General features: G+C 36.0%; 3 protein-coding genes across 9 annotated transcripts; all 3 read left to right on the forward strand.

The window, feature by feature from the left end:
* The first annotated feature begins 14894 nt into the window (after positions 1–14894).
* neto1l (neuropilin (NRP) and tolloid (TLL)-like 1, like) lies at positions 14895–112643 on the forward strand. 6 transcript variants are annotated; one of them, XM_046834104.1, is made up of 11 exons: positions 14895–15405; positions 15650–15825; positions 16203–16256; positions 17315–17445; positions 19528–19776; positions 81688–81729; positions 81835–81962; positions 89813–90041; positions 98353–98466; positions 104287–104752; positions 111972–112643. In XM_046834104.1, exons 2-11 carry the CDS (start codon positions 15755–15757, stop codon positions 112147–112149), a joined length of 1662 nt encoding a protein of 553 aa, XP_046690060.1. In that variant the 5' UTR covers positions 14895–15405; positions 15650–15754; the 3' UTR covers positions 112150–112643. The 6 variants fall into 6 exon arrangements, with proteins under 6 accessions (XP_046690060.1, XP_046690062.1, XP_046690063.1 ...); XM_046834106.1 differs by adding an exon at positions 105717–105791 and having other exon boundaries at positions 14896–15825; positions 111968–112081; XM_046834107.1 differs by adding an exon at positions 105717–105791 and having other exon boundaries at positions 14896–15825; positions 111972–112068.
* A 2294-nt stretch (positions 112644–114937) lies between these two features.
* timm21 (translocase of inner mitochondrial membrane 21) lies at positions 114938–120273 on the forward strand. The gene is made up of 6 exons (XM_046834185.1): positions 114938–115486; positions 115561–115623; positions 115716–115813; positions 117328–117401; positions 119456–119561; positions 119726–120273. The coding sequence occupies exons 1-6, from the start codon at positions 115189–115191 to the stop codon at positions 119816–119818; spliced, it is 732 nt and encodes a 243-aa protein (XP_046690141.1). The 5' UTR covers positions 114938–115188; the 3' UTR covers positions 119819–120273.
* A 3759-nt stretch (positions 120274–124032) lies between these two features.
* si:dkey-118j18.2 lies at positions 124033–133646 on the forward strand. 2 transcript variants are annotated; one of them, XM_046833969.1, is made up of 5 exons: positions 124033–124425; positions 127117–127181; positions 128280–128439; positions 129048–129177; positions 131068–133646. In XM_046833969.1, the coding sequence occupies exons 2-5, from the start codon at positions 127162–127164 to the stop codon at positions 131250–131252; spliced, it is 495 nt and encodes a 164-aa protein (XP_046689925.1). In that variant the 5' UTR covers positions 124033–124425; positions 127117–127161; the 3' UTR covers positions 131253–133646. The 2 variants fall into 2 exon arrangements, with proteins under 2 accessions (XP_046689925.1, XP_046689924.1); XM_046833968.1 differs by having other exon boundaries at positions 124034–124425; positions 131065–133646.
* Positions 133647–144179: the final 10533 nt, after the last annotated feature.

Here is a 144179-nt window from a genome sequence, read left to right on the forward strand (position 1 = left end):
ATGTTCTATAACTGGCACTTGACCCCCATGTAATTAAGAAATAGAGTTTCATTGCACACTTTTGCATGAGGTCCAAACACAACAGGCTTTTCATTACGTGCAATTACTAATCAAAGAGCAGAGCAGCGACATAAATGTCCTCTACAGTGGTAGCACATAAGACTTTATAAAAAAAATATTTAAAATGCCATTGTGAAAATAAGAAAATAATGAACACCTACCTGGCAAACAAACAAAAGTAAGACCGAGAATAAACTGTGTGTTTTCACTGGTTTTTTTTATATTTTGTGGGTTTTTTTTGTGACCATTAATTTTTTCATCTATAGGGCATAGCAGAATGTCTTTGGTTTATTCTTTTATACAACTAAATCTATTCTATATATATAGGTTTACTCTACATTAGTTTTTTAGCTTGAGATGTTTGTTGCACTCATTCTGGGAGGCTTCTGGTCTGCTCAACAGTCCTATCCACAAGGTGCATTTTCTTGACTTCAAAGAGGTGGTGCTTGGCTTAAAGAAAAAAAAAAACTGTGAAGTGTGAGGTGGTAGTGCTGACCATCAGAGACTGAATATGACACTCTGGTTCAGTCCCAACAACATTTCTATAAAGGTTTGACAATCTGTGTTTGGTTTATTGCTGTTTTTGTCTCTTTGTTTTCCTTCAAAAAATCATAACCCTTGGGTATAAGAAATCTGCTGTATAATTTAACATATTCTTTATTTCTTATTTTTCTTCCTCTTCTTTATTATTACTACTATTATTATTATTATTATCATTATTATTATTATTATTATTATTATTATTATTATTATTATTATTTATTACTGTAGTAGTTCTATTTAATTTGATTTGTTATTGTTGATTTTACATTACATCCATTGACACTTAGCTTCAAAGACAAGAGGATCATGTTTAAGTGAATTATTCACATACAGCAGTTGATTAAGAATATATGGGCCCATATGCCATTTTATTAATGGAACTGAAGCAAATTCAATTATGCAGGATGAGTGAAATAACATATCCTAGATAAATGAAAATAATATACAATGGGGTAAATAAATAATCAATCTCAAACAATCTTAATGTGACTAGCAAGTGTAGCAAATACAGGTAGAACACTGGCTCAGTCTCTCTGAAAATGTTCAGAAAGCTTCAGCTCCCTGTGGTTAGATGGGGCACATGGTCGTTTTCATCCCCCACTGAGGTGACAAGGCCTGGAGTGTGACCCATAGCGATAAATCATCATTCCCCCTCCAGCACGCTAATGAGGTCAAATGATAAATTACAGAGCCAATTAACCCTCTTGTAGTGTTCATGACTCAATGTGCTCTCCAATTGCACACAACACCTTATCTTTACATGTATATTAAAACTATAGCATTTCCAAAAACAACTATAAATAAAAGTAAAAGTACTTTATACTTATACAAAACAGCACAGTGAAATTCTTTTTTTCTCAGATCCCAGTGATGATAGTTAAAGTGCAGGGTCAGCCATGATGCAGCACCTCTGGAGCTCAGAGGGTTAAGGGTCTTGCTACCCCCATGCTTGAACCCTTGACATTCCGATCTGTAATCCAGAGCCTTAACCACTGAGCTAAACCCTGACAAATTGACAGAATATTTAATGTGTTTAGAAGAGGTTAGTGACCAGTCATGTATTCAATCTATATTAAATAAAATATACAGAAAAAGAAAATAACCTCTCTTTCTCTCTGTGCATATATATATATATATATATATATATATATATATATATATATATATATATATATATATATATATATACGTGTACACATTCAATTTATTTCAAATGCATCAGTTCTTCAATCGGAATCCTCAATTCATATTCAGTCACATTCCTAGTGCATATAATAATAGCTGGCTTTAAAAAGGTCAAAGTTATGTCCTTGTCTTTTACCATAATAGCATTTTTTATCGTACAGCCCCTAATCATTTTTTATATCATACATTTTAGCTATATTTGTCTTCTAATTTCATCTTCATTCACTGTCTTCCATTCTTAAGCTCTATTTAAATTTTATCAGTCTGACTCCATAAGGACACGTTCATACTTGCTGATAAGTGGCACTATGTACACAAGATAATTTGCAGTGCACTGGAAGCAGAGGATACGGGCTCGCTCATCCAGACAGTAATAAAAAAGAGAAGCCAGCCCTGCAGATGTGATAATTGACTCTAGCTGCTATGCTTAGATGATAGACAGCTCATGTGTATCATGTGTAGAATGAGACCAGGAAGCCAGGACCAATGATGTGTGTGTGTGTGTGTGTGTGTGTGTGTGTGTGTGTGTGTGTGTGTGTGTGTGTATATATATATATATATATATATATATATATATATATATATATATATATATATATATACAAAACGCAATCCTTTCCACATGTGGAACATTTAAAGTTCAAATGTGAGTTCCTTCAGGAACGTAATAAATGGCAGACCGCAACTTTGTTTAGTCTCCACCTCTGATTTAAGCTTATTTTGTTATTATTATTAGACTTTCAAATATACACAGCAATGCCAGGGGTATAAAATGTAAACTGTTAAATAATAAACTGTGTTTTAAAAAAAAACGACAAGCAATTTTATGTTGTGCATTTTTGCCCCTAACTGTACTGAAATTGAACCGTGACTTATAAAGCAAGTTACAAGCAAGGTACGTACTAAATCGTGAATTTTGTGTACACTAGCTAGTGATCTATATTTAGCTACTCCAACGTCCTATTTTGCTAGTCAGCTAACAAAGTGTGAATGTGTTAGCTTACATTCTCTAAATAAGCTTTTCAAGATAAGCCTTGCTAATTTATTCTAGATCACACTAATACAATTAAGTTAGCTATATAAACGAGATAGTGTGTATAAATATCTCAGGATCTTGGTAACTAGAGCGGGTAGAATAGAGCAAGCGATGGACAGACGGATCGGTTCAGCTTCAGCAGTCATGCGGACATTGTACCAGTCTGTCGTGGTGAAGAGAGAGTTGAGCCAAAAGGCAAAGCTATCAATTTGCTAGTCAATCTATGTCCCAACACTCACCTACGGTTGCAAGCTCTGGGTAGTGATCAAAAGAATGAGGTCATGAATACAAGTGGCAGAAATGAGCTTCCTTCACAGGAAGTGTTCTAAAAATTGCCAGTTGAGGAAGTTCAAGCATCTGGCCTTAGCATCTGTTGGATGTTTCTATATGGGGATGACATTGGGACAGACCAAGGACTAGATAGAGAGAATATATATGAGGTGGTATCATATATACGTTTCCAGACTACTTCTGTTTACAAGAACAGACTTTATTTATCTACATTTATACCTTATCACCTTCAAAATAATTTGAACCGTGTCAAGCAACTTCTGCGATATGTGCTGGGTTTTTGCAATGGTGTTAAAACAGCGACCTTGAAGAATGATCTTTATCTTCGGCAAGAAGACGAAGTGCGCAGGTGGGTGCAGAAGTGAGATCGTGCGTATTGTTCTCTGACGATCATCATGCGCAAGTTGCCGAATGGTTTCGATATTTTCGCGATTTAGGGGGAGTTCATTGTAGGTCTTCCTGATAACTTGTCATCCTCCAGTAATGAGCTACCACTTGTTAAGGTCAAGTGGCACTCAAAACACTTTGAACGACTCGTTGCAGCGTCAGCATATGTCACACTTATGTCATGTTAAATGTTTCTATAGCAGATTTGCCCAGTTTCACACAGAATATTATGTTTGCTCTTTGTTCTATCTTGCTGTACATGATTAAACCACAGACATGGTAAGGCACGTGTTCAGAAAAGCACCGGTTAGCACCAAGTCTCAAAACTTTTTGATACCACCTCGTATCTGTCATATTGCCTAGGAGTGCTTTAGCATTCCCATGGAAGAGCTGGAGGAGGTGATTAAAGAAAAAGGACTGGAAATCTACTTTTAGATTGATTCCTCTGAGATCCAGTCCGGAATAAATGGAAAAAAGCTGATAGATGAATGGATGGATGAACAGCTAATCGAGCACAAATATGTGCCCCTTTGTGTGAGGTTTTTTTTCTCTAAAATTCACATTGAACCATGTGGCTGTTTGTAACCAGTGGGATAAAATCTATGGTTTAGTGCATACAGGCACACTCCCATGTATACAAACAACAGCAAATATTTGCCAGTTCTTCTGAAGGTGTTATTTAATGAAGTATAACCTTGCTGAATGGCAAACAGTTGGAGCTGTTTTAGTGAACAAACTGAACAGCGAGGTTAATATGTGTCAGGCCAGGGGTGTGAGCTTTTGTGTTTATTCACTTTATAAATTTATATATTTATATTCGGAGATGTGAGCAGTCTTGCTGTGGCACTATTCTGTTGTATTATTCATTCAGCAGGCCTGTTATACCAGGTCTATTGAATTTAATTGGGCCATTTGAATTTATAATGATATCAGACTACTAGAGAAGTAGATCATACGGTAATTAGCAGGAGTAGTACAGCCATTGTGCAAAATAGGGTCCTTTGGCTTGGATATAGATAATCTTTTACTAATCTTTATGTAGAATCTGTGGTAAAGATACATCTCATAAGGCATAATAGCTATAGTGAAGATAACAGAATAATACTGTGTCTGTATAAACATATAAGAAAATTATACAGACCTCTTTTACTCTACAGTACTACAGAACTCAAGTACGATGTATATTAAATAAGGAAAAGTGCACAATGAGGTTTGTTGTTATAAAGAAATACATGTACTGACATGCTTTATTCTGAGATAAAATTCTGCAAAGTTTGTCATTCCGAAGACTTGTTCTGTCATGTTAGCAAGCAAAAGTGAAGATCATTTTATTTAGGAAAAAACACATACAAAACAACACAAAAAAATCGAAAATGAACAGATGAAAGACCAATCAAAAACTTTGTGGAAAAACAACATTAGAAGGTCAGGCAATCAACAAACATTACAAACTGGTCTGGACTAGAATCATAAACGCTGAAACAAAACAGATCAATTCCAAAATGAGCATGTGAGTTTAATTGAGTTTAATTGATAGATCCTTTCCAGATGTGCAAGCTGCCCATTCCATAAGCACTCATGCATTCCTATACCAACAGAGATGCAGGCTTTTAAATGGCATGCTGATCAACAAGCCAGATGGTTCCTCTTTTCTTTAGTCCAGAGGATGTGGCATCTATTGTTTCCAAAAAGAATATCACTTTTTTATTTGGCTGACCACAGAACAGTTTTCCACTTTGCTTCACTACATTTTAAATGAGCTTTGGCCCCAAGAAGATTCACATGTTCACATGCCTTTGCATGAAAGAGATTTAACCTGTTTTAGTACAGGGTTGGTGAAAAGTAACTAGGCAATTTTAATGGCTATAGAACTTTTTGCGGACCTAATGAATAGCTTCCAAGCTGACAAGATCTCACTCCATCTGATCTTTTCTTGTGGAGCTACGCAAAGGCGGAGGTGTACACGACAAAGCCTTGCAGACTGGTGTATTTGTAGGCACAGAATCAGGAGATTCTCAGCAATATTACAAGATTTCTCCAGATTCTCTGAATCATTTCATTTTATGATAAACATTATATTTAACACCACGTCTAAGTTGTTTCGAATTGGGGTTATATTTTTTATATAAACTGAATTTCCTGAAAGACTAGGCCATATTCCTGAAACATTTTTAATTACAAATCCTAAGAAGCACATGGTGTTTATCTCTGTTATGCTCCAAAAAATTTCCCCTAATTAAACTAGGAATCTTTTTTTTTTTTTTTGAGCCAAGGATGAATCTTTGTTTCTGAGATTTATTGGATCATTTCATGTTCATGCTGCTGCGGATCTGTATGTGTGCCTGTGTGTGTGTGTGTGTGTGTGTGTGTGTGTGTGTGTGTGTGTGGTTTGTGCAGATATATACAGTATGCTAGATAAGTCCTCTTTTGCATAATTGCCATGTTGCCACTATTCATCTCTTCACCAACCAATCAGTCTGCCGAATTCTGATTTATTTGGTCACATGACTCTCATAAATCAAGCCACTGAGAGATGGTGTAACAGCCAGAGATGTGAAGAAAGGCCACTAATAGGATTAGCGTATGTGCAGATGCATTTGAATTTCAATCCTTCTTACCCCATCCCACCATGTTAAAAGCCATTAAGACTGACAAACTTTATTCCAAATGCTGTGAAGAAAACAAAATTAGTGTTTATCTAAAACCATAACCTTTTCTGATCTTTGTTCTCAGAGTGTGAGCAGGGGAAATATTAAAATCAATTTAAATCAGTAATTTTAGCCTGCATTTATACATGAAGATCTTCCTGCATCGCAGTTTTTTTAATGCCCTTGACAGCTTATTGGTAGTCATTTCATTTTGCTTGAGTCCCACTGAGGTTTTAATGTGTTCTATTATTTTTTAGGAGTAAAGCAGACTTAAAGAAGAAAAATCCACCGTGAAAGACCTGCATATTAATCTTTATAATTAGCACATAATCTTTTGAAATTTGCCAACCAAAATTTATTTAATGAAATTCTGAGTTCCTATTACTCTAACCTTTTCCTATAGACATGACGGTGTTTCATTCACTTTGGTCATAAATTATAATTACTGACAGACGGCAAGAACGGTGCAGGTGCAGCTTTTCATTTTAAGTACTAGCAAATAGAAACAAAACACAAAATATCCTGAGAAGAAAACACAAAACAAAACCTGAAACATGAAAAATGACCACAACCAACCATGACTGACAAACCTGAGACACAAGGTGCAGGGTAAGACTTATATACATGCACTATTCAAGGGTGACAAGTTTGAGTGAGCACTGACATGTGGCCATTTCATGCGACATATATGGAGCTGATGGATAATGTACTCTAGCTAGTTGATGGTCAAGTCTACATGGCTTCTTATAGCATCAATACTATACAAAGCAGGACTTTAAATGAGCTATGCTATGTATTTGCATTTGATAAATCCATTAATACAAATATTTGCTTAACAGTAATTATACACTTCGTGGTATAATAACTTTCAAGTTTACCTTTTGTTAGTAACTCCCAGTTTTTGCCTTTAATGATGTGTGGCTGCTAACAAGCTCCAGCTTCGAACTTAAGCTAAGTATTAGGCCTTGATTTGTTTCTACTTATAAAAAGCACTGTAGCAACATTGATGTGCTTTATTCTCTCAGGTTTTCTAATCAGTACATTCTGCTCAAACAAATCCCCTTCCAATGCTTTATCTGCTTTGCTAATACCACCATCAATACCATCCTGCTTCTCAACTTATAGGTCCAAGCCAAGCAGAGTTCCTGCTATAACTCCATCGCACTACCTTCTGGATCTTCAAGTCCAATGTTTTTGCTGTCTCCACTATTTCTACACCTGACCACATTAATATGGCGAAAAAGGAAACTCTCATGTTGATATTTTAGAGTCTGGCAGGAAAACCATGGTTGTTAATAAAGTAGTGTTTTCCAAACAACTATATAACAAGAAGTGTAATATATTGCAGACTATAAAGTACAGTACACTTGCTTATAAGGCTGATGCAGAATACCAAACTGAAGGTTTTTGCTCAAGCACACAAACATGGTAGCTTGGCAGTAATCAGAGTTGAAGACACAATATTAAAGTGTCAATGGCGAATAATTTTAGTAGTTCATACCGCTGCGACCCGGGTTCGATTCCCGGTCAGGGAACCATCCCCAGCCACTCTCAGTGCCGGTCCCAAGCCCGGATAAATTGGGGAGGGTTGCGTTAGGAAGGGCATCCAGCGTAAAAACATGTGCCAAATCAAAACGTGCGGAGGATCCGCTGTGGCGACCCCTAACGGGAGAAGCCGAAAGAAAGTTTATTCATAAAAGTGGGTGAAGCAAGTGGTTAAGACTAGTGGTTAAGGCTTTAGGATCAGAAAATCCTGTCTTCGAATTCAAGCACTGACGAATCAGACTGTTAACATCGTACTTCATTGTATCCTGCATCAGACAACTGAGTAAATGTACTAAATGATGTCTTTTACAGTTATTTCCTACTGTGCGTGACAAATCAGAAACTGAATTCCAAATATTTTCAAATATGTTTAATTTGCTTCTTGTCCTTTGGTCTGCCAAAACATTTCATTTTGCTCAGTTTATTTCTTAGGCTCCTCCATCAGTACAGGACAGCAAACAGTGTTATTTTCCTAGAGAGTTAGTGAGAGATTTGTACTGAGCTCAAACAACACAAATTGTACAAATCGCTTCAGCAATTTTGCTCTTACTGCTGAGCCAGGGGTGTTATTGTTGAAAGATTTTCCCTTCTATGCAGACATTCTTCGCTTTGAGCAGTTTTACATGAAAAAGGTGATGTGTACTTCTATATCCTAAAGGTAGTTTAGCACTTAGTGAAAACAACAATGAAATGCAGGTCTTTAGATCAGCCCTGGATGGTCGGTACTGTTTTTTTTTGCTTTTTCTCTAATTTAGCTGATAAGGTTTTTTGCAGGCTCTTTGTATGTTAAATTCGGGTTTGTTAGAGCATTAAAGGCTAGTTACTGTTTTTATCTGGTTTTATATATATATATATATATATATATATATATATATATATATATATATATATATATATATATATATATATTGTTATTTGTCATGTGCTAATGTGATATATGCTACAAAAATGTTTTCAATTTTGTAGACTGTTGATAATAATTACAGTCCAAATCCATTCTCAAATTTCTTGAGGTGCTTATTAACTTTGTGAATCTTTGGTTTGCTAATGCAAAACCACCCCCCCCCAGCTGCACAGAGTGGTCTCCAATTAAAGAGAACTCAATCGAGATGCAGGGGCTTCAGGAATACACCATAGAAACTACAATAAAAACTTTATTTCGGCTTCTCCCATTAGGGGTTGCCACAGCGGATCATCTGTATTCATGATCCGCGCGTTCGAGTTGGAACATGTTTTTACGCTGGATGCCCTTCCTAACGCAACCCTCCCCATTTATCCGGGCTTGGGACCGGCACTAAGAGTGGCTGGGGTTGGTTCCCTGACCGGTGATCGAACCCGGGCCGCATCGGTGAGAGCGCAGCATCCCAACCACTAGACCACCAGGGAACCACCATAGAAACTACAATATTCACAAAATAAAGCAGAAGCAGATGCACATGCAAATAAAATGTAAATAATGTGCAAATTTAAGACAGAAACAAGGATCATAAAACACACACAAAAAAAACATAAAACAGAAAGAGAAACCTGAGCATGATCAAAACCAATCTAATCTAATCTAATCTAAATTTTCAATCTAATCATATCAAATCTAATTTACAGGATATACAAAAATACCTTAATTAAACGGAACTACACACATTTACTAACATTTATTCTGATAACATGGACTTATTTAAATGTCTAAAAAGTACCTAAGGCCATAATCAATTTTAGATCATAATGCTGTTTACTAGTTTTTTGTTGTTGTTGGCAGTTTTTTGGTCATTTTTAAGTGATGCATGGAAGAAATCTGACCAGAAAGATCTGTTGTACTAAAGTATTTAGGTAGAAATTAATTAAGGCTTCATTATCTTCAATAACACTAGGATTTCCTCGGTCATATGCCACAGTCAGAGAGAAGGAAAAAAGCAAAAAGAAATCAATAACTGGAATCCGTCAAAGAAAATGAGTTCTCAATGAGGTTTACTAGCTTTAATGAATTCTAATAACAGCCCAGATATCAAGCAGTACCATTTGGGATACAAGCTTTAACGGCTTTAAGGAAAAAAAGAGGATCTTGAATCAGCATCAGATTTATGAGCGCTAAATTCATTTAGTGTCTATGTGCTGGCTGCTGATCAAAAGCCCTTGTAGTTGAGCAGTGTCACATTTTATGCAGATCGATGCGAGCATACAAATGCATTTATTAGCATGCATGCAGCAGTCTGCGGTTCAACCGAGACACGCTGATCGGGAATACTGCAACATAGAAGGTGTCCTCTGCTTGCCAAGGCTTATTTAACTACGCAGACATCACCTCACACCTCTGAATCACTTTGATAAGCCATGTCATCGAGTCCAACTGTGACTAAACACTTCTAGAAACTTTGTTGGATGACGGGTGCAAACTTTTGTACCACACCACATTTGGCGAGGAATCAAACCTGTAGACATTTTTCATGTGAAAATATAACTTATTACATGCTTATATGACTTAACATATATTGATTTAATTCATATTCATGTAATGGTGAAGCACTGGAGCACAGATGCTAACTATGGAAACAAGCAATTGGACGTGACCACCAATTAGCAGCAAGAATGCTGCAAGACTGAAAATACCACACACTTGCCCACACACTGTCAATTCGTTAAGGGTTTTGAAATGCCTTCGAAACTCAACTTAAGGACATCACATTATGATAACAAATTGGTGGTCGTAACTTCCGCTAGTTGATTTTTGTAGTCTGGTGAACAATCACAATGCATAAATCTTGTTACTATACCTCACATTATACCACAGTACTGCTGATTTCTCATTTCTGATTGGTCATGTTCAGCAGCTCTGATGAACGAGTTCTATAAGTGTAATTCAAATTAGTTTACCATTTCCATAGTAGCAACTCATTCACAGTTTTATAGTTGTACCATATAAACAGAATTTGAGGAAATATTTACGCAAGTTAAGTAAAGTCAAGAAGCTTTTATTGTCATTTCAACCATATATAGCTGATGCACAGTTAATTAAGACAATGTTTCTCAGGAGCCCTGGTGTTACATAAAACAATATAGAGCTACATAACAGAACATAGAGCTACATAACAGAACACAGAGCTGAGGACTAAAGTAAGTTGTCCTTGCCACATAAAGTGCATCATGTGCAACAGAGTGCAAACAGTACAGACAAAACACAGTGCAAACAGACAGTGTGGGACAGATACACAAAACACAAAAAAGCACCGCCAGTAAACCCACTGTATAATGTGTTATACAGTAAAATGTGCAAAAGAGCACTGTATACAAGCGTGTCATTGCAAATTAAACAAAAACGCACAAAATGTAAACACAAAAGGTTGTGCAAAACCGCAATAGCAGAAGTCAAATGCAAAAAAGCATCTAAACAGTTATATAGTTATAAAATAAAATGGGTTGGTGCTGAAGACATGGATGATTGTGAATCGAAATGAGTATGAGTGTGTGTTTGTGTTTAGATTTGTAGCAGCTCAGTAACACACAGATGAGTTAGTGTGTGCTTGTGAGTTTCAGTTCCAGTTTAGTTCTGTGTGTTAAGGAGCCTGATAGCTTGAGGGAAAAAACTGTTGCAAAGTCTGGATGTGAGGCCAAATACTTTGGAACATTTTTCCTGATGGTAGAAGGGTGAAGAGTGTGTGTGGGGGGTGTGGGGTCGTCCACAATGCAATTAGCTTTGCGGATGCAATGTGTGGTGTAAATATCTGTGATAGAGGGGAGGGAGAACCAATTATCCTTTCGGTTGTCCTTATTATTCTCTGTAGGGTCTTGCGATCCAAGACGGTGCGGTTCCCGAACCAGGCAGTGATGCAACTGCTCAAGATCCTCTCAGTGGTCTCTCTGTAGAACATGGTCAGGATGGTGGAAAGGAGATTGGCTTTCCATAGCCCTCTCAGAAAGTAGAGACAATGCAGGCCTTTCTTGGTGATGGAGCTGGCGTTAAGTGACCAGGTGAAGTTCTCCGCCAGATGAACACCAAAGAATTTGGTGCTCTTGACGATCTCCACGGAGGATCCATCAATAATAAGTGAAAAATGGCCGCTTTGTGCTCTCCTAAAGTCAACAACCATTTATTTAATTTTTTCACTGTTCAGAGACATGTTGTTGGCTCTACACCAGGCTGTTAACTGTTGCATCTCCTCTCTGTATGCTGACTTGTCATTTTTTACTAATGAGATCTACCACAGTCGTGTCATCAGCAAACATGATGATGTGGTTCAGGCTGTGCATTGCTACACAGTCAGGAGTCAGCAAAGTAAACAGCAGTGGGCTGAAAACACAGCCCTGAGGGGCCCAGTGCTCAGTGTGGTGGTGCTGGGGATGCTGTTCCCGACCTGGACTGACTGAACATAAATGGAAGGAGTCTCCAGTGTCAGCTCTAGTGAGAGGTTACTATAGGATAACACAAATATAGTGTTAAATAAATAACAATACAGTGGTAATAATGATAAGATGTAAAGTAAGATGTGCCCTTACACCAAGCCCTAATGTACATGTGCTCATAAAAAGGTCATAGTTTCTTGGAATTTCTTTTCTGTTTATGTAATTTTATTTAGTTTTTCCCACAAATGCGGATCACACTGGTAAATGGCATATAGAAATTCCTTTTAATCACAGGTCTATCATTAGAGGGTCTTCAAATCAATAAATTTTTAACAAAGTCTTTTTAACAGTGGCTTTACAGAACTAAACAGATAAAGAATATTAATTTTAAATTAATTTGTTTATCCTTATATGTTTATCCATAATGAGCCAGCCACGGGCAACAATGAGAAAGAAAAACTCCTCACATGACATAAGGAAGAAACCTTGAATAATACAGACTCAAAAGGGAACCTATTCTTTTCTGGGTAACACTTTGTGTCATATGTCATATACAGTGTACTGTATGGTCAGTTAGCATAGTTGTGTAACCAGAAAATTCAATATAGATTCAAAGTTCAACTATTCACTTATAAAACCTTGAGTGCAAAAACTGTTTGTAATAAAGCTGTTCATATCAATAGCAGTATAAGCTCTCTCGATTCTGTGTGGTACATCCATAGTTATCTCATGTAGACTATATGGACAAAGTATTGGGACACCTGATTTTTCTCCCTTTACGTGGTTTCTCAAACTATTACCACAAAGAGCCACACATTTGTATAGGATGCCATTGGACATGGTACCTTTACATTTTGCCTTTATTTAAACTGTTCCAACATGACAAACCCCTTGTACTTAAAGCGAGCTTCATTTATATATGGTTTGCAAAGGTTGAAGAGGAAGATCTTGAGTGGCCTGCTATAAAGACCTAACTTCAAACTTATTGAACACCTCTTAAAGTTAAAATTAAACTGGAATATGAAATGCTGTCTTCCTCACCCTACATCCGTATCTGACTTTACCACCGCCCTTATCTCTGAATGAGCACAAATCTTCATAATCACACTCTAAAATCTAGTAGAACATCTTTCCAGAAGAGTGCCAGTTACAACAGCAAATGCGGACTAAATGTGAACTGATGTTCAAAAAGCATATACACTATGAAACTTATGGTCAGATGTCCACAAACAGCTGTCCATATAGTATACAAAGGTCAGACATAATTGTATAGCCATTGATCAGGCATAACATTATGACCACATGACTAATATTGTGTCCGTCCCTCCTTTGCTGCCAAAACAATCCTGACCTGTCAAGCATCAACTGCATTAACTTCTTTAGCAATGTGAGCTACAGTAGCTCGTAGCCGGTTGACCACTGTTCCATCCTTGGACTACTTTTGATAAATACTGACCACTGCATACCAGGAACACCCCACAAGAGCTACAGCATTGGAAATGCTCCGACCCAGTCATCTAGCATCACAATTTGGCCGTATCAAACTCGCTCAAATTCTTATGCTTGCCCATTTTTCCTGCTTTTAATACATTAACTTTGAGGAAAAAATTTTCACCTGCTGCCCAATATCACCCCTCTTCTCTCTCTCTCTCTCTCTCTCTCTCTCTCTCTCTCTCTCTCTCTCTCATGTTCGAGTTAAACACACTCCAGAGGTTCCAGTGACCACTGTTCCTGCCCCTCCCACCTTAGTGGATCATCCCACTTCGTCCAGGCCTGCCTCTGGATTGTGTTTTCTTCGTTTGGAGGCCACTCTGTGCAGCTGGATACGGTTTCTCATTAACGCCTTGGGTGGTTCCATGAAATTCCCGAGTAAGAACGGGCGCTTTGAGGATGGATTTGGACTGTAGCTAATGTCAACAGTCTGCTACATTGACTCAGGACTTCTTTTTGCTTCTGATCATCATCACTGTACCCCGCAACATCGTATATCTGCTATAAAAGGACATTCTGTGCAACCCAGATGAGGATGGGTTCCCTCTTGAGTCTGGTTCCTCTCAAGATTTCTTCCTTATGCCATCTTGGGGAGTTTTTCCTTGCCACAGTCGCCACCGGCTCGCTCATCAGGGAGAAACTTACATATAAAGAACATATTCACTTTTACTTACCACATTTTTGTGTAAAGCTGCTTTGAGACAATGTTTATTGTTACATTGCAATACAAATAAAAAATTAATTGAATTGAATTAAATAATCAGTGTTATTCACTCACCAGTTAATATGTTATAATATCATAATGTTATTCCTGATCGGTGTATCTACTGTACATGATTGTCCATCATCAGGGTCTTCATCGTATAATCTAATTTAAAGAGCATCCCATTTAGAACATTTCACCTTCATCATTTTACACAATATAACCACTAATCATTTTAAAAGACTGCTGAAATAGTACCACTGAGACAAAATAGAAAATCAGTCCCACTACAAGAACCTTGTCTTCATCTATGCACACGACATCGTATTAGGAGTTGAACGTCCAACGAATCTCAAATGGCCATAGAATTATTTTACATGAGATTTTTTTTTTACCTATGAAAGCAAGATTAGGGCTTTTTAAAAAGCGCACAGCGTAAACCTAACATAACACATTACCTGGCACAGAAATAATAATTCAGTGTGGAAAGTCAATTCCCCAGCACTGGGAACTCCTAAGGGAGCTGTCTGACTTTATTTGCACTTGAATGAATGGTCTGCCTCTTATGCTGCAGATGCTCCTGGCCAGATGATGCTGATTCGGATGCGTCTCCTCCTCCTCCTCCTCCTCCTCCCCCTCTTCCCCCTCATCCATCCAACTCATTCTGTCCATCCTACCACCACTTCCTTCCAGTGAGAGAGAGAGAAAGAATGGATTTCTCCTTGCTTCTTCATTCATGTGTGTATGTGTGTCTACGCTACTGCTAAATGGATCCTGCAGTATAACCGACTTTTTTTTTAATTTCTTTCTCCCCTACAGATTTGGATTACAAATGCATACTAGGGGTGACAGAGGATGTACGTGCGTTTTTTTTCTCGTTTTTATTGCTATTGCAGAATAAATCCGCGCTATGGAAGAAGTCAGAAAACTAAAGCACTGCACTGGGTTGAACTCTGCAGTGCTTAATGATCGGGAAGGATGAAGATAAATGAAAACATCAGTCTTTACTTTTAAAAAAATCGAAATTAAAAACAGAAAATCTGCACGTGGATGAAGTTGCATGCTGAAGAAGAGGAAGACGAAGTGCTGAACTGGAGGATCGGAGGATCTGATCTACAGATGCACACATGCATGGAGAGATCGATTAATGGATACGTGCATTTTTGTTGTTGTTATTGCTGGTACGAGGATATACATGTTTTTTTTCTTTTCTTTTTGAAATGTTGCTTCTTTTTGCAGAAGCCTCTCCTTTGTAATATTGTGGCAAAGCGCTAAAGGTGGAGCAATGCAGGGAATGCGTGCATGCAGCATGAAACAGACCTCTCTAACCACCTGCTAAATGTGTTTCACTCAACATTTTTCTTTTTTCCTTTCTTTCCTTCTTTTTCTTTTTTCTCTGCCTAATTTTGTCCTCCTGCACTTCAGAAATCAAAGCGCGAGCACCCAGGGATCTGTAGTGCGCAAGACTACGTATCAGCCATCATTTTTTGGAAATCTTCCGGGTTTTTTTTCCTAATTATTCCTATCTAAATGGAAGTATTGGAAATCGAAGACAGTGGTGAAAGGAGCAGACATGGTTCATGGGCGCAGTTTCCTTCACGGTGAGTCGAAACAGATTAACGCACAATCTCATTTTGCATGTATATTAAGTGACTTTTCTCTCCATGTGTGATTTCTGGTTCAAACTTGTAGAACTTAATACTTGGTGGCTTTCTACCACTGTGCATGCCTTATAATCTGTTTATAACCTTACATCTGAATGCAATACTGGAAACTGCATTCACATTATGTGCATAATTTTTTTGTTTGTTTGTTTTGTTTTTTTCTTATAACAGTTGGTGTACTGATAAACTAGGGTGTACTTTGTTTTCAAACAGAATCAATGTCAAATAAACTTTTTTTTCCCCACAACACATTGATTTATTGATTATTTGATTGATAACCGATTAACACTCCTCTTTTTCTTAATTTTCTGCAGTTGTTGCAGGTCTCCTTATTGTTGGCTTGTCTGTTGCGACAAAAAAAGAAGCAGGTAAAGCTGACTTAAAAAAAACATACAAACACTGTTTTGTTTTTGCCAATTTCAGCTATTTTTACTGATGATACAAGTTTACAAATCTTGCCACGTGTCAGATTTTGGTAAAAAAATTAATTGGGCCATACACTTGTGTATGATATAATTACACCCTATCAATACTTGAATGATCATGGAAGGAGAAGAATTTTAATTGATGCACCATTTTCAAAAGGAGGCTTGTCAGCTATTCTGATAGAAGCGTCGCCTCTGTGCCTGTCAGTTATAGTGAAGGAGGCACGTTGTTAAGTTTTGTCAGTTGTTCTGAAGCAGGGGGTGTATGTCAGCTTGTCACTTATAGTGAAGAAGGCATGTCCTTATTTCCTGCCAACTGTTCTGCAGGAGGAGTGGTCTCTGTGTTTGTCTCTTATATTGAAGGAGGCGTGTCCTAAGGGCCTGTCAGTTGTCCTGAGGGAGGAGTGGTCTCTGTTTCTGACAGTTTTGGTACAGGAGGTGTACCCTCTCTCCTTATCAGCAGTAGTGAAGGAGACATGGTATCTGTGTCAGTTATAGTAAAGGAAGCTCAACCTAATCACCAGTTGTTCCGAATCAGAATCAGGTTTATTGGCCAAGTGTGTTGACACATAAAAGGAATTCGGTTCCAGCTGTTGGTGACTCAAACAGACATTGATCGCACTATACATTTAGCTTAGACTATACAAGACAAAACAGACTATACGTGACAAATACGAGACAATATAGACAATATTAGTATTACATAAAAAACAATATACAGAGTGATAGATCAGTAAGGAGGGGAAGCTTGTCCTTATTCCTGTCCTGTTAAGAGTGGTCTCTAAATCTGTCACTTACATGTTTGTCATTTATAGTTGAAGTAAGCGTGCTGAATGAAATAGATCTAAATATCAATTTATTAAAACAAATCAATTCCTAGTATTGCTCATGTCTCAATATGGTACTGCAAAAAAAAAGAAAGACACATATTTTACTCGTTCTTTGTTGTATCTAATGTTGTCTGATTTCTGTTGCACCCTGTGCTGCTTTGTTCCAGTAAGAAACAACTCAGGGGTCCAACCAGCAGGACAGTGTGGAACGTGGGTGAAAAAACCAGAGGGAGGACTCTTCACCTCCCCCAATTACCCCAACAAATACCCACCAGAGCGAGAGTGCATTTACGTCATTGAAGGTTTGTGAAACAGCACCACCTTTGCAAGTTATTTGGTTCATTAGTTCTTCATTTTCTTGCATAGCAACATCGTGTCACATTGACCAAGGCCATCGCTGTACATTCTACAGCAATACAAGGTGCTAATACCACATCTGCGATTCCATCATGGACAGCAACTTAGAGTAAATAGCAAATGTAAAATTCTGCATGACACTTGGCAAATCTGCCACAGAGATGTTTATCATGACATACGTTTGAGATACGGCGATGCTGCAATGAGTCTTTTGAAGTGTTTTGAGTAGCAAGCACGCTTCAAGAGCGGAGGAAAACATGAGATAAGGAAGAGCTTCAACAAGATCAACCCTGAAAACGTCAAAACAATTCGGCAACTTGTGCATGATGATCGTTAAAGAACAGTCCACATAATCTCAGTTCCGCACCCAACCTACTCGCCAGATTTGGCTCCTGCGGATTTCACCCTTTTTCCGAAGATGAAGATCATGCTCAAAGGTCGCCGTTTTGACACCGTTGCAGAGATCCACAGAAGGTGCTTGACATGCTTAGAAAAACTTAGATAAATAAAGTTATTTCTTGTAAACAGAACTAATCTCGAAACTTTTTGATACCACCTAATACAATTGTTAAACCTGTCACAGTGATGTGATATGTTATATGTTCAATCTGGTCTTCTAACAGCTCACCTGATGTCTGTTGGACTTTTATACACCAATATATTTTATCTATTGGTGCTAATTAGGGCTGCAGCTTTCGAATATTTTAGTAATCGAGAATTCTACCAATTATTCCATCGATTAATTGAATAATCAGATAAGAAATACTTTTTTTAAATTTAAGAGCATTACTAAATACACAAGTAAAAATAAGTAATTTGTTTCCATTTTAGAAAAATTTTATTTATTTATTTTTATTGCTGAAATTGATTACAAGAATATCTGTGAAATCTTAACCAATAGCATGCCTTTAACTGCATATTACATCAAAATGCAAATACAAATATATATAAAAAAAAATAATAAATAAAAATATTAAAATCGATTTGAAATTACTTTACAAAAGGTAAACACACTGTACAATGTTTTTTTTTTTTTTTGTGTTTTAGTTAGAAATTATTCTAAACTTTCTGTCGTTTTCTTAGGCCCGAATCTTCTCCCCACCCCTCTCTGTTTTCTCCCCATTCCTCCATTTTACATTCTGCAGCAAATTCTGTGTTTACCTGACAAGAGCGCTATAGAGTTTAGTGGGTGGTGCATCAGAAATAATGTTCCGTGGGGAAACACATTGCTCTGTGTGTAGTTAAATGAACTAAACGAAGCAAATCCAGAAAATAATTTGCTTAAATGCATTTTTGTATTTAAATTACTCGAGTTATTTGAGGAAATCGTTTCAGCCCTAGTGCTAATTAGAAAAAAAAATCAGCAAAGCACATTTACACATTTACTGTTAATGGTTGAAAATAAATAACTTTTGTTCTTGCCATGGAAATCAATCCAAGACCTACAGTCCTTTAAAAATGGTGCCACTTTAGTAGTCTTGGCACATTAAGCTTGATTTGATTATCATTGACTAGAAATTAAAATAAGACTAGTTCATTTTTGGGCATATGATTTTCTCTGTTTGTGCCTGGTTGTCTCAGTATAGTCAGCTAATCTGCCTGTTGAGCTGTGAACCAATTGTCATGAGAACCAATTACCTGTATGCTTATCAGACTAAACAAGGAAATTATACAATTTTAAATATTATTATGACAGCATCAGATTATAAGTTAGATACCATTCTGTTAAGAGGAATATAGTGTTTCCCTGATGTTCAGTTTGCTCTGGTTTTCTTTTTTTATTTCCTATTTATCTATCCAGTAAGTTACTGCATTTTTCAGTGTTTAACTGTAACCACATTACTGCTGATGCTGAATAACTGGGTCCTGCACAGTCTGCATAAGATTACACATTTATTAAATATATGTAATTTTAAAAAGTGCCCTCTTTCCTTCCCTTAGTATTGATTTGAAATGAAATGATCGGACCTTGAGCATGTGCTTTCTGAACATATGTCTACGCTGTGTATTTGCTTTTGCTGTTCCAGCTCCCCCGAGACAGTGTATCGACCTCTTCTTTGATGAGAAGTACTCAATAGAGCCTTCCTGGGAATGTAAATTTGACCACATTGAAGTGCGCGACGGACCTTTTGGCTTTTCTCCAATAATCGGACGTTACTGTGGCCAGCAGAGCCCGCAGTACATCAGGTCGAGTGGCCGATACCTCTGGATAAAATTTGTCGCGGATGGTGAACTAGAAGCCATCGGATTTTCAGCGAACTACAACTTCACCACAGGTAGGAATTATTTAATGGATAGGTTTGCGCTTTTTAAACGATTCTTCCAAACTTAATATGTATACTTTGTATACTGGGAACCATGTCAGTGCAGGTTGCAGTTGTCATTGCAGTTATGGTGTCTGGGCATGTCAGCTTGATTGGAGGAGTTTCAACCTATGTGCTAGTCAACCCTATTAAAGGAGGTTTGGCCTGTCTGCCTGTATGTCACAGTAAAGGATGTGTATCAACCATTCCTATGCACCAGTTAAGGAGGTGTGGCTATTGTCAGTTTCAATATAGAAGGTGTGGTTTATTAATCTCAGCTCAGGATACAAGGTCACTGCCAGTCATTCTCAATGACGGATGTGTCGCTTGTATGTTAAACAGCCTAAGTGAATGGCGTGTACTGCACTGGTCAGTCTCACTAAAGGAGGTGTGGCCTATGGGTTGTTTAGTCTTAGTAAAAAAGGTGTGGCCTCTCTGGTGGTTAGTCTTTGTGAAGGAAGTGTGGCTTTTTTGTTGTTCAATCTTAGTGAAGAAAGGCCTCTGTGTTGAAATTGTGTAATTTTTTTTCATGATCTCTTGTTCATCAGTTTATAGGACAAGTTCAGCTTAAAACAAGTATTCAATTATGCTCTCAAAACAATTGCATCACAGACATAACTCATATATAGCTGTCAAATTCAGTCTTTACTTTTGCTGCTGCCATTTGATAGCTACAATTGATGGACCCCCATAACTCATTGATGTTAATGCCTTTAAAACACAGGCTCAGTTTACAGCTCAGTTACTGATTTTTTACAACACACTAGGATTCTGTGGAGGCAGCTTATTCGATACATTGGAGAAGGAGCTGATATAATTTACTGCATGGACAAAGCGGTATCACCTTAACATTGTATTTTATTTTGTCTAGAGTGCAGTTAAAACATGATGCGGTCTTAACCGAAAAGAAACCATATGATTAATCAAATTCAAGCATCACTGACGTTCTTTAAGTAACAGTTCAGGGAAAATGTAATTATGAAGTGGAGGAAGACTGTAATCGCCAACATTGTTATACAATGTTATACATCCTGAGATGCTTTTCTGCTCATCATGGTTGTATAAAGTGGTTATTTGAGTTACCATTGGCTGCTTTGTCAGCTCAAACCTGTCCAGCAATTCTCAGCTGATTTCACTTATCAACAAAAAGTTTAAGAACTGCCACTCATTAACTTTTATTTCATTTTTTTTTTCACACCCTACTGTGCAAAATCTAGAGTCTGTTATACATGAAATTTCTGGTGATCAGCAGTTCTGGTGATCAGTAGTCCTGGCACCTGCAAAAGTCACTAGCATCACAGATTCTCCCCTTTCTGATGATTGATCTGAATATTATCTAAAGCTCTTGGCCTGTATTGTGCATGATTTTCTGCATTTTGTTACACATGATTGGATTGCTTGGATAAATGCATGAATGTGCAGGTTTGTAGACATTCCCATTAGCGTTCAGTGAGTGTATGTACAGTATGGTACCCTGGGAAAGCACTTCACATTGTGAAATTTTCTACTATATGTAGTTCTACAAATGGCAGGATTTTCTGAACTGAAATACGCATCCTAATACAGTGAAAAAAACACTGGAAAAATTATATTAGGTACATCTTAACAGAATTTCATTCAGCAATGCCTACAAAACTCCATAACCGGCAAAGATTACACAGCTGAAATTATGAAAGGGAATAAAAGAGAGTTTCTCAGACGTAAGAACGAATGTTATTCGACTCACATTTCAGAGCCCAAAATATTATTTAACAACCTAAAGGAATTCATGAATTAGATGTGAAATTAAGTAAAGTGAAAAGATAATGTATATCTTCTGTAGCCAGGTGATACATCAGCGAGGTGGCATAAGAATTTACTGGTCTGCAGTGCACTAGGAAGTGTAGGACACAATGCAGCTTGAAACCAGTTTGGTGGTTTGTTACAAAAATGTTACACACTTTATAAGATGTTAAAACCAACCAGGCTTATTTATCTTCTGAGCACATCTTCCTTCAAATTCTCATTTTATTTTTTACCTACTAAACCAAACACATGGTGCAGATGTGGGTATATCAAGGGAATACGCTGATATTGATCCATAGAAGTCTTTATATGTGCAAACAATAGTGGGTAACATAATGGGGAGATGTGCACCAGTCGAGTCAAGTCAAGTTTATTTCTATAGCGCTTTTCACAACAGACATTGTCTCAAAGCAGCTTTACAGAAATCAACAGTCAAGGTGAATGGTGTGTATTTATCCCTGATGAGCAGCCGTGGCGACTGTGGCAAGGAAAAACTCCTTTAGATGTTATGAGGAAGAAACCTTGAGAGGAACCAGACTCAAAAGGGGAACCCATCCTCATTTGGGTGACATCAAGAGTTTGATCATAAATCTTTCAACAATACAGAACACTGGAGAGTGAGAACTAACATGAGTACTGGAGTATAAGATTATAAGTAATGTTCTTTCTACAGTCTTATACAGTCTTTATGGTTATAAAACTAGGAGCTACTGAGCTCAATATTTGTAATAATCACAGATCCATCACCAGCTTCTCCATGCCAGAGCCTTTAAACACTCCAGGAGGTCCAATGTCAAAACTCCACACATGTAGTGGGATCCAATTGGCACCGGTACGTCCCTAGATGGTACGGGATGTTTGCGAGTTCGGCATCTACTTCTTCAAAAGGTCCATAATCTTCATGAGGTGGGACGTGTGGGACCAGTGATATTACATATATGACAGTACATATAAAAAAAGGTTAAAGTAGGAGAAAGAGCAAAAAATAGCCAGAGCAGTCGTGAGAGCAGCATCGCCAGCACCACTTTGGACAGCATTCTGATTCAAACTCATTTTTAATCAAATAACTGGTTAGTGTGTAACTAAAAACCATCCTCCAACAAAATAATCTATAAAAAATTGCAGTAAATACAATATTCTGTATATGTGAAGATACGATCAAGATTTACATAGGTTACTTCTTACGTGTAAATTCGCAAGCATTCTGGAGCATGAGTAGGATATGAACATTTCTTTCTCCATTTTCATGAATCCCAAATTTCTTGTGTAAATTCTTATATGAATGATTTCCAAATAAATATGCTCATTTCAAGATTTAAACATAAGGCCCATGAGATCAGCAACAGGATAGGCACTGTAGGTAAATATGATGTACAGTACTTGAAGGAGGTGTTGCAATCAGGTGTTAAAAATCAGCCTCCTTTATGCGTATATACTGTTCACCATTGTTCATAAGCATTGGAACAATCAAAGCATAACATTAATTATATGAGAAAAGTAGACATAGCTTGTAGTTAATAAACCTCTAAGCAAACAAATATAGAATTATTTGTTAAATGGACTACTTATTTAATTAATGTGATCCCTGCAGATACCCTGGGCAAGTATCAAAACTTATTTAGAATCAATTAGTCTATATATTGTGTTGAGCAAAATTCAGCAGCAGAGCCACCCAGTGGATTTTCCCAGGGTGCTTTACATATGCTGCATTTTTACCAAGAGAAATATATTACTATGTCAGTTATTAAACAGTTTATAGAAAAAATATTATATAATAATTTGCTATGAACCTGGATACAACATGTGCCATAATCACATATATTCAAATACCAAACTTCAATACAATCTTATTTGTGCTCCTGCATGTCATCTTTGTTTGGGAAAAAAAACGTAAAGATGGATGTCTTCTATGAGTATGGGTTGTTGACAAATGCAATGTAACATTGTCAGTGTCCTCATTTATGAAATGCATTACCAATTACATAAAACTGTAACCCGTGAGAAAGTGTATGGCCATCATTAGAAACAGGACACCTCAAGAATTCTTTATTAATATTGCATACCTGGAGACCAAGTAAAGAGGGATGAATTTGTTACTGAGATGACATATTAGACTGGCAATTCAATTACACTGCACAAACGACCTTCATTATTGACCTTTATAATTGACTTCAATTAGAGATGACTCTAAGTGACTAATCTGTCACAATCAATGCATCATTTTTATAATAAAAGCTTTTAAATGTGTTGTTTGAATAGAAATAATTTTCGAGGGAGCTGATGGAATACGACTTTTAAATATAATTCATGTCTAATTATGAGTTGTTTAAATATGTTTTTTTTATCAGTTATGGATGAAAATATAAAGAGTTTTGGAATTCTAAGATAATAATAATAATAATGAATTTGATATACATGAGTTGATCTGATATATCAAAAATATCTTAAATAATGTTATATGTCATTCAATCCTATAATAAGTTGTTTGATTTGTTCAACATTTTAATTATAATTATTATAGTTGTATGCATCATTATGCATAATACACACTGTATTTACATTACATGATATAGTATCCGCCTAAACCATTGACATAAGACATTTTTGTTCACCATTATAGGAATTGAATGGCTCATATTTAGCCTGGGCATTCAAAGAACAGCTTGAAAAATAATGAAATAGCTCATATAGCCCAAATAGCAATTATGTCCTCACTGTCCTCGTTATAGGCTATTACTGAGTAACAGTGCTGTACTATACTGTATAACTTTATTCAAAACTATTTTGCAAAAAATCTGAAACATTTTCTTTAATTGTGTGAAAATATTAGAATGAACCTATAGACATCTGAGAAATTAAAAGGAAACCAGACACACAGAGCATTGAATGCTTTGATGAGGATGAAAATAATAAAAATCCATTGTTTTTTTTTTCTTTTACATTAATCAGCTCTAAACCCTGCAAAGTAATGATGAGTGTGTTAGAGAAGTGAAAAAAAAAAAGGCAGGCAGGGTGGAGTGGGTGGAGAAGAGTGGCAGGAGTGATTTGTGATTTGTGATGCAAGGGTGTCTGCAAGAGAAAAAGGGAAAGTTTATAGGACTGTGGTGAGACCTGCGATGTTGTATGGTTTAGAAACATTGACTAAACGACAGGAGGTGGAGCTGGAGGTAGCAGAGCTGAAGATGTTGAGATTTTTGCTGTGACGAGGATGGACAGGATTAGAAACAATTTTATTAGAAGGACCACCCATGTAGGACGTTTTGGAGACAAGATGAGGGAGGCGAGATTGAGAAGGTTTGGACATGTGCAGAGGAGGGACATGGGGTATATCGGGAGAAGAATGCTGACAATGGAGCCACCAGAAAGAAGGAAAATGAGGAAGGCCAAGGAGGAGGTTTATGGATGTGGTGAGGGAGGACATGCAGGTAGTTGGTTTAAAAGAGGCAGATGTAGAGGACAGGGGAGTATGGAGACGGATGATCCGCTGTGGCGACCCCTAAAGGGTGAAGCTGAAAGAAGAAGAATAAGAAGCTCTCAACCCAGATGAGCACCCTGGGGAGACAGCTCTCAATACTAATTTTTTTTTAAGAATAGTGTTCATTATTTTAATTCCAGAGACTTATATAATCTGAAGCAAGGTGCACTCTTCTAATGAGTTATTGTGGCCAAACACTTTACTAACACACTATATGTTAAATTTCCTTTTAATTATTTACCTGTCTTAATAAAACTTGCTCACACACAACCAATTTATTCAAATGCTAAAAAAAACCCACACTCACTATGTTTTATTGTGTTATGCTTTATTATATAAATTCAGTCTAGAGGTGAATCAGTTGATGTTCCAATCACATTTTACTTTAAAAAGTGATTTTGCCCTGTTATAATCCATTTTATTAAGGGCAAAAACAACATTTTAAGCATTACATTGAATTTTAGGTCTTAGCTCTTAAATAACAAATGTGAGTATAGTGAGTATAGTGATTAACAATAAAACACAAAATGATATATGATTAACCAAGATTTTAGACTTCTTATCATTATGTAAAAAAAAGCCCAGATGTTCACTAATATATTAAAATCTCGAAAAGTATCCCAAGAACAAGCTTTTTTCTTTCTTTTTTAAATAAAGAAAACTATAAAATTGCTAGGGTATGGTAATTAGTAATTAGATGTGTAACAATGCATTTAAATATATTTTTTGCATAATTGCTAATAATAAATATAATTTTTTACTTGAATTGCAGTTTTAAACATTGCTGTACATTGGGAGGCATGGTGGTGTAGCAGGTATCATTGTTGTTCCAGAGTCCCCAGTTTGCTCCTATGTTCTAAGCTACTGCCTGTGATGAATTTTACATGATCTGCATATGCGCACATTGGTTTTCTGCAATTTTCTCAGTTTCCACCCACTAAAAAACATGCATGTACACTATTGGAACTGTGACTTTTATAGCCATATATGATTCCTCCTCAAACTACAACACAAAATATTCTAAAAAGTTTTTGTATGCTAAAGTATTAAAGATTGCTTTCATGAAGTATGCTCAGCTAGCATGTATGGGTGTGATTGTCAGGTGTCCACATACTTTAGACCAAATAGTGTATTTGTGGTGATCTAAATAAAGTGATATAAATTGACTACATATAATGACAATGATTTACAGAGCTCTAATTTAACCCATAACGTTAAATAATATTTATTACTAAGATTTATGCTTGGCCTGTCTGCTTAGGGATACACTATGGAAATGTATGGTCTTCAAAGGTGGCAGCTTTTATTTATTTATTAATTTATTTTATTTCATTCTTAGCTTGCCAACTTTAGCGTGCCCTGTTAGCTACTAGAATGCTCCATATAGTAAGATAAGTTTTGTTCTTATCACTTACTTACACTTAGCTGTTGTTAGAAATCAAGGTGAAAATCTGAAACTGCACAAGGTAATCTCAGTCTGCATCCGAATCACACTCTTCCAAGTTTCGATTGCACTCCTTAAGAGATCTGACATTATATCCTCCCAAAAAAGAAAGAAGCGAATCAACTATGTACTTTCTTTTGCGATTAGTTTTTAGATGCAACCAGCCTGCAAAGCACAAGGGTAGAGAAAAGTAGAAAGATAGATTAAAATAGCTGGTCCAGAACAAGAAACGAGAAAACAAATGCTGAATATGGTATGTAAATCAAATTAGCAAACAAATAAAAAATGTTAAGTAGCAAACTGAACAATAAGGGCAAAATTGCCCTGAAAAACAGGACAAAGCCCATTTTCACACTATAGCCCCTTTAAGATTAACTGTCACACTGCCACATTATCTGTGGCCACATCAAAACCTTACCTGGAGGTTCTTTTTTGATTTAGGAAATTTCTCACAAAAGGTAAGCCAAGGAGAATTCAAAAGCTAACAAATTTGGCATTAAGATCACGTACATGAGAGGAGGCATTGATGAAAACTGTTCCTTTGTCCTTTCAGAAAAAACGCCATATGTGCCAATGAACATATGAATATTAAATGATAGAAAATTGTATAGGCATTTTGATCTATGATGCAGACTGACATCCATAAAAGCCACCACCCCTCACCCATTGCGCATTACTGATCTTTGGCAGGTGATGTCATTTTGGCTTGATTTTCCTAGTTTTAAGACGTACTTGCATTGTTTCCTGTCAAAGAAATGTAGATTTTTTTTTGAATAATTAAGGTTTGGTGTAGCTATTTGCTTTAATGTTTCTACAAAGAATATGAGACAAACAATATACAACAGGCTTATATTAAAAATGTACTTTTTGCTGTTTATTGTATACTGCATTTTCTTCAGTAATTTCACATCAGGTGCTAGCAAAACTAAATCAGGCTAAAAATATTTTATCAGGCACCCAGCGTTTGGCATATATTTTAAAACCGAGCCCTCGAGTCCTCTTCATTCGTACTTTGTGCATCTCATCACTTTCATTATGGAGAAAGAGGTGGACACATTCTTCCTGTGGGAGTGTTGCTACATATCTTTAGCACAGCATTGCAAAAAAAAAGTCATAATTCAGTACATCATTCTCTTCTGGTCCTGATTTTTCTTCATCTGCTCTACCATCTGTGTTAGCATGTGTTAGTGCAGGCTGGAGAGCAGCAGATGTGCTCTGTGCTCTGTTTGCTGAGGAACACCAACTGAAGTCGTAGACTTTCATCTCACTAATTATGGAAATCCAATGCTATAGATATTCATTATAAGTGTAATGATAATATAACCCCCCCAGACCTGGAGACTGTGTGTCCCTCAGACTGAGCAAACTGTACGTGCTTGGAAACAAAATGTTTTTGTGACCTCAGAACAGGAGGAAAATGCATAAGCATTGAGACACAATCTCACCCAACAGTCTGAGTGCACTGTCACAAATGGTCTTCAATGCAACAGTTACCGTGTCTCTAATTCATTTTGTCAGATATTATATTTTATGCCTAAATGCAGTGACTGATGGGGCGAATGTTATGTAATTCACTGAAGAACTTATTGAGTAAGTTGGTATTTTGTGTTAGTCATGGTGATTATTAACAATACTAATGTGATTAAATTATTTAAGTTATTTAGATGAGTTATTTATGGTGTCACAAATCAGATATTCAAATGGATTAGATTTTTTACACAGCTTTCTCATATAGCTAGAAAGGGTTTGTTCTAAATGATGTAAAATAACGTATTCAAAATGCTTGGTGCGGTTTTATGTGCGAAAAAATTAATTGCTAAAAATTTTGTTTGGGTGCAGTACTATATTTTTCATGTATGCATTATCTTAAATAAATAGTAAAAAAATTCTATTCCATTTGCTTTAAAAACATGGATTTATTTGTACTTTTTTTTTTTACAATTGCTGAGATACCTCCTAGTGAGATTAAATAATCTGAAATTTTTCTTACCTCAAGCACAGCGATATAATTAGTTTTTTCTTTCCTTTTTCTTTCTTTTTTTTCCTTACAACCCAGGTTTGTATAGATTAGGCATATCACCTTGTTTTAACATAAATAAGCTATTTCCTCCAAATACCTACTAAACTCATGTGCAATTATTTCAGCTGTAATAAATAAGAAATCTCTTGTGGCTAACGAAGGCCATTATATACCAAAACCTTTTTATTTCCGGACCTCGTAACAGATACACAGGGCAGCTCCATATATCTTTGAACTCCTTGCCAGCTCCATGCGTACTCCTGGTGAGTCTGTAAATCCACAGTGAAAGGATTAATCACTCAACCCAACAAATTACATGGGAACTTTATACCAGATTTTTTTGTCTCTCATTGTACTCACTGATGTTTTAGTGCTGATTCTTGGTCATTTAATTATTTCAAGCGTTTGGTTGCAGAGTTGCAAATTCATTTAATCTCACTGAGTCTGTTTCAAGTCCTATGCAAAATCAAGAGCATTAAAATAGACTTGGTGCTTCATTTAGATTTTCTAGTTTGTTATTTATAAACTCAGGATATCCGACTTATTTATCAGATCATAAACTCATTTTATACTCAGTTGTAATTTCCAAGGTATAACCACTGGACTCTTCTTTTTGTAGTACTGAGCCTTCATTTCCTTGCAAAAATCCAGAGGCGCTAGTTAACATATTGAATACAGATTTTGATACAGATATATTTGATTCCAAAGCTCCTCTGAGAACTAAAAATCCAAAAGTTATAACTCAGCCCTGGTTTGCTAATGAAATATGCACTCTTTACCAGGAGTGCAGAAAAGCAGACTGTTAATGGAAGAACGATGACTTTAAAACTTTATGGTAATTCCTCATATGAAGTATTATCAGATTGATCTATATATTTTCACAAAGACCCCAAGGCCCTTTTTTTAATAATGCAGCATTAAATCTGGGAGAAACATCATACATTAAAGAGACCCTTGAAACTTGGATCCTCCACTTATATAACCCTTCTGGTGTATATTTGCACTCAGTTTGATCCTGCATTTTGTAGCAGTGATCCGTTCATTTTTTTCTATCCAGACCTGCCTGATTTATCCTGGTGCCCTATCTGTGGAGGGAGTTCTCTTTAACTGGAGATCACTCAGTGCAGCTCTGAATTGCTTCACATAAACAGCTTGAAGATCTTTTTGGAGATTTAAACTCAAGAAACATGAAGATGGTTTTGAACTTTCAAATTAATTGGAAGTTAATTGGAATTGAATTTTGAATCAATATCAGAGCTTAATATTAGAGCTACAGTTGCAATGAACACTTCTGCACTTTTGCACTTGAGTCTCCTTCAGTAGTAGATAACCTGACCAATGATGAAACTATCATAGTAATGCTAGTAATGACTGGGCATTTGGTGTTACCCAGATTAGGACTGAACTTAATAAAATCCTGTTCTATTTTTTTTTTTTTTTTTTTGTTAAATCATGTTGTAACTAATATGAAGCCTACCACTTCCTTTTTAGACGTAATATCTACACATTTTCTTAAAATAAAAAAAAGCTTAGGTTGCTGCTGTTCCTAAAATTTCTGGCCATCATTATTGTAGTTTGACAAGTTGAACAAGTGATTCAGCCTCTTATCTAAAAGCTTAAAATGAACAACCTGCATTATTATAGAGCAAGTTTAAAATGCTGTTTCTCTGAAGTGGTCAATTCTCAGCTGTCCTCACACTTTACATTCTGGACAGGTTTTAGTCAGGTTTTAGGGTACATCATAGAATAGGACATGCTCTTCTAAAGCTCTTCGAATGACAATGTTTTAGACTAATTCTAGCTATTGTGCCACTTGTGCTATTGTGCTCATCCTGAACTATATCACTATATGTCACACATATGTCTTTGATATGATCGATTTCAGCATCTTTTTAAATTATATTTAAGATGAAGCTTGTTTTTATCCTACATAAAAGAACACTTTTATGAACAAAGAAAAAGAAATGTGCTCTTCACACGGGTAAATATTAGGGATGTGCGTTTTCATAACTGAGGCTGATGCGATTCGCATCTCGATGAATAGCCAACAGTAAGATACATTAAAGGTATATATAAAGCAGCTACCGATGCAATGCAATACGATTCACCAATGCTATGATGCAGTGCAATCTGATTTCGATTTGATTAAACACAATGCAAGAAAAAATATTATGCTATGCAGTTTAATATGGTACAGATAGTTCTATGTGACTCTCCGGACATGCCTCGGTCTCCATAGTGTTGTGATAATTCATATTCATATAGCAGCAGTGGTGCTGAGAGAACTTGCTTGAGAAACAGTTTAGCGAGAAGAAATCTTCAAATGTAATATTAGTTCTTAAATTATTGCTTACTTTCTATTCAATTCAATTCAATAAAGCTTTTATTTCTATAGCGGTTTTAACAATAAACATTGTTTCAAAGCAATATTACACTGATAATGAAGTGATAAAGAATGGATGATGAACTTCTTTATGTGTAAGTTCGTCTTTAATGAGCGAGCTGATGGCCACTGTGGCAAGGAAAAACTCCCCAAAATGGCATATGGAAGAAACCTTGCGAGGAACCAGACTCAAGAGGGAACCCATCCTCATCTAGGTGGCACCGAATGTCCATTTATTACACCTATACAATGTTCAGCTGTGCAGTGATGGTAATCAGATGCAAACTGTAGTCCTAAATCAGTGTAGCAGACTGTTGACATTAACTACAGTCCCAATCCAAATCCTCAAAGCTCCTGTTCTTACTCCGTAATTTCATGGATCCCCAGGGCATTGAAGAGAAACCATCCCCAGCTGCACAGAGTGGCCTCCAATCGAAAAGAACACTATCCAGAGGCCGGGACGAAGCGGGCATATCCGAGGAGAGAAGAGTGGCAAGAACAGCGGTCAATGGAACCTCAGGAGCATGTTTAACTTGACCGAGAGAGAGAGCGAGAGAGATTTATTGTTGAATATGAATATGAATATGAATATGATGTTATGCAAGCTAAAGATATATTGTTGCTCTATGCGTAAAAGCACAGCAGGTAACACATTGTAACCTAAGTGATATACAGTTATTTTATTAAATGCATTTATCTTTACTATCCGCATAACAAAATGAGCTGCATACACACCTTTACTGCCCGTGTCGCCTAAATCCGCCACTGCCGAGCAGTCATCAAAGCAAGGTTAAAACGGACGTGTGCTCTTCCCTGATTGGTGGCTTTCTGTGTGCTTGACCAGTTAAGTTTATATACACTCACTCCAAAAAGGAATGACTAATTACTCTAAATGTGGTAAAAAGTAAAATTTAAAATGTAAATACCCTCTTTGACTGCTAGATTTGAAATCATGGCTGACATCATCTGAATTATTCTCAACTAATTTTAGGTCCTTCTGAGTGCACTTGTATTGTTAGTGACAAGTGCACTCAGAAGGACCTAAAATAAGTTGAGAATAATTCAGATGATGTCAGCCATGATTGATTTTCTCTAAACTGTGCGAAAAAACATGGGCTCATTTTGACCCCTTTACATTTGACAAACGAATAAATGTGTTGTATAGAGTAGCTTTTATGAGCAGAGACTTAATATATGGGAGTTACCTTATTTTTTCGGACTATAAGCCGCTACTTTTTTCCCACATTTTGAACACCGCAGCTTAAACAACGAAGCGGCTTATTTATGAATTTTTCCTGGGTTTTTCCCGGTTTCACAAACTTCAAGCCAAAAAATTGAACCCCATAACATTAGACCAATGAAATTTCCGAACGGAAACGAAAAACGCACCTCACCTGTGTTCTGATCTGCACGGCATCGGGAGAAAAAAGTTTTTCTTAAACACACGACGATGCCAAAAGATAAACTCCCGAGAGAAATAGTTGTGAAAGGAAGGAGGAAGACAGTGAACAATGACTTTCTTGGTCGGCTACTGTTTAGATACAAGCCGTTGTAGCGTGTTGAGTCTGGGTTAAGGGATATAGCGCTAACTCCAGTTGCAACAAAATCATATAAGCACAGACAGGTTTCCAAAAACTTTTTTATTATTCTTGGCAACAGCGTTACAGGTTAGTCAAAGAAACTTAGAAATGAGCATCAGAAAATAATAAGGACATATTCCTCGGTCTCCACACATGCAGTAATAGTGGAAAAATGCGGCGGCAGGCTATTTCCAAAATACCGCTCTGCTCTTAAAGGAAGCGCAACATATTTCACCCGTTACACCGTGTAACAGACACTGTCTTTCGTTAAACCCTGTGTAAAGTTCATTAGTTTCAATGTAGACACCTGCAGCTTATAGACAGGTGCGGCTTATTTATGTTTAAAATAAAAATCTTTGTCAAATTCAGTGGGTGTGGCTTATATATGGGTGCAATTAATAGTCCTGAAATTACGGTAGTACCTTTACTTTCTTGATTTAAACTTGACCAAATTATTACAGCTAGATATCTTAGTGGTAGATGACATAAAGGACAGTGCTTCATCAATCTTGGCATCTCTACACTGGCTTTTCTGGTCACGTATAAAATCGATTTTAAGATTTTGCTGTTTGTTTTTAAAGGTACATTTACATTTATGCTAGTTGGCAGATGACCTTAAGGCACTGCATTGCCTGGCTCCACAAAAAAATCAATATGATTAATCCTTATACTTCAGCCAGGGCACTTCAATCTACTAATAATTTACTGCTAACTGTCTCACATGTCATGATTATAATACAAGATTGACCGTGAATTTTTAGTAGCTGCCCCTAGATTGTGAATCTATGTGAGTGTCTATGGGGATTTATATTTTGTTTATTTTAGCATATTTTAGTAGTGCTTCCTTTCTATCCTTGACTTAATATTAATCAGTCCATAACCATTATACAGATCCAAAAACTATTACTGTATTAATTTTTTTATTAAAAAAAATCAGTGGGATCAATGAGATTAGAATACAAATTCATTATTTTTTCATTTAAAACCTTTTTTGAAGAAAAAATCAGCACCAATAAACATTTCTCTACATATACTTACACGTAATTGATATGTAGGCTGAAATGCGCCTTTAAATATCTCATGCCTTTCTTGAAAAAAAAGAAAGAAAAAAAATATATAATTAGTGGAATATGTAGCAACTTCGAAACATTCCCTACATCCAACATCCTGTAACACGTTGGCATTTATTAAGCGAAACTTTCTTTTGGCTTCTCCCATTAGGGGTCGCCACAGCGGATCGTCCGCATGTTTGATTTGGCACATGTTTTTACGCTGGATGCCCTTCCTAACGCAACCCTCCCCATTTATCCGGGCTTGGGACCGGCACTAAGGCTTGTGCAACTCTAAAGGCTGGAGGTGGTTCCCTGACCGGGGATCGAACCCGGGCCACAGCAGTGAGAGCGCCGCATCCTAACCACTAGACCACCAGGGAGCCACATGTTGGCATTTAATAGGGTTCAGAAATTAACTGCTGAATATAACATGACCATGAGTTTATTTGCAGGAATCCATAAAAAGGAGAAAATGTACTCTCCACAAGTTGTCTTTGCACTGCTTCTGATTGATCTTTGTGTCTATACTTCTCATTGACTTTTTTTAATGCCTTTCGATCTGTGCGTTAGCCTTATGTCTATATATATTAAACCATTTGAATGATTGCAGATTTTGGACTGTTGGCATTCAAAAAGAAAAAACAAACCTGTTCTCCTTGTATAGTAGCTCTATAAAATGTAGTGATAAAGAGAAAAAAGAAATTTGCTGTAAATTCTGGTAGTTATTTGTTTACTTCTAGCACTCAAAGGGATTATAACCCATGTAAGTCAAATATTCTGTCATTCAAAAACATGCTCATTTGAACACAGTGAGATTAACTATATACAAGGCACCATTCTTATTTTTGCATGTGCCACAATTGACCAAACTGTTGCCGTGGATACTGGATTCAGAGAGTGATGGTTGTGTCAGGTGAGAAAGAGAACATCCCGACTTTATTACTCCTCCTGTTCCTCTTTCGGAGATAAAGTGATGCAAGTAGACAAGATCTGGCTGCCTTAATAAAAATGGAGAGCTGCTCACTTCCCACTCCATTACTCGCCTCAGTGGCTGTTGGAAGACTCTTCTCAGTGGTAAACAAACCGGTTGGTGGTAAACAACAAAATAAATAATCAGACAGAAAGCAGAACACTGTTACAGTCTCTCTGCAGCAAGTCTTTGCTAAAAAAAGTGAAAAAAAAGGAAAGTTAGTTAGAAAGTTAGTTAACGGAGAAAGAGCTGCTTAATGTTTCATATATCAGAAAATAACAAACTCAGTTTCAACTTGTTTTTCTCATTGTGTTCTTTATAATAGTTAATAATATAATAGTTAGTACAGCAATACATACAGTATATAGCAAAGATACTTATTATGTATTTGTTATGTCATCCTTTGTATCAAGAATGCTTTTAAGCAAAAAAGATTTCATATTACTCTTTCTAGTAAAAGTAAAAGTAGTGTAAGGAAGTATCTAGTGACAAAGCTGACTAACAATGCTGAGTTAATAAGCACTGTTAGTGATTGTGATGATGATATCAAAACCAATATAGCAATAAAATGGAGAATATGATTTAAAGAATATACGTTAACATATAGTATGTACTTTAATACATCATGGAGACAGTTTAATCTACAGCATTCAACACTTTATTTTAACTATATATTTATTGTAATATATAGTGCTCGCCATGGTATTGATTTTTCCAGTCTTGAGTCTTTTAGTATGCAGCCAGCTACAGCTGAACCATTGGTTTCCTCCATAAATTCATCCATCTCAGGTGCTGTTAACCTAAATACAGAATGACTGCTGTGAACATACGACTGCCCTGGTTGGAAAATTTGCTTACACTGTAAATCCTTTCAACACATTTAGTACTATTTGGCTTTACTCTTCCACACCTGTATGCTGATTTATAATCCGGAGTTACTCAGAAGAAAAGGATTGCTATTGATTCGATTTTTTTTCTCTGAGAGATCTACCTTGTCAGTTCTGCTTGTGGATTTTGTGGAAGTATGTAAATCTAAAACTGGATTTCTGTAAGGCTTGGTTTGACAATGTGAATTATTGAACTTAATTAAATGTAAATCATGTAGTACAATGTTTATTTTGTTATCTATTTGCTGTATATACAGTAGGTGTGTATTGAAATTGGATAACTAGGTAAACATAACATTTCTCATGACATGAAATAAAAGAAATATTAAATAAAAAAATAAAGCAAGAGCAAACAAGGCCAACATGAAGTACAAATACATGGTAGTCATTACAAATACACTTGAGGGTAAAGAGTAGGTAAAAAATATTAAATTAAAACTAAGGACATGATTTAGCCTAAGCACATTATTACCCACTTCAGCTGCTCACTATACTTCTCACAGCTGCGCTTATGTTTTTAAGCACATGTTGCAAAAGATTACAATCATAAAGGTAATCCCCAGATCAAGAGGATCAGGAAAAGATCAAAATAATCCTATTTCTTATAATGTATCTCATTGGCAGAATGAGGCCTTTTAAACTCATAATTTGCAAATTGGGAATAGGGAATAGTGTTGGAGGTAAATCATTCATATTGCTATAGGAGAGAAACATGCTTTATGGCCTTATGACTCCTCTGGGACTTCACACCACTCTGTCTTATTGAGGCTGCTGATGGAAAATTGAAAACTGGAGGAATGAAGCTTCATCTCATTCCAGTGTGATTATTGGGGAGGAGATCGAAGCGGACTATTTTGGTTTTGCGAGCTACTATAAATTCTCAGGGAATGGATATAGTCGCAAAGTCAACTGAAATGAATAGTTTTGGATGATGAAGAATGAGGATTGAGACTGAGATGCTAGATATTATTTTATTTTTTGCAACTTCATTCCAACAAAAGTACTATAGATTGTTTTTGGGGTTTTTTGGTACAAATGAAGCCAGACAAATCAATTGGCCCAAACTGCTGCTTATCACCTCCTTGGATGTAACCCCTATCCACTTTCTTCCACATACACAAACTATATGGACAAAGGTATTGGGACACGTGACTATATTTCCCAGCTATATGTGTTTCTTTCCCAAACTGTTATCGCAAACAATTACAAGCAAACATTTGTATAGGGTGTCTTTGGATGTATTAGCATTAAATTTTCCATTCACTTGAACTAGAAGACCCAAACCTGTTCCAAATTGTCAATGCCCCTGTGCACAAAACAAACGCTTTGCATGGGTTGGAGTGGAAGATCTGCTAAAGAGTTTTGACCTCAACCCTATTAAACACATTTGGGATAAATTAAAACACTGACTGGACCCCAGACCTCCTCACCTCTCCTACATCAGTACTTGGCTTTACTAACCACCTTGTGTCTGAATGAGCACAAATCTCCACAAGCACGCTCCAAAATCTAGAGGAACATCTTATCAGAGTGGAGTAAATTATTAAAGCAAATTGGGACGGAATGTGATGCTCAAAAAGCACACACCATACTTATGACCAGATGTCCGCAAACTTTTGGCAATATAGTATATATATATATAAGCTCACAGACGCAAATGATTGGTTAGTGTTGCCTTGACTGACAGGGGAGAAAAAGTACAACATCCCTCTCTCCCACAGAATGCAGCTAATTTTATTCTCTTGGCCAGCAGCCACAGATGGCTATGGCATTGCCTGAACTTGAATTTGCAATCTCCAGACAAAAGGGCAAATGGTGTTCTTTTGCACCACTTTTGTTGCCAGGTTTTTTGTTTTTTTTTAATTCACATCCAAATTATATAATTTCAGTTTGCTGTTTAAAAATCTGATCTGAAAAAAAATGCTGTATCTGGGCATTAAGGGGATCGAAAAGCCAACTATTCAAGCTGTGCATGTAGTACAGTAGCTTGTGACAGTGTGAGTACTGCATATAGTGGGGCAAGTCAGATGCAGATGCAGTGCGCAACAACAACCAGGATGCTGCCAAAAACTAAAATGCAAAAGTCAGCTAGACACAATTTGGCACAAACTGTTTGGCACATGCTCTTTTTTCTTTTTTTGGCACAAGCTATCACGCTGGCACATGCTTGCCAATGCAAGCCTAAAGCAAAAGGACTTTTTACGTTTTTGAAATGCCATTTCACATAGAAAACTGTTACAATTCTTAATGCTAGAGCTCTTTATAGAGTGCAGTTTAAGGCTTTAACACAAAATAAGCATGAGAATGCACTTGAATGCTCTATGCACAATTGAATAAAGTATAATACTATTGTATAGTACATAGTACAGCATGATGTTTATAACAAAGCTAGATTGTGATCCATGGTAAAATTAAGATGGTTACATCAGTATCTCCAGTGACTAAGGAGATGGAGATTTCCATATGTCCATCTCCATATATATTGGGTCCTCTTTTAACAGTCTGAAATATGTTTTTGAAATGCATTTAAACATTTAGACTAGTCCAGTAATTTGACTGGTCATAGACTTCTAACAGTGCTGATATTTCCTATAATCACACTGGGAGGTTTCACTACATGTTTGTTTATGTTCACCATATAAAAATACCGCTTTCTAATTTAATACAGCAGTGTTAGTACCATCATTATGGCAAACAATATTTTTTATGAATAAAACTTTTGGCTTAGCATTCTATGAAAGCTCACCAGATAAAGTAAAAAGTTGGCTACAAAGCAATTTAAGTTAACTTGCCTGCTAGCTGGGGGTCTATAAAATGATTGTTGCATCTGTGTGGGATATAAACAAATCATAAGCGAACCATATGATGTTATATAAAAGTAATATCACACGTACATATGAGTGCGATATTGCTTGTCACTTCTCTGTTAAACAGGTTAAGAGAAAATATAGATGCTAGTCAGACTTGAATAGCATTATTAACAGTCAGTAAAAAGATTATTAATGAATTGTTAACATTTTGTTGTTTATTTCTTAGCTACTGTAACAAACTCTTCATACTTTATGTACTGTAAATCGCTACAATTTTAGTTACTTGCATTTTTTTGTATTTTATTTAATTTTTTTAGTGTTTTATTAGTAATCAGTTGATTGTTCTCAATGTCGAATGTGTATTGTGCAATGTTATTCTCTGAGGTATCAATTTAATTTAATAAAGTTGTGACTTCTGGCACCAAAAAGTAATGCGATCATAGCGAGACATTTGGCACAAGCTGGTGTAGACAAGGTGGAAAAGAACATAGAGTGTTTCTTTCCCCTGGATCTAATCCAAAAAGCTTTATTCCATTCTTTTTTGCGTTATTATTGCTATAAAGCATGCAGTTGACCTGGACTCAAAAATGAAGTATTGAAGAGCAGAAAAAAGTGCCATATTTTAATAATGTGTCTTTGATATATTGATTGGCATTACTTTCTATAGACAACTTGTAGGCCAACATCAGTTTAGATTCAACTCTATCAGTGATATGACACAAATACCACACAAAAATGTACCACACAAGCAAAAAAAATGTGTTTATTTTTATAAAAATTTTCATGAAATACCACAAATATAACAGCACAATTTAAATTGGTACATGAGTACTAATGAAACTGAAAATTAGCATGGCTGACAGGAAGCCTAGGATGATTCTTTGCCAAATGTAAAGATAACGCAGTGTGTGAATATCTAATGAAGGCACTTCAGATACATTTCTTTATCACTTTGTCACTAAAATTAAGACTCAGAAAAAAAATAAATACTTCCCTGACACTGAGCTAATTGCTGAGAAGAAATATACACTGCTGTAAACAACAATAAAACACATAGAAGAAAGTAAAATATTCTGCTGTTGTTATTTGAAAATGTGTGTGGGCTTAGTGTTTTCACTTCTAACATGTTGTGATTGTGCTGGGTTTTGTGTGTATCACATCAGAGCGTCTGGCTAGTCTGGCGCTAAGCTCAATGAGCTGTGCTAGTTTTGACAGTACGTCGGCTCCAGCTGAAGAAGAGGGTCCGGTTCAAAGCACACAGAATAACCAACTGATTACCACTCAGACCTGTGGGTTATTATTAGGAAATGTCCTGACTTTTTGACATTTCCTTCTGTCTGCTGTTGTTTGGTGTCAATTATCTCTGAATCATACCACAGAGGATGTGTTTGTGAGTGTGTATGTGTGTGAATGAGAGAGAGTAAGAAATGAAAAGAGAGAGAGAGAGAGAGAGAGAGAGAGAGAGAGAGAGAGTAAAACATCTGTTACTGAGACAACCAACACTTTCCAATTTTAACTCAAAAGGACTAATTATAGTAATACAGTGTTTCAGCACAATGTAGTAGAGTTTCAGTTTCAGTTATGACCTATCATAGCATTCATAAACACAAACCACATTATTCAGTTTAAATTTGATTTACAGTCGATTTTTTTTTTTAGTCATTTGGATTTTTTTTATATGCTTTTTCTATATGTTACTTTTAGTGTATGATCAAAACTTGTACCTATTTTTCATCAATCAAGAGAAACACATGGCCTAATGCATTTTTGGACAGTCAGAATTCTACTATTCATATACTATTTCATACATTGTCAATATAATGATTGCAGGGTGCAAGCAAGGGTGAACAATAGCTATTTTATGCCCTAGGTGATGAGCATACAGTATATAATGAATAGGAAGTCATTTAGGATTTGAAGGGTTATACAATTAAAACTAAACTGAGCCTATTACAATTAAATTATGTTTGGGTAATACATAATACATACTCTTTTTTTTCTAAGTATTTATTTTGCATAAGAAGGTTTTACCTTATTTTTGAATGATACAATATGATTGCATAGTGTAGCACTAGCATTAATATTTGGTCTGGTTGTAGCCACTGCACTCTCACATGTCACGTCACATGAACGCTGAAGCTGTTTATAAAAACAATTGTATATAGACTCATCGTGCATCACACTCATTGTCTCACATCCACACATATTTGTCTTACGCTTTCCTTTTTTTGTTTATTGTCATCATGGTTCATTTTCCAGCTTATTGTTACTCTTTCATTGTTCTCTAGCTTTGTATTTTGTTCATTAAAAATGCTTTCTGTTGTTTATCTCGAATCACAAAAGTTACATACCGTAAACTATATATGATCTATACACAAAAAGTTAAGATACAATGGTATACACAGAAATACATAGTGCAGTATACAGAAAGCGTACCTTCAGGGAAGGACATTGGACTTGTATTATCTGATGTATACAGGTGAAGTGAGGTAAGGTGCAAAGCCCTGTGGTGAGTATATCCAGGAAAAACACCAAAGCTCATAAAGACTTGCTTGAGGGAAATGACTTGTGCTGAATAGCTTTGTGTCTGATATGCTCCATGGTAGCATTTGACCAAACATGTACCAGGAGGACAGGCTATGGTGTAGGTGACTAAGATTTTAAATAATTTTCCATTGAAATCTTAAATAAATGTCCAGGGACACCTCACCCAGAGTACATTTAGCAAAACGTTTTTCAGGACACTGCAGTCATGCCTTATCTAGTTCCCAAATCAGATACGGATAGCTCCTGTCAGTGAAGTTTCCATGGTGATTTTATAAAAGTTTATGAGCTTGTAGGAGGGCAGCTTACAACTAATCAATCTAAAGCAATAAAACTGTTGTGCCTTTCTTTATCGCAATGTCAGGTTGGAAAGACTTTTAGAAATCTTAGCACTATAGACTAAACTCTGAACTAACATCGCTAACTCTCTCAACACGTGTCCTGTAGACCACAATGCACCTGAATGGACAGAATAAATATGTGCCCTGCTTGGTCAATCCATAAATACAGCTAGAAGGCCGTCCACCAAATGTCAGGCTCAGCATGATACTAAAACCACCATGTTTTACTGTGGGGTTGATGAGTGATGCTGGGTTTCAGTCAAATGTAGCACTTGTCTCACCAGACAACCTTTTCTATTTTTGCAGACTCCAACATCTATTTTGGCAATCTTGAAACAGAAATGTTTAGTACTGCATGTGTGTGTGCTGTATGTTATCATTAGTAAAGATTTACAGAATTAATTAAATAAATAATTTGCTCCGGCGACTGGGCTTCTGAGTACTTATGCAGCCGAGGCACCGTTTTTTGTCAGTGAAGTAAGAAGTCCTGTCTTTGAGGTTCAATATATCATTTGTAGCCTGGAGTCCCAGAGAATAAGTGAGTGATATGAAACAACATTTCATTAGAATATTCTCACTCCAATGTGTGTTGAATTCTTGGAAAGGTTCAGCTTAAAACGCTAGTTAAATCTTGGAGCTTTAACTACAATTTCAATCATATCAAATACTAAATCATTTCACTCGCTTGCATTCGTAATTCATATCATGTTGAGTTGCAACATACTCTTTTTCATTATCTTCTTCATCTCCCGTTGTCTCTTTCCAGCTCTGTAGAAAAACAGCAGTATCCCAGCAGATACAGCATGTCTTCTCTAAACACACACTAAACTCATCTCTCGCTTTCTCTATTCATTTATCTGACATTGCAAGCATTGCATGTGTATACGTGTGTCATGTGTTTAAGCAGTAATCCTAATTTTTTTGTCTTTGTGCAAACCCGATAACCTTGTTTTATTGTGTATCAGTCATATAACCTTTTATTTAAATATTATTGTATCAGAGATCTGCTAAGTATTAATACTCTGTATTTTCTGTGTGTATTTATGTGCCCGTTTGTATGCACCTTGATTTAAAGTGTGTACTGTATTTATGTGCATTTGTTTGCAAGCATCTGTGTAATTGTGCGTGTAATGGTACTGTATGTGTGCAAATGTGTCTGCGTGTTTTAGTCAGCTCGCTCCAAGCTATGTTCTGTGGCGATATTTTATTTCATGCTCAAACAACCTGCAGGTTAACCCTCGGTGATGCCCGAGTGTGTAATAATATCTTGAGATCTTTCTCACACACGAATACAGACAAACTGCGGCGGATCTGCCTTCTCCATCAGGATTCCAGAAATTCCCTTTTTTCTACAATGCATCAACACTTCATGCGTGAAATTAAATTCATTTATAGGCAAGCATCCGTGATGAAACCAGGATGCGCTATGGGAGGAAGGTAGAGGCAGTATGATGCTCTGGGCTATGTTCTTTTGCGAAAAACATTGGGCATGGCCATTTATGTGGGCATTCAACCGGATAAAACTGTTCAGGAATGTTATGACACATGACAGAGTAGAGGTTCAACAGATCTCAATCAACTGGATTGAATATTATCCCACCTCAAACATACACAGCTTAAAAGATGTGATCTAACAATTTGGTGCAAATTACCACACAACTTCTAAGATTGTATGGAGTCCATGCTTTAATGGGTCAGAGCTGGTTTGGTGGCACCTAACCCACAGAATACTAGCAGGTTATAATGGACTACAGGTTAAATTTGCAAATATAATTGCAAAATACTGTATCTTCACCTTTTGGTTTTTTGATCTACAAATAAGCAAAGCAGCAAAAAAATTATAATTTTACCTGCACAAAATCCTAATAAGAAATATATATATATATATTTATACCTAGGACTTGGTCCTCAAAATTAATTCAAGGCTCTTAACCCAATTAGCCAAAAAGAATCAATCATGGAGAAATTTGGTTTAGAGAAAGAGCTAAATGCATTCCCAGACACACACACACACACACACACACACACACACACACACACACACACACATGCACACCCCTAGCCTCCTCCACAATATGGTTCTCTCTGCAGTTCCTTTTCTCCTTGCCAAGCTCGATTAATCACACCAGCCACATTGCAGTCTCCATTTCTTCTTTTATTACCTTTTAGTGCCTGGAAAATGCATCCATTTTTAGGGAAAAAAAATAAGGGAAAGAGAGAAGAAATATTGGAGCGAATGTACATGATTGTGGTTTAGGACACCGAAGTTTGTCTCCACTTAGAAAATTCACAAAGTAAAACACAATATTTGGCAATATGTGTTGAGAAATGTATAGATTAAGAATAAATGATGCTGTTAGGTTTTTCATTACTACAAAACTTCAAATGGACCATAGAATATTTCATACATGAAAACTCTTGACAACCATTGACCTAATGTATGTCTATCAGAATGTGCTTGATAAACCTGGCAAAATGCTTGTTTTTTGCCCTTCATAGAGACCTCAAATGGGTTTTAGCATTAACCTAATGAATTTAATTTGTGATTGTGGTCCTAGGCACACACAGTCACACACACAGCCAGCCATCAATTTCATTAAAGATACTTTGATGTTGTTAGTGGTTGTGACTGTATATTAAATCTGTACTACTGAGTGTAGCTAAATGAATAAATCTACTGTAGATGCACAAGGGGGAAAATCCATGTGAGGTACAATTTGCATTTGAGAGCACATGAACAGCCCATTTCTCCCACATGAGTGTCTCATTATTGCAAGAATTTTTTTGATTATTAAAAAACACCATAGTATTTCAAGAGAAGCATCTTTTTATTAATAAAAAATTCTAAGCATTACAAGAAAAACATCTTGTTATTATGGCTGAGGATTTTTTTTTACGCACATTACTTAGACCCTCTGAAAAAAACAAAAACAATTGAATCCATCACAGAAATTCTAATGCTGTTTTTTCCAAATACCATTACAAACCATCTGCCAAATGTTATCCATTAAAATGGATAACACCGAATGGCTTCCATTACACAGTGTGCATCATTAAATCATTATCAGGAAGCTTATTCATCATTTATCTGGGTGCCTAAATGTGTCCAAATGGTCTCTCCTGGTGTCCATTGTATGCCACATTGTGATCTAAAGGTTGCCAAAAGTGTCTGTTGGTCCTTAATAGTATCAATTAAACATAATATGGCACCAATAAAAGGCAACACGTCACCAGTAGAGATCTATTACAGTTTCTAAGTAATTATTCTTCTTCTTCTTTTTGAGGCTACTCCCATTAGGGGTCACCATAGCAGATCATCTGTTTCCACACTACCCTGTCCTCTACATCTGCCTCTTACAAACTAACTACCTGCGTCTCTCACCACATTCATAAACTTATCTCGTGGTCTTCCCCTTTTTCTCCTTCCTGGCGGCTCCATCCTCAGCATTCTCCTACCGATATACCCCATGTCCCTCCTCTACACATGTCTAAACCATCTCAATTGGGCCTCTCTTACTTTGTCTCCAAAACGACCTACATGCACTGTCTAACTTGCAGCCCATTTCTCCAGTTCGGTCCCTTTGTCTGGCCAATCGATACAAATCCTTTTCTCCTTCCTTAGTGTACAACTTCACATGCTTTATATGCCTTTTCCTTTGTTTTCGCCACATCCCTCTTCACCTGATGCCACATCGCATCTCATTTTTCAGTGTCCAAGTTGTAAATTATGTGATGGTTTCCATTTTTTTTTAACAATGGGTATATAATGTACTGTTTAAAATAACAGTCGCCGAAGTGTTTAAAATAAATTTTCTTTATTACATTTATAAGATATTGATATTAATATCGTCTAGTTTTCTTGTAATAAAAAAACCTATTTTTTTAAATAATAATAAAAAAAGTAGAATTTGAATTTGAAATATCCAAAACAAAGATGCTTTTCCTAATGATAAATGAAACATACAATGTATGTTTCTGATAGGGGTTTACTTTTTTCTTGCTTGAATTTATAAATGCCTCAGGTCAATTTAAATGGACAGGGTTTTGGACCAGTTAGATCAATTGGGGTATTTCAGCTGATTTATTTCTAAGGTTATATGCCAGATAAGTCAGTCCCTTAGGCATCCAGATCAATTACACATAAACAGTAAGCTGGTTGTGGATCAGTAGATGTGATGTGGTGTGATGCTGGAATTCAACACTCACCTTACCTCTTAGTGTAATCCCCTAATGCAGAACAATACCCACATTCATTCCCTCTGAGACGTGCTTCTAACTGCATTCCTGTCTCGGTTCATTTTTCTGTCACCTGCGCATTTCATCTATTTTATCCCATGGCAGCCCACTGGGAGTGGAGTCGTAGTAAGGAGATCATATTTGTGGAATTAATCTGCTGCTTATGAGATAATTGTATTGTGGGATATAATATGTTTATACACAGCCCTATCTATAAATAGAAATGCCTGATATGGTGCTAGATTTGAGACAAACTATTTTAACAGCAAAGTAGAGTCAACATGAAATCAAGATGGTATAGACAGATGCACTAAAGCAAACTGAGCATATACTTTGCAAAATTATGAGTCTCTTATATAGTGTGTAGAGTGGGCATTAATAAGTGAGAAAATACACCGACCAAGCATAACATTTTGGCCACTGGTCAGGCATAACAGCAGGTTCCTAGAGTGGGACCCAGAGTCAGAAACTGAGATCTGAACCACAAAGAAACTGGATGAAGCCCCTGGCATGTAACCTTTTTTTTTTGCCTCCGGGGATTGGCCCTTGGATGAAATCTTCTGGCAGTTAGCCAAAACTGAAATGGTCTCAAGTGGAGGAGGCCCAAAGGTAATACCATGGATGCAACCACCATGAGACCTACAACCCTTCGAAGGTAATGGCTTGAGCCTTAAACAAAGAGATTCTATGTGAGCTAGGATGACATCCCGAAGTGCAAGCTCTTGGGACTAAAGGAAAATCAGCCAGTTGTCTATGTAGTTCAGAATGAAGGTGCCTTTGAAGTGCGGAGGAGGATGTGCAAACTAACATTCAGCCCTTCTCGACCCACAGAAAGATGTTTGGCAGTGTTTCCACGCTGCCAGTTTCTCTGAGAGGGGCATTAGTTTTGACACTAGGCTTTGATGGGGGAAGGTTAGTTGTTCAGGGTGCTGACACATGGCAGAAAGCACCGAACATGTAACCATTTGCTGGGGACCGCTGCCTGCCGGAACACCAGTGGTGGCAAAGATTGCACAGAAGTCACCAGAGGGTGTTGGGACGGAGCCCTTGCTCTCTGTTAGAATTTCTTGTGCTCCTCCCGCAGGGGACACACCACTGTGGGTGCACAACTCTCAGGACTTCTTTTAAGACAAGATAATCGTCCTTATGTCCCCACCTCTTATTGGGCTTTTGAGACCAGTGAGACACTCCCCAGTCCCTATGAGGGGTTGCATGACTCGCTATGGTTTGTTTCTGGGCTTCATGCTGCTGTTGGGCCCTACTGGGTCAGGGCTGGTTGGCCAAAAGCCCTGAGCATAGCAGGGGAGAAACTTGTGAGATGCATCTTGGCCTCCCGGAACTAACTACTGTATTAACAGAGTCGCCAAATTGATCGAAAGGTGACACGAGGCATTCTGGAGGAGCATCCTGTCCCTATTCTTGATGCCCGTGTGGTTAGCCACAGGTGTCTCAGATCTGAGAGACAGATCTTTGGCTCGCTGCAGCTCTGAGACTGATACCTGTACCTCCTCACTAATGCCCCCACCTGTGCTCAGGTCTTTCAGAATAGTGAAAGGCCTGGTATGCCTGCAAAACCGCCATGGTGTGCAGGGCAGCACCAGCCTGACCAGCTGCTTGGAACGCCTTCCCCACCAATGTGGATGTTGTTCTACACAGCTTGGTATGGAGTGTTGGCTTCTTAAGCAATGACAAGCCGTCAGGAGAGAAATGACAGCACCTTCCGACCCACAGTGGTAATATAAATCGACATTGTGGGCACAAAGGCGTGAGAGGGTGTGGGTCATCGCCCGAGCTGAAAGCACAGTGTGCACGCAGCTCTTGGGAGACTCGTGAGATATGACTTTCATATATACCCCCCCCCCTTTTTTTTTACCAGCGCACGCTAAACACATAGCACACACACACATAGCGGTCTCTTAAGACAAGAAACCTGAAGGTTTCACCCGCCGAGGTTATTTAAGCCAAATGTTTGTAAACACATGCTTCACAACCGGACAAACAAAGAATGTTCCTATAGCGTTATGAAACACAGCATCGACTTTGATAGGGAACTTCTTTCACATTGTCATTATGGGGTATTGTTTGTAGAAGTTTATATATTCTATATATTATATATTCTAGTTTATAGGAATAATGCTATAAAATAACAAAATGTGGAAAAAGCCCCGTGTATACTTTCCAGATGCACTGTATTGTTAATACCGTTACACTTTTAGATCCACTTTGTTATTTAATGATCAAAACTTGACCATGTAAACACCATAATAAAATGAAGGCAGCCATCTTAGAAAAACAGGATCACTTCTGATATCATTTGACCCTGTAGGCCCCTTCTCTCAAATCTGAAGACTAAATTCCAATGTCAAGAGTACTCTCTCTTGTATAGTAGATGAGCACTTTAATTTATTAAGTGATTAGGAGTGGGGAGAAGCAGAGGAGCACAGGACAAAAAGTTTATTCATCATCCTGCTACCGAACTGCCATTATATGTGTGTCATTTCTATTTCTGTCACGGTTCAGCACTTCAGATTTATCACTGACTGCAGATACATTTGTTCCTGGTCTTTAAAACCTTTTCCTTCAAAGCTCCTCTGAAAGTACAGACATGATGAAATAAAAAGTGCATGAAATAAAATATTTTTTAGCAGAGGGATAAAACGAATAGCATGGGTTAGGTTGTAATCAAGGTTATAATAACAAAAGTCAAAGGAATAAATAAAGTAGCAGAATAAGCAGGACTGACTGGGCCAGTCAAGAGCTAGAAATAAAAATGAATCCATAAAACATTAATGTTAAAAGTGGTGTAAATGGGCAAGAGCGACAAACATACATAAACAACTGTTAGGTTCCCACCTTGGCTAAGCCTAGGGGAGTGTAAGAACAATAACAATTTAGTTGTTGCGGGTTGCTTGGACAAAATAGTAGGACCAGAGTTTAGAGTAGTTATTGCCTTAATCATCAAGTACTGTAAGGTAACAAACAGAGTCAAGAAGACTAGATTAACACCAACAAAAAACAAGGACAGTGCCAAAGAAATGAACATAAGAAAAAGGTCTACTCTAGGCTAACTAACAAACAGCAACAGACTAGCTGACTACTCTAGGCTACGCTATCAGAAAAATACAATGGCTGGCACCTGCCTTCTACCTAGGGTGTCTAAACAATGGTAAAACCTAGGTGGTGGAATGTAGGTGCAAGCACATTCTTACCTGTTCTCAAACCAGGTGAGCTAGCGTAACAGAGATAACTAGCAACCAGTGTAAAGATATGGTTAACCTTACATTGTTTGGATTGGAAGATCCTGCTATAAAGCTCTGTACTCATCCCAATTGAACACCTTTGGGATAAATTAGAATGCTGACCCACTCACACCACATCAGTAGCCGACTTTATTAACACCCTTTATTAACAGCAAAAAGGTATTAAATATGAAATTGATGTTTAAAAAGCACATACGTAGCTTATGGTGAGATGTCCCCTACTAATTGTCAATTTATATTATTTTAAGAATGGCTAAGAATCAGTTGATAGGAAGGCCTATAGACGAATTGTAGGGTGTTCACATACATGGACTTTCCAAATAAAAAATAAAGACTGGGCTATGTACCACCAAAATAAGTACAATACACACACATGCACACAAACATCTTTTACTTCATTTTGAGCACACCAAAAAAGACAGCTTTGCTTTATAAAATTATCATGCGGTTTGTGCGACTCGGCCAACGCAGCGGTGAGGGATGAGTCATTTGGTGCCAAGCATTGCAAAATAAATTTCCTTGGGAGTAACATAAAGTGCCACAACATGCTGAATCTCTCTTGATGTAGAAAATGATTCCAAATAGTGTGCTTAGATATTTGATATTCAAGGCAGAAATGGGTGCTAACAGCATTTCTAGAATTACAGCACGGACGGTGCTTGAAGCTTTTTTCTGTTCATCAGCACAAATGAGTGAAGTATATACACCTCTATGGCCTGGCATGTATTGTACAACTATGTGTGTTTGTGTGTGGACTTCAGATCTAGTTCCATTATTTTTTCCTTTTCATTACAGTTTCTATTTTTTGCCTTTATTTATCTCTCTCTACTTGTTCCTCTGTCTGTCTGTCTGTCTGTCTGTCTGTCTGTCTCTCTCTCTCTCTCTCTCTCTCTCTCTCTCTCTCTCTCTCTCTCTCTATCTCTATTTCTCACACACACAAACACACACCTCCTCCACTACATCTGTTTCTGCCCTTTTGTAATTATCACTTAGTCAGGTAGCTCAGGAAGGTCACGCCATCCCGCTGTGTTAGTGAACTGAAATCGGTGGAGATAAACAGATACAGGAAGCGATAACCGTCAGGCAGGTGCAGGATAAACAGATAGAAAGGATGTAACCCATTCGAATGCAAAATACAGACCTGATCAATTGTGGGACAACAGAACACTGGTTTCGATTTTGTGCTCTAGTTAGCATTTCATTTGGCTGGTACGGGTTGGGTCCATGTGTTTCTTGTGAGTGAAAAATCACTGCAAATTCAATACGAAGTTCTTTCGATCGATCCCCTTTATCCTACAATGAAACATTACTGTCTTGATGAAAGTGGTTTATCTTTTTCTCTGAATTTAGTACCCTCTTAATACTCACACAGACACCTGTTAGATCTCCAGAGTTATTTAAAGTTGCAAAGTTTCAAAGTTGCTCAATCCATTGTGCTTATCTGGTTATGGTACCATTCCATGCTGCAAATAGTGCACTACTTTATTTTCCCTACTTATTCAAAGTGCTATTGCATTTGTATTGTAGCATCCACCTTCCACCACCTTACAATGTTGGAACAATTTAAAAAAGCCTAGATGTGTTTCAGGATTTGCCTACATGGTATTGATATTGGAAAACAGTACTGATGAGGAATATCATACTCTATACAGTGAAAAGGATGGAGATACAGCCTGATGTTTACATTTTTAAACCAAAAAATGCTGAAAATAGAAACTTTTCACTCGGTGTGACAAACAGTACAAACAGTAAATTACAAAACAAATTATATGGGATGGGTTTCTGTTCAGTTATTTGCAGAAAATACTAAATTCTGACTCCAAGAGCACACGGTTGTTGTCAGGAGGTTTTCCATGGTGCAGATAAAGGCCATTTGAGAAGCCAGATGGCTGAACAGAAGTGTGTTGAAACGCAAGTTTATTTAGTGTCACGACTCGTCATGAAAATGTCCTCTCATCGCGTCTGTCTGTCGTGTGTCTACAAGTGACAAAACGCTGCTTTAATACCAATTAATATTTAACACGCAGTTTTTTTAATGCAATAATGAATTATTACATAATCATTATTATGTACTCTGTAACTGAAGGGTGTGAGAGTGACTGTGTGTAAAAATCACAATGACTGCATTATCAGCTTTATTCATCTCTTGCACATTGAAAAGTATGAATCTACAACTTATAAGGAACTTTAATGCGTGATTTTTGTAATTCCTGCATAACCGCTAAATGCCGATGATTCAAATGTGTTTTGAAGGAAAAAAATGATTTCCTTCACCTTGCCTATCCTTTACGTAGCTCTCATATGATAAAGTTGATGTAGTTTGTGAGGAAATGGCGAATGGGGTTTTCATGTGTAATAGTAAATAGCACACTATGCTTTTAACTGAAAAGTTACCAAAATGTCAGTGAAGGAAATTTAAACTTAAAATATCAACTCAATTTCATTACCAGACAAATCTGATAAAAGTTTTGCAGCTTGCACTTAATTGATAAAGATTAATATGCTATATATAAAGAATTTTGTCGACACTCATCCGGAGCTAAATACATTTATCTCATTCATACAACTGAGCAGCTATGGGGATAAAGGCCTTGCTCAGGGGCCCAAGAGTGGCAGCTTGGTGCATCTCGGATTTAAACTCATGACCTTTGGATTCAAAGTCTAATGCCTTAATCCCTATGCCACTACTTCCCCTATTCATTCAAGGTTACAAGATAGCTCTAACTTGATGTTTAACATGTTTTAATATATTGTACTTTATTGCTCATTGAAATGTTACTTTCAGTGTGGTGAACTGAAAGTAATGGAGATCAGTCAAAGTGTCCCTGTGCAAAAAGCCTTTAAAAACATGACTTGCCAAGTTTGGAGTTGAAGAACTCAAGCAGCCCGCACAGTGCCCTGACCTTAACCCCTCTGACCTTTTCTGGGATGAACTGCAAATTCCACAGACTGCACCATTTTTCATTCAACCTCACTAATACTCTTGTGTGTGAAGGGGTAAAAATCACCTCACCCACATTTCAAAACCTATTGGAAATCCTTCCTAGATGAGTGGAATCAGGTGTTCATTAAACAGTCACACACACACGCTTGATTGCTCATGTGAGGATATTGTGCTGGGTAAGATTAGGTCAGAAATGGTGCTAAAATCTAAAAATCTTAATATCTGTTATAAGATTTGGGCACTCTCACACACACAAATACACACCTACACACATGCACACACACACATAAGATAGATCAACTTTGGTGTAAGGTTTCGGGCAGCATATGTTCACATTATGCTGAGGAACACGGTGGCCACCATGCCAGACAGATTTTACCCAAGTTGAAAGAGCACACTGGAATATCAATGAGCTTGCAACGAAGTGTGTATGCATACAGTCTCCTTCCTCTGAGTATATATTTAGGGCAGGAATGAAATGAGAACGTTTAAGAGAAAAAAATATCATGTATATGCACAGGATGTTCCATAGGAACCCTATGAACTGAATTAAATTTTGGTTACATTTACTAATTTTATTTAGAATTGCTGTGTAATTTTGACTTCTCATGTATCTATCTATCTATCTATCTATCTATCTATCTATCTATCTATCTATCTATCTATCTATCTATCTATCTATCTATCTATTATCTGTCAGCCTATCTGTCTGTTTTTATCACAGCACCATATTGATTTTTACTGTATTAAACAGTTAATTCATAATTTAAATCTTTGAGTGAGATTTTGAGTGTTTATAATTGATATAACCTCACCAGGATGTTAAATTTTTTATATTGTTTCTGTTTGCCTCAGAATTTAATAATTCTCTAACGTTCCCATTACTGTAAAAGCATTACCACAGTGAAGTTAGCGACATCATCAATGGACATGACACATTTTTCATGAATATCATTTTTGCCTTGAAATACTCAAAAAAGTCAATTCACCAAAGGCATGCCACTGTTAGCCAACTAGCTTATGGCTTCTTTATGTGGAATCTATTTTCTGTTTGAGGACCAAAAATAATCTTTTATAGCAGATGGAAAAATCATGATGAAATGCAACACATAAGACAATACTGAAGCACATAGCGTTCACGCAGTAAATATAGGACACGAGTGTAGGGAGAAAAACACTGCAGTCAGTCTACTCAGTAAAGATCATTAAAAAAATGGGCAAAGTACAATTTACAAAGTGACAAATTGTTACAGTAAATCATAGTACCTATTAAAAGACAAATATATAGCAAAGAAAAAAATGTCCACTATTACAAAACAGGAATATGAAACAACAGCAAATCATATACCCAGGTTAAGTATGTTAACATTTCACCTTTATGCTCACAGTTTTTCTCAGTTGCTTTAGAGTGTATCTCAGATCAAAAATGAAATTCTCAAAACTGCTTGTTCAACCTCCACATCATTGTCATTTGTGCTCATAATAAGAAAATTTCTTTGATCAAATTGCGAATGCTTTTGTACATAATTTAATCAATTGTGTGCAAGTGTCTGCTGTTTCCTACCAGTTGATTATGTCATGTTGATCAAAATATATTATACTGGTTTTACCTGAATAGTTTTAACCCCCCAAAACATCCCAGCATCAGTTTATTACATAAGTTATTAAATGCAAAATGGTTAAAGTTGTCATCTAAAATTTCTATTAAACTTTTTTTGTTAATGTGACTTGAGTTGATGAATCTTGATCTTGAATGTCACTAATGAAGGCCAGTGAACGGCATAAGATCAACCAATAATCAACTAGTTCTCTAAAACAGGTCAAAGGTGAATCTTATGAACCTTCAGTTGGAGAGTGTATACAGACGAAGCAAAACATACAACAACTAGGAACAACTAAGAAATAAACAAACACTTGTATAGTAGAGTAAAAGTCTGAATCCTGTCTGGTCTCTTGCACAATATAAATCAAATATGCAATCAAATAAATGAATTTGTGCTGTTTCAATTCATAGATGCCACACAGAAGAAATTCAAATATTATGTATTTTCAGTCACTGTGATCCAAACTATAGTTTATATCAAGAAATCCTAAAACTGTGTGCCATCATACTGACAACATGCCTAAACATTTTGATGATTTTGTTTTTAAACAATGACAAAGGGACTTTTCATTCTGATGGGAATGAGATGTTCATTGACACAAATACTTACTTTTGAGAGATGAACTAAGGATTTTAAGATAAGTACAGGCTTTTGCAATAAATCCAATGTTTTGTGCTCTAGTTTTGAGAAATGCACTTACTGGTTTGCAAATATTAAGGATTATTCGAGAAATGCTCTAAAGCAGCTGAGAAAAACTGTAATTATGGTAGGGTACACAAAGTGGTGTGAAAAAGCATCCAGTGAGAAGCACTTTTGCAGGGTGGAAGTGCCTTACAGATCAAAAAAAAGTATAGAATTATTCTATCTTTACAGACTGGCAACAAAAGCAAGATCATATCAGGTTCCATATACTGTATGTTAGCCAAGAACAGAAATCTGAGGCTAGAATAAATTTAATGCCACTGTTATCCATTTTAACATTCCACCTTTATAATAATAAACGGTTCTGACCAAATTTCAACATTATTTATTGTATGATGTACCCTACAATGTTCGCTATATATTCAGCATTAAGACTTTAAGGAGTTGTCCTGTGACCTGATATGGACAAGCAGACTTTTATCCAGATTTTTTTTTATCCAGATTTTTTGTTTAGAACCCTCCTAAATTTATAATTAGTGATGGCATTTTCTCAAGACAGCTCACTGTTTAATGTTAAAGCAGACGCCCGCACTGAGACTTTGTGATGAAGCCTGCCGTGTGCTTATCTTCCCATAAGAAATGAGAAAACTCGATAGAACAAGTCTTTTGGTTGATAATCATTATTAAACATGCACTGCAAAGTTAATTATGGAGTTTGCATAAGGAACCTCTATGATCGCCTTAATTTACTGAGTGATTTCGAACGAGCGGAAGCAGAGCGGCCCCAGGACAAAAGGATTATTCATCATCCTGTTTCTGAACTGCCATTATACGTGTCATTTCTATTTCTGCCACGGTTTAGCACTTTAGATTTATCACTGACGTGTGTACCAGGACTTTAATACTTTACCTTCAAAGCTCCTCTGAAAGCAGAGACATGATGAAACAAGAAGTGCGTAGCATAAAATATATAAAATGAGAGAGTTATGACTAGCATTTTATGACTGCCGTTGTGGCGTAATGGAAAATAAGTCATCTAATTCGTATTCAGACTGCAGGCAGTTGCAGATGTTGCAAGTGAAGACAATTACAACAGGACCGAAGATGTGTTTATTTTATATGTTATCAGCATCCTTTACCTATACTCATAAACTATTTTATTTTACTTAATACCCATGCACCTGCTTATCCATTCAGTTATCCAAATCAACCAATCATGTGTGAGAAGCATTATGTATTAAAATATGATCCAGGTCTAAAGCATTATTTAATATTTACATTATACATCAGAATTAGAAAAAAGATTAGCTCAGTAATTTAACCGTAGCTTTGGTTGTTCACTATATGTCTGCCAAAGCCAAGACACATACTCAGGTTGGTGGTTTGAGTGTCAGAGACTCTATATGTGAGACAAGGGGGAGGTGGTAAAGAAACCAAGGTGTTGCTCCAAAAGGTTTAATAAAATTTTGGAGAAACAAAATAAAAAAATTTGGGAAAAAAGAGATAACTTCGCAGTACCATATTGATTTTCCTGTATGAAACAGTTTATTCATAACCTGAATGGTTGAGTGACATTCTGAGTGTTTGTAATTGGTATAACCTTGCCGGGATATTTAATTTTCTGTGTCTTGATGCCAGCTACTATCAGCGAGAGAACACAGGTCTGAACGCGTCACGGATTGATGAAGTAAAAAATCGGATGAGACTCTTTCTTGTGTGTCAGACTGTCGTACAGTCTGACATTGTGACAACTGAGGTTATACAATGTGACGTGACAATCATGTTCATACAGTCTTCCCTTAGAAACACTAAACAGGGAAACTTAAATACACACAAGAAATGAGATATAGCTGGCAGCAACAACACAATTAACAGACAGAATGGAAAAAAAAGACAGCAGCCTTACAATAAGAGCTGCTAGTGGCCAGAGGTCCAGAGTCCTGAGAGGTGTCAGACAGGTTGGTTTGAGTATTTTAGAAACTGTTGATCTCCTGGGATTTTCAGACACAACAGTCTCTAGAGTTTTCACAGAATGTTCCAAAAAAAAAAAAACTCCAGTGAATGGAAGCTCTGTGAATTGAAAGTCATTGATGATGAGGAAGGCCAGAAGAGAATGGCAAAACTTCTTTAAGCCAGACTTGTTTATTATTTCTGTTTTACAATAACGGAAATAATCACTCTCTTCCACCATAGTGAGCATCTCAGAATGCAAACCTTGAGGTGATTGAGCTTTTGTACAATAACAAAAGATTAAACCATCTTGAATACTCCAGTACTTCTTTGTGAAATGTTCATTTTGTTGAAATGACCAAAAACATAATTATGAGGCAGAACAATAGATGCAGAAACATCAGTGATTGTAACAGACTCTATTACAGATGATTTCATCAATATTAATAACAGTTTAAACAGTATTTATACAAGGACCATTGACTTCATTCATACTTTGATTAGAAGTAGACCTTTTAATCAGTGGCAACAAATTGAGAACAAATTGTCTTCATGCGACGTTCATGATTAATGATTCGTGTTTCACAAACAATTTCTCCTCGTGGTTGTTTGTTTCATGAGGTGTTTGAAATGTTTTCTTTATCACATTAAAAGGGTGAAGAGTTCCTCTTAATACCTGTGTGTGTGGGAAAATGTTTCCCCTTTATTTTGGAAGTCAGCTAACAGCAAGTGTTACAAGCTAACAGCTAGTTAACCAAAACCAACAAACAAACAAATAAGTAAATAAATAAACCACTACATACCTAGCTACTATTATAATAAGCAAATTATTAATAATGATTATTATTACAGTATAGTACAGTATAACAGGCTCATTAAAAAAAGACAAATAAATAAAATAAATCATTTCAATAATATTAAAATAATGAATAAAATGTAAATATAAACATATATATATATATATATATATATATACATTTTTTTTCTTTTTTTCTTATTAAAATAAATAACTTTTTAATGATATTCTAATTTATTGAGCTGCACCTGTATATATATATATATATATATATATATATATATATATATATATATATATATATATATATATATATATAATTTTATACATTTACACATATACATTTTATACATTTTATTGCATACAATATAAATTAACAATATAAATAAAAACAATAATGAACACTATTTTTTTTATTAACATAATTTCTGTTTTTAGTACTTGTATTATTATAATGTCTCAGTATTCAAGAAAAAAAATACTGTTATAGCGTTTTTGTAAACCATTAAAATAGATTGGTAGAACTCATTATAGGTAGGTCGTCACACTATGCAGTGTAGCAGTGCAAAAAAATCATATTTTAATATTTTAACATGGCTTTTAAGTTGACAGCTTCACTGAGAAATGTATACAATGCTACATTAAATGACAATGTTTGTTTTAACCACCAGAAACGTATTTATCATATTGAATGTTATTATGTGTGATTACGCATGTAGCTTGCGTCATCCTTGTTTTGTGAGTTGTGATTTGAAACCCAGAATGAGTGGGTGACTGCTTTTTTTTTTGTTCCTATTATATTTGATTGAGCTTAGCTTTACCACCACTGGACTTTAAAGGTCATTTTGCATGTGTGTTTGTGTGTGAGTGAGCTTGTGTGTGTTTTTCTTTCTCTGCTAAGTGCTGCTCACAAAGCGTTTGACTCACACTCCACACGGCTTTAATAGAAGCCTTTATCTATCCAAAGGACAGATTTATCAGCAAGGGGTTTTGAGAATGGATGCGGTTTAGTGTTTGAGGAAACGTGACTCAAATGCTTTGGACAGTCTCTGACTCTGTGCATGACTTATGCGCTAGTTTAACGTGGAATCTTTACATTAAATGATAATAAATGACTATATAATTGATATCAGCGCTGCTTGTAAAGCTCCAATCGAAGAATTGGGAAAGAAGAGACAATATAGGCTATACTACCTCACCACAAATAGTTGCAGCAGATTGATAGGTGTCCCTGGATCAGCAAGGCTGGAGCTTTACAGCTGCTCACAGTGTCCCCTTAAATTACTTAATACGTCACATTAGCAAGCATATAATAAAATAGAATTAAGTTCTAGAAGTGCTAAAAGCGAACTGGAAAAGACTAAAGAAATTGTGCGTATATGACAGCCATCTATGTATTACCGTGGCTGCCATCATTGCTAACGAAGACAAATTAAGACCTTCAGGAACTTATAATTGTCTCTATAAGTTTTAATGAAACCAGCAATTATATAACTGTGCTGTCTATCATTCAGAAAGAGAGAGAGAGAGAGAGAGAGAGAGAGAGAGAGAGAGAGAGAGACTTTGTTAATAGTGTGTGGTCCTGAGATGGCATTGGTTTTTCTTTTTCTCTCTTGATTCAATTTCAGTTCAATGCCAAAGAGTTTTATGAGCCTGCCAATAGTATATAACTAGAGCATCAGAGGAAAAAATGACAATAATAATAATGATGTTCACAGAAACAAGTTAAATATCAGCAATAATAATACAAAAAAATACGAAAAAAATACAAAAATAAAATTATAATAATAAATAGAATTCTTTTTAATCCTCTCATGCCATGAGGAAGCAAGGGCATGGTAACTTACTTGCTGTTTCCATAGTAGTTTTGTTACGGGGTCGGGTTGCATTGGGCTTCATGCCGGAGTATTTTATCCCCACTTCCACAACTGAGCACCCAAAGGAGAGGGTTAAGGGCCAAAGTCCACATACCAGTAGAAGCATAAAGATGTTTATATAAGATGGCAGTGAAGTTTTTAACAAGATTGTTTAACAATATTTTGGAAGGTGAGAGGATACCTAAAGAACGGAGAAGGAGTGTGCTGGTAGCAATTTTTAAGAATAAGGGAGATGTGAAGACCTGCAGTAACTACAGGGAAATAAAGTCAATCAGTCACACCATGAGGTTGTGGGAAAAGCGTAGTGGAAGCCAGGCTGAGAGAAGAGGTGACCATCTGTGAGCAACAGTATGGTTTCATGCCGACGAAGAGCATTATTTGCTTTGAGAATGTTGATGGAGAAGTATAGAGAAGGTCAGAAGTAGTTGCATTGCGTATTTGCGGATTTAGGGAACGCGTACGGCAGGGTGCCGAGAGGAGTTGTGGTATTGTATGAGGAATGCAGGTGTGTCAGAGAAGTGTGAGGGTGGTGCAGGACATGTATGAGGACAGTGTGACAGCAGTAAAGTGTGCAGTAGGAATGACAGACTGGTTCAAGGTAGAGGTGGGACTGCATCAAGGATCGGCTCTGAGCCATTTCCTGTTTGCAGTGGTGATAGACAGGCTGATGGACAAGGTCAGACAGAAGTCTCCATGGACTATGGTGTTTTTTGTGGGTAGAGTAGGAAGCAGGTTGAGAAGAGCCTGGAGAGGTGGAGGTACGTGCTGGAGAGAAGGGGAATGAAAGTCAGTAGATGTAAGATAGGGTACATGTGTGTGAATGAGCGGGAGGGCAGTGGAGGGGTGCGGATGAAGGGAGAAGAGGTGGAGAAGGTGGAGGAGTATAAGTACCTGGATCAACAGTGCAAAGTAATGAAGAGAGTGTTACAGGAGTGAAGAAAAGAGTGCAGGCAGGGTGGAGTGGATGGAGAAGAGTGGCAGGAGGGATTTGTGATAAAAAGGTATCTGCAAGAGTGAAAGGAAAAGTTTACAGGTCTGCGGTGAGACCTGCGATGTTGTACAGTTTAGAGACAGTGGCATTGACGAGGATGAACAGGATAAGAAATTAGTTTATTAAAGGGACAGCACATGTAGGACGTTTTGGAGACAATGTGAGGGAGGTGAGATTGAGATGGTTTGGGGGTGAGGTGGGCTAGTGTTGGTTGTGAGCATTTGTTTCTAGATGGTGGTGCCTTCTGTTGTTAACCTCTATAGCTAGAGGTGTATGTCATTTCCTCTCCCTTTATCTTATTCTGTTTTTCCTTCTTTCCTTTCATCTCTCTCTCTCTCTCTCTCTCTCTCTCTCTCTCTCTCTCTCTCTCTCTCTCTCTCTCTCTCTCTCTCTTGCACCAAGATACAATTTTGCAGTGAAGACTTTTCCAGAAGCACTTTCGTTCCAGGGAGTGATATATGGGGTTTTCAGTCTTTTAAATTATTTCTATCTCTATCTATTTCTCTAGCTCTATAGCCTTGTCCTTGTTTCTTTCTCTCTCTCTTTCTCTCTCTCTCTCTCTCTCTCTCTCTCTCTCATTCTCAGATTCCTTTTCTTTGTAGGTCTCAGTCTATTCGATCAGTTCATTGGTTCAAGTAGATGTTTCACAGGTCTTGGCATGTCAAGAAGCGTTCAACATAGTTGTCCTCACAGGATTGCTGTTGAGGATTTTGCTATGAAGAAAAGGCCTGTCTCTTCAATTATTTGTTAAGGACAGTACATGGAGCCCTGCAGAAGACAGAAAGTGTGAAAAAACTTGAGGAAAAAATGACAGCTATGGACTGCATGTTGACCAAATGATGACACTCGTGTGAAAGCTGTTGAATGTTGATTAAAAGGAAGTCAAATTTATGAGAAAGTAAAAGAAGAATATGATTATTATATGATTGGAATGAACTGTGGTGCAATGAGCAATAAATATAGTTATTTATAATGGATGGATGGATCTACAATTATATACAGTAGAAAATTCTTATTATGCTGACTTTTTTATATGGAAAGCACCAGGCCACATCCTTTCAAATGGCTGCTCAAGATGTTAGACATAGCAAACTTGGTGGGAAAGGCACTATCTGCCCCTACAACATACATACAGTACATGAGCTTACAGATGCCCACAACTGGCTAGTTTCACTGTAATTGGGAAGGAAGAGAGATTAAGTCCTACACAGGGAGCAAAGCTAATATTAGACTTTCTATACTTGTGTAACAGGTATATACAGGTATATACAGTTACACAGTTTTATTATGTATTTTTTATCTCGAAAAATGTTATACACATACATTGGAATGCTAATCAATGACTATGATTTCTCCACCCCTGTTTTGACCCATGAACAAATGAGACCTTGTCCATTAAACAACAAAGGTCTCGAGCCATCATTTGTTACTAATTACAAATAGGGAGCAAAAGAATTGAGATAAAAAGGACTGACTGATCACCACATCTGTTTAATTTTTTACATTTCTCTTCATTTTATTTTATTAGCGATGATAGCATTTAAATGTAGCGAATACAGGCTCAAAAAAATACAACAGAGGTGAGCTAAAGCAACATGAAAGCGAGACGTTGTTATCTTAATCCTGAGAGACCCAGTTTTTTATGACAATCTGTTACTCTTTGGAATTCAATTCTTCATGCAGTATAAAAAGTGCTTCCTTCAGCAGTATGCGCTGTCTGCCCAGCATGTCTTTTTCTAAAAATAAATCCAAAGAATTAGACAGACAGGTTAGATTAAAGTGACAAATATTCAGACAGATCAAAGCACAAAAGGTTTTTATGGTCCCGTTTTACCAATGAAATGTCTTTAATTTGTTTTTGTTATTTTAGATATATAATCTCCTATTTTCTTTAATGGATGCACACATGCTAGAATTTGAGATATTTACATTACATTACATTAACATTTGGCAGACACCCTTATCTAGAGTGAGTTACATTTATCTCATTCATACAACTGAGCAGGGATTAAGGGTTTGCAGTTTGTGTGGTTTGCAGTATTTGTATCAACTAGGGCTGTAAAGATTTTTAATATTAATTTGTATGAATGTCATGAGTTAATTCGTGACTGATTGCAATTTAATTGCACATTTTTATGTGTTCTTAATGCACCTTAAATGAATACTTTTCATGTTTTTAATGCTCTTATCAACATTGGCACAGACAAATATGCAAATGTATGTTTAATATAAGTAAAACCTTTCTCAATATAGAGCATGAAGACAAAATATACTTGTAAAAGTTTTAAAGTAATTATATTGTTTTATCACATGAACGCTTGAATTGCCGAATGTGTGCACCATGGCGGATTTTGGTGCTTGATTCTGTAGAATTTCATGAGGAAAACAAGTGTTTAGTGATTGAATAATGATTGAATTTTCCGGTGGAGTTTTTACACACATTTTATATATATATATATATATATATATATATATATATATATATATATATATATATATATATATATATATATGATTGAAGAAAGGACGTCGTGAGTAAATGTGGCATTAAAGGTTTTAATTCTGCCTCTTTTATAGTTATTTCTGTAGGTCCCCTGGTTGTCTAGTGGTTAGGATGCGGCGCTCTCACCGCTGCGGCCCGGGCTCGATCCCCGGTCAGGGAACCAGCCCTAGCCACTCTTAGTGCCGGTCCCAAGCCCGGATAAATAGGGAGTGTTGCGTTAGGAAGGGCATCCAGCGTAAAAACATGTGCCAAATCAAACATGCGGATGATCCCTTTACACATTAGGATATATAAATAGAATTAGGGCTAACACTACTGTTAAATTCTTCATTTTGATTAGTTTGTTATACATTAAATACTATTAGCAGTTCTGAAATAATGGGAACCACAGGCTCACATTTAAACATTCAGTCTAAAGTATTATCATTATTGGGACTTATTTGTCAGATGAATCTACATCATATAAGGCTAATTATTTATACCATGTTACTTAAAAAAGACAAATACAGGTAGTCCTCTAATTATAATAGAGATATGTTACAACGACCCCATCGTAGGTAAAAAATATTGTAAGTCGAAGATGGTGCTATGACTGTGACAGGCTTTCCTGCTATATGCTGATTTATAATTTTCATTTTCTGATCCAAGCTTACCTCTTCTTTTTTTCACTACTAGCAGAAGACATAGTTGGGCACTTTTAAGACATGCTTTTATAACTACAATTGCTGTTTGAAACCATTTGAAACAAAAAAAATACACACTAACACTGAGACAACTTTACTCCGTCGACCACTAGCAAAAGTGGGGCATCTCACAGAGCGAGATCCAACGTATCATAAGCACTCGCGGATCGTCATGATTTCACTTTCTAGCGCTCGCCTGAGTTTTCTTGTGGACGGGAACGCCTATTCATTGCATCCGGCTGAGTGCACTTGCCCGCGCTCAGTTTTCGTTCATGTGACCCTTCCGCTAGTCTCTGCTTAATGGCTCGATGGCTCAAGGCTGGTGTTTCCCACCTCTTAATTGTCATTGCCAAACTGAAACAGAGAGCACCGATCAGCTGCAGGTGTTTCTTACCGCTCGTTCAGGCCCGCTCCACCCTCCATTAGTTTACTGCTGGCACATACCCCCAGTGCCCAAATCAGGCCAGGGAACCGTCCGGCCTGAGCTAACCCGTCATACCTCTCTTCCACCATGGGGCTTTAGCATCACTGTAACAAATACCACTGGTTCCACGCCAGAAGAAAGAGCGACATGCAAAAGTTCACCAAGCAAAGCTTTTATTTCCGTTTCATCTTCACCCTGGTGCTTCACCCTCATGCCAGGGGCTCACCCACACATCTTCCATTTTGAAGTCAGTCGGCACCCACTCCTCCAGCATTCACCTGTCATGTGACCCTTTCGTTCGTCTCTGCTTGGTGGCTCTCTCTCCTTGAGGCTGGTGTCTCTCCCCTCTTTATTGGCGTTGCTGGACTGGAACAGAGTCTCATCAGCAGCAGGTGTTTCTCACCACTCTTTCCGTCTGACTCCGCCCTCCACTTGCACACCGTTAGCACAGTAATCTAGGCATAATAAGAGCTAAAACAAAACAAGCAACAAAAACTAAGTCAAACATAGAGAAACTGTAAAAAAAAAAAAATTTAAAAACAGAAATTAAACAAATCACACAAGTGAGAAAAACTGTGTAAGAAACGTGAACACAAGGACCGATGACAAAACATGGGTGGAGACATACACAAATCAAATCAAAAGCACATACACGCCTGGCTATGACAACAAATAATGGAATGATGCAGTGCGTAATGATGTGAACCAGCATGCGCTTCGCAATGCTGTGAACAGAACGGTGGGAAATTCAATCGCTAACAATAAACAATAACCTGCGTATTAATTCTAAATAACTTTATAAATATGCAAATAGCATTCTTTTGTAAAGCTTATAAACCTAAATATATTAGACATAATAATTAGTTTACTAAACAACAATTTCTTTGTGCATTTGTGTGTATATAAATTTCTAATGAAGTTTCACCAGACCTGCTAATGCACTTGTTTAATCCCCTCCGATGTTTCATTATTTAATGCTAACACGGCCACATACCCTCACACTCCATTACACCGGCTTGTCTGGGGTGACACGGTGTTCAGAGGGAAACACGAGCTGACGTTCAGCTCAGAGGCATGTAACTGTAGCGTGTAATTGTGTTCTCAAGCGGCTGCATTTGCAATATAAACTGTGTTCTGTATAAAGTGCCGTTTTTTGCCGTGTTTTGACAGGAAGCAAGCTCAAGCATACAAACGTATTCTGGCTGTTATAGCGAAGAGTTTAAACATGTTTGCACACCTTTATTTTTCTTGTATTTTATAACCTACAACCTGTGCCTGTCTGTCCTCTATAACATGTTACTTAATATAGCACATATTTCACTACGTAATAAAGAGTGGGATTGGAAAATGCATTTACTTTCTCCACATAATAAAACAAATGAAGCAATTACATACTTTTATTAATTTTAGCTTTATTCATCAAATTGAATCTCTTTATACATAGAATTATATAATACTAAAGTAATAAAAAATATCTATTTTTAAGAACTAGTTAATTGCAAGTGTTTCCATGTATGTAAGAGAAATATATACATTTATAGAGTGCCTTTTTGTTTTTGGTGCCAATTCAAGCAACTCAGTCAAGACTTTGGAAAAATGAAAAATAGAACATACTCTGAGAATCTGTTTGAATAATTGCGTGCAAATATAAAATCATGGGAGCAGTTCTGACTACATTAATGTATTCAGGAAAGTGGTACAAATAAATGGTGTGAAAACAAAATGCCTATGGAACAAGAAAAGAAAGGATATATGGAGGCATCAGGTATTAAATTATGCACAGTAAATCCACCATTAAGAAAGCATCACATTGCTATTTCCTGAAAAGCTGGCTTATAAAGAAGACATAGGTCATGACCACCCATTTGGGATATGTTCTCTGGTAAAATGAAAAAATGTTTATAATGATGGTGGCTCAATGTATAAGACTCAGGCTTACTGATCAGAAGATTGAAAATTCAAGCTTCAGTTGCCATTATTGGGTCCTTAGCCCTATTTGCTTCAGGTGTACTCAGTCATGTCTGATCCTATTCTCTTACCCCAAATAGTCTAACAAGCTCAGATATGTAAAGTAAAGGATTTCACTGTGCTGTATTGTATATGTGCTAAAAATGTAATACTTTATAAAAATCAGTGCTATGTAAAGATCGAGGATATTATTCCAAATGTAAAGCTTCATGATGCACACTATGAACTGTAATTCATCAATGTAGCATGTTATGAAAGTGTTTTGCTGAAAAAATTAACTCCTGCTAAAAAATAAAGGATTATCCAGAAGTACTGAAGTAACACCTCAAGACAGTAGACAGGAAACATGAAATGATTTTGAGTTTGAAAATTTTATTTAGCTTAAACATCTTAATAGCATGTCAACTCTTGGCCTCTAAAATTGATACATAAGTGTCATACCACAACAGACCAGAGAGGAGGTTTTAAATCCAAGCTGGGAGGTAATGTAGTGCCTCTCAAGTCCTGTAAATGTAGAAGAGAGACCTTGAGAGACCTTGACCTTGTGACCTTACATACTGATAGCATGTCCTTGTATAAAGACACATGACTATAAATATATATATATATATATATATATATATATATATATATATATATATATATATATATACAGTACAGACCAAAAGTTTGGACACACCTTCTCATTCAAAGAGTTTTCTTTATTTTCATGACTATGAAAATTGTAGATTCACACTGAAGGCATCAAAACTATGAATTAACACATGTGGAATTATATATGGAATTATATACATAACAAAAAAGTGTCAAACAACTGAAAAATGTCATATTCTAGGTTCTTCAAAGTAGCCACCTTTGCTTTGATTACTGCTTTGCACACTCTTGGCATTCTCTTGATGATCTTTAACAGGTAGTCACCTGAAATGGTCTTCCAACAGTCTTGAAGGAGTTCCCCGAGAGATGCTTGGCACTTGTTGGCCCTTTTGCCTCCACTCTGCGGTCCAGCTCACGCCTAAACCATCTCGATTGGGTTCAGGTCCGGTGACCGTGGAGGCTAGGTCATCTGGCGCAGCACCCCATCACTCTCCTTCTTGTTCAAATAGCCCTTGATGCCTTCAGTGTGACTCTACAATTTTCATAGTCATGAAAATAAAGAAAACTCTTTGAATGAGAAGGTGTGTCCAAACTTTTGGTCTGTACTGTATATATATATATATATATATATCCCATATTCTTTTTGGGTTCCCTTTCCTTTTGCTACCTTTCTTACACAGTTATTGACATTTTGTGATTAGGCTTGTCTATGTACTGTAGATTAATAGTTGTACAATATTCAGCACATTTTTTGATTTTCATTGGTGCTTTTTAGAATGTTCAGAGCATGTTGAGAGAACCATTATGTTGATACATACTCTTGACCTCATTTTGTTAATAGTAAAAGGTTAACATGGTTTTAATAATGGATTTAATGGTCCTTCATGGGATCAGCCTGATTATTTTCCAGAACTTTGTGATGAGCTATTTTTTTTATTTCTCATCAGTCTTTATGAAGATGTTTGTTTAGCCAAGTTATCATCAGGGAAGGTGTATGTACTGTATATTGAGATATGTGATTCTTTAACTGCACACAGGTCATATCCATTCAGCTCATTATAAGACTTGCCAAAGGTAATTCTTTTTTTTTTTTGGCAGAGTTGCAGTTTGTACACTACAAGATGTAGAAATGTTTAAGTGAGGTGAATACAACTACCAGAACTGTATATAAAGATCCTCTTGAAAAAACAACTCTCAGATAGTATGTAAAAAGTCTATTATCTGCCAGTATTACAATGCAAATCAGGCATCTGCTCCACAGCACATGGTGTTTAATGATAGTATTCAGTCTGTCCACTATACTAAATAGTCCTGACATGAACAATTTGCAACTCACTCCGCTACAGCGTTCATCAAAACACATCAGTCAAGCTTACCAGATAAATTAGACATGACTAAACAGTCTGATGAGGGATACAGTGAGGGAACAAAGATGTTTCATGTCTTTTAACATGAAGTGCATTATTCTGCTCTGTCACACAGTCACTCTATCAATAATCATTAACTTTTTGCCATTGAGATTAGGCAGGTTTAGTGTATATTTAGATAAGAGTTGTGTTTGTCTTGCATAAACATTTTGAATGTACTGAAAGTAGATAAAATATGACAAAAAGGGCCACAAGGTTAAATATTTGTATTTTTAGTTTAGAAAAGTTAGCCATGGCTCATCACTTCATGCTACCTGCGCTGAACCAGTTGCACTGAAATAATTCTTGTGGCCTTAACATGAAAAAAATGACCAAAAATGTACAACATTTGCATCCTAAGATTTGTACTTAATCTCTGAAACTAATGTAGCTATCAAGAAATGGACATCAGTCTTACTCAAAATGGGTTATATACTGTATGTTATTCACTGCTCAGGAATACAGTGGATACCACTGCAGGAACAATTGGCACCGCCAATCCATCACAGGGCACCATTCACACATACAGACTTACAGTACAATTGTTAAATAAAAAAAGATGCAAATACTGCATTATAATTAGCCATAGGAATTTACCAAACCATTATGGCTACCAGTAATCTTAAACAAAAACATCTCTACTTCTAATATCGGTAAAGATTGTTTTTTTCTGTTAAATGATCACCATGATTAAACACCTGACAGTTCTAAAAAATTAAAAATTAAAAATTAAAAGCTAGTGCTACACCAGCTTTTTTATGAATGTCACTTATTTTTCAGTCATATTTCCCTTTTGGCCTAAGCTGAGATCAGGCCAAAAGGGAAATATGACTGTAATATAAGTGACATTCATAAAAAATCTGTTGTAGCTATCATTGTCTTGCTTAAATATAAAAGGCCTACAAATGTTTTTTTTCCAGACCTTTGCATATTTAAGAAAGACAATTATAGCTGCATACTGCATCTATTATAATAGCATGCAATTGGTGAATAATGAAGCGGAAAATACAACAAAGGACACCCAGAACTGTTGAGCAGCTAGAATCCTGTATCAGACACAAATGGGAAAACATTCCTCTACAAAAACTTCAACGTTCTATTGTAAATAAAATATTGGTTTATGAGATTTGTAAATAATTCTGTTTTTACACAGTGTCCCAAGTGTCTTAACCTTTTTGGAATCGGGGTTGTACGAGTGGTTAAAATGTTGGACTTCTGATCAAAAGGTTGAGAGTTCAAATCTAAGTACTGGGTCCTTAAACAAAGCCCCAAACCCTTAACCGCTCAATTGTATACATTGTATAAATTTTGCTCAGAAGAAGGGTCTCTGCCAAATGCCATAAATGTACTGTAAATTTATTATTTAATGAAACAGTAAATGATTTAGTATTGAAACCTTACATGTACATATATAACCAGAACAAAATTATAATCCAACTCATTTCTAATCTATAACTCCACCTCACATTTTACACCACTTCTACAGTACATGTTCAAACTGAAAGATACATTTTATTAACAGTTAACAAAAGTAACATTATTAGCAAAATCTTACACCTTAGACATATTTCGGCTGGTTTTGTTACTGTCATACTTCATTATATTCCATACAATTTGTACTTCCCTTTTGAACAGTTAAATATATTTGCACTATTTGTAACTACTACTTTATCTAATCTATTTTAGCCTATTTTATATTTATAGAACATAAAAATAGTTTATCTAATGCACAATTTTCTGAGCAGCCTATCAAGTTTACATTTCACTGCAAGTTGTATTCTGTATATACATTTGTTGTAAAGGTCAATATATTAGATGCACCATGTCAAGACTTCATTCCATGCCATATTAATAAGCACTTATGACAGTTCTGTTATGACTGGCAAATCACTGCAGACAAAACAAGCAAGCTTGAACTGAAGGCTTAAAACTTTTTAAGTGATTTGCATCTAATCTGTTGAATCCTGTTATATAATCCTGTTTAGTTTATCTTCATTGCATCTATTTAAATAATGTTAACAACAAAAGGAACAAACAGAGATATCAATGTATGTATTATTATTTATTATTCTATTACCATTAAATGAATTTGTGACTCGGGAATTTATAATCAGATATTTTGGTCAGTTCTCAAGATTTGGGTACGTTCATACTGTGGTACTTTCATTGTGATTTCTAGATAAAGGCACAACATGTTTTGCTTATTTTTGCTCAGCTGTCCCTTTTATTCTTGCATTCTGCTATTGAAAGACAAGCAAATACGCCTTTATATATATATATTTAATCGTCACTGACAAGTTCAGGATATATATATATATATATATATATATATATATATATATATATATATATATATATATATATATATATATATCCTGAACTTGTCAGTGACGATTAAATAAGGGTGCACTTTTAACTTTACACACTCATCAGCTGGACTATTGATGAACCAGCACAGGCATACATAATGGGAAGATTTTTTGTCTCCTCTCTGTCAACATCTTGCTCTTCAGAAGCTTTTAAATCCCCTCGCACATCATTAAATTAATCATTCCTTATTAAAAAAAACATCCTGATTAAAAAAGATTCATCTGGCATTTGGCTTAGCTTCCAGACATCTGGAAGTGTTTTTTTTTAGGATTTTTCAATCAATGCAATGTTAATGCATTCCTCCATACACTCACCAGTGCATCTTTTCTGCATACATTTATTCTTTCATTAGATAATTAATTTTACACACACACACACACACATATATATATATATATATATATATATATATATATATATATATATATATATATATATATATATATATATACAGTACAGACCAAAAGTTTTGACACACCTTCTCATTCAAAGAGTTTTCTTTATTTTCATGACTATGAAAATTGTAGATTCACACTGAAGGCATCAAAACTATGAATTAACACATGTGGAATTATATATGGAATTATATACGTAACAAAAAAGTGTGAAACAACTGAAAAATGTCATATTCTAGGTTCTTCAAAGTAGCCACCTTTTGCTTTGATTACTGCTTTGCACACTCTTGATGAGCTTCAAGAGGTAGTCACCTGAAATGGTCTTCCAACAGCCTTGAAGGAGTTCCCCGAGAGATGCTTGGCACTTGTTGGCCCTTTTGCCTTCACTCTGCGGTCCAGCTCACCCCTAAACCATCTCGATTGGGTTTAGGTCCGGTGACTGTGGAGGCCAGGTCATCTGGCGCAGCACCCCATCACTCTCCTTCTTGGTCAAATAGCCCTTGATGCCTTCAGTGTGACTCTACAATTTTCATAGTCATGAAAATAAAGAAAACTCTTTGAATGAGAAGGTGTGTCCAAACTATTGGTCTGTACTGTATATATATATATATATATATATATACATATATATATATATATATATATATATATATATATATATATATATATATATATATATATATATATATATATATATGTATATATATATATATATATATATATATATATATATATATATATATATATATATATATATATATGTGTGTGTGTGTGTGTGTGTGTGTGTGTAAAATTAATTATCTAATGAAAGAATAAATGTATGCAGAAAAGATGCACTGGTGAGTATATACTGTATGTATGAAAATATTTTATATATATTTACATTTTATATATGGTCATTTTCTTTCTTTTAAAAAAGACATTTACTAAGCAAGCTTTTTACAGGAAGTGTAGGCATTCTATTCTTTACTCCAGTTGTAGTTAATCAGCCAAGACATGTTTGGCATCTTTAAAGGCTGAATGAAGTCAATATTGGGTATCTGAAGGCCCCTAAATTCAATTTAACCAATCTGTGAATAACAAGATCCTTTCAAAGACAATATCTATTAAAGATGAAGAGATGCAATTTATCCCATCCCAGTTTTGAGAGACTGAACACATAGAATATTTTGGGATTGGAAAAAGGAAATAAATTCACACATCCTGAACCATCTTTTTTTAAGTGATTGTGAACAGATTTCGTTTGTTTATTAAACAGTACATTGTGTAGAATTGTTATGTATTATGTAGGGTTTTTTTGCAGTAAATGGGATCATCTAGGAGTTTGTGTACTGTGTCTGAAAAAAAAACTTGTTTTTCACCGCCTGAAGCCTGCAGTATTTACTTTCAAAAGAGAACCATAGAAATGCATCTTTCGCTGCTTCCTGAAATTAGACTGACCATCTTAACCTACAGGCCAATCTCACTCATGCACATACACTCAAACACACACACACAAACACACATACACACACTTGTCATCTTGAATTGCAGCAGGATGGAATCGCTGTGAGTTTATTTAATCGGTTAACAAACACTAATACAACTGTCAAATAATATTACTCTTCCACTGCTGATCGTTATGAGGGATCGTTTCCAGGTACAAGCTGACAGTGATGGCTTCAGTACAAGTTTGAAGGAAAGAAAAAAAAAGAAAAATGACTTCAGCAAACAAAAGAAAAGAAAAACAGGCAAAAAGCTGAGCTAGCTATTTTACTGACTTGTCTATATTATAAGCTAAAGCTACTGTACCCTGAAATGTTACATACAGTAGGCATGATTCAAAACATCTATTTGTCTACCACCACTTTTTTAGGGGTGAACGGATCATCAAATGGTATTGTCTCAATTTTACTGAATAATACCAATCGAAGACGAGGACAATATTAGCTTTTAATTAGCAATTTAATAAATATTGTTAGGGTTTGAGTGTTTTTGAGCTCTACAGAGCAATCCAAAGCAGTATGCTAACAACATACACCGCATTCCCCATAGGAATTGCTTGTTTGCACATGATTTCAGTGGTAAATTGGTTGATCAAACTAATGAATTACTTCAATAAATTAGTTTCAGATCCAGCTGGATTGGGATTACAAGCCCTCCCTACAGTCTGCAACTGTTAAGTGCTATCGTTTTATCATTTCTTTCCACACTAACACACACACACACAAACACAGGTACACACACAGCTGTGGGAAAAAAAAGATTATAGTTTCATTGGCATTTGAAATAACATACTGTATTTGAGAGCTGTTATATTGCTTTGTATAGCCTATGAAAACAGCATACAGCAAATTAACAGTTTTAACTCAAATTTGGTTTTCCAAATGTAATATTAAAATGGTTTTGCAATATACATAAAATTTAAACTGTGCTGTGGACCGATGGATTAATATGGTTGATATATTTTAGACAGAGAGTCTGAAAATCAGAGAGTCAGTTTCAGAGAGAATATCTGGCCTTGTGTAATATTTCCCCTGACACCAGACAGTAATGGACAAATATCATTTAGCACTGACAGCCCTGACTTTTTACTCAGGCAGCTGTTCATATGCAGGTGCCTAAATTTAAACATAGCTCTTATTAATCAGCTTCATTCTCCTCCTGCCTGCCAGTCAGGCCAAGGATCAATATTACAGAAGATTGTATTCATTACACCACTTCTGTGTATTACTAAGGAAGGATTGGCAGTCTATTGGGATATTACCAGGAGGTAATTAAAATGTTTTGGAGTATTGCTTTTGCCTTTATTCCCTATTTTCATAGCATGAAGAGACTCTAAAACAGATAGCGCAGCCTATTTTCTGATTCACTGCCTTTAGGACTGATAAAGCTGCTTGACGAATATGAAGTAAATTTCTGGAGTTTTGTTTTGTTGAGTTGTGCGAATACACCAGAAAACTATTAAGTGCAGTGTCAGATAGTGCTTTCTATTATAAGATTAAAATAAAAAATAATTACAAAAAATACTATTTTTGAAAAATACTGAAGATTTTTTTCACACAACAGTCTACAGAGTTTACACAGAATGGTATGGAAAGCAATTAGACCTATAGGTCAGAGTATCAAACTACCACAGTTGACTGTGGAAGATTTAGTAGCTAAGAAATTTCATGACTGGACTTATTGCACAGGCGGCACCACTCTGGAATTCACTGAGCTCCTATAAGCAACCCATTCTTTTACAAATGTTTGTAGAACCTGCCCAGGTGCTTGATTTTATACACCTCTAACCATGGAAGTGATTTGAACACCTGAATTTAATGATTTTGATGGGAGCTATTGCTTCCAATAGCATATTACCACAACACAGTTTCAGTGTTTAATACATTAAGCTAACTAGCAACATTTACATCTCTTCTGGTACCTGTTACCTAACACATTTCTTCAGTGTCCTCAGTGCAATGAAATACACCAACTCTGTTTTTATTAAACCGACCAAACAGCAACATTCATGCTGCTAGTTATCGCACCTCAATTTTTAGTAAAGCAAGCTAGTTAACCAACATCCATGCTGTTAGTTAACAGGCCTGAGTTTTAGTAAAGAAATGCAGCTACTGTTGCAATATTCATGAAGTTAGGTAACATCTTAGTTTTTATTAAAGTAAAGTCACTAGCATTATTTATGCTGTAATAACAAGGTGATACACACTATTAGCATTACCACAGTTATTTCATTGATGATAAACCATTTACAAATTAATATCCCCCATTAATGCCAGTCTATGCTCCCGCATTGTGAGAAAACTAAAGTTTGAAATTATGTTACATAAAAAAAATAATTACGTATTCCAGAGATCAACCAGCATTGCAAAGATAGCATGTGCAGTGCTGCGAGTCTATATGCCTCATGAAAGCTGAGAAATATGCATGCATTTAAAGCTGAGGAATTGTGTATGTGATTAAAAAGGCATTTATATTCTAAAACTGATTTCTTAGTAACAAAAAGTCAATCTTCCTTTACTGCATGTCTGTTTACCCCGAAGCTGTTTCACCCAATAATACAATTATAGTCATTCATTTTAATGTCAGTGCAAAATGGAGGTCTAAAAGTCAAAGACTAATGATATTGTAGATAGCTTCTCATCCACATGCAATTATTCATTTTCTTTTTCTTTTTTTATTACAAAAAGATATGAAAAAAATTATTAATAATTAATTGTAAATATCAAAAACAAATTGAATTTTTTTCTTTATATTGTATGCTTAACATAACTGTGCTCTGCTGTATCTTCCTGTGCTATTATTCTTACAGTAATGTGCAATACAATGGCTTCGCCAGCTAACACCACACACTTTTTTTAAGAAGATGACGAACATCTATTGATTGCGTTAGCATGTTGTTTGGTTTGGGGTCAATGTTGGTTTGTGTAGAAAACAGTGGAAACCTGTGGTAACAAAATGAATGATAACGGAATGGAAAGCTATTGTTGGAAATACATCAGGTTCATAAAATGCACAACAGATCAGTGACATCTCATGCCCTAGGCAATTTCCAAAGGTATCAATAAAAGTCAGAGGTCAGAACAGCATCAGAAAATGTGTTCATAAAGCAAAAAGTAAAGTTTCATGCCATCAAGTAAACGTACAGCCATCCTGACAGATATATAAAGAAACACGTACATTTACTAAATGAAAAAGGCCCCATGGGAAATACCTGCTTGGGGTAAATGATGCCAAATGCCACATTATAAATCAGTGCAGTAGCCAAGCTTATTTGACCTGAAGGTGACCGGTCCATTGACTTCCTGCCATTTTGATTATTGCTTAGTAAAATATGGCCTAGCAAAATGGTTCAATATTCCTACATTCATAGAGAGTGTGCAGATATATGTAAACACCTATGGGTTTGAAAATAAATATAAAATATGAATGAATATGTATATTAGGATTGTTTTTTCAGTTATGACTGAAATATAAAATTGGTGATCATACAGCACACAAAGATTATTATTAGCTATAGATGTTCAGGTAGATGGTTAACAGTATTAACTGGTTAACAGAAATCCTGCTTGAGTATGATTCAATTTAAACCCAGATGACCACAAAGAAGACTAATGCACTGAACAGAAGATACAGTAATACTAAATCAAGCCCAAATCTCGATAAACCAATTTCCCCAAGCTGATTACAGTCAATTACATAACATAAATTTGTACAAATTGGACAGTCAAAGTGGTGGAAAAGGAGTGGAGATGGTGTAAGGGATGCTGTAAAGAATCAAGGATGGGGGCAAAGTCTTGTTCTGCATCTAGAATGCATGCACTCTGTTGATTCAGCTACTGGTCATGTTGACATATTGTAATTTCAGGCCTGACAGATGTGTTGCCTTGTTTTGACTGATAATCATTCTTGGTCACGCACTGCGAAGTGTGCAAATGCTGATGGCAAGCACGAGACAGAGGTGAGCAGGGGAGCCTAGACATAAATCCCAATCAGATACTGTAACACTCCTGCAGCCAATCATCCTTTCTTCGTTTTTCTCTTAAAAGAAAAAAAAAAGAAAAAGAGAGCTGATGGAACTGAAAATCAGGTTGGGTCTCCCGAGTGACGAAGTAACACCCCAAGCCGAAAGTCGCCTGCAGGCTCGGGCCAGCCCTTATCAGCACCCTGTCGGCTGATTGAGCTTTTAAAAATGGAGTTGTAGGAGAGCGACTGATTGATTGGTCAGCTGGGCAAATCAGTGCAGTAGAAGAGAAACAAACGATGTTGTCAAGAGGCGTATATCTCCCTATTTCTATCTTCTGGTCATTCTAGCTACATAACATTTTAAACTTTAGGAAAGTGTTCCCATTATGAACATTGTATTCTATCATTACATTATTTATCCTCAATAATCCTTTTAACCTAGTTCGGTCAATCAAGAGCCTATCCCTGAAACACTGGATTCTTAGAGTAATTAAGTATAGACATTCATCCTGCACGTATGTTTTTGGAGGTGAACGGAAACCAAAGAATTAGAGGAAACTCATATAGACATAGAAAAGAGCAAACTGACAGTAGGATTGAACCAGTGACCCTGAAACTGTGAGGTAGCAACAACAGCTTAAAAACAGTAGTTTTTATAAGTTGATTGGTAGCATCTTAAACCATTATTGTGTTTAACATTGTAGTACTTCAGGAAACATTAATATAACTACTAATATTAGTGGATTGTAGATTATTTTGACAACCCATTGAATCAATCTGATATGTTGCTATTTTTGTGAAATTTGGAATTGGCATTAAAACATTCCATGAGAAGTCAGAAATGTCTTTATTCTTTCTTCAATGTTACATATCGAAATTACTGCCCCCCCACCTGGTATATAGCATGTCAGTCGTCACATTTCTTCACCCAATTTACGCTTAAAGGTGGAAGAATGTGTGATTACCATATTAAAAAAAAACATTTTGTACTCACTTTTTCATAGAGGCTGGAGATAATCTGTTGCTTGAGGACATGAGGTGTGTACTGATTCCTTTTTTATGAAGCTTACCTACCAGGTATTATTGTACATGAAACATCAGCTCAGAATAAGATTTAAAAATACCTCACAGCATTAAACAGGAGCATTTTACTGATGGCATTGAACACCAAACATTTTGGATGTTTGAAAGTTTTTGCCATATTTTGCCTGGTCAACTTTGAATGTATTTGTCCTTTGAATTCATTTCAATCCTTCACTTAAAGAAAAAGCACAAATTCGGTTTATTTTCTTTCTGACTTCTTACATTGCTTTTACTACAATACATTCAGGTCATGATTTTTTTCTGCCCTGTGGGCTGAAGGTCAGATGGCATGAGCTACATATGTCCTACTACGCAGGATGTGCAAGGGCAATTATGTTGTACTTTAAAAGGTCTTTATTTTTAAAATGACAAATTTAAATCAATGCAAGACAATCTTAAATTAAGTGTTGCTGCTCATTATGAAACCAGTATTAGTCATAAAATCATTCATTAATTCAGAACCTGTTCTGATGATAACACAAACATTTTTTATGTCACAAACTAGGTTAGGGTATGTCTGGCTTTAATGTTAACTATAATTATAGAGTAAATTAAATGTGCTTTGGATGGACAGCAGGTCCCTTTTATTACGATTTAGCCAACGATATAAATGAAAATTCCAATATTCAGGAGTACTGCCAGAAACTATATCATACAGTCATGTAGACACAAGCAGTTTAAATTAATAGTGCATACTGGGATTGGTCACAAAATGACTATGATGTCTGGATATGAAATGCCTTTTATATACTTTATATGGAAGAAAAAACACGACTAAATAATGAACAAAAATAACAATACCTGTTCACAATAAAACACTTTATCAACAATCACCAATGTTTTTAATCTGCTTATATTGATAGTCATCTATTCATGCATTTTATCAAAGAAAACTGGGGTTTGCTTTCTTCCCCTGTTTCCACTGTGTGTTTACAATTGCTACTAAGAACTTATATTTTAAAGGGATGGTGTAAAAGTGTGAGGTCTGGTTGTGAATGTCAATGTCCGAGTCCTCTTCCCAGTTTCGCTATCCTTCTCTCCTTTGATCATGCATTTCATCTTCATACAGCGCATGAACTTCATTTGATATGGCGAATTTCTTCCATTCTCCCTCCTCGCTCTTCTAGGCATGTAATGTAATGTTTTTCATTATTTCATTATTCCTACTGCAGAGCTGGTTAGGCTCTGCCGGGTCACGTCCCATTCCACATTTCTAGTGTACTTGTGGGCAGAGTGAAATGTGGTTTTCGTGCTGTGTGTTTTGAAAAAGGTTCATGGTCCTTCGGTGATTTCTGCACACACCTGAGAAAATAAATCAGCTTATTAAAACACACTTAATGGAATTACCACAAGTGAGTTAGAGTGTATGCTGTACTAGCTCTTTGTGCTATAGAGGGTGTTTCTCTTTTCTGAATTCTGAATTTACACAGAATGGTGCATTCAACAGAAAACATTCAGCGAGCAGCAGCTTTCCGCAAGTAAATTATGAAAGAGGTCAGGAGAAAATGAGAGGAAGACTACTTTAATAAGTAAACACTCTTTACAACTGTGCACAACACATCAAACATCGAGGTGGAGAGGTTCCAATAGCAGAAGGACACATCAGGATGTACAGACAAAAAAAGGGGCAAATTGAATACACTGGGGCTAATGAGGCAGAGGTGGAAGCAATTGATGTGACCTCATTGACTAATGAGGGACACAGGAACACAATAGCGACATCTGGTGGGCCAGGAAATGAAAGACACAGATAGAGAAAAAAACAAGAAAAGGTCAGGAAAAGCCAGACTCTAAACATGGTAAGCAAACATCAAAAGTGGTAAGCAACTTAAAACATAGGACTCTCTCTTGTAACATTTTATAACAGAAATCCCAAAGTTTGATAATAATGTCATACTTTTTTTTTTTATTAAATCCACCATCACACACTTTTTCCCCAAGCGTGTTTCTGCTCATGTATTTAGTCAGATGTTTTAGACTGTGGCTGTCAAATGGAGATAAAGTGTGTTACAGTAATCAATGTCCTCCTGTCACTAAGCACAGGGACACCCAGGGGTTCACATGACATCACAGAGGGGATGAGTTATTATTATTTTCCCTAAATCAATCTATCAGTCTTTTCTCTCTCTCTCTCTCTCTCTCTCTCTCTCTCTCTCTCTCTCTCTCTCTCTCTCTCTCTCCATCTATGTGTCTCTATTTGGGACCTGTCATGAAAATCCAAACCTATTCCTACTCATCTTTTGCCATATTTGTTAAAACCTGGATTTAATTTTGACACATCATTAGAGTCTTATTGATGCCTTATGTAGTGCCTTATATTTCCCAAATCAGGTTCTGAAACAAAAAAAAGGTTCAGATGATAACCAGGAATCGATACCATTAGTGAAGCAGGCAGGAGTCACATATGACATGATGTCCTCCATAGGACCTGGGGGAAGTTGGGGGCAGTGGGCTGACTGAGTTTGGGATTAGGGTTGTATTCCTATACTGTGTCAGTAGCCCTGTCTTTCAAAATTTTCTTTGCAAGTGCATAGCCTCAAGCCTATCCAGTGTGCCACTGATCCGTACCCTCCTCCACTCAAGTTCCCGACATCAGACAATTCCTTTCCAGGAGTTCCCTGGTGAAGATAACTAAAAAAAACATGTGTCATACATGGGTGAGTTGAGCTTTCTGTCAGGAGGCAGGTTATTCAATTCAATTCTGTTCAATGCTGTTCTTTTATTTGTACAGCATTTCTGACAATGGACATTATCCCAAAGCAGCTTTACAGCAGAGTAGAGGGGTGACAGGAAGAGAGAAACAAGGATGATTAAGTGTACTTTTGTTTCATAAATATTAAAGATGTGTGTGATCAAGATGCATTGTAGGGATTGCCATGCCAGAAGGTAACACAGACATGGGGGGTCTCTGGGATAACACACCATTGTCAATAAATCTGAGTGAAAATGTGGGAGTTGGGGAAGACAGCATCCAAACATCCCAGTTCACCATAACACTCTATATCCATGATCCCTGCAGATCTGTTCCTTTACCTACGAAAAACCTATTGACAAAAAGCATGACTAAATTAATGTTTTCAACCTTGAACAATGAGACTGTGAGTCTTGGAACACAAACTGTGGGGGTTTGTAAGAAAAATCTCTGCCCCCTACTGTAGACTTCATTATTTGAGGTACCAAAAAAATAACCTGCACCTTTTGATTAAAAAGGTTATGATATATTTCTTACACAACCCATAAGAAATGCATAGTAGTAGTATGTAAGACAATTTGTTATATTGTCTTATAGAATTACTACTGTTATTACAGGTAGTATAGTCATATTAGATATTATATATAGTCAATCAATGTTACTGTGCAACTTATAATGCATTGTGTAACATGATATAAAACATTGTGCATTGTGCATTCACAGTTTTATGCAATAGTATGCATTTGCAAATTCTTAGGAACAATATTTGCTATTAAATGTATCAAATAACTTGTTATAAATGCATATATAATGCATTATGATTGTATGAGGTGCTACACTATATAATTAAACAATTTTGGCAGTTCAGTTAACACTGTTCTCATATTACCTAAAGCATAAAAGCACAAAAATAATAATAATAATAATAATATTCCTAGCTAAAGAAAAATCATAAGGAGACAATAGCATACTTTGTATTCCGCTTTTATTTTCATCAGTTCATACACAACAATATGCTGCCACTGACTTTTTGCGACAACGGATGCGCCTTAAAAGATTTAAGAGCAAAGTCAGACAGATATTGAACAATATAAAATGGTGGAACTCTCTATAGCATTCTGTAAGATATCAGTGATGTCAATTCTGGCCTTCAGTAAAGATATTCGTTGCTGGTGGGTTGGAAACATAGCTGTTGCCTAGTGACAGACCTGCAGTGACCTCTAATGACAGACGCATTTCCTACATGTGGTCATTTGTCCAGTACCTTTAGAAACAATGTTTCAGTGGACCTGTGTTCAGAAAATAAAAATCATAAAAGCATTCGTATGTAGATCCTTTTTTAATCAAAGAGCCATGTATATTGAAATTATAATATCTATAATTATAGTGAATGGAAATTGGCTGAACATTCAAATAGTAATCACAGTGCAGTGAACATTTAGCGCTGTGACACGATGCAGTTGTAAGCTGCTTGCATGTGACATTGCCACATGCTTTTCTCTCCTGTGTATGCCTTACTCTGTTATTGGTATGTTACCTGATTGTGCACACCTGCTCTGTGTTTAATCATTAAATATTCTGCATTAACATTTACATTTCTAGCATTTGGCAGACGAACTTATTCAGAGCGACTTACAAAGTGCTTTGAAGACTCCCTCAATAAATTAATTCTGATGCTGGTTCATTAGGACACAGACAAAAATACAATTAAACCTTGGTTGGGAAATAAAACTACAAGAGATTTTTCCCTATTCCCCAAGAAGTGCTAATGTAAGAACCTTTGAAGGAGGTAATTCTTAAGACTTTACACAAAAACTGGTAGAGACTCAGCTGTTTGGACAAGTACAAAGATGTATTACTTATATCCAGAGAGATGGTGGGACCAGTCGATCAGTGGTTGAGGATTGGAGAGAGCATGGTGCATTGTGAGTTGAGAAGTGCTCAGAAGTAAGGGGTTGCTGATGCGTTTTTGACTTTGTAGGCGAGCATCAGTGTTTTAAATCTGAGGAAGCCAGTGGAGGAATGTAGCAGAGGAGGAACCTTGGAAATTGAAAAGAAGTCATGTGGCTGCATGCATGCTTCTTTCTCTCAGCTTGCTGAAAGTGTTCTGCTTTTCTAAGCCTTATAATTATACATCACTCTAAATTCATTCATGTCTCACTCTATGTGATGAACCACACTGTGAATTTTGGCTTACCTCTTATAAATCCCACATTATATTTACATACGTACTGTACGTCCTGCTCACTGCATGTCACACAACAAATAAAACTATACAAAAAGAAATCCCCAGTTACAATTTTTCACATTGCATCAGCAGCTATCAATTTTCCTTTATCATCATTGAACTTTTCATCATCATCATCATCATCATCATCATCATTTAACTTATCTACTTCTCATAGGCTGTGCTATTCAATAATTGTAAACAAAAAATATAAATAAACATACAAATAAAAATGTATGTAGATTAAATGTAGATTAAAAAATGTAACAAAGAATTGTTGAAAGCTATATTTTTTTGCTATTTTAAATAAAGAATTGGTCAGGCAAAAATGGATGCAAGATGTAAAAGCCAGGTATTTGCCTCTGATTATTTTACTTTTGAAAAAAGTTAAATGATCTCAGTTAAAATGTGATTAATTTTGCACCTGTAACGTCAATTACATTTTTATGTACTCAGGGGAAGACGGTAATTCATGCATATTGTCTTTTCTTGTCTTTTAGATCCTGACTTTAAAGACATGGGTGTCCCCAAACCTCTTCCCGGTATGTATCGATCTTTTTGTTCTCAGCTCAGTGCCTTGCAGCTCACACAGCTCATTCTTTTTAACTCGTCTAAAACAAACCTCCTCTGTTGCTTGCTTGCTGCAGCTTGTGAGTTTGAGATGAGTGGACCCGAAGGCATCATTGAATCACAACAGATCATCAGAGACGGTAAAGCTTTGCAGACGGAAGCTGTAGACTGCAAGTGGTTCATCAGAGCTCCTCCTCGCTCTAAGGTTAGCGCTGTTCCTTGTTTACTATCCATAAAACATCCGTTTAGCCAGGAATAGATGTGTGTTTTATTGTGGGGATTTTTCTATTAGTAATAATGCATTAAAAAGGTTTTTCTATATAACAATTCTACTTACAAATCGATTTTAACCTTTGAATTTTATCTGTTGTTTTGGAGCAGCGTCATATTTTCAAACACTCAAATATCTGTTTGACTGAGCACCTACACATCATGAAGCCTCTTCGGTTCGATTTGGCTGATTGCGGGATTGAAGGCGTAAAAAGGAAGAAAGAGAGAGACTGTTTTGCTTTGAAGCTTTCAAAGTCTTTCAAATGTGAATGGCTTCAGTGTTCATATTGTACACAGGTCTCTCATCCTCCTTTAAGCTAGCTGGAACATCAGCAAATTAGCACAGAAGAGACGTGAGCAGCATGGAAAACGTGTACACACACACATACAGCAGCACGGCCCTAAAGGTTGCTTTCTCAACGACAGACGTCCACCGCTAATGTATTCTAGACCAGTGGTGAGGATGAAGCGAGCTAATTAAAAACTGCAACTCAGAAGGCTAATTAGAGTGCACTCAAGTAAACAAGGCTATGCAGTAAACATGAATGTGGTGACACTTATGTCAAATATCACAGCTTTCCATTATATATATATATATATATATATATATATATATATATATATATATATATATATATATATATATATACTGTACATCACATCAGATATAACATTATGACCACCTGTTTAATATTGTGTTGGTTCCCCTTTTGCTGCCAAAAGTGTTCCTACCGGTCACATTTCAACTTCTAGATCAATTTGAGCTACAGGAGCTCGTCTGTTAGATCGGACTACACGGGCCAGCCTTCGCTCCCCACGAGCATCAATGAGCCTTGACTGTGTGACCCTGTTGCAACAACACTGTTCTTTCCTGGAACCCTTTTTGATAGATACTGACCATCATTTTTGTTTTGGACATGCCCTAACCCAGTCGTCTAGACATCACAATTTGGCTTGTGTCAAACTCGCTCAAATCTTTATCCAATTTTTAATGCTTCTATCACGTTAACTTTGAGGACAAAATATTCACTTGAAGCCTAATATTTCCCACACACTATATCCCACATAATCAGTCTTATTCACTCACCAGTCATAATTTTATAATGTCATAATGGTATGCCTGAGCGGTATATATTTTTATCATAAAGCCACACAAGCAAACAAAGACATGCTATTTCCATCATATATTTTTATGTGGATAATACAATATGAAAGATTTTTATAAATGAATTTGAGATTTGGGTAACCATGGGATTCATTCATCACTGCTTGTATATTAAATTAAATGAAGCAAGTGTTTCTGCTGTGCCAGAGAATCCCATGAACATTTTCATAAGCACTTTTTAGCAACAATAATTAATATGGAATGTTTAGCCTTGTTTAAAATAGGACGTAATGTCTTCCAGCCGTTTGGAAAAAAAAAATCCTGGCATTGCATACATCACATTACATCTTTATTTATGTATGTTTTATATCCATGATTTGTTCTTTGCATCTCCCACACTATTTCACATTTAGATTTAGATTAGATGCAGTGATGAATAACGCTGGTAGACATGTTGATGGCGAATATGTAGCATTTTGAGAACACAACAATGGCTTTCGAAATTTTTATTTTATTAAAGAAGCTTTTTTATTAGGCTGTGTAAATTCTGCAGAGCATGTCTACCCACACACACAAACACGCAGTGTTCCTCATTCGTCAAATATGATTAGTATGTTAAACAAATCAACTTGGAACGCTCCACATTTGGTTTTAATGCTCGTCTTTGTCATCTTTCACTATGGAAATTTTAGAGAAACATTTTGACTGAAGATGGTCATCCTTAATAATAATAATAATAATAATAATAATAATAATAATAATAATAATTAGGTAGAAATTTTCCAATAAGCCATTTTCCAATATCCATGATCAACCTACCCTAGACTTTTAATCAGGAACATCTGTTCATCCTTAACACACTCCCTGAAATAACCCTGACTCACAAATGAGGTGTATTGCATCTAGCTCCAGCTGTCTAGTATGTGAGGGTAGTTAGCCTTATATCTGCATGCCCAATTATCCAGTGCTGATACTACTTTATCTTAAAGTTTTGCTGTTCAGAAATTAACCTGTTGGTTTTTTGCCCATTCCTGTTTTTAATGTGAAATGTCTGAACTTGTAGGTCTGTCCTTCCAGCTGCACATTAAATCCTTTCAATACATATAGTATAATTTGCCCTTTTGTTTTCTATATGGATGCATACTGTGGTGACTAACATCCCAGGATTCAGTGAAGTTGGGATCACTTGTCAGGAGGTTTCTTTGTCATGTCATGTCAAGGAGTTTGTTATTCCAATTGTCACTTTTGGTGCTCAGGTTTCCAACTCCAACTCCAATGATCATTAGCAAGACATTCTTTGACCGAACTGAAAGTCACAAATATTTTCAAGAGACACAGTCTGTAATATTAATTTGCATGCGCCGGAGTGACTGCCAGTATTTTAAATGTATTTATTGTGATTGGTAATGCTAGGTTAGTTTATTATTTTGTTATGCACCACATATATATATATATATATATGAGAAATTTCCCCACTGTGGGACGAATAAAGGTATATCTTATATCCTATTAAAAGAGCATTATTACTAGCATAATGACATTTTTATATATTCATTGCTATTGAATAGTGGATTTTACCGATACTGATAGCATAGGTTGATACCCGATACCTGATTAATCATCTATTATACCCCAATGTAACAATGTACAACAGTACTGATCTGTATTCCAAAAATAAAAAAAAGAACTGAATCGTAAAAATGGGCTAAATTAAATAAATATAGATATATTTATTAATAAATACAGTTATCACACCATTCTTGGAAATCATCACGCTATGTTCAATTATATGAACACTGTACCTTAATGAACTATTTGGAAAATGGAATATTAAAAAGTAAGTTTAGGGTTTATCTTGGAAACCACTGTTCTTTGAAAAAAATGTGCTTTCAGCCTAATATGTGTGCACCATGAGCAGAGATACTCCAAAGCTCACAATGAGTCACATTTCACCCAGGTGACTAGCCTCCTTCTTAGAATGCATAGCCTTGACACAGAAAAAGAAAGCAGAACATTTTTTTTTACCTAGGACAAAAATGACTCATTGTAATATTACATTGACTTTATGTAACATTATAATATCTAATATTTCAAAATAGCCAGTATTTATACAGTTATGTCTATTTTTAAATCCCCAAGGTAGATCTAAGATATTTAAAAATAAATTACGGGACACAATTACGGTCAACAATCAACATATTAGTTTAAATTTAAAGCAATAGCTCTACCTAATAATATAGAAAACATGGAGAAGTTGTTGAGAACTAATACTGATTCAGTCGCTATCAGCTACAAATATAGTCACTTAAAAAAATACCATTTGTAGGACAATTAAATGTAGACCAGTCAAGCATCTTCATGCTCAGGAAGACAATGAACAATCTATAAAAAAAAATATGTATTTATTTATTTACAACTTTTTTTATACAAAAATCTAGCAATGTAGTGCATAAGCAAACCCCTACTTTACCTCAACAACAGGAACTCAGGTAACCGGAAAAAGCCAGGTATCCCAAACCCTAGGAAACAATGCTGTGCCAATGCACGAGGAGGGACCATTTTATATCACCACACATGAAAAGAATTTTTACTTTCTAAATGTGAAATGTGTGTACTGTGCCAGAAACTTCAAACTGGTTGGCCACTGCTCAATATACCAAGTATGTTAGACCTCCCTCAAGGCACTAAATATTCCTTATAGATACAATATAAGATATGTGCATTGTATGTACAAACATACACAATGCATATAGACGGCTATACTATGAATTTGCAATTATATACTGTATAGTTCTTATTCTCCAGAGATGATTCAGAAGGACGGTTGATGAATCAGATGATTTAGAATGTATAGAGTGGAGTTGAACTACATGATGATTATTGCAATAGAATCTGTAAACCATCAGTGAGCCATCAGTATCCTAGTGGTGTAGCATAGAGTTCAGAAGGGTAATAGTGGATTGAAAAAAGCTTGCACTGAACCTTGCCCTGTTCCCACTGTAGATCTCATTCTTGATGGAACACAGTGGAGCTGCTATACCACACTGTGATGGAATCAGTGTTTATAATATTATTAGTGCTTTGTTTTGATTTGAATATACAAAAATAACTCAATGTTATAGATAGATAGATAGATAGATAGATAGATAGATAGATAGATAGATAGATAGATAGATAGATAGATAGATAGATAGATAGATAGATAGATAGATAGATGTACAGAAGCTATTGAGTAAGTACAACAATAAATATAAAGGCTCTGAGCAGTGTAAAATTGTGCAGGATCTGATGAGCAAGTACACTATGAATATATATTCCAAAAAAAGTTGAGACACTGTACATAAAAACAAAATTCAATGATTTGCAAATCTCATAAACCCCTAATATTATCACATAAAACATAGAATACATATCAAATGTTTAGACCAATAATTTTGAATTTGATGACTGCAACACATCTAAAAAATGTTGGGGCAGGGCAGCAAAAGTCTGGAAAAAGTAAATGGTATTAAAAATAATAATATATGTTCCTCAACCTAAAATGATAATATTATAATATTATAATAATATAATGTGTTCCATAACATAAAATTGCATACAATTGCAAGATATGTGTAAGGCACAATATGTGTAGAGAATGTAGGATACAGTAAATGAGCGAGAATGTGAGAATTGTATATAAATTTACAATATGGGATATGTACCTGTTATATATACAGTAGTGAAAATACAGATGATGTATAGACACAAAGATAATCCAGGATATACAATCAATGTACAATTATATCCTGTTATAATTATTCGGGTGATACTTAATCATTCTGTTTGTTACTAACATTTTCTACATCCTATTAGCGATCTTGTAGTTTTTCATTCATAGTCTTTATGCTAGTAGATCATTTCTTAGATCTATCTTGGATATTAAGTTTACTGCTTTATTGCTTCTTAAACAGCTAACAGTTCCAACACAAACCTTCTGTTTGATGAAGCCATAACATGATAACCCCTACCGCTGAGCAGCAGCTGGAGTTCACTAAAACGCAGTGAGCTCTGTATTTTTGAAATGAGAATTCCACTCTCAAGCATGACCAGCTAATGGAATAACTCCTAGGAGGAAGTGTGTGTTGCACAGAAGCAGACAGCCATAGACAGGTCAATGGCCCTATTGGTGAAATCTCCAACGATTTAACTCCACTATTGGTCCATTTTCATACTTATAAGTGAGTAAAGCACTTCAGCTTTATAGAAGCTATTTTAGGAACTTGTAAAAGTTGGATAGAACACAACAGTACAGATCTGTCCAATGACATTAAAATGAATCATGGTGTTCATAATTAAAAACTCCTTACTTTACAGTATCATAAAGTGGAATTTTTTAAAGAAGAATATCCATCTGGTTTCCTGTGATGTAAAATGCTTGCCAGTATCCAAGCACTTTGGTCAGTAAAGTCTGTAAAGTAGTACCCTCTATGTGTTAACCAGTGGCTTTACTTCTCTAAGTCTAGTTTAATGAACACCAGTTCCATGTTCCCTTATTCTGCAAGAGCTTTTTTAAAGGAAGTGATGGGGTGCATTTTGGCAGGAGCATCAGCCTTGATTCCGAATGTCAGGCCGGGATTTATATTTCATTTTCAAAATGAGTGCTGTTCTAAATGGAAGCTATGTCATATGTTGGTTCCAGAAATACTCTTTCATCTTGAGGAGTTCAGCAACTGACAAGAAAATACAAAAATCTAAATCTTACCAATGGAAACTGGGGTGCATATTTATGAGAATGCCCTTAGGTAAAGTTGTAAAGAGAGAAGTAGTAACTAAGCCATATCTTTATATTAAGCATGCATGTGCGCAGACAGAACTTGCAAATTTCTTTGCAAATTGTACAAAGAAATCCACAGCTCTTCCATACATTTGTTCTCAGGGTTAAAGCATAAAATTGGGACTTTCAGGTCCTGTTTGAGAAACCATAAATAGCATGGTTATGTGTTTTTCTGAGGGTCATATCACATGCTTTGATTTTATTAACACTTGAAATGCCAAGTCACATTTGAGGATCATTGTGGGTGCATTTTCTTCAGACTCTTTAGAAAAGTCTTAGAAAGTAAGTTCTTATGACCAGCATTGCACTTTAGCATCATTATGTTGAAACTAAGACAGCCTTAGAACAATAAAGAATGTATGACATGATTTGCAGTTCACTGTAAAGATTTCTTGTTGAGGTTTGGATGAATGATCTAATAAGTATAGAACCAATTGTTTTTTCATTCAGAGCTTGAACACAATTTGGCATTGTGAGAGATTTTACAGAAATTTGGAGTGCTGCCATGGATGAAAATCAGGAGAAAAATAGGGCATACTAACTGCACTAGCATATAATATAATGTCAACTTTTCATAGCCTTTTTAAAAACAGGCACCTTGAAACTTGTCTTGGTAGAGATATAGTATAAATAAGGCAAATGAGGTGCATGATGAAGTGCAGAGGTTATCTTACTGCTGTTGCAAAGCCAACAAACTGTCTGAATGTCGATAAAACAAAATAAATGGTTTTTAACTTTACATGCAGTGATCACTCCTCTCTGAATATTAAAAGCTCCTTTGTGGAGATCTTCGAGGAATGCCAAATTTCTTGGTGTTTACCTAGCTGAGAACCTTACCTGGTCCCTTAACACCATTTTCATAACAAAGAAAGCCCAGCAGCATCTCTACTTCTTGAGAAAACTGAGGACGGTCCAGCTTCTGGAGTTTTTCCTTGCCACAGTCACCATGGCTTGCTCATCAGGGATAAATACACATCGTTCACCTTAACTGTTGAATTCTATAAAGCTGCTTTGAGACAATGTCTGTTGTGAAACACGCTATAGAAATAAACTTGACTTGACTTGACTTGACTCCCACCTCACATCCTCACAACATTCAATAGAGGCATCCTCAGCAGCTGCTTCACTGCCTGGTTTGAAAATTGCATTGTTTCGGATCACAAGACCCTACAGTGACTAGGAAGTACATCTGAATTCATCAGGGTTTCCTCCATCATGCATATTTACACAACACGTTGCATCTGCAAAGCCAACACACCCCTCACACACACTCTTCACTCTCCTGCCTTTTGGAAAAGATCCTGAAGCATTCGGGCCCTCACATCCACACTGTACTTCTTTTACAGTTTCTTTCATGGTTTCTTTCAACAAGCCATTCGCCTACTCATTACAAAGTAACTGAACTGACACACACACACACACACACATAAATGAACAACTGATTATCTGTTTGCACAGAATTGCTATTTTGCACAAATTGATGCTAAAACATTGTGTTTTAAAGTACAGTATTTATTATTTTAAGGTTATTTCATTTGCACGAACATAAATCTTCTGTACTGGTTAGTTCTGCATTGTCATTGTGTCTACTGCCTTATGTTGTTTTTTGCACTTCATGTGACACAATTATTTGTGTGATATGTGTATTGTTACTTTTTCTTAATTTATGTTGTCCTACTGTATGTAGCACCTTGGTCCTAGGGGAAACATTGTTTTCTTTCACTGTAAATATTTTTACAATGCAGTTTTTTAAACATACAGTATCATTATCACAGATAGTGTGCAAGTGTTTTACTAGCTGGCTAACTATTTGTGATAGATTGGGATGTGTTTCAAGCAAATATTCTTTCTCTTTTTTTTCCAGATTTACCTGCGGTTCCTGGACTACGAGATGCAGAACTCAAACGAGTGCAAGCGGAACTTTGTAGCAGTATACGACGGCAGCGGCTCCGTTGAGGACCTGAAGTGTAAATTCTGCAGCACAGTGGCCAGTGACGTGACGTTGAGAACCGCACTGGGTGTGGTGCGTATGTGGGCAGATGAGCACAGCCGCCGCAGCCGCTTCCGCATCCTCTATACCACCTTTAGAGAGCGTAAGATGCCCGATCACAACACACTCAAACACACACACACAGACACCATCCAAGTACTTAACGTATAATCAGATTTTTTCTAAATATATTTCCATAAAAAATACACCATCATTTAACACATATTGCCATTTAAATGCTAAAGCCTGAAACTGAGCTGTAATGAGCAAGTTTAATGGCTCCGTTCTGTGTTCTTTTTTCACTTGAGAGTAGATTTCAAAGATGCTTAAACTCAAGTTCAAGTTCATGGTCTTTCCACCAGAAGGGCGCATCCTGTTCCTTATACTATGGTGCATTGTGAGATTGCATGAATTCATAAGCCCTAATGCCTACCTTTCAGAAAAAGGACAGACAGGATTTTATTGGCATGTCAAAAATATTTGGGTGAGCCATCATAATATTAAATGACCTTCACAATTCTGCCAAAGTGTGCAGACAAGCACAGCAACAGATGAGGGGAGGTGGTGGACGAGCATTTTTAATAGCTTCAGCAAAAATAACCCTGAATCCATTAAAAAAATATAAAATTACTCTCCATCATGTTCTTTTCGTGTTGGTTGGTAGTTGCTGGTTAGTTGATTGGTTTGTTGGTTGGTTGGTTGGTTGGTTGGTTGGTTGGTTACTCAGTTTTCTTAGATTTTTGCATAATTGCATACTGATTTAAAGCCAAAATCTTACTCCTGCTTAGTATTATTAGGATCCTGCATTAAGACACGATTACATTTAACAGTCTGACTGAAGTTTTTAGGTGTTGCTTTATCAATACTAGATAACCCTTGTTCCTCATAATGGCACCAATTACCATGGTGCACAATCCCACAAAAGGCTGTGGCTATATGGCTTTATGAGATTTCACTGGCAGTGTATTCTTATATACTGACAAATTCACTCATGATAGATCAAATTCAATAATCCCAGTCTGTACTACAAATCTGAAGAATGATTTTATTCTTGACATGAATATTTAAATAATTTTGTTCTCGTTTTTTTTTTTCCTATAAAAGGTGATGTGGTGCTTGTTTCATACCAAAGAAACATATTTAAATGTATGTATGTCATACAAGTAGTACAACACTTATTTTGCTCTGATAACGTCCTGCAGGTGTGACAACTTAAACATTACATTTGAGAGTTCAAAACCTTTCAATAAATTTGAAAAGAAATACATATCTTTACATAAACAATTATTTTTTTGTGGGGCCTTTTGATATTCCAAATTTCATGATGCATATTTAAAATACCTTGAAATATTGTAATATGACTTTTACATTTATCTTAGAGAATTTCTAAACAAACTAATTATTTTAGGCCAAAGAGAGCATAAACTAGGTTCATATCTAACATAAGGTTGTGTCCTGTTTGGACTATTAGGTCCCATTTATGTAGAGTTTGGACATTGGACTTCTTTACATGTTTAAAGGCTCTGGATCTATCTCTGGAGCTCTCATTGGATCTATACTGTAGAATGTATAAATTAATTAATTACACACAATTAATACACATAATTCACTTATATTAATTTTTTTTTTCTTACAGTCTGTAAAGCTGCTTTGAGACAATGTCCATTGTAAAAAGGGCTATAGAACTAAATTTGAACTTGAACTACCCCCTAGTAAAGAAATTTAGTGATGTTTCAAACAAACAGTTTTCATGCATATTGAGAACCCAAATGCTTCTAGACTTTGTCCTTCGCAAAAGACAAAAGTGCAGCATTTTGGCAAGGAACATCTGCTGCATGTGCAATGACGCAAAAATGAAGCTGTCAAAGAAAAGAACACGGTTCCTACTGTGGAACATATGGAAGGCTTATGTTTTCTGAACTTATGTTTTAGGGATGCTTTGCTGCATCTGGCACAGTGAGTCTTGAATCTGTGCAAGGCAAAAATGAAAATCTCAAGACTACCAAGCTATTCTGGAGTGAACCTTTCTCCTATTTGAATCCTATCGAACATCTATGGAGGGGGTTAAAAAATGCAACGCTATTTGTGCCAGGTGCAGAAGTGTGATTGACAGCTGAAGAAATTGTTTTGTACTGATGGGCCCTAAAGGTTGTGTAACAAAATTGATCCCACCTCTTTTTTGCAAGTTGATACCCTTGAAATAACCTGGGCATAAATATCATACAAACTAAGAGCTAAATAAATTTCTAATAAATTTCATAAAACATCAGTTGTTTGTTTTTAGGTTTGGTTTCTTTTTTCTAGATATGGCATCACACCAGTTCTGTCTTCTAGCTGTCTGCAGTCCATAATACACAGCATGTTAGCTTCACGTTCAGTAGTTGGATTTTTCTCTCTGTAGTTGATGTTGGAAGCAGATTATCTCTCTTGCTCAGATGTTTGTTTAGCTTCACACTCAAGGATTACTATGCTCCTAAATAAAATGCATTCAACATTCAATTTGCACCAGCAGTATAGTTAACATTTCTGACAGGCCCCGATCTTGACTTGATAATATTCCTGGCCTGGCTTTTTGAACTTGATACATGTCAGGGTTTCAGTGTGTTAAGGTTTTTTTTTCGAGCTGTCGCTTCACTGTTCTATCGCTCACGTTAGAGATTGTAGGGTTCACCCTGTGAGGCTCTCTGACTGGTCTGTTCCCTGATCCTTGGTGCCACAATGTACCTATGCTTGCTTGTGGGAGGTTGGATGTGCTGGGCGACTGTGAGCATAATTGGATGTTGTCCCCCCATGGATGGACTGCTTCTCCTTATGATAAAGGACAGAACTGCCAGACAATCAAAGGTAATGAGCATGGCTGACAGTCAGACTAGTCAGAGTTGCTTGGAGCCTGTGGTATGTGTCATTTTTGTAAATAAACTGAAGTTTTGATGATTTACATTCATGTCTGAATTTTTTGTTTACAAGTTTAGCACAATAGCTGTCACTATATTTTTTAATAAATTCAAATACAATTTCACATCCATCATATAAGTTCCTGTGAATGATTGTGATGTGAATAAGTGTCATTTTTTATACATTTTCATAATTTTTCTTATTATATAATTTCTTATCAAATTATTACACTTAAAAAGAAAAAACTGAAGAAAAAACTGAATTAAAGACTGACTTATATTGTTATAAAATATGTATTTTTGTATACAATATAATGTCAAATATTTAGCATGTTAAATATAAAGTTAAGAATAAAAACTTTTATGTACATAACTGTAAATTACTACATTGTGCATTAAATTGTGTGTCAAAGACTTTCAAAAAATCATGGAATATTGTCCACCCTTACCTTGCCTTTTTTGGTTAAGCAATATTATTATATTATTATTACTATTATTGTTATTATCTATGTATGCTTTTTAATTAACAAAATACTGTTTTTATTATAACACAAAATATAATACTTTTGAGACTGGAGCTTTTGTCAGCAGAGATCAGCAGCACCACCTGGTGAAGAAATGAACCTGATTGTTAAAAGCCATGAGCATGTCAGACCCAAAGCAATGAATCATCCTAATTTACTCTGTCATTAATATCCTCCTCGGGAGTGAAAACATCAATACTTCACTGTGGCCTTGGAGCTCTGAGATGCTTTTAAAATAGTCCTTTTTCAAAACTCAATATGTCGCCGAAATGCACGTTTAATTCAGTCACTCCCTACTGCCAGTATCCTGCTGCGTTACTTCTCCTGCCTAAGCGTTTCCTGCTCTAACGCACCTGATTCAGCTCACCAGCTCATTAACACACCCTTCATTAGAGTAAAACTGTTAGATTAAGTTCACTAATTCTGCACCGTTGTCCTCATGAATGGTGTGTTAATGAGCTGATTGACTCAATGAGATGATGCGCATGTGGCAGAGCAGGAAAGCAGTAGAATATTCATGGAGCATGACTAATGGTAATTTTCCACCAGACGTGTGGTGTGGTGTAGTGTGGTATGTCATGGCCTTATTTTAGTTAATATACATCTTACCTAGTGCCCTACTGTACCAGACCATACTATACCATGTCTGTCTAAATACTCAATTCTGATTGGCTTGAAGTTGTGCTTTCAAACCGTTCTGCTCAGTTTAATCATGTAAATTGTGATGTAATACAGTTAAGTTACATGACAAACTTTAAGAAATGGTTGACATGAGATCATGGAAAACTGCATGAGGCACTAACAGCTTCATTACTTGTATAGACGTGGCACAGATCTTTCCCTCCTAACCATTCATTAAAATTGATTCACATAAATGTAAATGCATATTTACACATTTTACTTGTTAAATTTGTTGGGTAAATTAGTTATTTCGTTTAGAAGCTGTTCCTTTAGAACATCACAATGTGCATGTTGCTAGCAGCAGTGATTGACAAAGAACACAAAGCATGTACTTAGAGAGAGACTAAAATATTACTCTAGTAAAATTAAATGTGCTCCTTTTCAACTTTCACTTATTTAAAAGTACAAAAGTGGTATCCTTCAAATGTACTTAAGAATCCAATTTACTATGATTTATTAGGGCTATAATGTCCTGTTATCTTTTTTTGTGACAAGACTGTTGCGTAATCAACAGACTCTGTTCTCATACACTGAATGATATCTATTAAACTGATCATGAGTCACAAACCTTCTTTTCAACTACTTAAAAGAAATCACGCAAAAAAAGGCCACGGCTGTTGTTGCAATTTAGAGTCGGGAGTTTCTTCCATAATTTGTAGTAGATACAAAAAACAAGTTCAAAACAGAACACACTCTACTCAATCTACAGAATATTTGACTTTGAAATGTAGTGAAGTTAAAGTAAAAGTTTTCTCAAATGAAAATACTTTAGTTAGGTACAGATACATACGAAAAAGCTACTTAAGTACAGTAACATTACATTTATGTCGTTATTGTGCATCACTGGCTAGCAGAGTTACAATGGCGTTCAATTGGAAACAAATAGATTCTAGTCAAGTCAAGTCAAGTCAAGTTTATTTCTATAGCGCTTTTTACAACAGACATTGTCTCAAATCAGCTTTACAGAAATCAACAGTCAAGGTGAATGGTGTGTATTTATCCCTGATGAGCAGCCATGGCTACTGTGGCAAGGAAAAACTCCTTTAGATGTAATGAGGAAGAAACCTTGAGAGGAACCATACTCAAAAGTGGAACCCATCCTCATCTGGGTGACATCAAGAGTGTGATCATAAATCTTTCAACAATACAGAACACTGGAGAGTGAGAACTAACATGAGCACTGGAGTATAAGACTATAAGTAATGTTCTTTCTACAGTCTTATACAGTCTTTATGGTTATAAAACTAGGAGCTACTGAGCTCAACATTTGTGATCATCACAGATCCAGCATCTGCTATTTTATATTAACAATAATTCCAATGAGATGTGTTGGATGTAGCAAACACTGAACCCCAAATTGCACTGGAGATATAGATGAGGAGGTAAAAGAGCTGGACAGATTAAAGGAATAAAGCACTCTTCCATGGCTGACTCTTCTCTCTGACCCCAGCGTCTGAACATCGCTGGAATAGGCAAAGAATTTCTCTGTGCTGTAATATACATGTGACAAGTAAAAAAACACCCCTTCTTTACATCCCATTATCAGTAAAAATTCAGATAGCATTGTGAGTAATGTAGAAAACCAAAGCAAACACAGACCAAAAGATCAATGTAAAAAGTGTGCAAAATAAATCTGAATTAGATATTTTCATTTACATTTTATTACCACTATTTGTAAATTTATCCCAGGATGAAGAGTTCACAGAAAATGGTATGGTAATGAGTGAACATGAAGCTTTAAAAGGGAGCCCAATAATCCAAATGAAATAATCACAAAATCTATTTCTATATATGAATAAAGAGATACATAGAAATTGCAGAGAGGGATGTCAACAAAATTATGGTACACCATGAAGATCTCAGTATCCAGTACACATTGAGAAGCTGAACCATAATTTTATTTATACCTGACCTTGATTTAATCATTATATACTCATGCCTTAAAGATAGCAATAGTCATTTAGTACCAGTACAGTATAAGCATCTAGCCATCGGCAAAGTTCGTAACATCTCGGGCACAATGTTCCTGTACATAGATTTATTTACAGAGCAGGTTAATCCAAATCAAATCCATATATTAAGGTCATCAAACAGGCCAAGGTGAATAGACATTGTATGGCAAACAGGAACATATTGGACATCCAAATCGCACAGGTAAACAACAGCAGGCAGGGTTTAGTACACAGTCAAACAGCGCACAGAGGGAAAGTGATCACATTTGTCAAATAAATTCTGCAAGACTGCTGTAAGTGTGTAAGGCAAACAGAAGTTCTTGCTTCTCTTTGCAGGTGCAGTAGTCAATTTTTTTTTCTTGAAAAAATGAAATGATAAAAAAATTCATCTAAGCTTTTGTTTTAGGAAAAGTGTATTACAAGGCTGGGAAAAAAGGTTACTGAACCTATATTCTGGTTTGTTTGTATTTCAATTGGACTTTTGCCAGTCATGTGCTTATAATCATAATAGTCATTGCTAATGGTATCTCGCTTAGTATGCTAAATCTGTTGAACCACCATAAGTTATGGATACAGAAATCTGTGTACACTAATGGAAATTATTACACCAGTAATAGGATCCACTCAATTTTACTGACCAAGACACTTTTATCTAAATATGAGTTATAAAATAAGTTAGGGCAAGGCAATCCTACACTAACTCCTCCGATTCTATATTGCATTCATTAATGCAACTTCAGGAAATGCTTAATTCTTTTTAGTTTTGCCATTTACTCTGTTTCTGCAAGTCAGGGCTGTGGTTATTGGAGGGGAACATTGAGTGCAAGTCAGAATACACCCTGGATAAGACAACAGTTGATACACAAATTCAAATTTAGGGGCAATTTATAATCGACAATCCACCTGCTGCCACGCTAATAGGAGGTGGGAGAAAATATTGGAGGAAACAAAAATTCTGCACAAACAGTATTTTAGGATCAAACTAGGAACACTGAAGTTGCCATAGTTTATCAATTGTTGATACACTGATACATAGAACCAGCTATATTAATAGGAAATATTACTAACAGGTCCAACAGAAATAATTATTGTTGGAGGAAATGGGACAAGAAATTGATGTTTGTCTATAGCCAAAAACCAGTTATTTTAATACAAGCATGTAGTGTAAGTGGAACTAATTGTTACTGACACACTACAACGTCTCAAATCAAAAAACAATTTCCAGCATTCCAAATTTAATTTCCCAGTAGTTCTATGGTTACCATGTAATACTACATCTTTACAAATTGAAACAAAGTGATGCATTTCACCTAATGCTATGACAGAGGTACAAAAGCTTAGTCCTGAATGCCTTAAAAGTCCAGGTGTCTTGTTAAAAGTGGCTTTGCAATTGTTCTTATGTATCTAGTGAACGTCACTGACATTTATCTTCAGCATCTCTTTCATTCACAGCCCATAAACACTGCCAGTGTGAGTGTAGTGGAAGAACCAGAAACATAAGGAGTGTGCAGTAAGCCAATCAAAGTGGCATTTATGTTGTAAGTGAATAAATGTGCAAAATGTGAGCAAAACGATTAACCAGGTGCCATCTTAGTAGTCCGAGCCCTATGGTGGAGAATATATTTAATGGTCATGTTTTGTACACTGCACAATGTATACAAGCAACATTATGCTGTCTTTAAATTTTTATACTAATATACTTTCCATTATTTCCATTTTATTTTACTTTACTGGCAGGTTATTAAAAATTCTCACTGCATAGTATTGTGTTGTAACAATAAAAATTTTAAATGTGTATATTTTATAAAATGTGAGGGTTTTTTTACCCAAAATAACAACACTTTTATCCCACATTTATGATGATTCCTGAGCAGATGCACTTAAATAAATAAATAAAAGTGACTTCTGAACAAACCTTTTTCTGCATTTTGTTAAAACTAGAAAAAAAACAGCTGAATTTATATTTCAGTACTCTTACAATACCTAAGATTCCTTGGTGGTCTAGTGGTCAGGATGCGGCGCTCTCACCGCTGCGGCCCGGGTTCGATCCCCGGTCAGGGAACCAACCCCAGCCATTAGGGTTGCACAAGCCTTAGTGCCGGTCCCAAGCCCGGATAAATGGGGAGGGTTGTGTTAGGAAGGGCATCCAGCGTAAAAACATGTGCCAAATCAAACATGCGGATGATCCGCTGTGGCGACCCCTAATGGGAGAAGCCGAAAGAAAGTTTTTTTACACTTAAAATACCTAAACTTTTTCAGCACTAGTGCTTACCATTCTAAAAATCTTCGTCTACCCTAGTATGACACAGGCCAAAAAAATCAAATTCAAAGAAAAAATGTAATTTGGTTTTTATTTTTTTCAGCTCCATGCGATGCTGACATGTTCTTCTGCCACAGCAACATGTGCATCAACAACTCACTGGTGTGTAATGGGATCCAGAACTGTGTGTATCCATGGGACGAAAATCACTGCAAAGGTGAGTCTTATTCTTGTGCTATACATAAGACGTCCTCATGCTAGTTCACAAAGTCAAACACAAAGACAATTAATGATTCTGAAATAATTCATGCAAGCAAAAAAATCATGAACAAAAATGTGGTATTTTGCCTTAGCTGATGGAAGTTAGTGCTTGCAATGTTTTCGTGGGAAAGGATGTTGAATTCCTGCTATGATTTTGTGCAAATGATGAAAGCTAACATGTTTAATAAATTAAATCAGTTTGCCACAGTGTTTTCTTTTAACACTGTGTTTAAATAACCACGTTCCCTGTGTGATGTGCTTGGAGTTCTTGATCACCTGGGTACAATGTAGATCTTTTTAGTTTCCTTGTAATTTCTTTTCACTTTACTTAATTCACACGTTTCAAAATTTCTCTAATGTTTCTCTAGGGATTAAACATTTCAGGTGCTCTTATCTTGTTAAATAAATGTAATTATGAATGTATTTTAATGGCATAGAAGCCAATCTAAATAATACATTACATTAATAAAGGTTGAACCATAAATATGCAAGCGTAAATAAACAAGAGCAAATGATTGCACCGCCATGTATTCTCTTTCTTGCTTTTTTAGCAGCTTTTACGGCCATTAAAATCTTAATACACTGCCTCAACACCTAAGCAACATTAATATTTTAGCTAACAACACTTTATGTACCCCTGACTGATGCAGTGAGTAGTTTCTAATTACTTATAAAACCATGCTAGAAAACATGGAAAAGATGTTACTCTGTTTCAGAAGGGTCAAATTATTTGGCCTGCATCAACTAAAGAAAACTATGAAGATTGTTTAGGTTTAGGTTTTATGATATGTTTAATAATGAAAATAGGCACTTTCAAATTGCAAAGAGAATTTAGGACTAAACAGCAAGTGTATGTTTAAAAAAATACTTATTAGGCTAATTATAAAAAACGACTAGTTCAGGGAGTTTTTCAGGGAGCATAAAAATTAAGCAATGGAAAAAGGTAATGTGGTAAGAAAACAGGAAGTGGCTACTGTACAAGGTTGTGGGGAAAGGGTTATGATCTGGGGTTGTTTCAGTTGTTCAGGTCTAGGTTTAGCAGTGTTACGTGTTATGTGACTACCTGAATATACTGAATGCCCAGGATTTTTTAATCAATGGATTTGTTCTTCTCTGACATGGGCATATTTCAAAATGACAATACCAGGATTCAATGCGCAAGAGACATCATTTACAAACCACAGAGTCCAAAACCTAACCCCGGTGAAAATTTTTAATAAATGTTGACATTGCATAAGCATTAAAACAATGCTATGGCAAATGGCATAAGAAAAGAGAGGTCCAATAAAATATTTTGTAACTTCATTTGGTTAGACAGTGTATTTTGCCATGGGCTTGACCCATGTTTACGTTAGTAAAATCTGCTGTAGTCTGAAAATGTCAAATTTTTGTTGTCTGTGCTACTGGTATGTAATAGGGAATGAACTATATGAATGTGTTTTAAGATTTGTTTCTCTGTAGAGAAATCCCAAACCTAAAATTTCTCAGTGAAATTACATTTTATAGCTAATGTCTATAAAAAAATAATTGTGTACAAAGTTTCTATTGATGGGTTTCATTGGCCTCTTCATTTGAGGGCTAAGATCAAATAAAAGAATTGACTAATAAGTTACTTTTTATAATAAAAAAAATACTTTTATAAAATACTTTATAATATTAAACTATATAGTTAATGTATAATATGTCTGCAAACACTGGTGATTATTACAGTCAGTTATACTGACAATTTCATAATTAAAATAACAATTATGCTTGCATTCAATTGACTATGAGGGTCAAGACAGGGGGTCAAATGTGATTCCACTTTTCTGTATATTCTTACACAAAGCAAACTTAAAAAAATCACATAGTATTTATTATTTACACATAAAACTATGCAGAGACACAGTGGATAAATTAGACCACCAGTCTTTCGGTCCCATTACTCTAAACATTTGAATACTCCTACTGTTTTAACACACACAGACAAACCAATTGAAACATATAAAGAGGCTGATTGTGAGTTTGGAATCACTAAAATATGAGCTTGCTAGAGACTAAAGGCGCAACACTGCCCTACATCAATTAAACCAAAAAAGAACAGTACAGTAGGTGAACATATTTCTCACACATGGACAGGTGGTACCCAAGCTCTTTCATAAAATTCACAGTAGGAATTTCTACCTCTCTTTCCTTCATTGATCAATTTCATTTGTTCGTATGTCACGCTAAAATACCAGCCATACACTGTATGCCATCTGGCTTTTTGTCTTCCATTTCCTTCCACAGTCATTGTTTCTTGCTCCCATTAACCCTCCATTCTTTCTGTTGATTGGTTGCTCTTGTTCCTTGTTCACCACTTTCCATATTTGCCACATGGTCCTTTTCAGCTTGCTGCTCTTTTTTCACAAGGCTGACTTCTAGACTCTGGCAGCCATCTTACTGACATTATCTCTGTCTATGAGCTCTGGGTCCTTCATGAGATTTTAGATGCTTGATGTCAAGTTAATGGTGTGTTTACATGAGATTGTGCAAATTATATGAGAAGATTCTACAGTTGATTTTTTGCAGAATAAAAATTTTGAAACAGTTCTGTATGCAAGATGCAATGTTTGTTTGTAGGTTTCAGGATAAGATGAAGCCCAGGAACTTTCTTTAATGCTAAGTGTAAATCTAGTTGTATTGAGTGTATTGAGTCATTAGGGGGAAGTAATGAGATACTTGCTCATTGTTTTTTTCCAGTTCTTAGAATCATTCTAACTTGAATAATACTTTTACTTTTGCTTTTACTCATTTTACTCATTAGGGACATTCAAGTATATAGTCTTAATGTACACATTCATAAAAGCATGACAGCGATTAAATTGTGAGCTTCAAAACAAATGCCTAAAATGCCTGTTTTCTTAGATCATTATTTGGCTATTTGCCACACTTGATGCAATTTAAATGGACCCAGGATTGATCGAGCAGTGAGATATCTACAGTACATGTTTCATTTGTGCCAATTTCCCCACTAAAATTGACAATTTGTTGTTTAGACCATTAAAAGCATTTCACCATTTTGGGTTTGTCACTAATCCATGCATATGCACCAATCCATAATGTAATACAATGCAATTTAATGTCCATAAAGAAACAACACTGCCTCTGAAAGTGCTGAATGTGACATTGGGTAGCAACAGTTGCTAAGCAGTGATTACATGGGACAAAATATAAGGCTGGGTTTAAGACTGGGACAAAGCAAGTACCTGTTAGGAAAAGCTCAAAGTGCAGCATGCTGCTGACATCTGCTGGTCAAGTTATTGTCAGTGCATGAGGATAATATGAGGATTTCAGATGAACACTATATAGTGTGTTCAGATAACACTAAATAATATATATATTTTCACAAATTTCCACAAGCACAAACTAGTGGATCATCTTCCCAGAAGAGTGGAGGTTATTATAACTGCAAATAGGCATAAATGTGGAAATGGATGTTTAAAAATCGTATATGAATATAGTCAGGTGTCCACAAACTTTTGTCCACATAGTGTATTTTATCAATAATATTCCAAAAAACAAACCTTAATTTGCTTCAGATATGTACGCTTTTCTCTGGCTATGATTTTTTCACTATGTATTTTGTCCAAGAGATTTATATAAGCAGAATTTTCTGCTTTTCTGAATGTATTGTTAAGCTAACAAACTCTTACAAATAACTGCTAATCACCCTGGATCTTTCTTAATGCATGTGTAAAAATCCATATAGAATTATAGAACCTATATAGAATTAACAACAAATGTGAGATTTGTTGAGAAACAAATTGGCCCACAAAGTCACAAAGGCTTCCCTTTTGAAGCTCTGCCTCATCTAGCGACTCTTGCTATCTCAACAGCGGTAATAAACACGTCAAGCATGTGAAGTTGTGTCCTTCCTCACGCTCCTAAGACCACGGCCACATCTTACACGTTTATTATAGCAGATATAAATGTCTTCTCTGGAGCACACTCATGCTATAAAAACACCATGGAGAAAATCCTCACCTCCAGCTACTCATTATAACTGTATATGACTGTAGTCAGGTCTCACATGAAAAAAAAAAAAAAAAAAAAAAAAAAAAAAAGAAAGAAAGAAAGAAAGAAAGAAAGAAAGAAAGAAAGAAAGAAAGAAAGAAAGAAGGGGGATTTATAAGAGTTCGGGGATGGAAAGGGTCATGCGGAAGAGTGTGTGTAGAGAAAAGAAGAGGTTTGTTCAGCAAATGGTTAGTTTAAGCCAGACATCTAGACATATTAGCTGTAATATTATAATGCATGTGACTTAGTATATATATACAGTACTTGTCAGTACTTCATCATGTTCATGTTTTTTCTGCTTGACAGATCCCTACAAATTTGTGTATTTTGTATTAGAGCAGTTAAAATTTGGTGCTTTAAGTACAATTCTCTCATACTGACCACTGGATGTTCAGCATGGCACCTTATGGCAAAGAATTCTTTGAGGATTTGAGAATTAGAATTGTTGCTCTCCACAAAGATGACCAGGCTATAAGAAGATCGGCACTAAAACTGAGTTACAGTACAGTGGCCAGGGTCATACAGAGATTTTCAAAGACGGTTTCTGTTTAGAACAGGCCTCGCAAGGGTCGATCAAAGAAATTGAGCACTGATGCTGTGCATCAGGTGCAGAAGCTGGCTTAAAAAAAGAGGCATTAGTGCTGCCAGCATTGATTTAGAGGTTGCAGAAGTGAAAGGTCCGTTTGTCAGTGCTCAGACCATACGCCACACACTGAAGCTGACTCACAAGAAAGCGCATAAACAGTTTGCTAAAGACAACCTGTCTAAAGCTTGAATTACTGAAACCATGTCCTGTGGTCTAATGAGATTAACATAAACTTGCTTGTGACAAATGGTGTCCAGCATGTGTGGTGACGCCCTGGTGAGGAGTACCAAGAAAAGTTTTTCTTGCCTACAGTCAAGCATGGTGGTGGTAGCATCATGGTCTGGGGCTGCATGAGTGCTGTTGGTACTGGGGAGCTGTGGTTCATTGAGGGAAACATGGATTTTAACATGTACTGTGACACCTTGAAGCAAAACATGATGTCCTCTATTCAGAAACTGTGCCGAATAGCAGATTTCCAACATTAAAATTACCCCAAACACACCGCCAAGATGAAAACTCCCTTGCTGAAGGTGAAGGTGATGGACTAACCAAGTATGTCACCATGCCTAAACCCTATTAAGCACCTGTGTGAGCATTATGTGTCTAACATCCAGCAGGTAATGATGTCATTATGGAGTAGTGGAAGAGGATCTCAGCAACAACCTGTGCAGCTCTGGTGAATTCCATGTCCAGGAGGATTAAGGCAGTGTTAGATACCAATTGTGTTCTCACTAAATATTGACACTTTGGACACGGTTTTGACATGTTCACTGCTATACAAGCTGCACACTGACTACTCCAAAATATATCCAAGTTTCATTTCTATAATATTGTCCCTTGAGCAAATATATTGAAATGGTTGCTGAAATGTGAGGGGTGTACTCACTTTTGTGAGTTACTGTATTCTTACAAAGCATCATTGTATAGTATATAGTAAATAATACACTCTAAAATTTGTGCTTACAGTAAGGCATTAAAATTATTAAATATAAAAATGATTAATCAAAAAGTACAACTTTTGTTTAGATTCAGCTTCAGTAAAAAAAATAATAATAACATTTGGACTACTTGTCCTCACACTGCTGTTGTGTTGTTCTCACACTGAGCTTGAATGATTATTCTAGCGTAAATTGGTTTTTCATTGTGTTTCATCAGAGAAAAGAAAAGCGAACATCCTGGATAACCTGAACAACACTAACGGCAGCATCATTGGCGTGACGTGCTGCATCGTCCTCGTCCTCCTCGTCGTCTCGGTCACGGTGCAGATCAAGCAGCCACGGAAAAAGTACGTGGTGCAGCGCGACGACTTTCAGGAAGCGTTCCAAGAAACACCCCGCCGCTACGACCTCGGTGACATTGCTGAACTTACAGATGATGTCGAGACGACCTTCCAGAAGCGGTGCGTCCACGAGCACCACTGTGGCCGCGCCAAAACGGCGGCTGTGATGGATCCGCATCATCACCACCACCATTACCATCATCATCATCACGATAACCGGCGTAGCATCGTGGTCATGAAGCACAGCTACTCGCAGGAAGAAGCAGAGATGGAGGACGAGCTTGATGAGGAGGTTCCAACCACCAGCCACCGACTGGCCAGACACGACAAAGCAGTGCAGCGGTCAGTATCCATTGATTTCTGACCAAATAATCCAGCATACGTCAAGGAACCTAATTGCTTCCCATGACTTTCATTTGAAGTCTCTCATTGCGTTAGTTATTTTATTTGTCCCTTTTCCTTCATATACTGTTCTGTTTTTGTTTTTTTTAAGCTTCCATCATTTTTGCTTTGGTTATTTGTCCTTGGCGGTCCTTCTCATGTCCTCCTTTCACTTTTCCATAAAACTTTTTTTTTTTTGTTTTTGCTCTCCTTGCTCTTCCTTTTTACTTTTTTCAAGTGCAAGTTCAAAATTTTATTTATAACTCTACATACTGAGTTAGATTACCATATTTGATGCAGTTGTGTAACTCCAAATGAGGTGTTAGATTACCGTATTTGCTTCAGTTTCATAAATTCACATAAGAAGTTAGATTACTACCCTTGATGTAGTGTACTAACTCCATACAAGGTGTTCGAATGCCATATTTGCTTCAGTTGCATTAATCTACATAAGGAGTTAGGTTACCACATTTGCTGCATTTGCATAACGCTATATAAGCAGTTGTATAGGTTACCCTTTTTGCTGTAGTATATAGTATATAGTTTACATAAGTTTATCTACATATTTTACACTAAAGCTGTAACAAATGAGCACATTATAATAGACAAATGATCAGTTTGCAGTGTGAGTCTCAGTACCAGAATGGGAAAGAAAAATAAATTGTCAGGGTACACCCAACAGGAAATGCTGATTCAAACAGTTATTTAGAAAAAGGAATAAATTCTGTGATCAATTTCACTGCATTTTAGATTAATGATTAATCATTTAAATATGTTTAACAAACTAAGCATTACATTATAAATTATTATTTAATTGAGCAGTACAAACAGGAAGCATACAAGACATAAAGCTGAATTATAGATAACATTTCTTCCTGTGTAAAAGAGAATCAACGTATTAAATATGACAGCGATGATATTGCAGGTTCTGCCTCATTGGGTCTCTAAGCAAACACGAATCAGAGTACAACACGACTAGGGTGTAGGAGACGATCAGGAGGTAAGAGTCCCTAAAAAAAGCATGATATGGATCATTTCTTTCAAATATTATGAAGCCATTGTGAGTAAGTGCTTTTGTTTTTACCACCTGGATGTTGCATCATCTTGCTTGCTGGTGAAGTTTTTTGTGATATATTGATTTTTTTTTCATTGACATTGTTATTCTTTATGTTTACACCTGTACATGATTTGCTTATATGCATGGACTGTGTAGATTTCAATTTCAGCACTGTATTGACTGAGCAAGATTCAGCCATAAGTTTAAAAGGTTAGATTTTTGCAAAACATTTTATCAGAGGTCATACAGCAGCAAGGTGTACAGTGAAACACTACATAAGTAGAAGATGAAATATGGAGGCAAGAACCTACTCAAGTTAAAGTTAAAACAACAAAATTCTCCATTTACATAATCATATAGTATATGCAAGAGTTATGAAGAACAGGGCTGACTACAAGTGATTCCATTTATAGATCCTTCATTAATTATTATCTTTTTTTTTTTCGAACCTAGAATTTTCCCTAATGCTTAGAAGCCATATTAAAACAACAACCTGGACTACCTGGCTAATTTTAATTAAACTGCAAAAATCATGTTTATAAAACACAATTATAAAAAGATAATTACAAAACTTAAATAGCTCTATAATCTATTTTTTGGTGAGAGTATGGAGCAGGTTGAGAAGAGCTTGGAGAGGTGGAGGTACACGCTGGAGAGAAGGGGAATAAAAGTCAGTAGGAGTAAGACAGAGTACATGTGTGTGAATGAGAGGGAGGGCAGTGGAGTGGTGCGGTTGCAGGGGGAAGAGGTGGAGAAGGTGGAGGAGTTCAGGTACCTGGGGTCAACAGTGCAAAGTAATGGAGAGTGTGTTAGAGAAGTGAAGAAAAGAGTGCAGGCAGGGTGGAGCGGGTGGAGAAGAGTGACAGGAGTGATTTGTGATAGAAGAGTATCTGCAAGCGTGAATGGGAAAGTTTATAGGACTGTGGTGAGACTTGCGATGTTGTATGGTTTAGAGACAGTGGCATTGAGAAAAAGACAGGAGGTGGAGCTGAAGATGAAGATGTTTAGGTTTTTGTTGGGAGGGACGACCATAGACAGGATTAGAAATTAGTTTATTAGAGGGACAGCGCATGTAGGACTTTTGGAGACAAGGTGAGGGAGACGAGATTGAGATGGTTTGGACATGTACAGAGGAGGGACATGGGGTATATCGGTAGAAGAATGCTGAGAGTATTTTTACGTAAGTATTTTTTGTATTTGTATTTCAAAGTTAGACAAAATGGTTTTTTTTTTCTTTTAATAAATATGAGTAAAGGTACTTCAATATATTGAATTTTAATAATACTTGAGCAGAAATCATGAAATTTTACATTTATAGCATTTGGTGGTAAAAATAGTACTTAAATACTGTTACAAAGTACAATGTGAAAAAAATGTTGGCTTAAATTCAATATCTTTAAAAAAGTACAAAAAATCTCTTTCTTTCTCTCTCTCTCTCTCTCTCTCTCTCTCTCTCTCTCTCTCTCTCTATATATATATATATATATATATATATATATTCATTAATAATATTATATTTAAATTAGAAGTGCACCAAAAGATTTACACATTTGTAAGCCAGTGTCCCATGTACTGAATTTGTATTCTACAACATGTACAACGATGTTGCTCCTATGTAAGATGTCTGAAGAAGTGAATGTGGCTGAATCTATAACATGCTCAAGTCAGATTCTCCTTCTTTTAGAGATCTTTTGTGTTTTCAATATGTGTGTATATTGTGAATTGGTTGTCAAATTACATATGCATGTAATAGCACAATGTAAAAGCGCTTAATCACAACTCACAAAAAGCTATATATTGAAGTAATTATATATTGAATTTCATTTGTGGAAGTGTACTAGCTTCCCTTTCTTTGTTTTTCAGGTTTATTTTCTGCAGAATTTAGATTTGATCTAAAGTGATATATTAGCGAGACAATGCACAACCTTAGGAATGGATTGACACTGGCCGTGTTTACATGCAGATATATTTGTACACTCTGAACCAATTCACTCAAATTGCAAGTTCATAATGAACAGGTTATATATTTGTTCATTTATATGTAGTATTTTACCTAGATTGACTCTTCACTTGCACACATGTAGGGAAGGAATTAGCTGTCTAAGTTGCTCATCAGTGTACAACTAAAGTATTGCATTCCGGGTACTTCGATTACATGACGCATGATTTTTAGATTACATTCAACTATTCTCTGATCTGCGTTTGTATATAATGTTCCCAAAGCTTTTATGTTTGCTTGTTTGTTAACAGAAGATCTGTGGATCGGAGGTCTATAGTCAAAATAACTATTATAAGCCATGTTATTTTTTCAAACACAATTCTGAAAGAGTGGAAGGGGATTTTAACAAATCAAAAATTTGAGTTAAAGTACTCAGAGCAACATACTTAAACTAGTCAAAGCAACATTTTTTCTCATTCATTGACAAAATCTCGACATGGACTACTCTCTCTAAAAAAAACGGATGTGATTCTGGGTCAATCTGATTCATATTTAGTAAAGATCTTATAAAATCTACAACAAAATATATATGTGCAATGAAGAGCATATAACAATACCCAAGGTAATGAACAGTTAAAAATAATTGTGCATGTTTGAAGTGGGTTGTGTGTACATGTTTAGCACATTATTATTTTATATCTTATGCATAATACAATAAATTGTATGCTTTTGTGTGTGTGTGTGTGTGTGTGTGTGTGTGTGTGTGTGTGTGTGTGTGTGTGTCTTTGTGTGTGTGTTTTGTTATTGATCTCCATTCTGTTGCAGAGTCCCTATACTATGTTATACGTTTCCAAAAGTCTATCTATCTATCTATCTATCTATCTATCTATCTATCTATCTATCTATCTATCTATCTATCTATCTATCTATCTATCTATCTATCTATCTATCTTATAGTATATATGGTAGTTCAGTAAAATGGAAGGATTGTTGAGTATTACACCATCTTAAGTTCATCATAAGACACACAATCTCAACTTATATTCATTAATCATGAAAACTTTTTTGGGGAAAAAATAGTTTTACCATTTAGAAAATTCAATATACACTAATATATCCTGAATATTAGTCTTTAGTTTTGTTCTAGCTACAATGTTAAAAAAGTAAGTATGTTATAGCCTCAAAAGTTAGCATCATGCAAGTCACACATAATCATCACACTCATTTCAAAACTCACACCTTCCAAATTATATATGACTTCTTCAGGATTCATAAACCTGGTCAGGTTTGAGATGATTGATGGTTTATTTTGGTCAGGGTTGTTAGATGGACAAATAGGCATGTATGAGGCATGTATAGCTTTAGTGTTGACAGCTTTGTCAGTTCTATAACAAATGTGGTAACTTAGTTAGCCATGGCTCATGGCTTTAAAATGTTTAAAACCTGTACAAATTCTACAACTACAAGTTGGTATTAATTCATAGTTATTTAACCACCCAAAAATTAGTTAAAAAGTGATTGTGAATATTTTGATACAATGCCTCCAAAAGGAATATTATACTCAACCAGACTCATTAGCAAAAAATAACTCACCTTAAAACCAAAATTATTATCTTAATAATTTGAAAGTGAACCATATTTTTATTTGTAATAATTTGAAAGTGTATTTTTATACACTTGGTAAACTATAAGTATGTTCTGAGAAAGAAAGTGATTCAGTTTATGATTTGACATTTTTAGTTTTTATGTCCATTACATACCCAACATTGCCATGCAGTGTGTTAAAAATAATAGCAAAAACCTTGCACAATGCTACTTATATGCTATGTATGGCATATTCCTTGTAGCACAAGTGCAAAATTGAAGAGACATTCAGACATTAACCAATGTTTATACGCTACACTTTTAAAAAGATTGTGTACATTTTAGGCAGGAAACTGTATAACTATTGTTTTTTTTTGTTTAGTTTTTTAATCTCAAGCTAACCTAATTCATTCAGGGCATTTCATTAGACATAGAAAATGTTGCATATTTGATATACAAATACCTTGATGAAAATAATTTTCTATATTAACATCTGGGCAAAAACTTTTATAGATGAGCTGTCACAGAAATTTGTTATAAGTATCTGTATGTTTAAAGAAAATTAATAAATCTTGAAAAACTGTCATTTTTGTTTGTGTTGTTCCATCTGCCCCAGAGTAACTACAACATTAAAATATGTGTATATAGATAAAGACATGGATTTACAGCATTTACAGTAAACATTTAAACATTCAGTCTAGCACCAGGGTTCTGAAGGAACGTTGTCTTATTTTTACTGTGTACCACTGTGTATAGTAGAAATGACAATAAAAGCCTCTTGACTTGACTTGATATAGGAAAAAAATGAAAAAGAACATACATAGGGGTGACAAATTAAAGGGAAAAAAATCAACAATGCATCCAAGCCACCAGAATTAATTTATTACATTATAAAAGTAGAATTTGCTGGCAACATTCTTTAGTGTAAGCATTTTTGTAGACAAATCCCAATTTTTGAGAATTTGTTCAATTGATAACACCAAATCTTATTGTCAAAAGTATTAATAAACACGTCATATTATAGAAAAGTACAGTAGGTTTACATTACATGCTTACGTTAATTGCATTTGGCAGACACCATTAACCAGTGTGACTTACAATTATCAAATTTTTACTACTGACCAGTTGAGGATTAATGGTCTTGCTCAAGGGCACAAGAGTAGGAACTTGTTGGTGTCGGGATTTGAACTCACCGTCTTTCCGATCAGAAGACCACTTTAATGCATATAAAGTTGGTGGTACTGTGTTACATTGGAATAAACATTTTATTATTTATTTACTATTAATCATAAATATAAAGATATTAAACAATAGAGTCATTTAGTAGACGAACACAAGAAAAAGAAATTTGCAGAGAACTTGTCCAGCTAACAAAAGAGGAATACTCAAAAATGCATATACAAATTAATGTCACATTTTTTACTTGAAGAAATGTGACATTTCTGGCAGGACAGTTGACATGACGTGACATTTTCCTCTTTTTTTCTTTTGATAGTTTGTGGATTTGTTCACGTTGGTGGGTGAGAAAAAGAACCATGCAATAAATGTTAATGAAAGTTTTCCCTAATAAAAAAACATGACAACGTATTAAACAAATTAAATAGTAAAGCACAATAATGCACAATTATTACTAAATTTGACAATAAATCTGGAAGAAACTGCTCACCCTAAAAGGCCAATTTAACCAAATAAAATGTACAAAAACTGACTTCTTTTTTTAGAATGGATTCATTTAATATTGAAAGATTTTTTTTATATTTTTTAATTTAATATGGAGCACAATTGTGGAGTTTAGAGGAATTGTAAAAAAAAAAAAAAAGGAAACTTAGAGTTACATACAGGACATTGTATTCAATGTGGAATTTAGTAGTCAGTGTAGTTTGTACTGACCTGTATACTGATATTGTTTACTTGTTGGGTAGGTGGACCTGATCAGGCAGCCAGTAAATATTCAAGTGATTCTAATGGCAGAATATTGGCAATAAGACAATCTGTCCTGCACTCACCTGCTCACTCCTGCAACTGTTCAACTAGCCAATCATGTGTCACATGATTTGAAAAAATAAGAACTAATAGTGTTTTACCAATCTTATAATAAAGAGTTTTGCATTCTCATATTCCTGTTTTTTACAGGAATAAAAGCTGATTTGTGGTCTCTTTCTGTAGCCCATCCACCTAAAGGTTTGATGCATCGATGTATCTAAGATATTTTTCTGCACAACATGGTTGTAAAAAGTGGCTATTTGAGTTTATGTAGCCTTCTTGTCAGCTCAAACCTTCTCCTCTGACCTCTCAAGCTGCAAAATTGTGGCTCAAATGTACAAAGAAGAGATTGTTTTGGAAATTAGCATTTTGTGAAGTTTTCAAACCAAGGTGTCAGGCACCAACAACCATGCCACGTGCGGATTCATATCGATGTTTGAAGAGAACATTAGCTGAAGGTTTTGAACTGTGTCTGCATGGTTTTCACCGTTGTGCTGCTGCCACTTGATTGGCTAATTGGATAATTATACAGCTGAACATGTTTTACTATTATAGGGGACATGATTGTATATTTATGTTTTTTGCTCTTAATAGTTTTTACATTTTTCTCCAGGCAGATGCATCACATCCCTGCATCTTCCCAGGTGTGATGACTCGAAAGAGGAAACTTGTAACACCCTGCTGCAGCACTCTTGTAAACAAAACAGCAGTCACACCTGTGTTTTATTCTGTCAGATTAAACTTTGGTGGGTCGTTTGTGCAGTGGATTTTGCTCCAATCCTGACCGAACACTAAGGACAGAATTTCTACAACCATTAATGATAAACTGAAATGTGGGTGTGTTGTTGGGGTTTTGATTAGGATTTGTCATTCTATTTCTCAGTTGTTTCCTATGTGTGGAATATAAATCTGATGAGTTGTGTTTCTCTCTCTCTCTCTCTCTCTCTCTCTCTCTCTCTCTCAACTGACCTTTTAAGAGACTCTTGTAATGCTAAAATGACTTTTGAATAGAAACTTTGCTGAATGTTGATGCAAAATTTGACCTTTTTCCCAAATTAATGTGGATTAGTTCCCTGTGATAAGTTTTCTAATCTTATTACAGCTGCCCTGTAAGTTTCCATTTAACACTGAATACATCTTTATTAACAAAAACTGAAGGAAGAATGTGAAGCCCCTAAATATAAAGAATTCAAAATTAGATTAGCAAGTCTTGTCTATGCATATGTCAATAGAAAAAAATGCTACCTGATGTTTTGTTTTTCTATCAATAAAATTGAGACAAATGAACACATTTTGGATTGTTTTCTTTTTTTCCTATCTATCTATCTATCTATCTATCTATCTATCTATCTATCTATCTATCTATCTATCTATCTATCTATCTATAATGTAATCTAATATATTTATCTGGTCAACTGATATAAGGGAAAATGTCCTTAAAGTCTTCTGCATTCTACAAATGGAACTGAAGATTTTGTCAATGAAAAACCAAAACAGTTGTTCAGTATTAAATCCACACAAAAAAAAAACCCCACTAGTTAATTTTACATAAACAGTGCCTGTCAAGCACCCAGGTCTTTTATTGTTTGGAGAGAAATGTGCATGTTCCTTTTATTTTTATGCAACCACCTAGCTCATTTAACAGTATTTGCTTTGACCAAACAAAAACTGCACAGATTTTTTTTTATTTTAAATAAATCCTCCCTTATAATAAAAGCTTTACACATTCTTATCTGGATCGTTCGTTTCTCCAAAGATGCAGCTGAAATATTTTGCCATGCCTATTGTAAAAACCAATTAATGCATTCTTTGCTAGTTGGATATTTCCTTGATTTAGTTAATCCCAGAGCAGTTCAATAGGATTTAGGTTTGGTGACTGGGCAGGCTATTCCATGATATAACTGGGTGTGTCCAAACTTTTGACAGGTACTGTAAATTGCCATAATATTTAGGTAATCAAAAATTTTAGCCAGGTTAAAATTAATACATTAAATACAGACTAACACATTTAAATGCATAAAGTACAGAGACGCATTCACGATTGTCACATGCTGAAAATCTAGTGTGACTGATCCTTTAATTAATTTACCACCACAACCATTTGAGGGGTTTTCTCTCATTGTCAGTGCAACTGAGTCAAAACTGGTCAGTAGCATGAGTTGCAGATACTATCAGCAAGCAATTAGGAAGGAAACATTTACCCCAAGACAAATGTGGTGAGATCCAAAATGGTAACATGGGAAAATGGGAAGAAAAAAAAAAACGGTTTTCCCACAATATTTAGAGACAAACGTAAAAACGCAGGAAACAGGCGATCATCAGAAAAGATCTACATGCTGAAAAGACAGGAAATTTTACATTGGCCATTAAAAGCTGGCCAAGAAACAATAAAAACTAAGCAAATGAATGTTTTATACACAGGAGAAATAGGATTCAGGTGGCAGTAATTACATAGCAGATGACAGGATAACAGCAAAAACGATCATTAGAGGCCTCTAGTGGCCAAAACACAACACAACAAGTTCAGAATCCTGAACACATGTAGAGTTTTGTTTAGTTTTATTTTATTACTATTAGGTTTTATTGATGTTACTATTAAATTTAATATTTGTTTACTTTTATTGTTCTTGTATCTTATTTAAAAGCACAGTGGAGTTTTCACAGCTCTGGGACAGTAGTTCTGGCTGTAATGTGAATATTATGTCTATATTAATTGTCTTATAATGGCTTTATTTTAGTTTAGGAATTTCTATGAGTAAAGGTGAGGTGTCTGCAAGTACCTGAGATCTCTTCCATGCTGGAAACCTGAAATAGTTCCTATCCGATCAGGACACTATGTTTATGCAATGAACCTTTTGCAAATGAAGTCAATTCATACAAGCATTTATCAGAAGTCCTGGTGGCCTGGATTAATCTTACAAAAAATATATTGTCATATAAAAATATGTTTTAGAAGTTCAATGGCCCGGGTGATGTGATTATTATATCAGCCTAGCTGTCAAATGTGTGGCTGATAAATATTAAAAATAGTAGAAAATAGTATAATTACATTAATTATAAATTACTTTAGAATAATAACACATAAGCAAGCATGAATATTACTGAAAAAAATAAAATATTCAAACAACATCATTCAACATCCTGTTTATTTTTCAAATATACATAAAACTGACCCATTTTTGTTTGAATTTTATTTTACTTAAATGTTTTTAATCTATAAACCATAATCAGGGCGTTAATTAAAGCAAAATGTGAATACATTTCTAATATTATATCTAAAATATTTCTAAATATCTAATAAAATATCGAAATATATATTTAGCTATGAGAACGTGTGTGAACAGAAGTATACAATAGGATATGATAGCAAAGAAACTACGATTCCCATGAACACATTCGACTCACAGGAAGCTAAAAAAAAGTAGTTTAATACTTATTATAAAATTAAAATAAAATATTTTATCGATATTATGCAAATAAAATCATATAAACATTTAGGTTTATTTATTTTAACCCGCGTTTTGGTCCTTGGCTAGCATGTTTAGCCGTCAACACAGTTTCAATGTTTCAGTTTGCTACTATTTTGAAAATAGAGCTAACTCTTATGCTAATGGCGTCGTGTGCACATTAATATCACGAGAGTTTGTGTTTTTACGAGTTTTTAAGGCGACAGAATAATGAAATAAAAGTTTTTTGTTGTCTTTTTTTTTGTTTTGTTTTGTTTTTGTTAAAGAATTGCAAAAGTTTCATGCTAGCGACGCTAAGTGATTAGCCGTGGACTGGTGAATATAGCTAGCTACAATTGTGTACCATTAGATAGTAATAGGGGTTATAATGCTTTATTCACAACTATTCCGATTTGGTAAACCTGCATACTATGTGCAAATATTAAATCGTTCCTTTGCAGTTGGTCCTCTATCAGCTTTGCATTTGCATAAAACTGATTTAATTCGGTTAAATCAATTATCCAGGGCTCAGTGGTCTTGTGTGCACTATCATAGTGTTTTGGGTCTAATAAGACATGTTCATAATGGAGCTAAGTGCAGAAATAAAGCTCAAGATGAACCCAGAGAAAAGGAGATGTCACTCTCCACCAGTCAGACATCTTCAGGGATCTCTGCTGCACAAAAAGGTACAAAAAATATATTAAAAAACTGCAATCATTACTGAAGAGCTTTCTTAAAATAATGGTTGCCTTTATCACAGTGAAGCAGGCTGGCAGAGATTTCACATATCTGATCGTAGTGCTGGTTGGACTTGGAGTTACAGGTGAAGTTCAAATCTGATGAAAAACATTGTACCATTTCTGGATATTACATGCTTTGTTTGTAAACAACCCCAACATTTTGTTTCCTCTGCAGGAGGACTGCTGTACGTCATCTTCCAAGAACTGTTTTCGTCATCAAGTCCAAGCCAGATTTACGGCAAGGCCTTCAACAAATGCAAGTCACACCCAGAGGTAGGCATGAGCACTAGGATTAAATGTTTGATGAAATGCTGACCGTCATACTCACGTGTAAGAGATTATAGTAATCCCAGTGGTGTGTAGGCCTTCAGTGGGGTCCTACCTCACTCAATATACTTCTTAATAGCATCATTATGACTTCACGGCTAAAGAAACTATCAATATTATAGACAAATGTGGTATAACAGCGCTGCATTATAGACAGGTATCATTACTAAAGCAAGAAACCCAATGACCACAATGCAACAAGTCTCCTTTCACTGCAGCCACAGCTGCACCGCCTGCATTCGTCATCTCTAGCAGAAGCATCAATATCAACCTCATTAATTGACCCAGGTTTTCTGTGCATTTCTCTCCATTTTATCATTGCATTACATTTCTCATTGGGATATGAAATTAAGGCAAATTGTGTGTTTTTCTGTGCAAATTCTACAAGAATTATTAATGACTTTAAAAAAAAAAATGTTTTGGCTTATCTTTCCTCATGACATCCAACTTGAAGGTGTATCTGTAACCAAAATCAATTTCTCTTCTGTCATTGTGGAATATAAAAACAGCAAGTCTACACAAATATTTTTGAGCTTGTGCAGTTTGCTACAGATGCAGTTCACTAGTTTTGACTAGTGTGCTCTCTGACCATTCAATCAAATGATGTGTAAATGCAAATGTTATTGAATACCTGCGAAATGGCCCCAGTGTTGCTGATTGGTTAAAGCAGGGGTCACCAACATGGTGCCTGCGGGCACCAGGTAGCCCGCAAGACCACATGAATAGCCTGCGGGCCTTTTCTAAAAATAACTGTTTCCTACTTTGTTAAATCATTGTTGATAATTATTATGAAAAATCATTAACAGGATCAGTGTCTTCACACAGATGAATATCATTAATTATTAATAATAACATATAATAAAAGGTAAATTGAGCAAATTAGTTATTTCAGATCAAACTAAAAAGTGTGTTAAACAGGTAGCCCTTCACATTAGTAGGTACCCACCCAGTTTCAAAAAGGTTGGTGACCCCTGGGTTAAAGCAACAGCTTAAATAATGTCCACAACTACTGCTGATTTCTTGGACTCTGGCAACACATGATGACTGAAAGCTGATTGAAGCATTATTACAAAACCTTTTACCTTCAAATGTTTGGTTTTATTTTATGGTGTTGTTCAGGTGTACTAGGATTCATATTTTTTAATGTTGTGATCTTCTTGTTGCTGATCTCAAGCAGGTACTAAAAGCAATCCTGCTGGAATCTTTGACACTAGTGATTAAAGTCCTTTAGATCTTTTGAGGAGGAGGAGGAGGGTTCCATGTAAAAGGCTTGTGTCTCAATAGTAATGCAATATTGTGCGGGGGGGGAAAAGGAAATGTTTTTCTACAGTAAATTTTAAATATGGGGCAATTGCTTATTCTGAAGTAAAGTCATTTGGACAAATAAATCATAAAATAAAGCAACATAATTATAATACATGGAAAATATGATTTTATTCTCGGCTCTCTGTGAGTTACAGGTAATTGGAGCTTTCGGTGAGCCCATTAAAGGCTATGGAGAGACTACACGTCGTGGACGGAGACAAAAAGTTAGGTAAAAGACTTGCACCTTGTGTGTGTATAGTTTGGTGTAAGAGTGGTGTTTAAGTATAAGTGTGTATCGGCTTCTAGTCCAAATATATCACGTTTTATCATATAATGGGATTTTCTTTTTAGTTTTTTTTTTTTTTTTTAAATGAGAAACAGAACTTGACCTTAGATATAAGTAGAGCTTGTTCTACAGTGCGTTTGAATGCTCATGTCTGATTGGTCGGAAGGTGTACACTAGGCGGATTTTTGTGTGTGTATATGAAAGATCGAGAATTTTTTTTCTACAGTTATAATGTTATTAAATAGAGGAGCTTAATTGTTTCCTGGGTCCACTAATTAATATAACTATGAATGTAATTAGAAATCAAAAATAACATTGCAATTATTGGAAAAATCACCTTGGTATAAGCAGAAAAACATGCTTCAAAACCTGCTGTTTTACAATAGTAGCATGTCCTGGTGTCCTATTTTTCTAATACTGTATGGATAAATATTCTCCTAATCAAAACTACTACATTGTACATATTTTATATATTAAATAATGTGGAACATCAGGTTCCTGGTATTCAAGTACCGGTGATCAATCATTCCAACATTTTGTGAACTCATACACTTCACCTTAGACAAAGCTCTTTCATTGAAGCTTCCTTCAAAAATGCCAAACAATCATATCAAGTTCCTTATGGGTTTACCGTGCCCAAATAAAAAAAAAAGTTCCCACATTTTTTTTGTTATAGCCTTATTCCAAAATAGATTATTTTCCTCAAAATTCTGCAAAGAAAACCCCATAATGATAACGTGAAATAAGTTTGTTTGAAATCTTTGCAAATTTATGTTAAATAAAGTATCACAGCTTTTGCTCAATACTTTCTTGAAGCACCTTTGGCACCATTACAGACTCAAATCTTTTTAAGTATGATTCTACAAGCTTGGCACACCTATTTTTGGCCAGTTCGGTTATTTTTTTCCTTATGCCATCTCAAGAAATTTCTCCTTGCTACAGTCACCACCAGTTTGCTTATTAGGGACAAACTTCCACTTAAAAAGAACAATCGTATCTGCAGCTTGTTATTATTAAGGATGTCACTGTATATTGCAGCATTCCCTCGATCCTGACTAGTCTCCCAGTTCTTTTCCACTGAAAAACATCCCCACAGCATGATGCTGCCACCACCATGCTTCACTGTAGGGATGGTATTGGCCAAGTGATGAGCGTTGCCTGGTCTCTCCAGACATGACACTTGGCATTCAGGCCAAAGAGTTCAATCTTTTTTTCTTATGGTCTGAGAGTCCTTCAGGTGCCTTTTGGCAAATTCCTGGTGGGCTGTCATGTGCCTTTTACTGAAGAGTGGAGCAGCATTGTTGGAGTGCTGCAGAGATGGTTGTTCTTCAGGAAAGTTCTCCTCTCGCCACAGAAAAGCTGGAGCTCTTTCATCGGGTTGACCATCGGGTTCTTGGTCAGCTCCCTGACAAAGGCCCTTCTCCCCCGTTTACTCCGTTTGGCTGGATGGCATGCTCTAGGAAGAGTCCCGGTGGTTCCAATTTCCATTTATGGATGATCTGTGCCTCCATACAATCCTGTTTCGGAGGTGTACAGACAATTCCTTGGACTTCATGGCTTGGTTTATGTTTTGACATGCACTGTTAAATGTTACACCTTATATAGACATGTGTGGGACTTCAACTTATGCCCAATCAGCTGAATTTACCACAGGTGGACTCCAATCCAGTTGTATAAACATCTGGAGGATGATCAGTGGAAACGGGATGCACCTGATCTTAATTTTGAGTGTCATGGCAAAGGCTGTGAATACTTATGTAATTTATTTATATATATATATATATATATATATATATATATATATATATATATATATATATATATATATATATACAGTATACAGTATAGTACAGTATAGTGTACTGTAGTTAGAGCTTCTGTAACATAAAATAAATCCTTGTGAACAATCAGATTTGAGAATTCAACAGTGTTGTGCTAGTTACAAATCCTTAAAATGAACGAAATGAACATTGTGTAAGCCTGTGGTCTTTTTCTAGTCATATTGAGTATATGAAGGACGGACAGAAGCACATGAGACTGAAATTCTATATCGAGGGTTCAGAGCCTGGACTTCGTGGCACCGTGCACTTGGAATCACAAGAGGTCAAGTTTGGTTCTTAAATCGTTTTTAACTACTATTTTCGAACCATACACACACACACACACACACACACACACACATTGTGTATTCACAGTCATTCGCCATCAGATCATTTCACAATGCACACGCATTTAAACAGTGTCCTGTGCTTTTCGATATTTTTCAGAATCCTGAAAGTGGAAAATATGAATTCCGGTACATCTTCGTGGAGGTGGAAGCATATCCCAGGAGAACCATTGTGATCGAGGACAACAGATGATTTACTTTTCTTCTGGATGATCTTGCAAATGTGTGAATCAATTTCAGTTTATTAACACAACTGCTTTACCTCCAGCATTGACAAAGCAACTAAAAGATTTTTTTAATAATAAAACTAAATCGGAAAGATTTTTATTCAGATTCCAGAGTTTATGGTGCTTCTGTGATCTGATCATGGTCAGCTATGCTTTATTCAGTTGGTCATTCAATTTGATTAAATGTAAGGAATAAACACACAGAAAACTAAAAAAAAAAAAAAGGAATGTATGGCACTTCTATGAAATTTGAAAAACTACTATTTTGTGCATATGCCTTTATAAAGTTTGACATGCTGTTAACAGAAGAAAAAATAAATAAATAAAATCAGAAACTGTGATCAATTTCATTCTGTAATCCAGCAGCAGGTTGATATTGAACGAGCATTTCACTGTTGTGAACAATAAAGCAATAAATTGATCCTTTTAGTTTGTGCAGTATGTTTTTCTTGGTTAGATGTGAGATTCACACATAACCTGACACGAAGCTTGTAATGCACAACTAGAATTGCATTCTATTGCTTTTACCCTGATCACGTGCCAATATAGGGGTATATTAGATCCAGAATTCCCTCTGCTCATAATCATACACAGAGAAGTAGTGCAATACAATTACATTCATTTGAATAAATAGACTGGTGTATGTAAATTTCCTGCATCTGTCTTTAATAACGACCCATAACGAAGCTCTGTGCAGCTGTTACTGGATGTTATATGGTTAATATTGCAGTACATCAACACATAATGGGGATTAAACTGTCCGTGTATGTTCAATGGCTCAAAAGGCTCTTCAGGCTCTTCTCTTCTCTGTTCTGGCACCGAGGTGGTGGAATGAACTTCCCCTAGATGTCCGTACAGTCCCTGACTATCTTCAAGCGACGATTGAAGACCTACCTCTTCCTGAAATACCTAAATTAGCACTTTCCAAGTTTGCTTTGTAGAATTCAAGAGTTATATTTAGTTTGTAATCTTCCGTACCAGTGTAGATTTATTTATTGCAAGAGACTCAAAGCACTTTTGTACGTCGCTGTGAATAAGGGCGTTTGTTAAATGCGTAAATGTAAATGTAAAATTGAGTACAACCCTCACATTAACCATTTTATTATATGTTCTCAAGGGACAATACAATAGAAGTGAAACGGATATATTTTTGAGTTGTCAATGTGCAGTTTGTATAGCAGTACAGATTTACTGTCCTCTAAAAATAACTCAACATACAGCCACTATTGTCTATAACTGGCAACAAAATTGAGTATGCCCTAGTCATACGAAAACTGATGACCATTGTTATCCTGCATTGCCTTAATACTCATGGGCTTTGAATTCACCAGGGCTGCACTGGTTGTTACTGGAAACCTCTTCCACTCCTCCATAATGACATCACTGAGCTGCTCGACGTTAGACACATGGTGCTTCTTTACCTTCCACTTGAGGATGCCCCACAGAGGCTCAATAAGGTTTAGGTTTGGAGACATACTTGGCTACTCCCATCACCATCACCTTCAATTCTTTCCTCATTGTTGTGTTTTACACTCAGTCTTGCAGCTTTGTGTTTTTGTATGAGTTTTTTTTTTTATTATTTTTGCTTCAGTTGAAAGTGTGTAAGATTTTGAAAAATGTAATCTTATGATATTTAATTAATCTAATGATAATTGGAAAACTTTTATATATATTTAGATTGACATTGCTTTTTTGGATTATAGAGTTAGTCTAAGTTAACATCGTCGGAAAGTTAAATGTAACGTATGTTTAAGACACAGAAAAGAAAATCCATTCCACCATTAAAAGATGGCTATATGTGGCCCCGGATAGGGATTGTGGCAGGACAGAGAGGATGAAGAGAAAAGAGCGTCAGGAGAGTACAACAGCTTAACGGACTTGGGATGTTGAGTTGTGTGCACAATGCCGCTTGTTCATGAACTGAAACATAGATGTTCAAGAGCTTTTTGAGACATCGCATTGACATTCAAGCATTGTTTTTTATTTGTTTGTTTGTGAAAATGTAACAATAAATGATTGTTTCAGAATACTGTTGTTAAGGCGTTTTTCATCTGGCCAGCTACAGTCATACATTTGGCTGAGATATAGATATGCCATGGGCCATATTTGGCCTGAGATCTGGCAACCATTCCTGGTCCAGCCAATCACCACAGCTGAGTGAGGTCAAGTTACCAGCATGACTGGTAGTAACAGCTACTTTTTACATAAGTACATGACAGCAAATGTGTGTGTGTGTGTGTGTGTGTGTGTGTGTGTGTGTGTGTGTGCGCGTGTGCTGAGTACCACTGCAAAATGCTATATAAGCCCTTGGATACCATACATGTCCTATAAGAGAACATAAGTTGATCAGGGTTTCTTTTAGGCTGAAATTGTTTAGTGTCTCTCATAAAATGACAACTACCACATTAATGTTTGACAACCCACCATTATTAAATGCAAAAACATAAATGTCGTAAAACTGCTATCTAATGACAATCAAAACTGTTTAAAATAACCAGCTTTACTTTTATATTTTGCATTCATAAATCTTAACAGTGAATGTATGCTGACTGGTTTAGTGGTTTTTAAAGAGTCTCTGACAAAGAAGTTTGAGAATTCCTGTTATACAGTATTGTATAAATGAGCATTTAATGTGAAGATAAAATGTTCATATCTACACCTGGCATATGTTACATTTCTGATCTGTGAAGGTGCTGACACACATGCAACATCAGTCCTAATTAATAGGCCTTAGATTTTCTTGAGAAAACAGATTTTTGTCATGATATATAGAAAAACATGAAGATATTAAGGATGAGGATGGGTTCCCTCTTGAGTCTGGTTCCTCTCAAGGTTTCTTCCTTATGCCATCTCAGGGAGTTTTTCCTTGCCACAGTCGCCACCGGCTCGCTCATCAGGGACAAACTTACTTATAAAGAACATATTCACTTTTAATCACCACATTATCTGTGTAAAGCTGCTTTGAAACAATGTTAATTGTTAAAAGTGCTATACAAATAAAAATGAATTAAACTGAATTGAATTGAATTATTAATGTGTGGCCTCTTAGGGCTTCTGTATAATCCAATTTAAAGGCTGTATAAGGTTTATATGTCTGTATTACCCAATACTCCACCACACTACAACGAAAGCTCACTTAACTGTGTACACAAATTTTTGGAATGCTTGTGCTTCATAGCTTTGAAAAGTTTATCAGGTCATGCATCCGCTTTGTGTTTGGCAGTGGTGCAGCCCACTCCTTCCTCCTTTTATTATGATGCTTGGGGTCTGTCTCAAATCGACAGGCTCCTCGTACCGATCATTACAGAATGGAAAGAGAACAAAACATGCAACGTTAACCCTCATTTATGTGCTTACGAGAAAGCATATGCTGTCACGTGATGTTTTTTCCATTTAGTCACCAAACATATTTAGAAACAAGAATATCACATGCAAACAAAAACTGCTTATACAGCAACTATTGCGGATTATGTAGCAGGGTTAATCAACATAAACAATTTAATTGTAGAATTTTATTGTCCTGATCTCAATGTCATCAATCTGTCTGGAATTAAATGAAGAGACAGAAGGATTGAGGCAGCATACATCCACATATGTGGTTAGTTCTACAAGATGTATCATGTCATGCCATTTCAGTATATTATCTTCTGACATGTCTGTCTATGCATGATCTTTGCACAGTGTATTGTATATTACTATATTTACCATATATTAATACCTACTCATTCATTGGCTCTGGACATTTACCTTGCACAATGACAATCTAATCTAATCTAATGTCTGGGAAAACCTAACCTCTGATCCCTTCTAAAACTGTACCTAGAACTGCAAGTGTACATACAAGTATGAGGTTGTTTGCAGGCAAAGGGTGGTCACACCAAATATTGTTTTGATTTGGATTTCTCTTTTGTTCATTTACCATTGAAATTTTTATTGATAAAAATCTATTAACAATTATTTAAAAGCATTTAAAAATTATTTACTTTTAACAGCATTTTTTCACACCTGCTTGAAACCTTTATATGTATGTATGTATATATATACACCACACTAGTCCTCAATGAATCTTTGTCAGACAGGTCTGAGCTCAGGGTGGCCTGTATTATTAATCCTCCTCCACTTGGGGGCGATAGCAGCCATTTAGGTACTGAATTCTGAAATCTGAAGAAAGTGCTCAGTAGATTTGCACCCTACAGACACAAGATGGTTATTTGAGACGCGTCCTTTCCTGCTTCTGCGAGGTTTTTCTTTCTTTTTTTTTTTAGTTCCGGAAGCTGAGTTTTCCGTGTACATAGATTTATTAATGTAAGCGCATATTTATAGGTAGAAACCATATAAAAAACGAGCTCAGTAATAGCGTCCCGAAATCTACAGAAAGCCAACCAGGGAAAAAAACGCATTTATTTCGAATATATTTAAAGGACACTTGAGTTTTTTTTCCCCCGATAGCTTTATTTACACGCCGTGTGTTTAGCGTTTCAACACGAGCCACATTCCTCAGCTAGCTGGAAAATAAACAAACGCAATGCTAACGGCTAATGGATTGTAGATACCGAGCAGCGCGGCGCCTGAGGTGAGTCAAAATATACACCATTTTATTAAACAGGTTGAACTTAAACTCTTTTAAGCATTATTTACGAAAAACAAATTGGTATTGTTTTAATTAAAACGGCGTGAGTGAAGTGGAAAAAAGCGGAAGGCTGCTACGGTACATTTAAGCGGCTAAGCTAATCTTGCTAGCCAGCATTGTGGTAATGTAAACCTAGCTAATGCTAATTACAAACCCATACAGGAGCACTGATGAATTCATGTCTTTTTATGGTGTTTTTTATTATACTTAGGAGTTCCTCAAAATGTAAGTATGTTATGTCTGAGTCTAATGTCTAAAAATGTAGATTAGATGTAGATTTGATCACAGATTACTGTGACACTGTGTGGCCCCAGAGATTTTGGTTTCCTTTTACTGCTTTGGGATTTTAATGTGTATTTTTGGTTTGTTTGGCTACTCTTATATATACAAATAAATTAGGCTGTAAAACATTACATCTCTCAGGATAGTAAGTGGTGAGCAAAAAAAGGATCTAGAGGGACCTTCATGTGTGGGCTCCAGAATTTAGATTTACTAGTATTGTTTTGAGATTTTTTTTGTGTTTGTTTTCCTCCTCTAAAACACTCATTAGGTTATAAGAGTATTATTACACCTACATAGTTTTTAAGAGTGGGCTGGGGACCTCCAGGTATCACAAAGCATAGGGGTGGTTTTGTGGAATAAAAGTTTATGAAATGATAATAGTTATAAGACAGAACCCGGAGTAATGGCAGGGCAGTATTATAAGATGGTATCGATATTGTGACAAATGATTTAGCGATACATTTTTCCGAGATTCAGCATCTATCGGCGTTACCTTTTACAGCGCTGATGGACTCTGCTGTTAGAAGCTGAAGCTGTGTGTACTGTAAGACCCCGGTGTTTTCGTTTTCCTACTACTGCTCTGAGATTTGAATGGTTTGTTTGAACATTTTTTTGAACATCCTTACACTTTAGCGTACATTATTCAGGTTATAAAGCTTTATTATATTATACCTCTCAAGATGATAAATGGTGAGGAGTGTTGAGAGCTAGCATAGTTTTCAAGAGTGGGCTCTGGGGACTTCCAGTGTGTCAAAGCATAGGGGTGGATTTGTGGTTGGGAAGTTTATAAAATTATAATAGTTATTAAAAAAAAAAAGGAAATGAATACGATGGCACTTTTTGGTGATGTTAATAAATCTGCAGCGTATGATTATATGGAACATAAAAAAAAAAGGGAGATAAATTACACTGAAATGCTCCTCTTGAAGCTAAACCCAGAATCACAGCAGGGTCGATACTATAAGACGGTGTATATATCTTTGCCGAGATACAGCGTCTATAGGCATCACTTTTTCTTTTTTACGCTGTGGTTTTTAAGCGGTTTTTCCAAAATTGCACATCCACACCGAAGTGCTTGAAAACATTTCCATTTCCATACTTAGACATTTACTTTCTGTCTCTTTGAATTGATGCAGTTGCAAATGAACGTTCCTGCCTTTTTTTTTTCTTTCTTTTTTTTATATATAAAAAACTATGCAATCTGAAAGTTGTACAAAGTGACATTAATCATCAACAACACAACTTGATAGCAGGCACAACAATTGTGGTACAAGATTATCCACCATCTCGCTTGTTTTGAGTTGGAATAGGTCACTAAACATACGTCATTGTTTTTGAAAATCTGTTTTCTTCTGCGTTTTCAAACGTTTCCACTTTGCTTATTGTTTCCGAAAAGCTCCATTTCTGCTGGACAAAATGCAGAGGGGAAAAAAACAGATTTAATCAAATGGATCCAGATTAGTAATAACACATTTACAGGAACTTACATGATGCATGCACTACATACTATTAAAAATACTATTTAAATATGAATAGTCTATTTTACATTTATTGAAATAACAACGGCTCCTTAACAATGAAAAACAAACAGTTTGTATTTTTTGTTTTTAAACTTTTCTGTGAGATTTTATATTGAACATTAATGAAAGGAGTCCCCAGAGCCCAACATTTTGCAAATGCTTGGCCATTTTTGGAACTGATTTGTTTATTTTTTATTATTATTTAATATTATTTCTCATTACATCCAGCATTTTTCTTTTTGTCAAGTGAAGGGGGTGGGGTGGGGGGTTTGCAGGAATGGCTTTCAAAGCTGTGCAGGGACTACGTCTTCTTGCAAACATTCCACATCATTACCCAGAGCTATAAAAAAAAAGCATGACATCATTCTCTGATAAATAAAAAAAAAACTGTAAATGTTGGCTACTTGTTGAGGTATAAGAAAAACAAAATACATGTTAGTTACAAAACAGTCTTCAGGGTAAAACCAGTATCTCGGTTTTTACTTGGGTCATGTCACAAAACCCTTCTGCTACAACACCCCTTTTATTTATATACACACAAACACTACATAGTGCCTTTTTTTTTTCTTTTTTGCACAATAGAAAGCTAACTGCAATTCGGTCACAGAAACAGCAGAACATCTTCACCACGTGCCATTAGTAAACTGACTTGCATGGAATAACACTTCATTTTGTTAGGCATAAAAAAAAAATTCATAAAAACAAAGTAGCACTTAAATGATACTAAAGGTGACATGATTGTTGGTACTACAATAACAGGGAAATCTTTTATTAATTGTTGAAAATGGTTTTCTTTTAAACCGTAAAATCTTTTGTTCTGTTTTGGTTTCAGCCTGTCTGAATTATGAAGACTGATTGAGACTGAGATTGTTAAACTATGGAGCTGTACTGGTACATGTAAGTCTGATTTCTCTCTCTTTCTTAAAAAACAAAAAATAAAACCGTAAAGTCTCAGTGAAATTCCATGCATAGTTGCTGTATGTTGGGTTTTTTTGCGGGCAAAGTCTGAATTATTAGCCCCAATAACTACCCTGTATCTATAATGTGATCCACATCAAATTACTCTGTCCTCAGTCAATGTGAAGCAAGTGGAACTCATCTTCGGCTGTGAAAGCTTTGGCCAAGCAAATACGAGCTAGAGCTTTTTTATTTTTTTATTTTAAAACAATGATCATGCTCGATCAGTAGTTAGAAAAAAGAATAAGCTTACCTAGTGTGGTCACTATGTTCACACATTACTCCACACCCAGTTTCAGATCTCGGATAATGTTAATGTGTGAATTCAGTGGGTGTTTGAACAGCAATTAGATACATACATAGTGGTAACAGTTAAAAACCAAGATCAAGTGGAGTTTCTTTACAACTACAGTTGTCTCCTATTGAAACGTCTATTTTGATGAATTGAGATCTCCTCCCAGACAGATCTCCTCCCAGACAGATCTCCACCCAGACAAATCTCCTCCCAAACTACACAGAATAAAGATCTGCTGAATAGTCTGATGTGTATTCTACTCCGTGGTCCTCAGACACCAGATTGCAATCTAGTGAACACCCAAATACGTTGTACCAATGTGTTAGACATCATTCTGCCCGTGTCTTTGGAGCCGCACTGGAATGATTCTTCCAAAAGATATTTCCTCAATTACTGTTTTAATAATGATGGGAAATGCCTTTCGGAATAATCATGTAGGTACCGCTCCAAAGATAAGGGCATGCTGAAGCTGTTCTGGCAGCTTGAGTTTTTTTTCAGCATCTTACTTACACATAATAATTTGTCACCACAATCTTTGATATAAGATATAACCGAGGTAAATCACTTTGGTACGTGCTGTGCATGGAAACTCAACAGTAGCTTTGTGTCCTTCAATTATTAAAATTTTCAATTTGGGATTAATAAAGTACTCCGTTTATCTACCTGTCTAAAATTATTTAATAACTTAAGTTGGTTTGCTTTGATTAAAGCTTGGTCAACATTTTTTATATGAATTTTTGCAGAGTTGTCATAATATTTATTATGATAAAGATCTTCTTCTACGTCTGCTGGTACCGCTCAAGACAGAGGCAGCTGGCAGCATATCTTAGCAACCCACGCAACGCCCAGATCGTTATTGTGGGAGGAAGAGCCTACCTGCACCAGATGTGTGAGAACCAAAATGTAAGTATGCTTTAGCAATGAATAAATTAAGGGTGTTTGAATGTAGTAAATTTCCCATTCATGGTAAAATAGAGAGTGTAGAATGGAGAAATTTGCAGACTCTACAGAAAAATGTCACAAAATTAGGGAAACAGTGCTGTTAGAATTTTTTACATCTTTTTTTTTTTTCCTTATGTTACATTTCCTGGTATTGTTTATAGTTGAAATAAAATTCACAGCCATTAAATCATAAACATAAGAAAATAATATTGAAGTCATTTGATGTCAGGATCCAAAACATCACAGTTAAGTTTTAGTTTGCACTGTATAGTCTGTTTTGGCCTGTACCATCTGTGGACATTTCTTTTAGTCAAAATCATCATCATTAATATAACTAAATGTAAATATCTGGACTATGTCTTTAGTAACTTTTATGCTTCATTGTCTCTAATTTAAAATGAACATTCCACTGGTCTACTGTAATTATATTACAGTAAATTATCACTTTCAACTCAGTGACATTCTGAAGTTTATTAGATAATACTCTTTATATAACTGTATAAGATGTACAGAATGATGATATACAGTGTAATTGTAGTTGCTAATACACAAATGTTTCTGTATTGTAGACATCAATCTGGCCTAATTGGTACGGAGTCCAGGACGACGGCTCCGTAGGCGAACCGTCCGTTTCTCTTCCTCCATCTTCTTCCCTCACTCAGTTGGACTTGCCCCCTCCGTACGAAGCTGTTTCTGGAGGTAAGACCCTACATGCACAGTTTCTCTGTAGTGCACCGTATTCCTAGGGTCAATATTTAATGACAATCATATGACCAACTTCCCTTTACAGAGTTTAAAGACGACTATAACAGATTCGTCTGAGGAAGAGGAAGTGGCTTAAAAAAAAACGAGCAGAACGCTTCCGTAGACTGTGTGCATTAACAATCGAGTTGCGTAGGCTGCAGTCTGTATACAAGTGATTTACTGATGATCAGTCACCATTTGTATTGTTATAGTGGAATTAAGGAAGTTCAACTAGCATTTCGGTTAGCTGACCTTTATTCAGCTCTCCTTTTTACGACACAATCTGCTATTTAAAATCACGTGTGAGCTTCAAGTACCATTCTTATCAGATGATGAATGCTCTGGCAAAACACTGCAGGCTAAATATTTTTTCTTTAAAACAAAGCTTTTTCAGATATTCAGAATTTCTTATAAAATTGGATTTGCATATATTGGTCATTAATTATGGGTTTAGCATGTAAATGTACGATTGCAGTAAATTCATTTAGCTTGACTATTAGATTTATTAATTCTTTTGTAGAAATAGTTTTTTATCTCTAGCTGTTATGCCACAAACAACGCTAAGGAGCATTGACACCTGTTTTAATGGCTTCTGGTTCTTCCTGTAAAGCAATCATTCCTAATTCAGGGTCTTGCAGTGTTCCTCTGCCTTGAAGAGTATTCCCTGCTCCCTGTTAAAGAGCATTCCCCGTATTTTTTTTTTTTTACTTACCGAAGTTTAAACAGCTGTTTGGTTTAACAAGGCTTTAAGCAGCTCCTGAGTGGAATGAAATAGTAAACTGTGGAATGTGAGCTTACACAACTGCCAGAGGATTAGGTGACACTGTGAAGATCAGGCTGGTATTAGCCAACATTATCACGAGTCACAGTGATAGTGTACACAGGCTGCTTCATGTATAGAGAGCAGCTCAGCGGGCAGAAGTTGTGTTTTGGAAACAGTCACGAGTGCGTGAAAGGATCTTTATCACTTTACATGTTTCATTGTTAAACACAAGATGCCAAAACGACACACTCTCGATCAGAGTTCAGGTTTTATCCAGAATAGCAGCTTCTAAACACGTTAAACATGACCGTTCTCAGGTTGAATAGTGTATATCATGATTAGAAAGTTACCTTACAGATGGCAAATTAAATGTGTTTGTCACCCTTCTCTTTTATCCTGATTATAAAAGTTCTGTACTCCAGTGGTTCTTTACAAGCAAGTCGATTGGATTTTGCAACACTGTCCCTCTTTATAAGTTGCGTTCATATTACAACTGTCTCCATTTCTCCATGCAGAGGACATGACTGCACTGCGAATCCATTAAAGCATAAACATGTTACATTTGTACCTCAGCTGCTACTTTTGGCACGTTTGCAATGTTAGCACTGCTAGCGTCTCTCAAACACAGAATTGCTGGCATTGCATAACTACAACAAGCTATTAGTTATAAGTTGTTTTTCACTTTAAACATGGAGCAGTAACTTGATAAATACTGACTGTGGCATTTTATGTTGTACATGTACAAATTGTACATGATAATTTTGTGCATATATTCTATAATAAATCACACACGAATCAGATGCTGCAGGCGAGATGAGGAAAAACAAGTTTGTTTTGCTTTTGGCACTTTTTTTTTTTTTATATTTTATTTTTATTTAGAGTGTGTATTGGTGGCTGTAGCTTTTAAAACTTTGTTGCGGTGTGCCAGGGAAATTGTTGTTTTTTTATTTTATTTTATATTATTTTAGTTTTTTGTTCACACCACTCTTTCACATATACTGTATTTCTTGTGTTGCATAACACTAAGTGCATTTTTCTCTTCGGTATGACAGTGCTGTCCTTTTCCTCTTCTACTTTAGCAGACGATCTGAAGCCTCCTCCGTACAGCGAGTTTGCTCAGAACGACGACACAGACACATCTCAGAGCATCACAATGCCAGAGGGCAACAATTCGAGCATCAGCGATGACCCGCCTCCATACACCCCTACTGCCAATCAGCACACCAGCATTCAGTGCCAAGCGGAGCCTGAGGGGAGATCCAGCTAGTCTCTTCCAATGTTATTTCTCTATTTTGTGTTCACAGCAAGGGCTGCATTTCTCCATGCAATTGCTCAGCATTTAGTTAGGGACTCATTTTTTGTCAATTTTATTCTCAAAGGTGCATGAAATGGATTCTAGATACCCTAATAGATTAGGAGGGAAAAACAAGAATGGGAAGAAACGAAAGTGGCCTAATAGTGTACTTTAGATTGTTGATAAAATAATGAGCTGCTCTGATGTTAATAGGTGCTTAAGCTCACTCATGCCTTATTTTGTTTTCTTCTTATATAACCAGCATCATGATGACAACATACTTGTGTATTTTTTTTTTTTATTTTTTATTTTTAAACAGTAAGTGACGCGGGGTGAAAGTATGCTTAGAGTTCATATATATATATGTCTCTGTTTTGTTTAAGTCACTGTAACGTATCCTTCTTTTTATTTTATTTACAGTGTGTTCTGCTCCTAAAACAGCACTTAAGCACGCCCTTGTGGCATAGACTTGTTTTTGCTACTGAAAATGTCATTACACATTTTCTTTTCGACTGAAACCTCCTTAATTATTCTATAAGGAGAATTTGTTGGTGTGAACACAGCTGCTCCGAAGCTCATTTTTCCTGCTCACAGGTCTGTCCATCACCAGTGGAAGTGCTCAGATGATCGTAGTAGTAGTAGTAGTAGTAGTGTGCCCTCCAATAACCGTCGTGTAACAAATGAAATACAACGGCTACCGTAAAATTCAGCAATTGCATCATAACTGTAGAAACTATGGTTACCCACACCCAGTGCATTGTTCACGTCCTTTATGCATTTCAGCTCTGACATTTATAGACCTGATGTCTGCTTTAGTGCAGAGGTGGACAAATGATAAGTTCATTAGCTAACTCTCCTGGCAAGTGGAAGCTCCAGTTCCATATTGCCAACATACCTATTTGGCTAGACCTAAAATTGTAGATAAGATCATTTGAAAACATATAACTGGTTATTTGATTCAACTAAACACAGTGAGAGAAACAAAATTTGTATATGACCCAGGGAGTCATAAAGCAGTAAAATTATGAAATGAGGCGTCTTTATTTTATTTTCAGATAATTTCCGTATATTGTGCTAGCAATATTTATTCTAATTTAATTAGTTTTAATTTAACGCCCGTCAGGTCGCGCTTAGGAGAAACACGCTCTAGTTCCAGAGTCGTAGTGCATCACTTTTAAACATGCACGTCAGATGAAATTCCCGACGTTCCTTTCTCTGACAACTGAATAACAATAGCTTGAACTCCTGATTTGTCCACCGTGTGTAATGTATTCACTTTGAATTCAGTGTACATTCGCGTATAGATCGACTGGTGCCGATGTTAGAAGCAGATCTTTCAGATGTCGATGTGTTGAGAAACATTTTTCCTTGTCTATATAAATGCCCAAAGGGAAGAGGAGTCAGTGCAGAGGTTTAACCTCATGTTTATGCATAACCTCGCTTTGTATGTGATGACAATTTCAAAAACTATCCCTAAGCACTTTTTTATGTCTTGTAAATTGCCTTACTTTTGTCTGTGTGTACTGTAAGTAGGCCTGTGCCGATAAATCGGGTGTACAGCATAGCATAATGTTGTTACGGACCCTCAAAGTTTTCAGAAGCATCCTCGCATTGCAGTCACGAAGCATTCACATCATGAACGAGACGCATTTCCTTTTTGGGTTAAAATGCTGTTATGCTTGTGAGAACAGGTCCAGATAAACACTCGATATCTCGACGTTTTCCTATCCGTGATATGACAATGTAATATCGGCACACGCCTATTTCTAAGCGGCGAATATAATTAACGATCATCGGAGTCAACGTGGCAATGATGATGTGTGTAAATGCGAAGAGTATGACTGCCGTACTCTTTGGCTTATCAGGTGACCGTCACGATTTTATGCATTTACGCCACAAAGTAACGAACTCGCTTTTTTTTATGATTACTTTCAGTATGTGTGTTTGATAGTAGACGTTCATATTATTGTTCCCTTGTTTTGAAGAATGTATGGTGGTGCAGTTGTCAATTGTATCAGGTTAAATTACACTTACCGGCCAACTTATTAGACACCTACCTTATTGGTGGCTGATGCATCTGTAACAACTGTCACGACTTAACTGAGAACAAAACAACACCCAAGTAATAACTGTTTTGCAGTGATTCTGTGATGGTCCCTTTCCATTAACCTTGCCATGGTGAAGGGGGACTAGCATTGTGCAGAGCAAAGATTACACTCGGTATCTATACACATGTAAAGTGGCCTGTACAGTTGGTGAATCTGTTAAAGTGGTCAATAAGTAGTTCCATGTAATATACTGGCAACTCAATGTAATGGGATCAATACGTTTTATTATTATTATTAAAGCATCTTGGTAAAAATATTAGATGATGTGTGTTTAGTCTTTATAAATGCTTTATGACAAAGATTCTAATTGAACCTGTATAATTGGTTGTAGGTTATATGACTATAAGGCATGTACTATAAGTAAAGGTTCAATCAAAATAGCATAAATTCTAGATATAAATACTGATGTCTACAAGAGTCCACACAATTAGCTACACCATTCGAATGCAAAAAGCTATAGTTTGAGATCTTTGCGCAATATGTAGGTGTCCAATGCAAGATCTCATGTTAGGATCTTGTATAGACTACAGAAATGCACAAATGACTGAAGCTTGTATGACTTTCTCCTGTGTATTTGCTCAGTATACAAACTCTCCCGATCGCTGCACTAAGCTCTCCAATTAATAACAACAGTTATCACTAAGAGCAAGCAGGAATAACATGCATAGAAATGTTTGCAGAAAGAAGGGTTGTGCATATGATTTTAAGTACATCATGTTCATAGGGAGGTGCAGGGGTGACAGCTTTATGATATGAGGCTGCTTTTGTACAGTGACACCAGGGTGTTGCATACCATAGTGGAAAGCATGAATGGAGCAATGTACTGGGATATACACATTTGATCCTGGTGGGTGCTACTTGACGTTTCAACAAGACAACGCATTCAAAAACATGCAGCCGAAATAAGTCAAGAGGCCTTGCATGGTTTAGCCAATCTCCTAATATGAATTGTAGACATCGAAAAGCGTATATACAACAACACACAGTAATGCAATGCATTTCTCCTTTGCCTTTAAAATAATAATAATAACATTCATCACTACAGTAAATTCATCCTCACTGTTTAGAGCTAAAAACAAATGGCCAGTTGATGTACGTATAAGTTGTATATAGTGTATTTACACAATCTGCAATATAATATGAGACCATAATATAAAAGCTGTTTACATAATACGGCATTTAGCAGACGTCTCATTTATATATTTATACATTATGCTCTTCATTTAAACCCCCAACAGGTGGATTTCAACCAACAACTTTCCAATCCAGAGTTTCTGCACAAATGTTAAGAAACCAACCCTGTTTCTATCCATCTACAGCTTTACTTAAACTGTAATTATCACGTACTGCTCACTGTAGCCACTAGAGAGCAATGAAATACCATATTTTTAGACAAATCCAGCTGGTTCTTACAGCTTTAAACACAAACTGTTGTGCCTGGTTTTTATGCGACATTTCAAATACCAAATGTCATGCATTTCCTTTACAAAGTTGAATATCGGTTACAATGAACGACAACAAAAAAGTCCACAAATACCAAATCAGGGTATTGAAATATAACACTGCTTTGATCATGCAACAAAAATATAAACAAGTGCTGCCTCTGAATGATTATGAAATTAAATATACTTTAGAGAAAGTACAAATAGGATCAGGACAATTGAAAAAAATCAGGAAAAAATTTTTTTAACTGCCTTGTTTTTGCAAGTCGAAGCACAAATCTGATCTTGTGATATACTACAGAAAGTGGGAAAATCAGAAAGGACTATACTGGACTGCCACAACTGCACCAGTATGGAGTACTGGTTCTGGCAATCCTGAGATTTGAGCTCAGATCCTCGATTAATCTTTATTTAAATACTAAAGTGTATTGATAATTGGCATTGATTCATTTTATGTAACAGGATCTTAAATGGTCGTCCAATCTGCAAGACAAATCATGGTTTTACCACCGACCAAGCATTACATTATGACTGGTGAAGTGAATAACACTGATTGTCTCTTCATCATGGCACCTGTTAGTGAGTGGGATATATTAGGCAGCAAGTGAACATTTTGTCCTCAAAGTTGACGTGTTAGAAGCAGGAAAAAGAATCCATCCAAAGTGGTCCAAGAAAGGAACAGTGGTGAACCGGCGACAGGGTCATGGGCGGCTAAGGCTCATTGATGCACGTGGGGAGTGAAGGCTCAAACAAATGATCTACTGTATCTCACATTTCTATAGAAGTAAATTTACATTTAAAAATATGGCAGATGCTGTTATTCAGAAGAAACTTAAAAAATTAATGAAATAAAATTATTTCATTTTTTTATACAAACAAGCAGGGGCCTTAGTTAAGTGTCCAATATTGGCAGCCTTGGCAGTGCTAGGATTTAAATTTATAACGTTTTTATCACTTAAAACCATTTTATAATGGGTTGTCACATCCAAATAATAAATGTTGGTGTAGTAACAGTAACTCCACTTCATAGCTCACTCCATTACTGATTTATTTCCTATAATAACACACCCTAAAGTTTACATCAATCCTGGTGATGAATGGTGTACATGCCAATAAATGAAAAGAAAAACAAGCATGAAGTGTCTTAATACGTTTTTTAGGCGATGATGATCCACCAGAATATCTATAATATGCCTATGCATCCAAACATAGTGTTTTAATGATAGTGGTGGTGATCAGTGTTTACCATGAAATATCCCAAAGGTGCTGACTTGACAGATCTGCACTGTTTTCATCCTTGTCAAACCCGCCAGTGAGCCCTAAAAGAAATGTTTACATAAAAAATTAAGATAAAGGCTTAGTAGAGGGAAAAGTGGACCAAACCAACATACCAGTAAAATGCCCCTTATAGTATAACAGAATGACCATTTCATTTGTTCCTCATCTGTATATATTATTTAATTATAGTGTATAAACTAATGATGATATTGATGATTTAATATGGATGCACAAGATTGAGAAGTGCTGAAAAATCGGACATTTTAATTGCCCCTTGATCGCTTTTAGTGTGTGTATCTGATAACTAACCGAAGACTCGAAACGAGCAGCAAAATCGTGTAATTCCAAAACTATGATGACTGACAAATAACGGCCTCATCTGATAAGATCGTATCTTTGATTCAGGCCCCAGGATTCTCTTATCTCGAGTCACTGTCGAAGAAACAGAGCAGCAAATGTCTCTTCCACACAGGGACCATACGCTCTGCAATTAGTGAAGACATAAAAGCTGCTTTGATTTATTACTACTGCCATTAGCGAGGACAGATTTGTTTATAAAGAAAAGATCAGTAGGTTTTAATTATGGCTCTTTTTTGCTGTTGGCAGGAAAAACAAATCCGAGTTTAAAAGAAAGGGAAAAAAATCGAATCGTTTTCCTTTTAGATCTATTTTTGAGTCGTTGTGCCTCTGCTACTAGTGGGGTGAGGAATTACAGCAGGTCCTTTAGCAAAAATATGACCGTTACTACACTAAAGGGAGAGTAGCAGGTATTTTCTCTCTAAGGGAATGATGTGAAAGTATTGCGCCTCAACTTTGAGGGAAAAAAATTATACCTGACTTGGATGGTTAAGGGCCTTGCTCAAGGGCCCAAGAGTGACAACTTGGCGATACCGGGGCTTAAACCCCCAACCACTAACCCAGCATGTTCAGCACAAGTCAATCCATCAGGGCTGCTAAAAGCATAACGGCTTTTTTTTTAAAAACTAGTTTTAAAGGTAAAGGTAATTTTTACTTGTCACACGTACATTACAGCGAAATTCCTCGTTCGAATATCCCAGCAATGTTGATAAGCTGGATTCAGAGCACAGGGTCAGCCATGATAGAGTGCCCCTAGTGCACAAACGGTAGAGGGCCTTGCTCAAGGGCCCAGCTTGGCAATCCTGGGACTTGAACCCCTTACCTTCCAATTATTAACCCAGAGCCTTAACCACTGCGCTTAAATTAACTTTTGATTAAATATATATGCGTCATTAAGTGAATTCACTGACCTCGCTTAATGGTTTGAGCAGGGAAACTCTAAAATGTTTTTGCCCAAATACAACAGATCTTGCTTTTTTTCCCACTTAGTAAATCATACAATTCTTAAGCATTATGCAACATTAATCCTTACCCCTTTCCCTCTGTCTTTTATTTACAGTCCCGTCTTGCAAAAAGGATTAAACCAGATCATGAGGAATGCCTCCATTATTCATGATGATGGTTATATGGCAAGTCATGAAAAGCAGCCTACTAGAGTTTACCTATAATACCTCTCCTAACAAGGTGATGCAAAAAGATTGAAAATGATTTAATATACACTTTTTACACTGTAAATTCACAAAACATTCACTTTTTAGTTCCAGTTTATACGCACCTCTTAGCTCAGCATGATATATATATAATTTCTGTGATTATACAATAATAGAGTTTTAGAGCAGCTGGGATTTAAATAGTGGCTCTCAGACACGGTGTATAATAATAGGCTCGTTTTCATCCATTATTGCACATGTAACTTACAGTATACAGGTACAGGCTGCTCTAACACTAGACATAGAGAACATATACATTTAGAATTACTTTTGGAGAGATCATGATGAGAGAATGGCGACATGGTAAGTCAGGGGTTTCAAGCCCCAGTATCGCCACTCCTGGACCCTTGAGCAAGGCCTTTAACCCTTTGTGCTCCAGGGGTGCTGTATCATCTCTGGCCCTAGGTTTCTAACATCGCTATTGTTTGCAAAGTAAGAATATCCCTGTACTATAATGTACAGTACATTTGACAAGTAAAAAGCACCTTGACCTTTATATAACCTTAAGATTTCAAAAGTGTGAACTTTGCATTTTTTTTTTCTTAGTAATGTGTCACTATATATAGTGACTACAAATTTAGTTAACAACTTTTAAGTTAAGAAGTCTTAGTTTCTAAATTACACATTCTTAAAATTGCTAAAATACTGCATAATATATACTTATATATTTTTTAAATGCTTCGGTTGGAAAATAGTTGTAATAGGAATAAAACATTTTGGAATGTATTTGAATAGAATCATACACAGTATGGATAAAAGTATTGGGATTCCTGATCTTTCCTGCCATATGTGGTTCTTCTCCAAGCTGGTTCCACAAAGCTGGAGGCACTTACATTTACACTTACAGGACGTCTTTAGATGCGCTATAATTAAATTTTGCATTCTTGACCTTTGTAACCGAAACCTGTTCCAGCATGACAATGCCCCTGTGCACAAAGTGAGCTCCTTGAAGATTTGGCTTACAGGCTTTGGAGAGGAAGATCTTGAGTCTGGTCTGCTATAGAGCTCTGATCTCATCCCTACTGAACACCTTTGGGATGAATTGGAACGCTGACTGCACCCCAGCTTTCCTCACCCATCATTGTACATTGAACACAAATGTCCACAAACGCACTCCAAAATCTAGTGGAACATCTTACAAGAAGAGTGAAGGGAATTATAAGAGCAAAAGGGGACTAAATGTGGAATGCAATGCTCAGCACATACCATACTTATGACCAGGTGTCAGCAAATGTTTGGCAATATAGTGTAATAAACTCTGATTGCTTTACGTGTTATAAAATATATAAACTATAAACAAAATTGTACAAAACGTGTTCACAGCTTAAACATTTGAATAGGTTTATGCACATTTTCCACATTCAATAGATGCACACATTTGCTAAGTCAGTTGCCTGCTTTACAGGAGGTGAAAGCACAATGCAGGTTGCAGATTGACATGTAGGTTACAAGCTTTAAACCACAATTCTCTGTCTGACCCTTTAAAGGGCACATATCCAAAAAAGTGACACTGTACAAACACAAATACTACAAAGACTCAGCGTTATGGGGTTACACGCTGGGAAAGTAGAGGAGTTATACCAAGTGAGTGTGAAAGGTCAAAATGTCTCAGTTGACATGTAGTGGTAAACTAGTGTGAGGGTGTGGGTGTGAGACAGTAGTGCTAGCTACACGGCAAACCATGTTTGTATTAATGAACTTGTCTGACAGGTTGTCATTACTATTATTGTGGTATTGCTTAATGAAGAAAAAGTAGAAGACAATTGATAGGAAAAATGGAAATGTGTGTACAGCATTCTTTTGCAGTGCCTGAGAGTTTATGAGTTTCAGTTTTTGACACGTCATTGGAAATTGTGGTTAAAACCACTCAAAATGAGCTGCTAAATTGTTTTGCTGGATGGCTGAATGTTTACATGCTCTCATCTGTCAGAGTAGTCTATAGCAAAAGTCGAATGTGATAGCCTGTCGAGTTAAATTAGTTTGAGGCTAGGTCCTTATTAATGCCATCCTCTCCCATAATAAAATCTAGGGTCCCAAGTTGTCTCTTGTAGGAATATTTGCATTCAAAGGTAAATCAGACACCATCCAGAACTATTAGAACAGTCTAATTCTCAGTCTTATTAAAAGTCTAATCTAAAACAACCAACAGGTAAAAATTTGCAAATACAGTCCAAATCATGATTTAATGTTTTCTAGTTCAGTACAATTTGGTATACTTGCATTGGACAATGTTATACTGCACTAGGGTAATCTTTTCACATGAATTTGTAAATTATCAAGTTTTTGAATAAAAGAAATCTCGAAACAATTGCAAATATAATACAAATAACCATAATTTAGATTAAGATTTTTTGGTTTGGCACAGATGAATCCTCATCCTTCATTTGTAAATCAGGAATAATTAAAATTGATATGTAATTTAGGGATATTTGCCTGTTGATGTTTACTGTTTCCGATTTTATGTATAAGTGTCTCTTTATTACTGACATTCATACATACTATTACTTTAAGTCCAATTAAGCAATTTGATACATTGTTTATTTGTTACTATTTATTCTACTTCATTACAAAGTTTTATCTCTGTCACAATTCTAAATAAAATTTGCATAAAGTTCGTCATTAAGATACCAGTTAAACATAGCTGAGAAGAAAAACAGTGGAAATATCCGAGAGGAAAAAATCATATGTGCTTACTAAACATCCTATTCTTCATTTACTCCACATTTGCTGTTATAATAACCTTCACTCTTCTTGGAAGATGTTACACCAGATTTTTAAGTGTAATTGTGGAGATTTGTGCTCATTTAGCCACAAGGGCTTTAGTAAAATCATGTAGTGATGTATTGTAAGGAGGCCTGGGGTGCAGTCAGTGTTCCAATTTATCCCAAAGGTGTTCAAAAGGGTTATGGTCAGAGCACTATAGCAGACCACTCAAGATCTTCCACTCCAACTCATGTAAAGCATATTTTCATGGAGCTTGCTTTGTACACAGTGGCATTGTAATGCTGGTGCTAGTGCTAATGTTAGTGAAGTAAAGCGCAAATTTAAGACATTCTTTACAATTGTGTACCCCTTTAACTTTATGGAACAACAACATATGGCTAGCATTATGCTACTTTTTAATGAATTTATTTTTTATGTCTGAAATAGAAGACCTTCAAATCACTCAAATTCCCTATTTTCTGTTTTGTCATTATTTTCTTTTTGCTGTTCCACTCCACCGCTCAGAAACATTCCCTATGGCTGAACACGCTTGTCATACCTCCAACACACACCATTTATTTTTTTAAAAGTTAGCAGACCATATAACCAATTATAGCTTTCATAGCTAACAGTGGGTGCTAGATCACTGCTCATTTCTCATCCTCACACATGCGTTTGTTGCATTATGACTTAGTAATGCTAAAATATATTTCATTTTTCAGACTTGACAGCGGCAAAACAAAAAGTTTGCTCGGGTTCTTATGAGCAAATACATACCGTGTCTGCAGATGAGCCAATACAGAGATGTCAAGCTAAACCAACAAAACAATTGCGCATAATATATATAAACTAATGTCATTCTATCTATCTATCTATCTATCTATCTATCTATCTATCTATCTATCTATCTATCTATCTATCTATCTATCTATCTATCTATCTATCTATCTATCCATCCATCCATCCATCCATCCATCCATCCATCCATCCATCGATAACCGTGGCAACTTTAATAACATTAATAAACCTGCATTTCTCCAATCAGTCGATCATGTGGCAGCAGCACATCACATAGCATCATGATCGTATAGGTCATAATCTCATATCACTCCTCCACCTGCACCATGCTCCCTCAGATCTTCAAGCACTGCTCCACTGGTCCCACAAGAGGTAAGCATACATCAAGACTCCTTTCTTTTCATACATTTTTTTAATTCTTTATTTTTAGACAGGAATAAAACAGGGATAGTAATAATAAAGGGATAGTAATAGTAAAGGATAGTAAAACAGGGATAGTAATATTCTTATCTGTCATACAATTTTTCTTACCCCCCCTTTTAGTCTTGAATATGTACACAATAGAAACAAACAACAAAAAATAATACGAATAATAAATAAATCAATTAAAGGATAACAATTACTTGGGGGAGGTCAGATATATGTTTTACAATTCAACTCAACTTAATCAAAGTTAATTGTAGGTTCTCAGTTCATAGTAAAGACCAGGAAAAAGCAGACTTATTTCTAATATGTAATAGGGGAGAACTGTGCAAAGGGAATTTTCAATGATAGTTTCCATTCAAAAAGTAAAGGACATTTGTTTTGTACCTCCACAAAGACTGTCTGAGTTTCTGTCTCAGTTCTCAATTCTGGCACTGAGGTGGAAGAATGAACTTAGATATTCGAATAGCTTAGTCACTTCCTATCTTCAAACAGAGTGAAGACCCACCTCTTCTTAAAACTACTTATTTTTCATGTTTGTTGTATGTCTTCATGTTTGTTGTATGTATTTATGTAATTTATATAAAAATTTTACTATAATTCCTCGAAACAGAGTTTTAGGCTGGCTGATATCCTAAGTTTGCAACTAATTGAACGAGCATTGATTTATTCATTGCTAGAGACTTAAAAGCACTTTTGTACCTCACTCTGAATAAGGGGGTCTGCTAAATGCTGCAAATGTAAATATAAATTTAAAAGCTTCAGGTATTCTTTAAATTTAATCTCAGAGATTTTGACCAAGTCTTGCTTGTTGGTGTGAGAAGTTGATGCCATTGGTTTTTCAGAAATTTCTCCCTCCTGAGAGTTTCATGTTTCATGTTCAATGATTCTAGAGTCTACACAAAACAGGGTGAAAAATGAAAAGATGTCGAGTTAACAGCAGAAGCTCCGCTAGCCAAAACAAACTGCTGGCGAGAGAGGTCAGAGGAAAAGAAATAGACTGCTGACATTAAGGTTACAGGAACTCAAATAAGCACTCGTTACCACTACGGTGGGCACAAAAGCATCTCATCTCATCACAAAACATGAGGCAGTGACACTACATTTACATTTTTATCTTAGTCCTTGCATTTTCCTAACACTGATTGGTCTATTTCTGAAATGATAAAGAATTAATATCTTGGCTTTGCACAGATAAAGATGTATCCTCGTTTATTTTTAAGTCAGGAACAAGAAGCACAGTTACACTGTGTGTGAAAAAATAAAAAATAAAAATCTTCTCATAGCACTTTATTATAACTGGCGTGAGTGCTCTGGTCTGTTAGTCATCGAGACAGGATACAACAGACTTTTTTAGTGTTGGGATAATCTCAGTGATGTTTAAAGTATACAGAAACAATACTTGTGACAGGAATGTGTCTGTAAGAGTATCTGCAAGATGATAATCGCATTCCCCTGAGCATATTTCCAGCAGTCTTAGACAGATTGGTTCTGAATAAAGTTTTCTTTATATTGCATTAAACAGACGGGTACCTGGTGAAAGGATGAAGAAGGGCTTCTGGCTTTTCCACAATGTATAGAAGTTGTTTCATACATCTGGGTGGGAGGTATCATTATCTCCAAGTACCAAAAAACAAAAGACTCCCTGAGCCAACATTAGGCTGAAACATTGAGAGGAACCAAATTCTTAAGGGAACTTTCCTTTTCTGGATTACAGTATAAAAAGTGTAGAAGTATAAATGGCAATTAGTGCTAAGTGGGTTGAAAGGATGATTAGTATCAACATATTGTCCTGGAATAAACACAGGACAGTCTTTATAACTGTGTATATAGTAGCAGTTCTTAAGTTCAAAGTATGCATTTAACATTATCCACCGCAACATGCATCAGATTTGGAAATAAATTAAAGTATCTACGAGGAAATATTCCCAACAACATAATATGATATATTATTCAAACCACTACAGATCACCAGGAGAAATTGTTAAAGGCACTGTAGAAATAAAAATGATTTGATCTGAATTGAATCATGCAGGTATGGCTTAGAGACAGTGGCATTGAGTAAAAGACAGGAGGTGGAGCTGGAGGTACCAGAGCTGAAGATGTTGAGGTTTTCATTAGGAGTGACGAGGATGGACAGGATTAGAAATGAGTTTATTAGAGGGACAGCGCATGTAGGACGTTTTGGAGACAAGGTGAGGGAGGTGAGATTGAGATGGTTTGGACATGTGCAGAGGAGGGACATGGGGTATATCGGTAGGAGAATGCTGAGGATGGAGCCACCAGGAAGGAGGGAAAGAGGAAGACCAAGGAGGAGGTTTATGGATGTGGTGAGGGAAGACATGCAGGTATGGGGTGTGAATGATGCAGATGTAGAGGACAGAGTAGTATGGAGAAGGATGATTCACTGTGGCGACCCCTAATGGGAGCAGCCGAAAGAAGAAGAAGAAGAATCATGCAGGTATGGATAGTAAGAGAAGCCACATTAGAAGAAGGGTATCAGGATAAAACACTGCCATTGCATTAGGTATCAGGAAGAGCTTTGATATCATTCCAGACAAAATTAGGTGCTTGATATCA

This window comes from Silurus meridionalis, chromosome 21 (assembly GCF_014805685.1).
Source record: "Silurus meridionalis isolate SWU-2019-XX chromosome 21, ASM1480568v1, whole genome shotgun sequence".
NCBI classification, from domain to species: Eukaryota; Metazoa; Chordata; class Actinopteri; order Siluriformes; family Siluridae; genus Silurus; species Silurus meridionalis.

Coding starts and splice junctions, on each gene's coding strand:
- neto1l (XM_046834104.1), top strand. CDS start 15,755: ATGGAAGTATTGGAAATCGAAGACAGTGGTGAAAGGAGCAGACATGGT. Junction 16,257..17,314: donor TGCGACAAAAAAAGAAGCAG/GTAAAGCTGACT, acceptor TGTTCCAGTAAG/AAACAACTCAGGGGTCCAAC. Junction 19,777..81,687: donor GAACTACAACTTCACCACAG/GTAGGAATTATT, acceptor CTTGTCTTTTAG/ATCCTGACTTTAAAGACATG.
- timm21 (XM_046834185.1), top strand. CDS start 115,189: ATGCTTTATTCACAACTATTCCGATTTGGTAAACCTGCATACTATGTG. Junction 115,487..115,560: donor GATCTCTGCTGCACAAAAAG/GTACAAAAAATA, acceptor CCTTTATCACAG/TGAAGCAGGCTGGCAGAGAT. Junction 115,624..115,715: donor GGTTGGACTTGGAGTTACAG/GTGAAGTTCAAA, acceptor TTTCCTCTGCAG/GAGGACTGCTGTACGTCATC.
- si:dkey-118j18.2 (XM_046833968.1), top strand. CDS start 127,162: ATGGAGCTGTACTGGTACAT. Junction 128,440..129,047: donor AGATGTGTGAGAACCAAAAT/GTAAGTATGCTT, acceptor TCTGTATTGTAG/ACATCAATCTGGCCTAATTG. Junction 129,178..131,064: donor GTACGAAGCTGTTTCTGGAG/GTAAGACCCTAC, acceptor CTTCTACTTTAG/CAGACGATCTGAAGCCTCCT.